At 46.8% G+C, this 144,179-nt stretch overlaps 6 protein-coding genes, 1 long non-coding RNA gene and 1 pseudogene across 8 annotated transcripts; 6 read left to right on the plus strand and 2 right to left on the minus strand.

Annotated features, from left to right (window-relative positions):
* Positions 1–475: 475 nt before the first annotated feature.
* LOC140420206 (uncharacterized) lies at positions 476–5,972 on the minus strand. The gene is made up of 2 exons (XM_072504236.1): positions 5,919–5,972; positions 476–5,381 (listed from the first exon to the last, which is right to left on the minus strand). The coding sequence occupies exon 2, from the start codon at positions 5,035–5,037 to the stop codon at positions 4,027–4,029; it is 1,011 nt and encodes a 336-aa protein (XP_072360337.1). The 5' UTR covers positions 5,038–5,381; positions 5,919–5,972; the 3' UTR covers positions 476–4,026.
* A 10,423-nt stretch (positions 5,973–16,395) lies between these two features.
* On the plus strand, positions 16,396–29,380 carry LOC140420209 (uncharacterized). 2 transcript variants are annotated; one of them, XR_011946226.1, is made up of 3 exons: positions 16,396–16,487; positions 18,899–20,838; positions 28,686–29,380. XR_011946226.1 is itself a non-coding variant. In XM_072504239.1 (2 exons), exon 2 carries the CDS (start codon positions 19,245–19,247, stop codon positions 20,169–20,171), a length of 927 nt encoding a protein of 308 aa, XP_072360340.1. In that variant the 5' UTR covers positions 16,396–16,487; positions 18,899–19,244; the 3' UTR covers positions 20,172–22,777. The 2 variants fall into 2 exon arrangements, 1 of the variants encoding a protein (XP_072360340.1); XM_072504239.1 differs by lacking the exon at positions 28,686–29,380 and having other exon boundaries at positions 18,899–22,777.
* Positions 29,380–30,488, plus strand: LOC140420216 (uncharacterized; the record flags this gene model as incomplete). The annotated part of the gene is made up of 1 exon (XM_072504248.1): positions 29,380–30,488. A coding segment is annotated over one exon (684 nt), but the record flags the coding sequence as incomplete, so codon positions are not given.
* A 2,392-nt stretch (positions 30,489–32,880) lies between these two features.
* LOC140420212 (josephin-2 pseudogene) lies at positions 32,881–39,355 on the minus strand (annotated as a pseudogene).
* A 163-nt stretch (positions 39,356–39,518) lies between these two features.
* Positions 39,519–54,750, plus strand: LOC140420202 (uncharacterized). Its single transcript, XM_072504228.1, has 2 exons — positions 39,519–39,791; positions 52,172–54,750. Exon 2 carries the CDS (start codon positions 52,501–52,503, stop codon positions 53,728–53,730), a length of 1,230 nt encoding a protein of 409 aa, XP_072360329.1. The 5' UTR covers positions 39,519–39,791; positions 52,172–52,500; the 3' UTR covers positions 53,731–54,750.
* A 37,523-nt stretch (positions 54,751–92,273) lies between these two features.
* Positions 92,274–101,471, plus strand: LOC140420199 (uncharacterized). The gene is made up of 2 exons (XM_072504225.1): positions 92,274–92,412; positions 95,140–101,471. Exon 2 carries the CDS (start codon positions 95,495–95,497, stop codon positions 96,920–96,922), a length of 1,428 nt encoding a protein of 475 aa, XP_072360326.1. The 5' UTR covers positions 92,274–92,412; positions 95,140–95,494; the 3' UTR covers positions 96,923–101,471.
* A 2,902-nt stretch (positions 101,472–104,373) lies between these two features.
* LOC140420219 (uncharacterized) lies at positions 104,374–119,587 on the plus strand. Its single transcript, XR_011946230.1, has 2 exons — positions 104,374–104,798; positions 117,608–119,587. It is a non-coding gene; the product is annotated as an uncharacterized lncRNA (long non-coding RNA).
* A 3,404-nt stretch (positions 119,588–122,991) lies between these two features.
* Positions 122,992–129,090, plus strand: LOC140420210 (uncharacterized). The gene is made up of 2 exons (XM_072504241.1): positions 122,992–123,421; positions 127,621–129,090. Exon 2 carries the CDS (start codon positions 127,978–127,980, stop codon positions 128,845–128,847), a length of 870 nt encoding a protein of 289 aa, XP_072360342.1. The 5' UTR covers positions 122,992–123,421; positions 127,621–127,977; the 3' UTR covers positions 128,848–129,090.
* Positions 129,091–144,179: the final 15,089 nt, after the last annotated feature.

Consider the following 144,179-nt stretch of genomic DNA (forward strand, 5'->3'; position numbering starts at 1 on the left):
ATGGAGACTGATTTAACCCAATCATTGCCGAGCTAACATTTGAACGGACCAATTACAAAACCTGTCATTGAACCATCTGTACCCGCCCAAGCCACGCCAAACTCTCAATTGTCTTCCCCACGCTCCGTCCCCGGTACAGGGAGTCAGCATTCCCATGCCAAGCAGTGAAAACATGGTGGCCTTGACACCCAGGTGTTGTCTAGGATTCCAGGCACTCTTGTTTTCTCTGTCCTCTGGGAGCTGTTTATCTCCCTGTTCCCACACAGCAAGTCGACTTTTCTCAGCTCTGCTCGATTTCTGCTGGAGTTTGGTCCCTTTTACACCTTTCGGATCAATAAAACATTTGGTCAGTGAAGACCCAAACCACAATTTCCCATCCTGTCATCTGTCGACCATCCTTACCCAGAGCGTAATCACAACAGGAATAAAAACAGAAGAAGTGTTCCAATCAAATTCAAAATAAATCCACAGCCAGTCATAGAATTTAATTTAATGTTCACTAATTAACAAGAAAACCCAAAGCACGGAGTCCCCCAGGATTCTTACAGTCCACACCTAGAGGGGGAGGAGAACTCTCTCTCCGACCCCTCACTCAATTTCACTCCGTTGTCTTCCAGTTCTGTTCTAGCCCCGCCTGGGGTAACGTCTACTCGACCTTTTCTCCTGAAGGAACGCCGTGAGTTCTAAGTTGCTGGTACATAAGGACAGATGCTTTAAGCAACAGATCAAACATGGATGTAAAATATTCTCCAGCTCCCTCTTTACCCCCGTCCAACTTGTAGACAGTTCTTACTCAGTATTATTTCTCCCAAGTTCATTGTTGGCCCAATCGAATTTTTAAATAAAACAATACATATAGTTACGGGATGTGGGCTTTGCTGGCTCGACCCAGCATTTATTGACCATCCCTAGTTGCCTTAGAGAAGGTTGTGGTGAGCTGCCTTCTTGAACCACTGCAGTCCATGTGGTATTGGTACATCCACTATGCTATTAGCGACTGAAGGAACAGTGATACATTTACAAATCAGGATGGTGTGTGGAGAGGAACATCCAGGTGGTGGTGTTCCTGTCTGTCTGCTGTCCAAGATGTTGATAGTGGGGTATTTAGCAATGGTAATGCCATTGAATGTCAAGGGGAGGTGGTTAGATTCTCTCATGAGGGAGGTGGTCATTGCCTGGCATTTGTGCGGCTCAAAGATACTTGCAGGACTGCAGAGCTCAGATCTGATCCATTGGTTGTTGGATCGTTTAGCTCTGTCTATTGATTGCTGCTTTTGATGTTTGGCACACAAATAGTCTGGTTTCATTCAAATATCACTCCTGCCTCGCAGTGCCAGCAACCCGGATTCAATTCCAGCCTTGGGTGACTATCTGTGTGGAGTTTGCACATTCTCCCCGTGTTTGCATGAGTTTCCTCCATCGCTCTAGAGTCCTCCCACAGTCCAAAGATATACTTGTTAAGTGGGTTTATGGGGATATGGCGGGGGAATAGACTGAGGTAGCTGCTCTTGGTACGGTTGGTGCAGCCTCAATGGGCCGAATGGTCCCCTTCTGCACTGTAGAATTCCATTCTATGGAATAAACATCCTTGCAGATTCTTACAGCTTTGTGCTGGGCCATTTAAGAGTCAACCACATTGCTGTGGATCTGGAGTCACTTGTAGACCAGACCAGGTAAGGAGGCAGATTTCCTTCCCGAAAGGGAATTTGTAAACCAGATGGGTTTTTTCTACCAACAATGGACAAGATCATTAGACTTTTAGTTCGCGTTTTTAATATATGTATTTTATTCCAAACACAATCAATTATACAAATAAACAACAATCAAATACCATTGGCTTTCAAACGATTTATAATTTTCCCTCTTTTCTTCCCTAAACTACCCCAACATCCCTTTCCCAACTGACCACCCCCCCTTCCCCGGGCAACAAACAGATCCTCAAATACAGACAGAAAGACCCTCCGTCTTACGTAGAACCCTCTTCACCCTCGGAGAACGTACTTCGTCTTCTCCAACTGTAGAAATTCCATCAAATCCCCCAACCATGCCGATACTTTCGGTGGGGTGACTGACCTCCATCCCAGTGAGATTCGCCGCAGGGCAATCAGAGTGGTGAAGACCCCCTTACCCTCCTTCAGCTCTGGCAGATCCGAAACACCAGAAAGCCCCACCAAAGATCACGGCGCCATCGTCACCTCCACAATTCCGGCAGGGTCTCGGAAATCAATGGCCAGAATCCCCCAACTTTGGGCACACCCAAAACATGTGAACATGATTGACAGGCCCACTCCTGTATCTCTCACATCTGTCCTCAACCTCAGGGAAGAACCCATCCATACGAGCCCGAGTCATAACATGCAAAAAACATAATATTTACAAAACTTGTATATACACGTCGAGACAGAACAGATCCCACCATTAGTCCTCCTCCAACCCAAGCTCCTTGACATAGTCATCCGCTTCTTCTGACATCGTAAAATAGTGTCCTTTGCCCTTGTGAAAGTCACCCAGAGTTTGTCCAGGGACAACACCCATTGGCCGAAAGAGCGCCGCCTGGGCCCTGTTAAAACCCACCTTCCATTTGGCCAGGTCGGCCCCAATGTCCTGGTAGATCCGGATCAGATTCCCGTCCTAGTTACAGTCTCACGTCATCTTCACCCACCTCAGAATCCTCTCCTTCTCCTGGAACTTGTGCATCCGGCCGATCACTGCCCACGGTGGCTCACCAGCTCTCGGCCTCCATTGTAATGATTGGGGGGACCGATCCACCTCCGGGGCCTTATCGAAGACCCCCTCCTCAACCAGCTTCGTGAACATTTTCAATACATAGCCCGTGGCACTTGTTCCCTCCACCTCTTTCTCAGGCCTACAATTCACAGATTCTGTCGCCTGGACTGATTCTCCTGGCCGTCCACCTTCGCCCTCAGCACCTTGCAGGCCTCTCCCAGCATCACCATCTCTGCCTCCAGCAACACGATCTAACACTGCGATCCAACACCGTCCTTTCCACCTCTCGGATCATCGCACCTTGTGACTCCAGGCGATCCTCCACCCGCTCCAAAGCCCCACGAAGAGGGGCTACTGCTTCCTCAATCACCCTGGACCAGTCCTTTTGCATTTCTTTCCGATGCTGCCGAAACACCCTCCAACTCCGTCATACTCTCAGTTGCTGCACCACACAGATCCTCCATCTCAAGCCAAGGCTTTACTCGACCTTTGCCGGGTGTTGTAACCTGCTGATATTCCACTTTGGAGGAGAAACCAACTCCCTCCACTTATTCTGCACTTTTTACAAACAAGTCCCCATTAACCGGGCAGAAAGGGCCAGAAACCCAAGCTTCCAAGCAGGAGCCACCTTGTGTGCGGCCGATAAACTCATGGCCTCCACTGGAAGTCATTTCAGAACATTTTTGTCATTTAATCTCACCAATCCCTGACTTTCCCTTTTGTTCTGTCTGACCCTCCCCCTTTCTCACCAGCATCAAACCCATCACATTTCTCCCCCTCTGTTTAGTTCTGAGGTAGAGTTACAAAGAACAAAGAAATGTACAGCACAGGAACAGGCCCTTCGGCCCTCCAAGCCCGTGCCGACCATGCTGCCCGACTAAACTACAATCTTCTACACTTCTTGGGTCCGTATCCCTCTATTCCCATCCTATTCATGTATTTTACACCTCTCGGATCATTGCACCTTGTGGCACATTGGACGTGAAACATTAACTCTGTTTCTCTCTCACAGATGCTGCCAGACCTGCTGCGTTTTTCCAGTTCTTTCTGTATTTATTTTAGATCGACCTGTAATGGGGGGAAAAAAATGTCCTTCATCAGCTTTTGTGGATCACTTCAGTGGAAATGTGCTCTCCCAAGCTCAAAGCGTATCAGCCCACTGGAGGCAAAGTCGTGAGACCGGCCAGTCCAGCAGAAAGAAACTCTCCGACCCTCCCACTTCACCAAGTGTCAGAATGAACATGGTTCAGTCCTGGATGTGATGAACAGCAGCAATAACAGCAGAATCCAACCCCTTCATCACTCGTGAACTTGTTGGTGTCTCAGCAGAAGTGTTGACCGCGTGAATCCCTTCCTACACACGGTGCAGATGAATGGCCTCTCCCCAGTGTGAAGACGCTGGTGTGCCTGCAACGTGGCTAAAAGAGTGAATCCCTTCCCACATTCAGAGCAGGTGAATGGCCTCTCCCCAGTGTGAACTCGCTGGTGTGCTTGCAGATTGGGTAACTGAGTGAATCCCTTCCCACAGTCAGAGCAGGTGAACGGCCTCTCCCCAGTGTGAATTCGCTGGTGTGCCTGCAGGTGGGATAACCGGGTGAATCCTGTCCCACAGTCAGAGCAGGTGAATGGCCTCTCCCCAGTGTGAATTCGCTGGTGTGTCTGTAGGTGGGATAACCGAGTGAATCCCTTCCCACAATCAGAGCAGGTGAACGGCCTCTTCCCAGTGTGAATTCGCTCGTGTCTCCGCAGGTTGCTTATTTGAGTGAATCCCTTTCCACACTGACAGCAGGTGAATGGCCTCTCTCCGGTGTGCAGGATCTGGTGTGTCAGCAGATGGGATGAGTTTTGAAACCTCTTTGTGCAGTGAGAACAGCTGAACAGTCTCTGCCTGGTGTGAATGCACTGATGGTTCATCAGTTTGTGAGACCTTTTGAAGCTGCTCCCACAGTCAGAGCATTTAAAGGGTCTCTCATTGCTGTGAGTGACAGTGTGGCCCAGCAGATTTGATACCTGAGTAAATCCCTTCCCACACTCACTGTGGGTGAATGGTCCCTCCCCAGTGTGAACCTGTTGGTGTGTACGCAGTTCAGATGAAGTACTGAACCCCTCCCCACATGTGGAGCAGGTGAATGGCTTCGCCCCGACATGGACTGGCTGGTGTGTCTTCAGGTGGGATAACTTAGTGAATTCCTTCCCACACTGAGAGCAGGTGAACGGCCTCTCCCCAGTGTGACTGCGTCGATGGGTTTCCAGTACAGATGGGAATCTGAATCCCTTCCCACAGTCCCCACATTTCCATGGTTTCTCCATGGTGCTGGTGTCCTTGTGTCTCTCCAGGTTGGACAATCAGTTGAAGGCTCACACAGAACTCGTGTACGGTCTCTCCCTGCTGTTTATTTTCAGTTTGTGTAACTGGTTAAAGCTCTTTCCAGTCAGTGCTCTGGAACACTCTCACTCAGGTGTGTGTGTCTCGGCGATTTTCCAGTCACACTGATGGTTAAAACGATCTGAAGGAGGCAGAATAGACAAACCTTTTTCCTTCTCGATTCAAAGGCCGATGATATTCAGGTCCCAGTGAATTGAGTGAATCTGTCAAATCGAGACGTGAGGTTTGGTTTGAGATTTCTGTCTGTAATTCTTCCTCTTCTGATATCCTGTGAAAGGAGTTTACAAAAACCATCATTATCAGTACAGGATCGGAATTCAGAATAGACATTTCTAGTTTCTATGGAACATTCTGTCCTCTCTTATTTCCCAAAAGCTGTAAATCTCCGTCCCACACACTCTCCCTCCATTCTCACTCTGCTGTATCTAATATTCACCCTCCCAATTCTCCTGAAGGTGCTGATTGACAGATCCAAGCTCACTGCTTACAATCGTGGACAGAGAGCCCTGGAAATCTTCATGCAGACTGCCAGCCTAACGGAAATATGTAACAGGACTAAAATTGTGTTTAATGTAAAGGATTGTATCAGTTGGTTAAGATACAGGAGGTAGTGATTGATCATGATCTGGAACTTTCTGCCTATGAAGGTTCTCAAGCAGAGATGATCAATAATTTCTAACTGAATTGGATGGACGCTGCAGGGTTACTTTTGTCAATATTAAAGATTATTATTGTCCTCCTGTAACCAAAGACTATCCTCCTCACTATTTACCACCACCAATTTTCGCACAATCCGTGCACTCACCGAGAGACCTGGGCCAACCTTTCCAGAGTCTGCACCCTCCTTGGAGTCACTTCCTTTCCCTTCAGAACGAGAGTCCTTCCGGTCCTACAAATGCTCCCATTGGTCAACACCTCAGCAGAAAGGTCAGGGGGTTGGTTCTCCCTGCACATGCGCAGCTGTCCATCGCCCCCCCCAGGGACATGCGCAGTCCGGGCAACCCGCCCGGTGAATAGAGTGGTTTCTTTACGCGGGGGATTGTGGGTGCTGGGACCGCCATTATTCATCCGGACTCCAGTCTCCAAACCCCTTGTACTGGGATGAAATGGGGGGGGGGGGGGGGGCGCGGGGCGGAGGGACAGGAGAGAAGAGCGGGGGGGAAGAGAGAGAGAGAGAGAGAAGAAGAAGAAGAAGTCCCACTCTGAGACAGTACATATGGGTAGTCAGTGGATTTTAATGTGCCACCCCCTTCGCAAAACAGTTTGTTAAGGTGTGAAGATTTAGACACCTGGGTGAAATATTGGGGAGGGCAATAGATTAGTGTGAAACAGAACTCGAGAGTCAGCGCCTTCAGGGGATGAGATTTTGGAGAAAAGCAGGATAGTGGGATGAATTAGTGTTGCAATGAATGGGAAGGAGAGAATATGTGGGGGAATGAGATGTAGAATTTCTGAGAGAGCAGTATTTTGTGTCACATCCCGATCTTCGTCAACCTTCCTGAAACTTTGTTTTACAATGTTCCTGGAAAATCCTTGGCATTTCTTATTAAGTCAAATGTGCTAACCAATAGGGCGGCACGGTAGCACAGTGGTTAACCCTGCTGCCTATGGCACTGAGGACCTTGGTTCGATCCCAGCCCCGGTTGACTGTTTGTGTGTAGTTTGCATATTCTCCCTGTGTCTGCGTGGGTTTCACCCCCACAATCCAAAGATGTGCCGGTTAGGTGAATTGGCCACATTAAATTGCCCCTTAATTGGAAAAAAATAATTAGGTACTCTAATTTTTTATTTAAATATGCTGTCCAAATGAAAATTAATGCTTTATTGAAGATGGCCACTTGAACTGCTCGACAACTCCCAAATACCAAGTACCTGTTCATGAACAATCTGATTATCTATCTAATTTATACAGACGTATTATACAGACGCAAGAAGTATTACGGGTAAGGCAGATGAACTTAGAGCTTGGATTAGTACTTGGAACTATGATGTTGTTGCCATTACAGAGACATGGTTGAGGGAAGGGCAGGATTGGCAGCTAAATGTTCCAGGATTTAGATGTTTCAGGCGGGATAGAGGGGGATGTAAAAGGGGAGGCGGAGTTGCGCTACTGGTTCGGGAGAATATCACAGCTGTACTGCGGGAGGACACCTCAGAGGGCAGTGAGGCTATATGGGTAGAGATCAGGAATAAGAAAGGGTGCAGTCACAATGTTGGGGGTTTACTACAGGCTTCCCAACAGCCAGCGGGAGATAGAGGAGCAGATAGGTAGACAGATTTTGGAAAAGAGTAAAAACAACAGGGTTGTGGTGATGGGAGACTTCAACTTCCCCAATATTGACTGGGACTCACTTAGTGCCAGGGGCTTAGACGGGGCGGAGTTTGTAAGGAGCATCCAGGAGGGCTTCTTAAAATAATATGTAGACAGTCCAACTAGGGAAGGGGCGGTACTGGACCTGGTATTGGGGAATGAGCCCGGCCAGGTGGTAGATGTTTCAGTAGGGGAGCATTTCGGTAACAGTGACCACAATTCAGTAAGTTTTAAAGTACTGGTGGACAAGGATAAGAGTGGTCCTAGGATGAATGTGCTAAATTGGGGGAAGGCTAATTATAACAATATTAGGCGGGAACTGAAGAACATAGATTGGGGGCGGATGTTTGAGGGCAAATCAACATCTGACATGTGGGAGGCTTTCAAGTGGCAGTTGAAAGGAATTCAGGACCGGCATGTTCCTGTGAGGAAGAAGGATAAATACGGCAATTTTCGGGAACCTTGGATGACGAGAGATATTGTAGGCCTCGTCAAAAAGAAAAAGGAGGCATTTGTCAGGGCTAAAAGGCTGGGAACAGACGAAGCCTGCGTGGAATATAAGGAAAGTAGGAAGGAACTTAAGCAAGGAGTCAGGAGGGCTAGAAGGGGTCACGAAAAGTCATTGGCAAATAGGGTTAAGGAAAATCCCAAGGCTTTTTACACGTACATAAAAAGCAAGAGGGTAGCCAGGGAAAGTGTTGGCCCACTGAAGGATAGGCAAGGGAATCTATGTGTGGAACCAGAGGAAATGGGCGAGGTACTAAATTAATACTTTGCATCAGTATTCACCAAAGAGAAGAAATTGGTAGATGTTGAGTCTGGAGAAGGGTGTGTAGATAACCTGGGTCACATTGAGATCCAAAAAGACGAGGTGTTGGGTGTCTTAAAAAAATATTAAGGTAAATAAGTCCCCAGGGCCTGATGGGATCTACCCCAGAATACTGAAGGAGGCTGGAGAGGAAATTGCTGAGGCCTTGACAGAAATCTTTGGATCCTCGCTGTCTTCAGGGGATGTCCCGGAGGACTGGAGAATAGCCAATGTTGTTCCTCTGTTTAAGAAGGGTAGCAAGGATAATCCCGGGAACTACAGGCCGGTGAGCCTTACTTCAGTGGTAGGGAAATTACTGGAGAGAATTCTTCGAGACAGGATCTACTCCCATTTGGAAGCAAATGGACGTATTAGTGAGAGGCAGCACGGTTTTGTGAAGGGAAGGTCGTGTCTCACTAACTTGATAGAGTTTTTCGAGGAGGTCACTAAGGTGATTGATGCAGGTAGGGCAGTGGATGTTGTCTATATGGACTTCAGTAAGGCCTTTGACAAGGTCCCTCATGGTAGACTAGTACAAAAGGTGAAGTCACACGGGATCAGGGGTGAGCTGGCAAGGTGGATACAGAACTGGCTAGGCCATAGAAGGCAGAGAGTAGCAATGGAAGGATGCTTTTCTAATTGGAGGGCTGTGACCAGTGGTGTTCCACAGGGATCAGTGCTGGGACCTTTGCTCTTTGTAGTATATATAAATGATTTGGAGGAAAATGTAACTGGTCTGATTAGTAAGTTTGCAGACGACACAAAGGTTGGTGGAATTGCGGATAGCGATGAGGACTGTCGGAGGATACAGCAGGATTTAGATTGTTTGGAGACTTGGGCGGAGAGATGGCAGATGGAGTTTAATCCGGACAAATGTGAGGCAATGCATTTTGGAAGGTCTAATGCAGGTAGGGAATATACAGTGAATGGTAGAACCCTCAAGTGTATTGAAAGTCAAAGAGATCTAGGAGTACAGTTCCACAGGTCATTGAAAGGGGCAACACAGGTGGAGAAGGTAGTCAAGAAGGCATACGGCATGCTTGCCTTCATTGGCCGGGGCATTGAGTATAAGAATTGGCAAGTCATGTTGCAGCTGTATAGAACCTTAGTTAGGCCACACTTGGAGTATAGTGTTCAATTCTGGTTGCCACACTACCAGAAGGATGTGGAGGCTTTAGAGAGGGTGCAGAAGAGATTTACCAGAATGTTGCCTGGTATGGAGGGCATTAGCTATGAGGAGCGGTTGAATAAACTCGGTTTGTTCTCACTGGAACGAAGGAGGTTGAGGGGAGACCTGATAGAGGTATACAAAATTATGAGCGGCATAGACAGAGTGGATAGTCAGAGGCTTTTCCCCAGGGTAGAGGGGTCAATTACTAGGTTTAAGGTGAGAGGGGCAAGGTTTAGAGTAGATGTACGAGGCAAGTTTTTTTACGCAGTGGGTAGTGGGTGCCTGGAACTCGCTACCGGAGGAGGTGGTGGAAGCAGGGACGATAGTGACATTTAAGGGGCATCTTGACAAATACATGAATAGGATGGGAATAGAGGGATACGGACCCAGGAAGTGTAGAAGATTGTAGTTTAGTCGGGCAGCATGGTCGGCACGGGCGTGGAGGGCCGAAGGGCCTGTTCCTGTGCTGTACATTTCTTTGTTCTTTGTTTGTTCTAGACCAGCCCACCCATTCTCAGTGAATCATCTATTCTCAATGTTCACAATGAATAGGCTTGGTCACTTTTCTCTTTTCAAAATACAGGGTCGAGGGGCTAATTGAGGTCATTAAAATTATCAAAGGTTTTGATAAACAGAGGGTGTTTCCCACTTGTAGGGATAAGAGCAAAACTGAATTCAGGAGAAACCTCTATCCAGAGAGTAGTGAGAATGTGGAACTCACTACCACAGTGAGTGGTGGAGGTGAATAACATCGATACATTGAAGAGGAAGCTGGATGAACACATGAGGGAGAAATAAACAGACGGATACACTGATAGAGTCAGATGAGAAAGCATGGGAGGAGGATGAAGTGAAGTAGAAATACTAGCAGAGATTGGTTGGGCTGAATGGCCTGTTTCTGTGCTTTATATTCAATGTAATTTAGCCTTTAACTCTGACATAGTCCATTCCGGGTTAAAGAGAGAAGTTTCGCTCACAGAAGATTTCAGATCATTGTTTCCACTATTGTCCAGTCAATGCCTTTGTCAGTTTGGTGTCTGAGTGAGCTGCTGAGGAAATAAATTCAACTACAAACACCAAATGGGATTTCTTCTGATATATCTTTGAAGAGCAGATCTTTTTTCAAGTGGACTGAATTGGTTATGTTTTCTCGGTCACAGTCCTTTCGGCAACAATTATTATTTATCGGTCAGTCTTATTTAAATTATGGAATCTGTTTTATACAGTAAAAAGTTTCACAACACCAGGTTAAAGTCCAACAGGTTTATTTGAAATCAAAGGTTTTCGGAGCACTGCTCCTTCATCAGGTGAAGTGAGACAAGTTGGACTTTATCCTGGTGTTGTGAGACTTCTTACTACACCCACCCCAGTCCAATGCCGGCATCTTCACATCATGTTTTATACAGGACAATGCATCTGCTTGTTCAGTACCCCATCCACCACCCGAAACAGTGACTCTCCAGAGCACAATGGTGGCAGTGAGTGTACCATCTACAAGATATTTCACGGTAGCACAGTGATAGGGCAGGATGTTAGCACAGTGACAGGGCAACTCGGTAGCACAGTGGGAGGAGCAGCACGGTAGCACAGTGGTTAGCACAGTTGTTTCACAGCTCCAGGGTCCCAGGTTCGATTCCCGGCTTGGGTCATTGTTTGTGCGGAGTCTGCACGTTCTCCCCGTGTCTGCGTGGGTTACCTCTGGGTGCTCTGGTTTCCTCCCACAGTCCAAAAATGTGCAGGTTAGGTAGATTGGCCAAAGTAAATTGTCCTTAGTGTTCAAAAACGTTAGGTGGGGTTACGGGGATAGGGTGGAGGCGTGGGCTTAAGTGGGGTGTTCTTTCCAAGGACCGGTGCAGACTCGCTGGGCTGAATGGGCTCCTTCTGCACTGTAAATTCTATGATCTATGAGCTCACCAGGGCTCAAAGAACAAACAAAGAACAAAGAAAAGTACAGCACAGGAACAGGCCGTTCGGCCCTCCAAGCCCATGCCGACCAAGCTGCCCGACTAAACTACAATCTGCTACACTTCCTGGGTCTGTATCTCTCTATTCCCATCCTATTCATGTATTTGTAAAGATGCCCCTTAAATGTCACTATCATCCCTGCTTCCACCACCTCCTCTGGCAGCGAGTTCCAGGCACCCACTACCCTCTGTGTAAAAAACGCCTTGTACATCTACACTAAACCTTGCCCCTCGCACCTTAAACCCAAGCCCCCTAGTAATTGACCCCTCTACCCTGGGGAAAAGCCTCTGACTATCTACTCTGTCTATGCCCCTCATAATTTTGTAGACCTCTATCAGGTCACCCCTCAACCTCCGTCGTTCCAGTGAGAACAAACCGAGTTTATTCAACCGCTCCTCATAGCTAATGCCCTCCATACCATGCAGCATCCTGGTAAATCTCTTCTGCACCCTCTCTAAAGCCTCCACATCCTTCTGGTAGTGTGGCGACCAGAATTGAACACTATACTCCAAGTGTGGCCTAACTAAGGTTCTATACAGCTGCAACATGACTTGCCAGTTCTTATACTCAATGCCCCGACCAATGAAGGCAAGCATGCCGTATGCCTTCTTGACTACCTTCTCCACCTGTGTTGCACCTTTCAGTGACCTGTGGCTCCTTCGACATCACCTTCTAAACCCATAGCCTTGACTGTCATGAAGGACAAGGGCAGCAAACACATGGGAACAGCACCACCTGAAATTCCCTCAGGGCGATTTGGAATTATCTGCTTCAGGGGTCTGTGAATATAAAAGTCCTTCAGATCAATATCTGTGTGCACAAACCTCTTTAGCTCAGAGTCTGTCCAGACCCTGGTCCCTTTCAGCTCAGTATCAGCTTGCTCAGCCTATTCTGCTGCATTCTGGGCAAGTTTTTCCTGATCTTTGGCTATTTCCTGATCTTTAGCCCCTATGCTCTGATCCTCGCTATTTGTACATTTATAAGTGTGGTGCTGTTTCAACATTAAGATCCCCACCCTAAACTTGAGCATGTTTTCTATGTTAAAACACTGCATCTCAAACAAAGTTTTGAACACATCAAATGCTAAAATGTTTTTTTAATAAGTATTTAATTGGCTGAAGAGGTGGGAATCTTGTGTGAATCAAGTTCTTCACTCACAATGTACAGCACCCGAACCAGGCTATTCAGTCCCTGTCATTTATACTGTACACGAGACTCCTCCCACTTTACTTCATCAAGCTCCAGCTTTCTCCCTCATGTGTTTACCCAGCTCCCCCTGACATACATCTGTACTGTTCATCTCAACCACTCTGTGTTGCAGCGAACGCCACATTCTCACCACTCTTCTCCTTCATCTGTTCATCCAGTCTCCTCTGATATACATCAATATTATCCACGTCATCCACTACCCGTGGTAGTGAGTTCCACAATTGCACTTCGCTGGGTAAGAGGATTATTTTTGTAACCTTTGTCTTTTCCCTTTTAGTTACTGCCCAGTTTCTCAGCTCTATTTGCTGTTCCTGGAGTGGGGACAGGGAAAGGATGAGACTGAGACTTCACATCACTTTCCCGAACACCATGGCTCAGTCAGTCTCACACTCTCACCTCTGAGGCTGAAGGTCGTGGGTTCAAGTCCCCGCTCCGGAGACTCGACTCCCCCATAATCCAGGACTGACTCTCTTTCAGTCTTCAGCTGCCAGGTTCCTAACTCTGGAATTCCCTCCCTTGACCCCTCCACTTCTCTCTCCTCCTTCAACACTCGGCTTAAAACCTACTTTTTCATTTCGTTGACTTCAAGGACTTGAAACATTCACGGGAGATAATTTATTTGAAATTCATCCAGAATATTAAATTCCCAACCCAGTTACAGGGATTATTAACAACAACTGAAAATACCTCAACTGTCAGAATGAACATGGTTCAGTCCTGGATGTGAACAACAGCAGCAATAGCAGCAGGATCCAACCCCTACATTCAAACAGAAACTCACTGGTGTGTCAGGGAGTGAGTGACTCCCTTCCCACTGTTATGGGCCAGGGCTTCCGAAACTCCAAAGTGCATTATGGAGTTCACCTGATCTACAACCTTTATGTTGACTTTGGCTAGGATGAGCACAAAAGCTTTCGCCTCAGGTGTGATTCAACAGACTCCCTAGACACCTTAATCAAAACAAGGTTTATTCTAAGAATACAGTTAACACACACACACGCATACATATATATATATATACACACAGCAATAATGATCAAACATAAAGACACCACACAGCTACAGTGATCTATGTATAACACTTAATGAATTCCACCTTTAACTGTTCCAATTCAATAACAAAATCCAATAAACCAAAGAGCCCTACTCAAGGGCGTGGCACAGCACACTGCATTCTCACTTGAATGGGACTGGTCTTTTTCCTGAAATTTTGAGCCAGTTTCAACTAGCAGATTTAAACTCCTTCTGGAAATTATACTATATATTTTAAGTTACCAAAGCAGGTACCAACAACCAATGTTTTTTTTTACTGGAACAGATATTTAAAATGAAAATAGAGAGAGATAGGCAAAAACACACTTATTTCCTCCTCTGCACTCCAAAATGAAACTGAGACCAAACACCTGGCAGCGACAGCCCAGCTCCATACACAAAATGACATCACTGAAGCCATGTGATAAGACAAAAACCTTTCTTCAAGGGACACTCGCATGGCACCACGCACACAACATTTAAACAGCCTCTCCCTGGAATGAACTCACCAGGGCATCAACAGATTGGAAAACTGGGTGAATCTCTTCACACACAGGGAACCCTTAAATGCACCTATGATAAAAGCTAATTACTGCAGATGCTCAATCAGAAACAAAACAGAAAATGCTGGACACCCTCGCCGGTCTGCCAGCATCGGTGGAGAGAGAATGGAGCTACCGTGCCGAACCTGGATGTCTCTTTGTCAAAGCTGGAGGGAACTGGAAATAAGATGAGATTTCTCCTGTTGTGAGGGGTGGTGGCGTGGAGCAGTGGGGCTGGTTAGAGGGCCAGTGACAGGTGGGGATTGACAAAGACGTAGTGGACAAAAAGACAAAGGTGGTGATAATGACTAAGAAAGGTCCAACGCCAGCACCTCCACATCAAGAAGGGTGTTGACAGTGGCACATTAAGAGATCAGAATGTGCCTTTGTTCTTCCATTAGCACATTCTGATCTCTTAATGTGTCAATATCAGCACCCTTCATAGTAACTTATATGAACAACGTCTGATGCATTTACTTATAAGAAACAATAATGAAATTTGAGACAGATGATTCACACATGATTGTAAGTAATAGCTTCATAGAATGTGAAGGCGACTAAAAGAGGTGTCTTTAATGTGGATGGTGAAAGTCAGTCTTAGTTTATATAAAATTGGTCTCTTCCTTCATACATCGGAATAAAGCTTTAAAACCTGATTCTGAGTATCTCCTGGTGGGGGGCTGGGTTGTCCCACAACGGTCGCCATCATCATTCTCAGACTCAGAAGTTTATGTTTCATGAGTTACTCAAAAACACGATTATTTCGCTGACGACAACTCATTACATAATGATACTGAGAATCAATGATGAAAACACTGATTAATCATCCCCAGTGCATTTCCCGGGTTCAAACACCTCCGGTTACCATCCAAGACCCATATTTTGTTTCAACAAAATGCAATCGGCATGAAAAATGCCTCCACAATCGAGCAACTTAACTGAGAAAACAGACCCTGGGATTTCATGATGAAACCCTTTCATCTCTTACATGACTTATCAAAGTCCGTAATATATTTCTCCATGGATGACAACCTATTTCCTGAAATCTATCAAAGGTTAACAATGCTTCATATGCTTCCAACAACTCATCTTTTTTATACGACTTATCCAAAACGGTAATGGAATATCCAATCAGTTTTCAGCATCTAAATCATCCTCAACGAATTCCGAAAAAACTTTCCTCATAACCTTGTATTTTGCTGTTAATGATGAAGCCAAAGCCTATCCAGCCTCTTTCAGGGGAAGGAAGTGACCCGTGTCCACATCTCAGATTCACTGTTCCATTCCTGATATTGTTCTCCCTCCGAGAAAATCCGTGGATAATTAAAGCCTGTCCTTCTGCCATTCTGTAACTAAAATGTCAGCAGCAATGTACTTCTTCTCAGAGAGAGAGAATAAAACTTTTTACACACGAACAAAGCACCAAAGTTTAGTGTTGATCCTCTGCTACCACGTTATTCAAAATAGTAAGAAGTCTTACAACACCAATTTAAAGTCCAACAGGTTTGTTTCGAATCATTTCATCAGGTGTCTCGCCTGATGAAGGAGCTGCGCTCCGAAAGCTAGTGATTTGAAACAAACCTGTTGGACTTTAACCTGGTGTTGCAAGACTTCTTACTGTGCTCACCCCAGTCCAACAGCGGCATCTCCACATCATTCAAAATAGTGTCTGCAGAGGAAGAATCGGTCTAAAGCTGAGTTGTACCTTGAACAGGTTTATTTCCAAAACAACAAAGGAAACGCAGATACTCTCCCAGTTCCTCACCCCCACCCTTATTCCATTCCACCCTATCCCCTCCAACGCCCAGTTCTCCTCCCCTGAAGATGCTGACTCCCGGGTTAAGGTTCACCCTCACCTAATGTCACCCAGGTGTCTTTCCACCTGAAGCTAACAAACTGTTTTGTCAAGGAACGGCACAAACCAATCCAGTGACTATCCGCACGTACTTTGTGTCAGTTGGGTCACCGCGCCCTGCCCCCTTTTCATCCCAGTTCCAGGAGTTTGGAGACTGGGCTCTGGAGGAAGAATGGCGGCCGCAGCTCCCACAATCCCCCGCGCTGGGGAAATCGCTTTATCCGCCGCGCGGGCAGGCGGCCCAGGACTGCGCATGTCCAAGGGAGAGGAGAAACTGCGCATGTACATTGGAGTGCCCACCTCCTGACCGTCATACTCAGATTTGGACCAATGCGAGGAGGTTACACCGGAAGGACTCTGCACCTCTAGCCAATCAGAATGCGGGTTTTGTGTGAATGAAGAGTGAGAACAAAGACAGAAACGTCCTCCTGTCTCCAACCGAGAACATAACATAGAACCGACAGTGCAGAAGGAGGCCTCTGTGAGTAACACTTTCTTTTCTCCTTCTTTCCATTTATTTTCTCATTCTGACCTTGAACTGGTCACTTGCAGCAACTGAAGTGAATCCAGGGAGGATGCAGACTCTGGAAAGGTTGGCCCAGGTCTCTCTCTCTTTTAAAAAAAAAACATTTTCTGAAGGCATTTATGATTATATAACAGTAATTACAAATATAAACATAACTCAGTAAATACCCCCCCCCCCACCCCACAACTGTACCCAGCCAACAGACACAGTTCCCCAGCTCACCCTCCTCCTTCACTCACTGATCTTGCCGAAACTAAACTACCTCCCTCTACCCCCTTCCCCCCCTTATTATATCTGCGAACAGTTTAATTTTCCTCAAAGAAGTCGATAAACGGCTGCTACCTCTGGATGAACCCCAACGTTGATCCTCTTTGGGCGAACTTGACTTTCTCAAGCCTGAGCCTATGTCACTAACCCATACCCCCGATTTCGGGGACTCCGAGTCCCTCCGTGCCAGTAAGATCCGTCTCTGGGCTACCAAGGAGACAACGGCCAAAATGTCAGCCTCTCTCGTCCCCTTGACTCCCAGGTCTTCTGACACTCCAAAAATCGCCACCTCTGCACCCGGTGCCATCCTTGTCTTTAAAACCATGGACATGACATCAGCAAATCCTCGCCAATATCCCCTAAGCTTCGGACATGCCCCAAACATGTGGACATGGTTTGCTGGCCCTCCCGCACACCGCCCACACCTGTCCACCACGCCTTCAAAAACTTGCTCATCCAGGCAACAGTCGTGTGTGCCCGGTGGACCACCTTAAATTATATCAGGCTGAGCCTGGCACATGATGAGGACGTTTTGACTCTACTCAGAGCATCCTCCCAAAGACCCGCCTGTAGTTCCTTATCCAGCTCTTCTTCTCGCTTGCGCTTTACTTCCCCTGTCTGGCGTCCCTCCCACGCCATAAGTTCTTTATAAATTTCTGAGACCATCCCCTCCCCCATCCTCGTTTTTGAAACTGCCTTATCCTGTATCCACTGGGTCGGTAGAAGCGGAAAGGAACCTGCCTCCGGTACGATGTCCTTCACCTGCAAATAATGAAACCTATTCCCTCCTGGGAGTTCAAACTCCTCCTCCAAACAAGAAAAGCTCCCACCAATAAACAGGTCCCCCCGCCTCTCAATCTGTGCTCTCTGCCACCTCTGAAACCCCCCATCCAACCTCCCCGGCACAAACCGTTGGTTCCCACAAATTGGAGCCCACATCCTCTCTCTATCTCTTAAAGACATTGACATTCTTTGCTCTCTCAGCTTGACACATTTATTTGTCTGACTAAAAGGATGGTCTCTTTCCTAATGTTCACAATTAAAGGGCTGCTTTCCCCAGGAGATGGCTGATATTTGAGGGGGCAGTAAATTAATATCGGATAGAGAAATGTCTACTGTTGTTATAGGGTACAGATTAGATATATTATTGATGGTTCAGTAATAAAATATATTTGTTATTATTTCTAGTTTTGTAATATAGTTGTGCACCTATGTCATATTTTTCCAGTCAGAGTGATTGTAGCACAGAAGGCGTCCATTCATTAATTCGAAACCATACCGAATCTGTTGAGCAAACTAGTCAGTACAATTACCCGTCTGTATCCATGTTCCCCTGCAAGTTTAGTTCCTAAATGGGCCCATGCTATTCCATTTTGAAATTAATAATCATCGCAGCTTCCACCTACCTCATAGGCAGTAAATTAGAAGTTCTGAAAAATTGCCTCTGAATAAAGTTCTTCCCGCACCCCCCATTTCTAATCAAGCAATACAGTTCAGCGGCACAGTTACACAGCTACTCACAGCACCAGAGACATAGGTTCAATTCCGGCTCCAATTTCCGGGTGCTCTAATTTCCTCCTACAGTCCAATGGTGTGCAGTTAGATGGATTGGCCATGCTAAATTGTCCCGTAGTGTCTAAAGATGTCCAGGTTAGGTAAATTGACCATGATCAATGCACAGGGTTACGGGGATATGGCAGGGAGTGAGCCTAGGTAGAGTGCTTTTTCTAAGGGCCGGTGCAGACCCAATGGACTGAATAGTCTCCTTGTGCACTGCAAGAAACATTACCCAAATTCTGTAGTCCAGTCAAATGGACAAATATCTCTGGCAGCTGCCAAAAGATTTTGAGATTCCCTTTTCCAGGACAGGTTGCAAAGTGCATGGATCTGTTGATCAGCTGATTCAGCATCTTCAGGAGAATTGGGAGTATGGATATTAGTTACAACAGAGTGAGAATGGAGTCAGAGTGTGTGGGGTGGAGATTTACAGCTTTGAGGGAATGAGAGAGGAAAGAATGTTCCATAGAAACTGGAATTGTCTGTTCTGAATTTCTGTCCTGTACCGACACTGAGATGATCTTTGTAAACACATTTAACAGGATATTAGAAGATGAGGATTTACACACAGAAATCTCAAACCAAATATCACATCAAACCAAACATCACATCAAGATCTGACAGTCACTCAATTCATCAGGACCTGAATATCATCGGCCTTTGAATCTATAAGGAGAAATGTTTTTCTGTTCCGTCAGATTCAGATTTTAAACATCAGTGTGACTGAAAATGCACCGAGATACACACACTCAATAAGAATGTTCCAAAGCACTGACTTTTAACCAGTTACACAGCCTGAAAAAACATTGCATCATTCACAGCGGGGAGAGACCGTATCTGTGCTCTGTGTGGGGACGAGACTTTAAGAGACACAAGGACACCAGCAGCATGGAGAAGCCATGGAAATGTGGGGACTGTGGGAAGAGATTCAGATCCCAATCTGTGCTGGAAACTCACCGACGCATTCACACTGGGGAGAGGCCATTCACCTGCTCTGTGTGTGGGAAGGGATTCAGTCAGTCATCCACCCTGCAGACACACCAGCGAGTTCACACCAGGGAAAGGCCTTTCTCCTGCTCCATGTGTGGACACCGATTCACTCATTTATCCACCTTGCAGGCACACAGGCGAGTTCACACCGGTGAGAGGCCATTCATCTGCTCTATGTGTGGAAAGGGATTCACTCAGTTATCCAGCCTGCTGAGACACAATGTCACTCACACCAATGAAAGGCCCTTTAAATGCTCTGACTGCGGGAGTGGCTTCAAAAGCTCTCGGGAGCTGATGACCCACCAGGGCATTCACACTGCGGAGAGACCGTTCAGCTGCTCTTACTGCACAAAGAGGTTTCGAAAGTCATCCACACTACGGACACACCAGCAAATTCACACCGGGGAAAGACCGTTTACCTGCTCTGAGTGTGGGAAGGGATTCACTAAGTCACCCGATCTGCTGATACACCAGCAAGTTCACACAGGGGAGAAACCATTTACCTGCTCTGAGTGTGGGAAGGGATTCAGTTCTGCAACCCAACTGATAAGACACCAGCGAGTTCACACCAGGGAGAGGCCATTCATCTGCACTGGGTGTGGGAGGGGATTCGCTCATTTACCCAACCTGTTGAGACACAATGTCACCCACACCAATGAGAGACCCTTTAAATGCTCGGACTGTGGGAGCAGCTTCAAAACCTCTTCGGTACTGATGGAACATCAGCGCACTCACACCGGGGAGAGACCATTCATCTGCTCTGTTTGTGGGAAGGGATTCACTCGGTCATCCTATCTGTTGAAACACCAGCAAGTTCACAAGTGATGACAGGGGTTGGATTCTGCTGTTATTGCTGCTGTTAATCACATCCAGGACTGAACCATGTTCATTTTGACACTTGGTGAAGTGGGAGGGTCGGAGGATTTATTTCTGCTGGACTGGCCGTTCTCATGACTTTGCTTCCAGTGGGCTGATGCTCTTTGAAACTGGGAGTATTTGGAAACCAAAGGTAGTTTTAAGGGATTTATATTTGTATGGATAAACATTAGAAAAAAGTTAGTTTTCGGTAGGTGTTTTGTGCCTCGAAGGGAGCTGTAGTTAGACGTTAAAGGCGGTCTACGTGGGGATTAGCTTCAATCCTAGGATACAATTGTGTTTAGATAGCTCCGCATAAAGAAAAGATAGTTGCTGAGCAACTAGAGAGGCCCTGAAAGGTGGCGAACAGCTTTCTTTTGTTCTTTAGTTTATAGCTGAAAGCTAGCAGCAGTTGCAGGCAGTTGGAGTCAGGTCACGGAGCAGGGAACAGCTCCCAACTCTGCTCGAAGCTGGAGAGAGAAACCAACTCTCTCAGCTTTGCTATAAGAAAAGCTGGATATTGGAGTAATGTGCAGGAAAGAAGATTCAGAGGAAACTCAGGGATAGCTGGGTCTGAAAACCTGGAAAGAGAACAGGATTCTGTTCAGGGACACCAGACAAAGCTGAGAAGGAATTGGTTAGTGAAAATACAAGACAAACGTTTCATAAAAAAATCCTCACTGTTAAAATGTGTTAATATCGTCTATGAACAACTTGTAAAGTATTAGTTGGATATCAGAATTTGTGTAACAGTGAAAGTCAGTGAAAGCAGTGAAATCATAAATGGGTTGGTCCACAATCCTGGCACAGATTTCCTGCTAAAAATTGGAGTCAAAAGGGCCCTTGGAAAAGTTGGACTGGATTTTGGAATGTGGATCACTAAGTAAAGGTATTCTTATAAGGGAATATTTTTAAAAGTATTTTGGGAATGGAGTTTGGAAACTCTCATATGACAATCATCTGGGGCGATTCTAAGGAGAAATCCGGAAACACTAACTTTGTGCCAATGAGACCATTGGGGCTTCAAATGTATTTTGTCATCCACGTGAGTCTTAAAACTTGTGTGTATTGGTGAAGCGGAAGGAGGTGTAAAGGAGGATTGTATTATAATCCATTTTTATGTTTAATTTTTTTCTTATTGATAAAACTAATCAGTAGCCCCGTGACTCTGTTTCATTTAAAAAAGTTAAAGTCTTTTGAGCCAGGGTTCCATTATGGGATCTTCCTGTTCCGTTATAACGTCAACTGGGATCGGAACAGGAGTGAAATTTTCTACTGAAATGGAAACATGGAAAATAGGAGCAGGAGGAGGCCATTCGGCCCTTCAAGCATTCTCTACCATTCATTCTGATCATGGCTGATCATCCAACTCAGTAACCTGTTCCTGCTTTCCCCCCCGTGTCCTTTGATCCTTTCAACCCCAAGATTTCTATCTAACTCCTTCTTGAAAACATACAATGCTTTGGCCATAACTGCTTCCTGTGGTAGCAAATTCCACAGACGCACCGCTCTCTGGGTGAAGAACTTTCTCCTAATCTCAGTCCTCAGTGGTTTACCCTGTATCCTCCTGGACACTAAATAGTGTTTTTCCCCAACTACAGACAGATCGAAAATAAATTCAGAAAGAACTGGAAAAACGCAGCAGGTCTGGCAGCATCTGTGGGGAGAGAAACAGTTGACGTTTCACGTCCAATGTAACTTACTTCAGAACTAAAGAGAGGGAGAAATGTGCTGGGTTTGATGCTGGTGAGAAAGGGTCAGGTAGAACAAAAGGGAATGTCAGGGATTGGTTAGAGGGTGGGTGAGATTAAAAGACAAAAATGTCCTGTTACAAAAGGCAAAGGGAGAGGTACTGGTTGCAGTAAAGAAACAAAGCATTGGGGTGGAACGGTGACACAGTGGTTAGTTCAGCTGCCCACGGCGCTGAGGGCCCAGGTTTGATCCTGGCCCCGGGTCACTGTCCGTGTGGAGTTTGCACATTCGCCCCATGTCTATGTGGGTTTCAGCTCCACAACCTAAAGATATGCAGGTAGATGGATTGGCCACGCTAAATTGCCCCTTAATTGGAAAAAAATAATTGAAGACTCTAAAGAAATTTTAAAAAAGAAATAAAGCATTGGTCCAGAGTAAGCGTTAATGGCAGAATAAAGGACAGCTCTGTCTGGAAGCAAAAAACATGTAAACAAGATGCAGACTGGCACTCAGTAAAAAAACAAATCAAAATGGAGGAGAGAGTTCAGGGTGTGAAGTTGTTGAATTCAATGTTGAGTCCAGAAGGCTGTAAAGTGCCTCATGGGAAGATGAGGGGCTGTTCGTCCAGCTTGTGTTGGGCTTCTCCGGAACATTGCAGCAGGCCGAGGACAGAAATGTGAGCCTGAGAGCAAGGTGGTGAATTCTTCTGGCAGCAAGCGGAGGGTCAGGGTCATGCTTGTGGACTGAGCGGAGATGTTCCACAAAGAGGGCAGGGAACAGGCTACAGATGAATTAAAGATAAACAATTTGGGTCCAGAACATTGTGAATATCCTTTTACTCTGGTTGTCTTTGATCCTCAAGTCATTTTCTGTTTTTTTTAACCATGTTATGCTTCATTAATAAACATTTATCATAACAACATTTGATTTTTCATAATTAGATTGATGTCGTTCAGGGAAAGTGGGTGAGAGGGGTTGACAGGCTCTTTAACAGAAAGTGAGTCCCTCTGAGGTAATTGGCAAAGGAGCCAGAGGGGGGAATGAGATTTTATTTTATTTATTGACACAGTGAGTTGTTCTGACATGTCTGAAAGCAGATTCAGTTGGATCTTTCCAAATGGTAAATACTTGTAAGGGAAGAATCTGCAGGGTTCTGGGGAAAGAGCAGAGTATTTGGAGGAATGGGAGAGTCCTCTCAAAGAGATAGCGGGGACCCGGTGGGCTGAATGGTCTCCTCCCGCAAGCTGTGAATCTGAGCCTCCTGCTTTTGTGCAGGTTAAAAGGGACAGATTTCATTGCAGCCTCTTCCCTGTATATGTATTTACAGAGACAGGTTTCTCTTTAGCTCCGAGTGACCGATATAACAATTGGTTGGAGGCCCATTTCCCAGTCAGTCCTCCAGCACTTTCCTGTCTCTCTATTAGTGCGACGTCCATGGCATTTTCCCAACTGCGCACAGGCCCCGTTATTCTCAGCTAAATTCAGCCTCAGCTCTATTGCCTGGCTGTCATTGACATGAGCAATAGAGACAGAAAGGTGCCCGAGGCTCAAATGGGAAGTCAGAACTTGTGGCTCTAAACCAACACTTAAACATTTGTCAGTCAAATCCATGTTATTTATATTGGGGTGTTTATTATTAGATTTAGGCACTGGAGACAAAGGGTGGGGGGTTTTAAAGGGTAACTTTCCATTTCTAACTTTGTATTGTCTCGAGTGTCAGCCGTGGCTCAGTGGGCAGCTCTCTCACCTCTGAGTCAGAAGGTTGTGGATTCAAAACCCAGTCCAAGGACTTGAGGACAAAAATCACATCCAACATTCCTCGTCCCAGCACTGAGGGAGTGCTGCACTGTCAGAACAGCCTTCTTTCAAATAAGATGTGAAACTGAGGTCCTGTCTGCCCCTCTCAGGTGGGTGTAAAAGTTCCCACAGCCACTATTTTGAAGAAGAACAGGGGTGTTATCCCCGGTGTCCTGGTCAATATTTATCCCTCAATCAACATCACTAAAAACAGATCATCTGCTCATTATCACATTGCTGTGTGGGATCTTGTGTGTAAATTGGCTGCTACTTTTCCTACATTGTAACAGTGACTACACTTCAAAAGTACTCCATTGGCTGTAAAGCACTTTGGGACGTCCTGTGGTTGTGAAAGGTGCTATAGAAATGCAAGTTTTTAAATTGAAGATTTATTTATCATAGATTATCATAGAATTTACAGTGCAGGAGGAGGCCATTCAGCCCATCGAGTCTGCACCGGCGCTTGGAAAGAGCACCCTACCCAAGGTCAACACCTCCACCCTATCCCCATAACCCAGTAACCCCACCCAACACTAAGGGCAATTTTGGACACTAAGGGCAATTTATCATGGCCAATCCACCTAACCTGCACATCTTTGGACTGTGGGAGGAAACCGGAGCACCCGGAGGAAACCCACGCACACACGGGGAGGATGTGCAGACTCCGCACAGACAGTGACCCAAGCCGCAATCGAACCTGGGACCCTGGAGCTGTGAAGCAATTGTGCTATCCACAATGCTACTGTGCTGCACCAGTGTTTTCTGAACTTGTTATTTGGAACTTTATTGATTTCAGCCACCCCCAACTTACCATTTAATAAATTCACTTTGGTTCAGACAAGGCAATTAAGGCAAAGGCAGAATTCTCTTGATGTTAAATTTAAAAAGTTTATTCAAAGAAACTTTCAGACATTGACTTTTACAACTTCATGCGGGTGATCAGTCTGTAGAAGCGAAACCCTCTCTGGCTCCTTTGACAGTAATTTCCTTGGAACTCAGCCTCAAGAATCTTCAGTACTTGGCAGCAAGGAAGACCTTCAGAACCTCTGCTTTTATCCCCAAAGTGACCATTACTTCACGTCAGAGTTGGGCCTGTTGTAACATGAGCATGTTGTAACATGTGGGGCAGCACGGTAGCACAAGTGGATAGCACTGTGGCTTCACAGCGCCAGGGTCCCAGGTTCGATTTCCCGCTGGGTCACTGTCTGTGCGGAGTCTGCACGTTCTCCCCGTGTCTGCGTGGGTTTCCTCCGGGTGCTCCGGTTTCCTCCCACAGTCTAAAGTCGTGCAGGTTAGGTGGATTGGCCATGATAAATTGCCCTTCGTGTCCAAAAAAAAGGTTAGGAAGGGTTATTGGGTTACGGGGTTAGGGTGGAAGTGAGGACTTAAGTGGGTCGGTGCAGACTCGATGGGCCGAATGGCCTCCTTCTGCACTGTATATTCTATGTTCTATGACAATTGGTCAATTTGGTCACTGGATCAATTTATTTGGATCCTCAATTACTGACACCACCTTTCATTATCTCAGACAGGAATACAATAGAACTGTTTCATACGACCCCTTTATCTAATTCTATACATTCCCTTATTCAAACAGTTTCAAATGTTGAGGCTAATCAGAGTTTGAAGGTCTCTCTTGCCAGTACATTTATCCTCATTGCATATTCTTTACAAGCACAGCAATTAAGCTTTTACATTTTTACAGCAAATAAAACTCAGTCTCTTACTGTAACTACTGATTCATTATTGATTATTTAATTGGAACTCAATTAATGCTCATTACTTAATCAGTCATCTGTTACTGACTGGTAGCTAATTAATACAGTAATCTTTAATTAATATATTTGGTTAATACAATATTCACTAGTTGAAAATGACAGTTTTGTGAAAGACAATACCTTTCTTTCTTACTAACCGAGATTGGATTGAACATTGAGTCTTCGACTTGAGCCAGACATTGGCAATATATGATCTTCTGTAACTTTACAAAATTCTGGAACAATTTGTTACTGGAAACAATTTTGCCTCACTCAGCTTTGGTTTGGAACAGAATGAATTTTTAAAATAAAGGTCCAGTCATGTTTTAGAGTTTAACATGGTTTCCTTAATCTTGTTACTCATAACAGTGAAGATGGACGAGTGATTGATTTTTAAAACAAAATATTATCAATGAGGCATACCCAGAATTTCCGACATTATAATAATATAATCGCTTATTGTCACAATAGGCTTCAATGAAGTTGCTGTGAAAAGCCCCTAGTCGCCACATTCCGGCGCCTATTAGGGGAGGACATTACAACAGTGACTACACTTCAAAAGTACTTCAAAGGCTGTAAAAAGCTTTAGGAGATTGTGTTCATGAAAGTTGGTATAGAAATAGATACAGAATCCCTTGAGTGCAAAAGGAGGCCATTCAGCCCATTGAGTCAGCACCGACTCTTCCAAAGAGCACTCCACCCATATCCACTCACCCGTAACCCCATAACCTAACTTGCACATCTCTGGACACGGAGGGGGGGGGGCAATTTATCAGGGCCAATCACCCTAACCCATACATCTTAGGACTGGGAGGCAACCAGAGCACTCGGAGGAAACCCACACAGACACGGGGAGAATGTACAAACCACACACAGACAGTAACCAAGGCCAGAATTGAACATGGGTCCCTGGTGCTGTGAGGCAACAGTGCTAACTACTATACCACTGTGCCGCTCAAATAAATGTAATTTATTTTTAGAACAGACTTTATAATCCTGCACAGAATTCCCCAAATCCCTGTTTATCTCCTCTGTCCTCACAACCCTTTTCCCTCCCCCAAGTCGCACAGAGGGAATTGTTCCAATGTCGGCCTTTTTCTTTGTCAAACAGGTCAAGTATTTGTTCGGTTTATTCCAAAACTCGTACAATGTCTGCCTCGCAAACCTTTCTCGACCTGCTGCATCAATAGGGAGTCCAAAGCCACTCTTGCCGCATTAACCTCCTTCAGCAATAGCTTATTCAAAATCTCCTTATAATTCTGCTCGGCCTTCGTGAAACAAACCCCCAGACATTGCTGGTTCTTCAGCATCCGAGCATAAAATTTACATGTCTCCCATAAAATGGAGGGGGGAATACCAGGGGTCGTGTTAATCCAAAGGAAAAACTCAAACTCGTTTTTACAATGCTTAGTAAATTAAGTATCTCTTATCAGAGAGGCAACAAACCTCCACATTCTCGACCTGGGGGTGAACCCTCGAGTAGAATTCCAGAGAAACAGTGGGATGGTCCACAACCGATGGTCACGACGGTGCAAGAGGACACCAGGTGTAGGATCGTCCTTGATATTAAAATGTTGTTGATTCTAGTATGACATTGATGTGGAGCTGGAAAGAAGGTAAAATCTCCTCCCCTCGGGTGCAAAGTTCTCCAAACATCCACATAACCCACCTCCTCACAAGTAAAGGCCAATGCCCTGGCTTGCGGGGTGGGGGGGGGGGGGGGGGGGGTGGAAGGGGGTTGGGGGGTCCTGGTAACCAGGAGCTTATCTACCAGCGGATTTAAGGGACAGTTGAAATCACCAACCACAAAAGAGTTAGTTGAAGTTAACTGCAAAATCCACAAAGGCCTTAGTAATGAACTCCGGGAGCAATTCGGGGAGCCATAAACATCCATTATTGAAACAACATCTCCATGCACCAAACCTCTAATGATCACATATCGACCTCCTTTGTCCTTGGTGCAGGTTTCAACCTTAAAATGGATATTTTTATTAATAAGGATTGCCACATCCCTGCTACTTGATGAAAAGGAGATGAAAAAACCTGCCCCACCCAATCCCGCCTCAATTTAAAGTGCTCATCATCCAGATGAGTTTCCTGTAATAAAGCTATGCCGACTTTCTCCTTAAGGAGAGGATAACCATAGATTATCATAGAATTTACAGTGCAGAAGGAGGCCATTCGGCCCATCGAGTCTGCACCGGCTCTTGGGAAGAGCACCCTACCCAAGGTCCACACCTCCACCCTATCCCCATAACCCAGTAACCCCACCCAACCCTAAGGGCAATTTTGGACACTAAGGGCAATTTATCATGGACAATCCACCTAACCTGCACATCTTTGGACTGTGGGAGGAAACCGGAGCACCCGGAGGAAACCCACGCACACACTGGGAGGATGTGCAGACTCCGCACAGACAGTGACCCAAGCCGGAATCGAACCTGGGACCCTGGAGCTGTGAAGCAATTGTGCTATCCACAATGCTACCGTGCTGCCCCATTTGAGCCAGGGAAGTGGGATTGGAAATTTTCGGAGATGGGATTGAAAAGGAATTAGGACACTAAAAGACGTATTTCTTGGGGGTCGTTTTGCGGGATTGAAGGAGCTGGGAGCGAAGTATGGGCTGGAGCAAGGGGAAATATTTAGATATATGCAGGTTCGAGACTTTGCCAGAAAGGAGATAGAGCTTCCCAGTAGAGCCGGGGCGACAGGGGAACTGGGGAAGGGGTAGTATTGGTGGTTTACGGGGCTATTTTGGAGGAGGAGAAGGCGCCTTGTGTATTGATGTTTGCCCTATGTATTGTTCTCATGTATGGAATGATCTGTCTGAACTGTACGCAGAACAATACTTTTCACTGTATCCCGGTACACGTGACAATTAACAAATCCAATCCTCACCATTGAGGTGATAGTATTTCTAATCAGTAAGGCTACTCCACCCCCTCTGCCATATTCTCTGTCCCTCCTGTAAACTTTATAACCGGTATATTTGACCAGTCCAGACCATCCTGCTACTTGTTTTTGGAACTGTATTGAGTTCCCTTGAGGCCTTTTTTGTACTCACAGCTCCGAAACTCCATCCCTCCGAGTCCACTCCCTGGAGACTAGGTCTGGGGAATAGGTATTGGAGATGAGGTATTGGGGAATGAGAGGAAGGAATGTTCCATAGAAACTAGAATTCTCTGTTCTGAATTTCTATCCTGTACTGAGTGTTGACTTTTGTAAACTCCTTTTACAGATATTACAAGAGGAGGAATTACAGACAGAGATCTCAATTGTCACGTCTCGGTCTTACAGACTCACTCGATACCTTGGGATCTGAGTATCATCGGCCTTTGAATCTAGAAGGAGAAATGTTTGCCCGATCTGTTGGCTTCAAAAGATTTTAAACATCAATGTGAATGGAAAAGCACCGAGACAGACACACCCGAGTGAGAGTGTTCCAGGGGACTCACTGTGGAAAGAGCTTTAACCTGTTACACTGCCTGAAAAATACATCACACCATTCACAGCGGGGAGAGACCATACACGTGTTAATAATAATCTTTTATTGTCACAAGTATGAAGTTACTGTGAAAAGCCCCTCGTCGCCACATTCTGGCGCCTGATCGGGTAAGCTGGTACGGGAATTGAACCCGCGCTGCTGGCCTTGTTCTGCATCACAAACCAGCTGTCTAGCTACTGAGCTAAACCAGCCCTTCACCAGTTTGTGTGTGGTCAAGGCTTCAACTAATTGTCTGTCTGACCTGTGGAGACACGAGGAGACCCAAAACATGGAGAAACCATGGAAATGTGGGGATTGTGGGAATGGATACACAATCCCATCTCAGCTGGAGATTCATCGACGCAGCCACACTGGGGAGAGGCCGTTCACCTGCTCTCAGTGTGAGAAGGGATTCGCTCAGTTCTCCAGCCTGAAGAAACACCAGTGAGTTCACTCTGGGGAGAGGCCGTTCACCTGCTCTCAATGTGGAAAGAGATTCACTCAGTTATCTAACCTGCAGTCACATCAGCGGGTTCACACCAGGGAGAGGCCATTCCCCTGCTCCCAGTGTGGGAAGGGATTCACTGAGTTATCCAGCCTGAAGAAACATCAGCGAGTTCACACTGGAGAGAGGCCATTCACCTGCTCTCAGTGTGGGAAGGGATTCACTGAGTTATCCAGCCTGAAGAAACATCAGCGGGTTCACACTGGAGAGAGGCCGTTCACCTGCTCTCAATGTGGGAAGGGATTCACTCAGTATTCCAGCCTGCGGAGACACCAGCGAGTCCACACTGGAGGGAGGCCATTCATATGCATGGTGTGTGAGAAGGGATTCAGTGATTCATCTACCTTGCGGACACATCAGCGAGTGCACACCAGGGAGAAACCGTTAACCTGCTCCCAGTGTGGGAAGGGATTCAGAGATTCATCCCACCTGCGGATACACCAGCGAGTTCACACTGGGGAGAAACCTTTCACCTGCTCTCAATGTAGGAAGGCATTCACTCAGTTATCCAGCCTGAAGTCACACCAGCGAGTTCACACTGGAGAGAGGCCGTTCACCTGCTCTCAGTGTGGGAAGGGAACCCATGATTCATCGCACCTGCTGAGACACCAACAAGTTCACAAGTGATTACAGGAATTGGATTGTGCTGTTATTGTTTCTGCTTCAATTACATCCAGGACTGAATTTTGAGAGTAACGAGGCCGCTGAATTGCGGGAAATGCCAAAAACGAGATCCGCGCCAGGCGCCAAACAGTTTGCGATGCAACCGGCCCGTTACCCTTGGTGAAATCAGGATCTCGCCGTAGCGAGGTGAGAAACCAATTATCACCTCTTCAGCCCCATTTCCATACAATTAACAAGAGCTACCCCAGATCCAATGGCCTTCCGTCATTCAGCGGCCTCCCCAGCAAGCGCTCACACTGGCGGCGATTAGTATTTCTTTTGTAAAGCTTGAACCAGTCAGAAGAACTCCTGAGGTGAGCCGAGGAGGTGAGTAGCCATCTTTGCTCACAGGCAAAGAGCCCGGGGGCACTGGGCATGCTGCCCCAGTACTCGGGGGGGGGGGGGGGGGGGGACCTTCCGCAGGGGTGGGTTGCCATGGGGTGGGGGGGGGGGGGGGACCTTCCGCAGGGGTGGGTTGCCATGGGGTGGGGTGGGGGGGGGGGGACCTTCCGCAGGGGTGGGTTGCCATGGGGTGGGGTGGGGGGAGGCCTTGGGGGTGGCAACCACTCGGGCACCACCATGCCAACCCCTGGATCATGTGTTCCAGTTCCGGGGGCAACCCTTGTCCCTGCCCATCTGCCCCAACAGCCACCCGTAAACCCCACCGACTGCTGAGGCCTCTGGCTGTGTGGCTGAAGGCTGTTGCTGATAGGGAATTGGCAATCGTAAGCCCTTAAAGTGAGCCCTTCACAGATGCCAAGAGGATTCCTGTGGGTGGGCAGGCCTTGTAGCATGTGGGAGTCATTGCCTAGCATTGCAATTAAACTTTGATGCCTGAACACTGCGGGGGACAAGAGCCTACACGCAGCATCCGCACACCCAGGGGATGGGACAGAGCCTCAGGGACATGTCCACGGCCAGAGGGTGGGTGGGTGCCACGTCAGGTAGTGGGGGGGGGGGGGGGGGGGGTGCCTGGAGAGATGGGCAAAGGGACCAGGGGTCAGCCCGCATTGCAGAAGAAAGAGACAGAGGCATCATAATGTTTGTGCAAAGAGGTATTTATTGTGCTGTACGTTATCTCACTCCTGGTGGCGTGGTGCCCCCCCCCCCCCACCCCTGCGCCCAGTACCCTCGGTGATCCTCGACATGCCTGGCCCTCCTAGCTCTAACACTATGTCTGGCTGTGACCAACATTGACAAAGCTGCACAGGCGTGACTGACACTCATTCAAGTGTCTATCTGAAACCGCGCACCAGGGAATGAACGCAGGCGGACCATTTTGGTTGAAGCCACGCTAACGTGACTGACGGATTCGAAGCCGCGGAGATGGGCCAACGCTCACTCGAGCATCTGGTTGAAGCTGCACAGGTTGTTGAAGCCATGCAAGTGGGCCAATGCTCACTCGAGTGTCTAGTTGAAGCCGCATAGTTCACTGCATTTTCTTTCCCTTTGTCTATTTGTTAGATTTCTTTCTCCATCGCATCAGAAAATAAATAAATAAATATTGCCGAATACAAAAAGAAAGAGAATGTCCCGGGTTCTGATTGAGGAGCCGTGAGCTCCATCACAGGGTTCACAGCGGAACATCAATCTCAGTTAATGCAGAAAGATGGTTGGGACCCACACCTTACGGCTGGGGGACAGGAAAGCTGGCGGATGGGTCAGAAGGATAGAGAACAAAAGGGGTAATAATTCTGAGCAGCCTATATTTAGTGAATAATTAGACAAAGGAATGAGACAATCCAGTCCAGCCGGTGGCTGCAGTTTGCAGCAACACAGTTGGGCAGATAGGGTGGGGCCGCCCCAGTGGATAAAACACAATCACCAATCGCCCTTGGGCCGAGGATACTGAGCCTCATCTCCCTGTGGCCAGAACCAATAGATACTGAGAATTGAAGGAAAAGGAGACATTTAGTAAACCCACAGGGTAAGACTAATCCTGAAGGAACACAAATTTGCTGAGGAATAGCAATGGTGTCACTTTACCTGCCTGAAGACACAGGAAACTGAGCGACAAAATGAAACAATTCAGCTGGACAGCTGGAAATGAAATACAGGCTTGTGTCTCAAAGGAAAACTCCGTCTGTGAAAAAGCATTTTTGCAAACTTTAAACCAAGGCCTTTCAGAGCAAGTAGATAAGGACAAGTACAGCTCCTCCTGCGATTACCAAGGGGGAGGCTGCCCTAAACATTACAGTCATATATTCTCCCCTCCCTTGTCCTGGCGAGTTAGCAACAGTTATAGTTAAAAATGTAACAAATGAATTTACTGTTCCATTTGAGATGCTAATAAGAGGTTTTTTATTGTGTTTAGTTCTAAAAAAAATGTTTACAATTAGTTTGGATAGGAAACTAAACTTCATCTTATGTGAAACTCTGATTTAAATAAAATTCCAACCGCTCGGATTTAAGAGATAGGTTTGAAAGTAAGTAACCCATGTTTAGGTCAGTCTGTTCCAAAACAAAGATAAGACGAGTTTGGCAGCAATCCAATTTTAACTCCCCAGTACATTTGGGTGATAAAAAATGTTGAGAGTGAGTTTAAAACATTTTTTTTTTATTCTCCTCTTTTCTCACATTTTCTCCCAAATTTACACCCAACAATAATCAGTAACAAATATGTCAATCCCCATATCAATAACAACGATCCCATCCTCCCACCAAACCCCAAACATTAGCTCGCATGTTCACATAAACAAATGACAAAAAGGAATCAGGAATCACCCATAGTCGCCATTAACACACACAGCCCCCCTCCCCCTCCCCTCCCACCCACCCGCCCCAACTAATGTTCGATGTTATCCAGTTCTTGAAAGTGCATAATGAATAATGCTCATGAATTGTAGAACCCCTCCATCCTTTCCCTCAGTTCAAACTTAATCTTCTCAAGAGTCAAGAATTCCAACTGGTCCCCCCGCCACGCCAGGGCACAGGGTGGAGAGGCTGCTCTTCAACCCATCAGGATCCGTCTTCGGGCGATCAACGAGGCGAAGGCTACAACATCTGCCTCCGCACCCGTTTCCAACCCTGGCTGGTCGGACACCCGAATATGGTTGGAGTTCTATAAACATCTTCCATGACCAAAAGGGGGGGGGGGGGGGAAGTGTTGGAGGGCATTGTGTGATACTGGACTATGATATAAATTATAGGTGGCCCTGTAACTACATCTGTGCTCCCATATTACTTTTGAATAGTTCTGATGAAACAAAAGGTACTCATTGGCTTAGATGCCTGTTTAGAAGAGGCAATTTGTAGAAATAGATAGTGTATACACAATGCTGTTAACATCAGAAAAGACACAAAATGGCTGAACAAGCCTGTAAGCTGTCTCATGAGACCCAAGCGTGGGTATGTATAGAGAGTGTCCCAACAGCCGCTGATAACAGCTTCACAGAACAAGACTTGCAATGTATCCTTGATAAGCTCAAGGTCTAAGGCTGTAGACAGGGCACATTAGTTAGTTTTGAATGACTTCTGTATGAAGTTAGCGGCGGGTAAGACAACACCCACTTTAACCATATATGTGATAATTGGGTATGCCAGGAAAATTGATTTATTGCATGTAAAAAGTGTGACGTGAATATAGTTGATTGATTGTATGTAAATGAGAAAACAACTAATTCCGCCCCTTGAATCTGTATGTTAACCCATGTGAGCTTTAGCTCAAGTGAGAGAAGGTGCTGTCACAGGCTGTGGAGTCTGAGACCTTCCCTCCCAGAATTCTGACATCATAAACTGCTTTTTTTTACTGATACTCAGGTCATCATGTGAATATTTTCACCCCTAACATTGTCATTCTTTTATTTAATTATGTGATATTCCCAATGAGAGTGACCTCGAGGAATTGAGCTGAGTTCTAACTGTACCATCAAGCAACATTGCATAATATTATGTATTAAAACCCCATTCCTGTTTGTTTCAGTCTGGTCAATGAACTTAAACTATGACGATGGAGCAATATAGGAAATGATAGAGGCAATGATTCAATAACAGTCCTGCTGATATTGTCTCTTTAAACATTTCAAGTTCTTTTTTAAATACATTTAGAGTTTCCAATTATTTTTTCCACCTCCCCAGCGCGCTGGCTTCATCTGTCACAGCTGGAGCTCCGAGTCAGCCCGCCATCGGCGGCGAGACCTTCCCCCCCCCTCACCGCTCCAGCTGCCCGATCTCCCGTGTCTCGCGTTCAGGGAGCGAGCAGCCAGCTTCCGTCCTCCTCCACCTCCCTCGGCACCACCAGCAGCAGCTCACAGGGATCCTGGGCGATCTGGTCCTGCAGGAACTTCCTCAGTTCCTCCTCATTCCCGATTGGAACCGGGGCCTTTAGTTTGGAGTCCAGGTTGTAGTAGGCCCGTTGATTTGCCTGACTGCCACCCAGTGCTTGCGCTGGATGGGGAGCGAGACAAAGCCCAGCGTCATGTTGGAGGGAATGTTGAGGATGAAGCCATGGACCCGGCTCAGCACCGAGCTGCTGAGCGACTTGCGTTTATCCCACCAAATCGCAGCCAGACTTTGAGTTAGCAAGGCGGCCATGAGGACGTTGACATCATAGTTCCCGGTTCCTAACAAACTGCGATGTGGATTCACCAGAGAGTCGGGAGCCAGCCGGCCGCTCAGCCCGTCCAGCTGCTGCTGGGTGAAGAGCGGCTGCTGCAGGAGGTTGTTGAGGGCGTGGAGGGCGCAGAGCTCCAGGCGCTGCCGCTCGTGGTACAGCGGAGGGGGGGGCTCCGACATCCCCACACCCGGGGGGGGCTCCGACATCCCCACACCCAGAGAGAGAGGGCAGGCCACTGGGTGAGTCACCGCCAACCCCGAGGATGCGGCATTCCCGCCCAGGCCCGGACACCGGACAGAGAGCCCTTTTTGCATCTTTTAACGACTTATTATTTTTGTTTTTCTTTCTTCAATCTAAAAACAAAAAATTTCTTCCAAAAAAAGTTTTTTTGAATATTCCTCAAAACGTCCCCCGGGACCGGACTTCCGACTTCTTAAAAAAAACACACTCTAGGCGGGAGCCACCCGGTGTGGAACATCTCCACTACATTGCGCCCTGGCTTCGGGCCTGCCGCCTCATCCTCAGTTTGGCTCCGCCCCCGTTGCTCCAAATGCGTGCGTCCCGGGCCCGACACCTCAGCTCCGGCCGCCAGACACTCGCGTGGGGTTCCTCGCCGGTTCTGAAACCGGCCCGGCTGGACGCCCGGGACAGCCCCAAAGGCCGCCGAAAATCGGGGGGGGGGGAGCAAAAATCGCGGAAACCCACAAAAGCGGCATAGACAGTGGCCACCGGCGGGAGCTCCTCGAGGACAGAGACTTGAACTCTTTCCACAGTCAGTCCCCTGGAACACACTCACTCGGGTGTGTGTGTCTCGGTGCTTTTCCAGTCACACTGATGGTTAAAATCTTTTGATGCCGACAGATCCGGCAAACATTTCTCCTTCTAGATTCAAAGGCCGATGATACTCAGATCCCAAGGAGTGACTCTGTAAGACCGAGACGTGACAATTGAGATTTCTGTCTGCAATTCCTCCTCTTGTAATATCTGTAAAAGGAGTTTACAAAAGTCAACACTCAGTACAGGATAGAAATTCAGATCAGAGAATTCTAGTTTCTATGGAACATTCCTTCCTCTCATTCCCCAATACCTCGTCTCCAATACCTATTCCCCATACCTAGTCTCCAGGGAGCGGACTCGGAGGGACGGAGTTTCGGAGCTGTGAGGACAAAAACCTTATCTCGGGGATTCGCAGCCGAGTATCCAGGGAGTGGACTCGGAGGGGCAGGGTATCGGAGCAGTGACTGTAGGAAGGATGAGCTAGCTGACCACTGCACCCTGGTACAGGAGGCCATTCAAGTGGGGGGAGGAAGTGGTAGTTGTCGGGGATTCTATAATTAAGGGAACTGATAACATCCTTTGGAAGCAGGACCGAGAGTCCCACATGGTATGTTGCCTGCCCGGTGCCAGGGTGAGGGGCATCTCTAACCGGCTTGAAAGGATATTGGAGAGGGAGGGGGAGGATCCAGTTGTTGTGATCCACGTTGGGACAAACAACATCGGCAAGACTCGGAAAGAGGACCTGTTTGGGGAAAATCAGGAACGAGGAACAAAATTAAAGAACAGGTCCTCAAAGGATATAATCTCTGGATTATTACACGAGCCACGTGCAAATTTGACACAGGGATGAGAAAGTTACAGAAGTAAGCACGTGGCTAAAGGAGTGGTACGGGAAAGAGGGGTTCCATTTCACGGGGCACTGGCATCAGTATTGGGATAGGAAGAATCTGTACCGATCTGGGACCAGTGTCCTTGTGGAAAGGATAAATAGGGAGGTAAGAAGGACTTTAAACTAATAAATGGAGGGGATGGGGAAGGCCTCAGGGGAACTCAATACAGTTCCAAAAACAAGTAGCAGGATGGTCTGGACTGGACAAATATACCGGTTATAAAGTTTACAGGAGGCACAGAGAATATGGCAGAGGGGGTGGAGTAGCCTTACTGATTGGAAATACTATCACCTCAATGGTGAGGATTGGATTTGTTAATTGTCACGTGTATCGAGATACAGTGAAAAGTATTGTTCTGTGTACAGTTCAGACAGATCATTCCATACATGAGAACAATACATAGGGCAAACATAAATACACAGGGCGCCTTCTCCTCCTCCAAAATAGCCCCGTAAACCACCAATACTACCCCTTCCCCAGTCCCCCTGTCGTCAGCACCTCCTCCAGCAATGTGGAAGCTGGCTCTACTGGGAAACTCTGTATCTCCTTTCTGGCAAACTCTCGAACCTGCATATATCTAAATATTTTCCCTTGCCCCAGCCCATACTTCGTTCCCAGCTCCTTCAATCCCGCAAAACGACCCCCAAGAAATAAATCTTTTAGTGTCCAAATTCCTTTCCAATCTCATCTCCGAAAATTTCCAATCCCACTTCCCTGGCTCAAATCTATGGTTATCCTCTCCTTTAAGGAGAAAGTCGACATAGCTTTATTACAGGAAACTCATCTGGATGATAAGGAACACTTTAAATTGAGGCGGGATTGGGTGGGGCAGGTTTTTTCATCTCCTTTTCATCAAGTAGCAGGGGTGTGGCAATCCTTATTAATAAAAATATCCCTCTTAAGGTTGAAACCTGCACCAAGGACAAAGGAGATAGATATGCGATCATTAGAGGTTCGGTGCATGGAGATGTTGCTTCAATAATGAATGTTTATGGACATTCCCCGAATTACTCCCCAGAGTTCTTTGTGGATTTTGCAGAGCTAGCTTCAACTAACTCTTGTGTGTTTGGCGACTTCAACTGCCACTTAAATCGTCTGGTAGATAAGCTCCCGGTTACCAGGAACACCCCCACCCCCCGACCCCCACCCCGCAAGCTAGGGCGTCGGCCTTTACTTGTGAGGAGGTGGGTTATGTGGATGTTTGGAGAACTTTGCACCAGAGGGGCGGAGATTTTACCTTCTTTCCAGCCCGAATCAATGTCATACTGGAATCAACAAAATTTTTATGTCAAGGACGATCCTACACCTGGTGTCCTCTTGCACCGTAGTGAACATCGATTGTGGACCATCCCGTTTCTCTGGAATTCTACTCGAGGGTTCACCCCCAGGCCGAGAATGTGGAGGTTTGCTGCCTCTCTGATCAGAGATACTTAATTTACTAAGCATTGTAAGAACGAGTTGGAGTTCTCCTTTGGGTTAACCCAACCCCTGGTATTCCCCCCCTCCAATTTATGGGAGACATGTAAAGTTTATGCTCGGATGCTGAAGAACCAGCAATGTCTGGGGGTTTGTTTCACGAAGGCCGAGCAGAATTATAAGGAGATCTCTAATAAGCTATTGCTGAAGGAGCTTAATGAGACAAGAGTGGTTTTGGATTCCCTATTGATGCAGCAGGTCGAGAAAGGTTTGCGAGGCAGACGGTGTACGAGTTTGGGAATAAGCCGAGCAAATACATGACCTGTTTGACAAAGAAAAAGGCTGACATTGGAACAGTTCCATCTGTGCAGCTTGGGGGAGGGAAAAGGGTTGTGAGGACAGAGGAGATAAACAGGGATTCGGGGAATTCTATGCAGGATTATAAAGTCTGTGAAGTCTGGTGAAGGGTTGCTGGATATGGAGCATTTATTCTCTTCCCTGAAGCTTACGGAGGCCTCAGAAAGCCAGTGTGAGCCTCTTAATGCTCCCCTTTCTAGGGAAGAGGTCTCAAAGGCCATGAAGGAGCTCAGCTGGGTAAAGCACCAGGAGCGGATGGCTGTGGGTGTGAGTTTTATAGGGGGCTTGAGGGAGGATTTGTTGTTGGACCCATTGATGGCGAGAAGGCTGGAGGACATCCTTCCAACAATCGTGGTGGGGGGGTTCCAACAATCGTGTGGGGGGGGGGGGGGGGGGGGCGTGGCGGGTGGTAACCAGACTGGGTTTATAAGGGTTTTCCAGTAACAATGTTGGACGGTTGCTGAATGTGACTCAGGCTTTTCAGAAATACACAGTGGATGGGCTGGTGATCTCCTTCGATGCAGAGAAAGCTTTCGCTCAAGTCGAATTATCTGGTGCATACCGTTCGAGGCTTCGGAATCGGTGAGGATTATGTCGAGTGGATTAAATTGTTAGATTATAGGTAAAGTCGCCAAGGTCCCAGATGACCATAGGCTGCTTTCCCCATTGAGAGGTAGAGCTGACTGGTGGTGATTCAACCTGAGGATCAACATACCTCAGGCAAGACACAAGGTTGAGACAAGGTTGAATAACCTCAGCCAGGAATTGAACCCTCGCTCTGCATCACAAACCAGCTGTCCGAACAACTGAGGTTAACCGGCCCCTGTTATATTACAGGCTGGTCAGGGGCAGGGCTCATGGATGGTTTATAATTGTCGTATTTGAGCTTCAGAGAGAGTCTCGACAAATAAATGTGTCAAGCTGAGGGAGCAAAGGATGTCAATGTCTTTAAGAGAGAGAGAGAGACCTGGGCCAAGCTTTGCAGAGTCTGCACCCTCCCTGGATTCACTTCCTTTCCCTTCAGTTGCTGCAAGTGACCAATTGAAGGTGGGAATGAGAAAAGAAATGGAAAGGGGGAGAAAAGAAAGTGTTTTACTCACAGATGTTGGAGACATGAAGAAGTTTTCAGTCTGTGTGATGTTCAAGCTCCATTCACACAAAGCCCGCGCTGATTGCCTGGAGGACCAGAGTCCTTCCGGTCATCCAACCCTTCCCATTGGTCAACGCCTCAGCAGAAAGGTCAGTGGTGAGCTTTCCCTCGCACATGCGCAATCTCTCATCTCCCTCAGACATGCGCAATCTCTCATCTCCCTCAGACATGCGCAATCTCTCATCTCCCTCAGACATGCGCAATCTCTCATCTCCCTCAGGCATGCGCAATCTCTCATCTCCCTCAGACATGCGCAATCTCGCCTCTCCCTCAGACATGCGCAGTCCCGGGCCGGGGGGGAGAGAAAATCACCGAGAGGCTTCTCGCTCTGGCCGGAGCCGTCAGTCGGTTGCCTGGAAACCTTGTCTCGAGGAGGGGGGACAATGAATGGGGCGGTGGAAGGTTGTTGACCAATGGGAAGAGTTGGTGAACCGGAAGGACTCTCTTCCACCATCCAATCAGCTCCCCCGTTCGAACGTGGAAGCTGGACAATGAGGAAACCTGGGGCCTCGCACGGACTGAAAACTTCTTCATGTCTCCAACATATGTGAGTAAAACACTTTTCCTCTCCTTTCCATTTATTTTCTCATTCCCACCTTCAATTGGTCACTTGCAGCAACTGAAGGGAAAGGAAGTGAATCCAGGGAGGGTGCAGACTCTGCAAAGCTTGGCCCAGGTCTCTCTCTCTCTTTTTTTTTTTTATAAATGTTTTATTGAAAATTTTTTCCCAAACAACAATTTTTCCCCTCTTACAAAGCAAACGCAACAATAACAATACAGAAATTTTAAACAATACACAAGTAACAAAACCCCTTTATCTTTGACCTAAACTAAACCCCCCCTCCCCCTGGGTTGCTGCTGCTGGTCATCTGTCTTCCCTCTAACGTTCCCCTAGGTAGTCGAGAAATGGCTGCCACCGCCTGGTGAACCCTTGAGCCGATCCTCTCAGGGCAAACTTTATCTGCTCCAGTTTAATGAACCCCGCCATATCATTTACCCAGGCCTCCAGTCCGGGGGGTTTCGCCTCCTTCCACATGAGTAGGATCCTGCGCCGGGCTACTAGGGACGCAAAGGCCACAACGTCGGCCTCTTTCGCCTCCTGCACTCCCGGCTCTTCCGCAACTCCAAATAGAGCTAACCCCCAGCCTGGTTTGACCCGGGCCTTCACCACCCGCGAAATCACTCCCGTCACTCCCTTCCAATACCCTTCCAGTGCCGGGCATGCCCAAAACATATGTGCGTGGTTTGCCGGGCTCCCGCCACACCTCCCACATTTGTCCTCCACTCCAAAGAACCTGCTCAATCTTGCTCCCGTTATGTGTGCTCTATGTAGCACCTTAAATTGAATCAGGCTAAGCCTGGCGCATGAGGAAGAGGAATTTACCCTGCTTAGGGCATCAGCCCACATACCCTCCTCTATCTCCTCCCCTAGTTCTTCTTCCCACTTTCCTTTTAGTTCGCCCACCGACTCCTCCCCCTCTTCCCTCATCTCTCGGTAAATCTCTGACACCTTGCCCTCTCCGACCCACACCCCTGAAAGCACCCTGTCCTGTATCCCCTGTGTCGGGAGCAATGGAAATTCCCTCACCTGTTGTCTAGTAAATGCCCTCACCTGCATATATCTCAAGAAATTTCCCCGGGGCAACTTATACTTTTCCTCCAATGCTCCCAAGCTCGCAAAAGTCCCATCTATAAATAAATCTCCCACCCTCCTAATTCCCAACTGGAACCAGCTCTGAAATCCTCCATCCATTCTTCCTGGGGCGAACCTATGGTTGTTCCTGATTGGGGACCCCACCAGGGCTCCCCGCACCCCTCTCTGTCGCCTCCACTGTCCCCAGATATTTAATGTTGCCGCCACCACCGGGTTCGTGGTAAACTTTTTAGGTGAGATCGGTAGCGGCGCCGTCACCAGCGCCTCTAAACTCGTCCCTTTACAGGACTTTCTCTCCAGTCTTTCCCACGCCGCTCCCTCACCCTCCATCATCCATTTACGTATCATTGCCACATTGGCGGCCCAATAGTAATCGCCCAAGTTCGGTAGTGCCAATCCTCCTCTGTCCCTACTACGCTGAAGGAACCCCCTCCTTACTCTCGGAACTTTCCCTGCCCACACGAAGCTCGTGATGCTCCTGTCTATTTTATTAAAAAAGGTCTTAGTGATTAGGATAGGGAGACATTGAAATACAAATAAGAACCTCGGGAGGACCATCATCTTAATTGCTTGCACCCTGCCCGCCAGCGATAGAGGCTGCATGTCCCACCTCTTGAAGTCCTCCTCCATTTGTTCTACCAACCGTGTCAGATTAAGTCTGTGCAAGGTTCCCCAGCTCCTAGCGATCTGAATCCCCAGGTATCGGAAGTTTCTTTCCACTTTCCTTAGAGGCAAGCCTTCTATCTCTCTACTCTGGTCCCCTGGATGTATCACAAATAATTCACTCTTCCCCATGTTTAGCCTATACCCCGAGAAATCCCCGAACCCCCTCAAAATTCGCATAACCTCTATCATTCCCCCCGCTGGGTCCGACACGTATAACAATAGGTCATCCGCATATAACGAGACTCGGTGTTCTTCTCCCCCTCTAATCACCCCTCTCCATTTCCTGGAGTCTCTCAACGCCATGGCCAGAGGTTCAATTGCCAACGCGAACAACAATGGAGACAGCGGGCATCCCTGTCTTGTTCCCCTGTATAGTCGGAAATACTCCGATCTATGTCGACCTGTAACTACGCTTGCCGTTGGAGCCCCATAAAGAAGTCTAACCCAGCTAATAAACCCGTTCCCAAACCCAAACCTCCTTAACACTTCCCATAAATACTCCCACTCCACCCTATCAAATGCCTTCTCTGCGTCCATTGCCGCCACTATCTCTGCCTCCCCCTCCACTGGGGGCATCATTATCACCCCTAATAGTCGTCGCACGTTAACATTCAGTTGTCTCCCTTTTACGAACCCTGTCTGGTCTTCGTGCACCACCCCCGGGACACAGTCCTCTATCCTCGATGCCAGTACCTTTGCCAACAATTTGGCGTCCACGTTCAACAATGAAATGGGTCTATAGGACCCGCACTGCAACGGATCTTTATCCCTCTTCAAAATTAACGATATCGTCGCCTCCGACATCGTCGGGGGTAGAGTCCCCCCTTTCCTGGCCTCATTGAACGTCCTCACCATCAACGGGGCCAACAAGTCCACATATTTTCTGTAATACTCCACCGGGAACCCGTCTGGTCCTGGGGCCTTCCCTGTTTGCATGCTTCCCAGTCCCTTAATAACCTCGTCCACCCCAATCGGTGCCCCCAGGCCTACCACCCCCCGCTCCTCCACTTTCGGGAACCTCAATTGGTCCAGGAACTGCCGCATCCCCTCCTCTCCCTCTGGGGGTTGAGACCTATACAGTTCCTCATAGAAGGTCTTGAACACCTCATTTATCTTTCCTGCCCTTCGCACCGTGTCTCCCCTTTCGTCTCTAATTCCTCCTATTTCCCTCGCTGCTGCCCTCTTTCGCAATTGATGAGCCAACAGGCGACTCGCCTTTTCCCCATATTCATACCTCCTCCCCTGTGCCTTCCTCCACAGTACCTCCGCCTTTCTGGTGGTCAGAAGGTCAAATTCCGTCTGGAGTCGTCTCCTCTCCCTGTACAATTCCTCCTCCGGGGTCTCTGCAAATTCCCTATCCACCCTTAAAATCTCCCCCAGTAATCTTTCCCTTTCCTTGGCCTCTGTTTTCCTTTTGTGGGCCCCAATGGAGATCAGCTCTCCTCTGACCACCGCTTTTAGTGCTTCCCATACCACTCCCACCGGGACCTCGCCGTCGTCATTGACCTCCAGGTATCTCTCAATACACCCCCGCACTCTTGCACACACTCCCTCATCCGCCATCAGTCCCACATCTAATCGCCAGAGTGTTCTCTGCTCCCTTTCCTCTCCTAATTCCAGGTCCACCCAATGTGGGGCATGATCCGAAACCGCTATGGCTGAGTACTCAGCTTCTTCCACCCTAGAGATCAACGACCTTCCCAAAACAAAAAAATCTATCCGGGAGTACACTTTATGGACATGGGAGAAGAAGGAATACTCCCTAGCCCTAGGTCTAAGAAATCGCCATGGATCCACTCCCCCCATTTGGTCCATAAACCCCTTAAGTACCTTGGCCGCTGCCGGCCTTCTTCCGGTCCTTGAGCTGGATCTATCTAGCCCCGGGTCCAGCACCGTATTAAAGTCCCCTCCTAAAATCAAGTTTCCTACCTCCAGGTCCGGTATACGCCCCAGCATCCGTCTCATAAATCCCGCATCGTCCCAGTTTGGGGCATACACGTTAACCAACACGACCTCCATTCCCTCCAGCCTGCCACTCACCATTACATATCTACCTCCGCTATCTGCTACGATGTTCTTTGCTTCAAATGCGACCTGTTTCCCCACCAAAATGGCCACCCCTCTATTCTTTGCGTCCAGTCCTGAGTGGAACACCTGTCCCACCCATCCTTTCCTTAGCCTAACTTGGTCCGCCACCTTTAGGTGCGTCTCTTGGAGCATAACCACGTCTGCCCTTAGTCCTTTCAAATGCGCGAGCACTCGGGCCCTTTTTATCGGTCCGTTCAGGCCTCTCACGTTCCACGTGATCAGCCTCACTAGGGGGCTACCTGCCCCCCTCCCGTGTCGACTAGCCATTACCTTCTCTAGGCCAGTCCCATATCCCGCCTCCGCGCTCCCGCTCGCTCCCCCAGCGTCGCACACCATCCCCGCCCACCCACTCTTTAGCCATTTCCTTTTGGATTTCCGCAGCAGCAACCCAGTTGTCCCCCCCCCCCCCTTCTCCCTCCCTCCTCCCCTCCCCGCTAGATCTCTTTCTAGCTTGATTGCTCCCCCCATATTACTTCCGTAAGTCAGCTAACTTCAACTGACCCCGGCTACTCCTGCTCACTCCTCGACCCCCCCCATGTGGGGAACTCCCATCCGCCTTGCGCCTGTCTTCCCGCCTTATTCTTTCTGGTGCGGGAACATCCCTTTACCTGACCCGCCTCTTATGGCGCAGCTCCCTCTCCCCTCCCCCTCCCCTTCCCCATTCTCCAACTATGTCCCGTCTTTCCCCCCTCACCGGCGCCCACATTTCCCCAATGTCTCCCCCCGTCCCTGTTTACTTCTCAATTAACTTCCACCGTAACATTAACAATAACATTTCCTGCAGCATCAGTCCCTCAGTTCCGATCCAATTTCTCTTCTTTGATGAAGGTCCATGCTTCCTCCGCCGTCTCGAAATAATGGTGTCTCTCCTGATACGTGACCCATAGTCTTGCCGGCTGCAGCATCCCGAACTTCACCTTCCTTTTATGCAACACCTCTTTGGCTCGGTTGAAGCTCGCCCTCCTTCTCGCCACCTCCGCACTCCAATCCTGGTATACCCGTACCACTGCATTCTCCCATCTGCTACTCCGCACCTTTTTAGCCCATCTCAGGACCTCTTCTCTATCCTTAAGGCGGTAAAATCGCACGATTATCGCCCTGGGTGGTTCCCCCGCTTTTGGTCTTCTCGCCGGAATCCGATTTGCCCACTCCACCTCCAAGGGGCCCGTAGGGGCCTCAGCACCCATCAGTGAGCTCAGCATCGTACTTGCGTACGCTCCACAGTCCACTCCTTCCACACCCTCAGGGAGACCCAGTATCCGAAGGTTCTTCCTTCGCGCTCCATTTTCTAGGGCTTCGATCCTTTCAGTACACTTTTTATGAAGTGCCTCGTGCGTCTGTGTCTTAACCGCCAGGCCCAGGATCTCGTCCTCAATATCTGTCACCTTCTGCTCCACCACACGGAGCTCTGTCTCCTGGGTCTTTAATGTCTCCTTGAGCCCCTCAATTGCCTGTAGCAACGGGGTCAGCACCTCCCTCTTCAGCAGCTCCACGCACCGTCTCACAATTTCATGCTCAGGCCCCCATGTCGCCTGCGCTTTCTCCGCCGCCATCTTGTACTTCTCTCTTTCTGACCCTTTGGTCGACGATTCCTCGCGCTGCAGCCGCCGCCGCCGGTTTTTTCCTCCTTCGTTTGGGGGGGACTCCCTTCTCACACGCCCCACACCGGGTTGCGTCGTCGAAAAATTCCCCGTTGGGGCTCTTAAAAGAGCCCGAAGGTCCGTCGGAGCTGGAGCCGCCGAAGCGTGCGGCTAGCTAGGCATCACCGCAACCGGAAGTCCCTTCAGTGGCCTTGATGAGGTCTTTTCACAGTTGTTCCCTCTGCTGCTAGAATTCACCTTTGATACAGGCCCTCAGGTCAGCTTGCAGCTTTAAGCTTGCCCTTCCCCCGCCTGCATGCTGGAAGAGGCCCTGTTTATCCTGTAGTTGCAGCCAAATCTTTCACTGTTTCTGCGTGTGTCTGGCAACCAAGAGACATACCCTTCCTGGGGGACACTGTCGGGGGAATATTGCCGCCTTCTTCCCACACCGGGAAATGTCAAACAAATGCCGTGGGGGCCCTGTAAAAGAGCCCAAAAGTCCGTTCCAAGCAGGAGCTGCCGAATGTGCGACCTAGCTCTGCATAGCCGCACCCGGAAGTGGTCTCTCTCTCTCTTAAGGACATTGACATCCTTTGCTCCCTCAGCTTGACACATTTATTTGTCTGGCTAAAAGGATGGTCTCTTTCCGAATGTTCACAATTAAATGGCTGGTTTCTCCAGGCGATGGCTGACATTTAAGGGGACAGTAAATTAATACCAGAGACATGTCTCGTGCTGTTATATGGTACAGATTAGATATATTATTTATGGTTCTGTAATAAAGTACAATCCAGTAATCTCTTCCCTTGGAGGGTTATTAGTCTCTGGATTTCTCTTCCCAGGGACCAGTGGTGTGTGGGGGTCATTGAATATATTCACGGATGAGTTGGACTGATTTTTAATAAATTGTTTTGTTTTAAATCATTTTTAATCAATGAATGCAACAGAGTAACAGAAAAAATCGTGGCAAATGGGCACAGAGCGGAACAAGAGATATTGCCAACATCAATCCAAGCAACACATTGCAGAATTAATTTGGAACAGGATATTTGAGGGACCAGAGCCTCGAGATGAAATGCCAGATCAATTGAAGAACCAGTTAACAGGTTAAAGTAGTGAGTGGGGAAAGAGGGTAAGGGTATATAACAGTTCAGTTTGTAAACCCAAAAATATCACAAACGGGACGGGCTAACAGCATAATGAAATTAAAATGAATTACACAACATAGATGACATAGAACTCCTGTAGTGCTGAAGGGTATTCGCCCCTTCACATCTGCACTGAGCCTCAGAAAGAGCATTTCACACAGGCCCACTCCCCATCCAATCCTCGTAAGCCTGTCCATTGATCATGGTCAACCCACCTAACCTACACATCTTGGACACTAAGGGGCAAAATAGTGTGACTAATCCACTTTCGCTGCACTTCTTTGGATAGTGGGAGGAAACCGGAGCACCCGGAGAAAACACTCAAAGCCACAAGGTGAATACACAAACTCCACACAGACAGCCACCCAAGGCTGGAATTGAACCTGGGTCCCTGACGCTGAGGGAGCAGTACTAACCACTGTGCCCTAAGTTAAATTGAATTCACTCATGGAAAGTCCAGGAGGAGCAAGTCAGTGAATTTGGAGCCTATCTATTTGAGATAGGAGTCCCATACTTTACCCAATGCATCAGACTCCGAATGAATTACAGACATAAAAATTGCATGGAGATGCTTTCCATAATCAGCCTATGCTGGTTTTGGATCGAGGGAGAACTGACTGGCCTGCTTCTGTATTGAGCCAGATGAATGTTGGCTCCATCCTAACCCAATCCCTTATGAACCTAAGACGAGAGGCCAATTGATGAAGCCTGATTTTTCAGGAGACCATACCCTCCCTTAGCTCCTGGTGATTGGAGCTTAACAAACTTGAGGCAAGGTTTATTTGTGTTCCAGGTAGAGTCATAGATATTTACAGCTTGGAAACAGGCCCTTCGGCCCAGCTTGTCCATGCCGCCCAGCTTCTATCACTAAGCTAGTCCCACTTGCCAGCATTTGGCCCATTTCCCTCTATACCCACCCTGCCCATGTAACTTGTAACTGCTTGTTAAAGGACAAAATTGTACCCGCCTCTACCACTGCCTCCGGCAGCCATTCCAGATGCTCACCACCCTCTACCAGCCTCCCCGAACAGGCGCCGTAATGTGGCGACTAGGGGCTTTTCACAGTAACTTCATTTGAAGCCTACTTGTGACAATAAGCAATTTTCTTTTCATTTCATTTCTATGTAAAGAAACTTCTCCTCTGGTCTTTTTGTATCTCTCTTCTCTCACCTTAAACCTATGCCCTCTAGTTCTAGACTCCTCTACCTGAGGGAAAATATGTTGACTATATACCTTTTCTATGTTCCTCATTATTTTGTAGACTTCTATAAGGTCACACCTAAGCCTCCTACGCTCCAGGGAAAAAAAGTCCCAGCCTATCCATCTGCGGTCTTACCAATGTCTTGTCCAACTTCAATAAGACATCCCAACTCCTGTGTTCAATATTCTAACCAATAAAACTGAGCATACTGAATGCCTTCTTCACCACCCTGTCCACCTGCGACTCCACCTACAAGGAGCTGTGAACCTGTACTCCTAGATCTCTTTGTTCTGTAACTGTCCCCAACTCCCTACCATTAACTGAGTAGGTCCTGCCCTGATTTGATTAATTCCCCTAACAACTCTGGTTGACAGCAGTATAGGCAGCATCTGCAGAGGGTACAACAGTCTGGGCAACACATTCACTTTAATGAAGGCAATCCTCGCCATGAAATCGGAAGAGCCGACCACCGGGCAAGGTCCCACCTAATAGTCACCATCAGCTGTGAAAAGTTGGCCCCATACAGCTGCCTGAAAGAGGGGCCATTGACATTCACCGGTTTTTAAATGGCATGGTGGGGGTGGGGGGGCATCTGAAGGGGAAGTTAGCAAGAGGAGGAGGCTTACACCTCAACCCCTCCCCACCGGCATGGCCTTGGACTCAGTAAAATTGATCTCGTAACCGGAGAAGGCACTGAATCTACCCACTACTCCAATAATGACCAGGACTGAAACACTGGGGATCGACATCATCAGCAGCCCGTCATCTGCACACAGAGTGATCGTGTGCTGCCTCATGCCACTCCCCAGTCCCGATATCAGAGGATCTGATCTGATATCCTCCAGCAAGGGCTCAATGGCCAATGCAAACAGCAAGGGGGACAGAGGGCAGTCCAGTCTTGTCCCTCTCTGAAGCTCAAGGTTTGATGCCCTTAAACCATTGGTGAGCACCGCTGCTGCCGGTTTGTGATGTATCAATTGAATCCACTCAATATAAACCTCACCCAACCCGAAGCCTCGCAGCGGATACACCAGATAATTCCACTCAACTCGAGCAAAAGCTTTCTCTGCATCGAAGGAGATCAGCAGCCCATCCAGTGCATATTTTTGAAAAGCCTGAATCACATTCAGCAACCTTCCAACATTGTTACTGGAAAACCTTCTCCGTATAAACCCAGTCTGGTCCTCCCGCACGATTGTCAGAAGGATGTCCGCCAGCCTTATCGCCAAAACATAAGATCGCAGTTTCAAGTCAACATTCAAAAGAGAGATTGGGCGATAAGAGGCCCACTCCTTGGGTCCTTGCCCACCTTCAGGATCAAAGAGATATTAACCTCACCAAGAGTCGGTGGCAGCATCCCTGAGTCAAAAGAGTGACAATACATATCTATCAACGGGTCCAACAACAAATCTTCAATCCCCCGATAAAACTCACCCACAGCCATCCGGTCCCGGGCTTTACCCGGCTGCAGTTCCTTCATGGCCTTTAATACTCTTCCCTCGAAAGGGGAGCGTTAAGAGCCTCACAATGGCTTTCTGAGGCCTCCAGAAGCTTCAGGGAAGAGAAAACATGTTCCACACTCACCAACACATCAGAATATTGCTCAGACTTGTATAATCCTGCATTGAATTCCTGAAATACTAGTTTGTCTTCATGACCCTTTTCCCTCTCCGAAGCCGAACAGAGGGAATTGCTCTAAAGTCGACCTTTTCTTTGTCAAACAGGCTACGTATTTGCTCAGCTTATTCCCCAAACTCGTACAACTTCTGCCTCGCAAACGTCCAACTTTTCTGTTGGGACAATAGGGAGCCCAAAGCTGCTCCGCCGTGTTAACCCAAAGCACTCTTGCCGTGTTAACCCAAAGCTGCTCCGCCGTGTTAACCCAAAGCACTCTTGCCGTGTTAACCCAAAGCCGCTCTTGCCGTGTTAACCCAAAGCACTCTTGCCGTGTTATCCTCCTTCAACAGTAGCCGACTCGGGCCCTCCATATGATTCTCCTCCACCTTCACCAAACAAACCTCCAGATGCCACTGGTTCTCCAACATCCTGCACCTTTTATTAGCAGTGTAAGACATGATCAGCCCCGAGCATAAACTTTACACGTCTCCCACAAAATGGAGGGGGAAATACCAGGAGTCGAGTTAACCGAAAGGAAGAACTCAAACTATTCCGTAAAGTGTGCCGTAAATGAAGTGTCTCTTATCAGGGAGGCATCAAACTTCTACGTTCTCGACCTGGGGGTGAGCCCTCGAGCAGAAACTCCAGACAAACGGGGGAAGGTCTGTGATTACGATGCTCCCTGTGGTGCAAGTGGACACCAGGTGTAGGATCGTCCTCGGCACAAACAAATTGCTGATTCGAGTATGACAATGATGTGGGGCTGGAAAGAAGGTAAAATCTCTGCTCCTCGGGTACAAAGTTCTCTCAACATCCACATAACCCACCTCCTCACAAGCCGAGGCCAACACCCTAGCTTGCAGCGTGAGTGGGGGGGTGGGGGGGTTCCTGGTAACCGGGAGCTTATCTACCAGAGAATTTAAGTGGCAATTGAAGTCACCAACCACAAAGAGTTAGTCGAAGCTAACTGTACAAAATTCACAAAAACCTTCGTAATGAACTCCGGGAGTAATCGGGGATCCATAAAGATTCATTATTGAAACAACATCTCCATTCACCAAACCTCTAATGATCACATATCTCCCTCCTTTGTCCTTGGTGCAGGTTTCAAACTTAAAAGTGATATTTTTATTCATAAGGATTGCCACACCCCTCCTATTTGAGGAAAAGGAGGTGAAAAAACCTGCCCCACCCAATCCTGCCTCAATTTAAAGTGTTCCTCATCATCCAGATGGGCTTCCAGTAATAAAGCTATGTCGACTTTCTCCTTACGAAAGGAGAGGATCTTTTTCCTTCTGATAGGGTGATGGATGCCCCGTACATTCCCTGAGAAAATTTGCAGATTAACTGCTGCCATTAGTTAGGCGACAGAGAGACAGGAACAGATTTTCACACCACAATCGGGCGTGCGCCATTACCCCCTCCTCCAACTCTCTTTACACCAGAGGCACCAACGTTTCCACAAACTGCTCCTTTCACGGATAAAAGCCCCGTCTGTACCAGAGTAGGATAAAGTCAACAACACATAAACCCTCCCAGAATAACAAAAATACAAAAGAATCACCAACACAATAGATCCAAGGGGACATTCCTCAATAAGACTGAGGACCCGGAGGATTAACCCCACGGCCAGACTGTCGTTACCCTCAGGATACCTTCTCCAAAATGAGAAGAAAAGAAGGGCCAACAAGGGAATGGGGAATGAATGCCCCTCCCGCATTTTAGACTCACCCGTGAAGACCTACATCCACCACCACCCACCCTTCGGCAATGGCTCCACTCGATTCTGCCATGATTAACGCTCGGATAATAGAAGACAACGGATAATAAGCACACGGCACATCTGCCATAACTGAGATAAGATAATCCGAGTCCCTGGAACACTCGAGGAGAAGAAGAAGACATTCAATTGGCGCTCACAGAATAACAACTCCCTTCAACAGGATAAAAGACAACAATTTCAGACAAAAACACCAAGATAGGGAAAGAGTTTAGATTAGAGCCTGAGTTAGTCTGAGCTGCAAATCATCGCTCCAATCGTAGCCCTTCGAGGATTTAGCGAAGACCAAGGCAGTAGTCAGATTATTGAAAGACTTGACGGAGTTGTCAATATAATTTTCAGGGTCACAGGATAAAGTGACATAATTTACTGTAAGGTGAGGTGGGAGCCAGGTCTCACCTCACCTTGCCCGTCTCCAGGACCCTCTGGTGATCTTTCAAGTTGTGGAAGGGAATGATTACAGGCCTGGGATGAAAACTATCCCTTGGCCTCAAAGACAGGATCCGATGCCCTTTCTAATTTCTAATTCTAATACCCAGGCTTCAGATCCAGCTTGAGAAAACGTGGCAGCCGGTCCTCGAAGAACCTAACGCGAGCCTTCCCCTCCACACCTTCTGGCAGGCCGACGACTCAGATGTTCTTTCTCTGACCTTTGGTTCTCCAAGTTCTCCAGGAGTCCACCACACCACTCGGCCAGTTTTCCAAGGATTAAATTTGTGCCTCCGCCGAGGACGCATCTTGCTCAACGTTCAGGATTCTCTCCTCCGGATCATCGAGCCTCTTAATGGTGTTTTACAGCTCGAACTCATGAGCTCACAGATATTGAGTCAGCACACTCTGGTCAATAACACTGAGAATGTCGCTGACATAGATCGGCCAATGATCCCACAGAATAGACGAGCAGGCTCAATGGGCCAAATGGCCATCTGCAGCTCGTATTTGTTATGATCTCTGTGCCTAGGACAGGAAGCAGTGAGCATGCATCTGTCAATCAACCTGAATCAACACCTTCAGGAGAATTGGGAGGGTGAATATTAGATACAGCAGTGAGAATGGAGGGAGAGTGTGTGGGATGGAGATTTGCAGCTTTTGGGGAATGAGCGAGGAAAGAATGTTCTCTAGGAACGAGAATTGTCTGTTCTGAATTTCTGTCCTGTACTGACAGTGATGTCTTTTGTAAATTGTTTTTACAGGATATTAGAAGAGGAGGAATTACAGACTGAAATCTCAAACTTCACGTCTCAATCTGACTGAGTCTCTCAATTCCTTGGAACTGAATATCACCCGACTTCGTATCTAGAAGGAGAAATGTTTGTCTTTTCTGTCAGCCTCAAAAGATTTTAACCATCAGTGTGACTGGAAAAGCACCGAGACGCACACACCCGAGTGAGAGTGTTCCAGAGCACTGACTGCGGAAAGAGCTTTAACCTGTTACACAGCCTGAAAAAACATCACACCATTCAGTGGGGAGAGACTGTACATGTGTTCTGTGTGTGGATGAGGCTTAAACTGATTGTCCAACATGGAGAGACACGAGGACACCCAAAACATAGGGAAACCGTGGAAATGTGGCGACTGTGGGAAGGGATTCAGGGTCCCATCTCAGCTGGAAGTTCATCGACGCAGCCACACTGGGGAGAGGCCGTTCACCTGCTCTGTGTGTAGGAAGGGATTCACTGAGTTATCCAACCTGCAGAGACACCAGCGAGTTCACACTGGGGAGAGGCCATTCACCTGCTCTCAGTGTGAGAAGGGATTCACTCACTTATCCAGCCTGCAGACACACCAGCGAGTTCACACTGGGGAGAGGCCATTCATCTGCTCTGTGTGTGAGAAGGGATTCACTCACTTATCCAGCCTGCAGACACACCAGCGAGTTCACACTGGGGAGAGGCCGTTCACCTGCTCTCAATGTGGGAAGGGATTCATTCGGTTATCCAACCTGCAGAGACACCAGCGAGTTCACACTGGGGAGAGGCCATTCACCTGCTCTCAGTGTGAGAAGGGATTCACTCACTTATCCAGCCTGCAGACACACCAGCGAGTTCACACTGGGGAGAGGCCATTCATCTGCTCTCAGTGTGAGAAGGGATTCACTCACTTATCCAGCCTGCAGACACACCAGCGAGTTCACACTGGGGAGTGGCCGTTCACCTGCTCTCAGTGTGAGAAGGGATTCACTACTTCAACGAGCCTGCGGAAACACCAGCGAGTTCACACTGGGGAGAGGCCGTTCACCTGCTCTCAGTGTGAGAAGGGATTCACTACTTCATCGAGCCTGCTGACACACCAGCGAGTTCACACTGGGGAGAGGCCGTTCACCTGTTCTCAGTGTGAGAAGGGATTCACTCAATCATCCGCCCTGCGGAAACACCAGCGAGTTCACACTGGGGAGAGGCCGTTCACCTGCTCTCAGTGTGAGAAGGGATTCACTACTTCATCGAGCCTGCTGATACACCAGCGAGTTCACACTGGGGAGAGGCCGTTCACCTGTTCTCAGTGTGAGAAGGGATTCACTCAATCATCCGTCCTGCGGAAACACCAGCAAGTTCACACCGGGGAGAGGCCGTTCACCTGCTCTCAGTGTGATAAGGGATTCACTACTTCATCGAGCCTGCAGAGACACCAGCGAGTTCACACCGGGGAGAAGCCGTTCACCTGCTCTCAGTGTGATAAGGGATTCACTCAGTCATTCCACCTGCAGAGACACCAGCGAGTTCACACCGGGGAGAAGCCATTAACCTGCTTTTAGTGCGAGAAGTGTGAGCAAGCGGGTGACTTTTGAGGCGGAGTATTGTGGCGGATAAAGGGGGCCGATCTGTGATGGTGAGTGGTAGGCTGCAGGGGGCCCGGGTGGTGCTGGTGAATGTATATGCCCCGAATTGGGACGATAGAGGGTCCATGAAGTGCATGCTGAGCCGGCTCCCGGATCTGGAGGTGGGGGGGGACTTTAATCCGGTACTGGACCCGGCACTGGATCGATCCAGGTCGAGGTCGGGCAAGAGGCCAGCTGCAGCCAAGGTTCTGAGGGGGTTTATGGATCAGATGGGGGCAGTGGACCCGTGGAGGTTTGCCAGGCCAGCGGCTAGAGAGTTCTCCTTTTCCCATGTGCACAAGGCCTATTCACGGATAGACTTCTTCGTGGTGCGTAGGGAGTTGATCCCAAGAGTGGAGGGGACGGAGTACTCGGCAATAGCGATTTTGGACACTGCCCCGCACTGGGTGGAGCTGGAGTTGGGGGAGGAGAGGGGCCAGCGCCCGCTGTGGCGCATGAATGTGCCACTGCTGGCAGATGAGGTCTGTGGGCGGGGCCGAGGGTGCATTCAAAGGTACACGGAGGCCAATAATAATGGGGAGGTATTGGTGAGTGTGGTCTTGGAGGCGGTGGTCAGGGGAGAGCTAATCTCAATCAGGGCTCACAGGGATAAGAGGGAGAGATTGGTGGGGGAGTTACTGAGGGTGGATAGGAGATACGCGGAATCCCCTGAAGAGGGGCTGCTGAAGGAGCGCCGGAGCCTCCAAACGGAGTTTGATTGCTGACTATGGGGAAAGCTGAAGCCCAGTGGAGGAGGGTACAGGGTGCAGCGTACGAGTATGGGGAGAAGGCCAGTCGGATGCTGGCGCATCAGCTACGTAGGAAGGAGGCGGCAAGGGAGATTGGAGGAATCAGGGACAGAGGGGGGAACACGGTGAGGAGTCCGGCCAAAATAAATGAGGTCTTTAGAGATTTCTACGGGAACCTGTACAAGTCAGATCCCCCAGCGGGGGGGGGGGGGGGATGTGGCGGTTCCTGGACCAATTGAAGTTTCCAATGGTGGAGGAGGGGCAGGTAGAAGGTTTGGGGGCACCGATCGGGATGGAGGAGCTGGTTAAGGGGTTGGGGAGTATGCAGGCGGGCAAGGCCCCGGGGCAGATGGGTTCCCGGTTGAGTTCTACAGGAAGTTTGTGGAACTGCTGGGCCCGTTGCTGGTGAGAACCTTCATCGAGGCGAAGGAAGAAGGGATTCTTCCCCCAACGATGTCGCGGGCTCTGATCTTGCTTATCCTCAAGCAGGACAAGGACCCGCTGCAGTGTGGCTCGTATAGGCTGATTTCGCTCCTCAATGTGGATGCCAAGTTGTTGGCGAAGGTCCTGGCGACTAGGATTGAGGATTGTGTCCCGGGAGTGATACACGAGGACCAGACGGGGTTTGTGAAGGGCAGGCAATTGAATGCAAATGTGCGGAGGCTCCTGAATGTGATCATGATGCCCTCGGAGGATGGGGGAGGCGGAAGTGGTGGCGGCAATGGAAGTGGAGAAGGCCTTTGATCGGGTGGAGTGGGAGTACCCGTGAGAAGTGCTGGGCAGGTTTGGGTTCGGTGAGGGGTTGATAGGGTGGGTCAAATTGTTGTACCAGGCCCCGGTGACGAGCGTATCGACAAATCGGCTGAGGTCAGAGTACTTTAGACTGTACTGCGGGACAAGACCGGGGTGCCCCCCTGTCCCCCCTGATGTTTGTCCTGGCAAATGAGCCGCTGGCCATGGTGCTGAGGGAGTCTATAAACTGGAGGGGGTTGGTCCGGGGAGGGGAGGAGCATCGGATCTCATTATATGCAGATGACCTGCTTTTGTATATCGCAGTTCCAGTGGAGGGGATTGCAGAGGTCATGTAGACCCTTAGGGAGTTTGGAGACTTCTCAGGATACAAGCTCAACGTTGGGAAGAACAAGCTCTTTGTGGTGCATGCGAGGGGCCAGGAGAAGAGGTTGGAGGAGCTGCCGCTCAAGAGGGTGGAGAGGAGTTTCCAGTATTTGGGTATCCAGGTGGCCAAGAGTTGGGGGTCCTGCATAAGCTCAACTTGGTGTGGTTGGTGGTCCAGATGGAGGAGGACTTTAAGAGATGGGACGTGTTGCCACTCTCCCTGGCGGGCAGGGTGCAGTTCATTAAGATGACGGCCCTCCCTAGGTTCTTGTTCGTGTTCCAGTGCCTATTCTCATCCCTAAGGCCTTTTTCAAGCGAGTGAGCAAGAGCATTATGAGGTATGTGTGGGCAAGTAAGACACCGAGGGTTAAGAGACTGTTCCTGGAGCCCAGTCGGGAGGGGGGTGGGCTGGCACTGCCGAATCTGTGTAGTTACTACTGGGCAGCTAATGTGGCAATGATTCGGTAATGGAGGGGGAGGGGCGGAGTGGAAAAGACTAGAGGCGGCGTCATGTGTAGGTACTAGCCTGGAGGCACTGGCGATGGCACCGTTGCCGCTACCGCCGACGCGGTACACCACGTGCCCGGTGGTGGCGGCGACATTGAGGATCTGGGGGCCGTGGAGATGGTACAGGGGGGAGGTGGGGGCCTCAATCTGGTTCCCGATACGGAACAACCATAGGTTTGCACCGGGCAGGATGGATGGCAGATTCCTAAGTTGGCATCGGGCGGGAATCAAAAGGATGGGGGACCTATTCATTGATGGGACTTTTGCCAGTCTGAGGACGCTGGAAGAGAAATTTGGGTTACCCCTGGGAAATGCCTTCAGGTATGTGCAGGTTGGGGTCTGTGAGGAGGCAGGTAGGGGAATTCCCGCTGCTGCCTGCCCGGAGGATACACGACAGGGTGATTTCGGGCGTGTGGGTCAGAGAGGGTAAGGTCTGGGCAATATACCAGGAGCTGCAGGAGGCGGAGGGAGCCTCGGTGGAGGGGCTGAAGGGCAAGTGGGAGGAGGAGCATGGCGAGGAGCTCGATGAGGGCCTGTGGGCTGACGCCCTGGGCAGGGTTAATTCCTCCTTGTGTTGCGCCAGACTCAGCCTGATCTCGTTTAAAGTGTTACGCAGGGCGCATATGATAGGGGCCGAGGATGTGTAAGTTTTTTTGGGTAGAGGACAGGTGTGTGAGGTGCTCGGGGAGCCCAGCAAACCACGCCCATATGTTCTGGGCGTGCCCGGCGCTGGCGGGGTTTTGGAGGGGCTTCACAAAGGCTATGTCCAAGGTCTTGGACACTCGGGTAAAACTGAGCTGGGGATAGCAATATTTGGGGTGTCAGACGAGCCGGGAGTACAGGAGCCGAAAGAGGCCGGAGTTCTGGCCTTTGCCTCTTTGGTAGCCCGGAGAAGGATCTTACTAATGTGGAGGGACGCGAAGCCCCCAAGCTTGGAGGCTTGAATCAATGACATGGCGGGATTTCTCAGGTTGGAAAGATAAAGTTTGCCTTGCGAGGGTCTGTGCAAGATTCTCCAGACGGTGGCAACCGTTCCTAGACTTTCTCACGGAACGTTAGGTGGAGGTCAATAGCAGCAGCAACACTGGGTGGGGGGGGGGGGGTGTTCTTGTTTTGGTTTATGTAAGGGGCATTTGTCCCATTTTTATTCTTAATTTGTTAAATCGTTTAAGGGTTAGAGGATACCGTGGGGCAGCACGGTAGCATAGCGGTTAGCGCAATTGCTTCACAGCTCCAGGGTCCCAGGTTCGATTCCCGGCTGGGTCACTGTCTGTGCGGAGTCTGCACGTTCTCCCCGTGTGTGCGTGGGTTTCCTCCGGGTGCTCCGGTTTCCTCCCACAGTCCAAAGATGTGCAGGTTAGGTGGATTGGCCATGATAAATTGCCCTTAGTGTCCAAAATTGCCCTGAGTGTTGGTTGAATGGGGTTGCTGGGTTATGGGGATAGGGTGGTGTGGGCTTGGGTAGGGTGCTCTTTCCAAGTACCGGTGCGGACTCGATGGGCCGAATGGCCTCCTTCTGCACTGTAAATTCTATGATTAAGATGCTTTGTTTGTTGGCGTATTGCCCTGTTTATTTCTCTATTGTATATTTTCTTTCCTTTTTGTAGTGTTTTGTAAAAATTATTGAAAAACATTGAATAATCATAATTTTAAAAAATAAATAAATAACAGATTAATTTGCATTTATACAGCACATTTAATGTAATTAAATTTCCCAAGGTGTTCCACAAGGACATTGTAAATCCAGGTTTCACAAATGATTTGATAAAATTGTCCAAGCTCATGATCATGACAGAAAATACTGCTTCTCCCTGTCTCTGCCTCCACTCCTCCCTATTGATTGTAACACTAATTCATCCCATTTATCCTCCTCCTGCTTTTCCCCCAATTCGCCTCCCCTGAAGATGCTGACTCTCGGGTTCAGTTTCACACTCCCCAATATGTCTAAATCGTTACAGCTGAAGTTAACAAAAAATTGTGCTAAGGGGAGTCACAAAATCCAGTGACTACCCACATGTACTCTGTGTCTGGAATGGGGGCACTGCTCGCCACTCCCTCTTTTCATCCCAGTCCCAGACGTTCGTAGACTGGGCTCCGGATGGGTAATGGCGGCTTAATCTCCCATAGTCCCCAGCGCCGGGGAAACCGCTCCATCCACCGCGGGGGGCGGGGCCATAACGAGAGGAAAAGAGGCGCATACGCGGTGGTGATTATTCCCTCGGGTCAAAGGAGCATCGATGACCACGTGACACCCGTTGCCCATTGTCTTCAGGCAGGCGGCCAGCAACCAATGGAAAGATTGGAGGACCGGAAGGACTCTAGTCCTCCAGCTATTGAGAGCGGGGGATTTGTCTGGATGACATGTGAGCTTCACAAAGACTGAAGCTCCGTCCTGTGCCCAACATCTGTGCGTATAACACTTTATTTTCTCCACTTTTCCATTTCTTTTCTCATTCTGGCCTTCAATTGGTCCCTTGCAGCAACGTTATATTCCAGAAGAGAAAATGCTGGAAAATCTCAGCAGGTGTGGCAGCAACTGAAAGGAGAGAAAAGAGCTGACATTTAGAGTCTAGATGACTCTTTGTCAAAGCTAAAAGGCGTTGATATTTATACTGTAGTGTGAGGGAATGAAAGATGAGTCATAGCCGCAGAAACAAAGCAAAAAGAGTGCTAATAGCTACAGAAACCAAGGGGAAAGAGTGCTAATGATAGTCCCCAGAGAGAATAAAAGATGTGAAAGGTCAAACAGCCGAGAAACTAAAATCAGAGGGTAAGGTGTGACAGATACAGATGTGGGGAGAAGGGGGACATGGGTGGGAGAGAGGTAAAATGAGAGAAAGGGGGAAGCAAAGGGGAGAAAAGGTAAGGAAAGAGAATAAGATTGGGGGGAAAATATATATGAAGAAAGAAATAAAAGGTAAAAGACAGTTAAAATGAGATGGAATGAAAACGAAAAGGGTCGAGGTGGGTAGAGCTAATCATCTGAAGTTGTTGAATTTGATGTTCAGACCGGAAGGCATGTCTAACCGGAAGATGAGATGCTGCTCCTCCAATATGCGTTGAGCTTCTCTGGAACATCGTAGCAGGCCAAGGACAGACATGTGGGCATGGGAGCAGGGTCTTGTGCTAAAATGGTGAGCAATGGGAAGGTCAGGGTCCTGAATGCACACAGACCGAAGGTGCTCAGCAAAGCGATCACCCACTCTACGTTTGGTCTCTCCGACATAGAGGAGACGACATTGGGAGCAGTGAATGCAATCAACCAAATTGAAAGGGGTGCAAGTGAAACACTGCTTAACTTGGAATGAGTGTTTTGGGCCTGGGATGTTAAGCATGGAAGAGGTAAAGGGGCAGATGTTACACCTGTGATTGCATGAGAAGGAGCCATGGGTGATGGGAGAGGTGTTAGATATGATGGAGGAGTGGACTAGACTATCCTGAAGGGAACGGTCTCTGCGGAATGCTGACAGCGGGCGGAAGGAAAGATGTGTTTGGTGGTGGCATCACGCTGGAGTTGGCGAAAATAGTGGAGGATTGTGCTTTGCATATGGAGGCTGGTGGGATGAAATGTGAGAACGAGGGTGACTCTATCCTTGTTCTGGGAGGGAGGGGGCGAGGGTAGTGGCGCGGGAGATGGACCGCATGTTGTTGAGGGCCCTGTCCACAACTGTAGGTGGGAAATCACAGTTGAGGAAGAAGGAACACATTTTCGAAGCACCATCGTAACAAATGCGATGGCGAAGGAGCTGCGAGAAAGGGATGGAGCCCTTACAGAATTTAGGGTGCGAAGAGCTGTAGTCCAGATAGCTGTGGGAGTCAGTGGGCTTGTAATGGACATTAGTGGATAGACTATTGCCGGAAATGGAGACAGAAAGGTCAAGGAAGGGAAGGGAAGTGTCTGAGATGGAACAGGTGAAAATGACGGAGGGGTGGAAACTAGAAGTGAAGTTGATGAATTTTTCAAGTCCGGACGGGAGCTTGAAATGGCACCAAAATAGTCATCAATGTATTGGTAAAGGAGTTGTGGGAGGGGACCTGGGTTGGCCTGGAACAAGGAATGTTCCACATACCCCATAAAAAGGCAAGCGTAGCTAGGATCCATGCAGCTACTCATTGCTTCACCTTTGATTTAGAGAAAGTGGGATGAGTTGAAGGAGAAGTTGTTGAGAGATAGACCGAGTTCAACCAGGCGGAGTAGAGTAGATGGGAATTGTTAAGGCCTCTTTTCAAGAAAGAAGCGCAGAGCTCTCTACACCATCACCCCACACCAGGATGGCCTTTGGGAATCACTCTAAAGTCGGCCTTTTTCTTTGTCAAACAGGCCAAGTATTTGCTCGGCTTATTCCCAAACTCGTACAACTTCTCCCTCACAAACTCTCAACTTTTCTCGACCTGCTGAGTAGAGAGGAGTCCAAAGCCACTCTTGCTGCGTTAACCTCCTTCAGCAATAGCTTACTCGGGCCCTCCATATGATTCTCCGCCACCATCGCCAACAAACCTCCAGACGCCGCTGGTTCTCCAGCATCCAGCACCTTTTATTAGCAGTGTGAGAAATGATTAGCCCCGAGCATAAACTTTGCACGTCTCCCACAAAATGGAGCGGGGAATTCAGGGGTCGAGTTAACCAAAAGGAAGACCTTGTATCTCGTTTTTGTGGCTGCCGAAAAATCCTGGAAGAACTAAATCCTCAGTCCCTCATGGAGCCAGGTCCCAAATGACCTTACCCGTCTCCAGGACCCTCTGGTGATCTTTCAAGTTGTGGAAGTGAATGATTACAGGCCTGGGATGAAAACTATCCCTTGGCCTCAAAGACAGGATCCGATGCCCTTTCTAATTTGAAACACCCAGGCTTCACATCTATCTTGAGAAAATGTGGCAGCCGGTCCTCGGAGAACCTAACAGGAACCTTACCCTCCACACCTTCTGGCAGGCCGACGACTCGGATGTTCTTTCTCTCACCCTCAGTTCTCCAAGTCCTCCAGGAGTCCACCACACCACTCAGCCGGTTTTCCAAGGATTGAATTCTTGCCTCTGCCGAGGAGGCACCTTGCTCAACATTCTGGATTCTCTCCTCGGGATCGTCAATCTTTTCCGTGATATTTTGCAGCTCGGCCTCATGAGCTCACAGATATTGAGTCAGCGCACTCAGCCTCTGGTCAATAACATGGAGAATGTCGGCAGTCATCATTTTCACCGCCTCCGAGAGAGTCCCGGAGAGAGCGGGGTTGCGAGACCTCCTGAGGGTCAGGCCGCCATGTTCAAAAGGCGGCTCCACCCCCACTGAATCCGCCTGCACTCTTTTATCGATAGATTTCTTTTTTTAAATAAAATTTAGAGTACCCAATTATCTCTTTATTCCAATTAAGGGGCTATTTCGCATGGCCAATCCACCTACCCTACACATCTTTGGGTTGTGGGGGTGAAACCCACACAGACATGGGGAGAATGTGCAAACTACACACGGACAGTGACCCAGGGTCAGGATTCGGACCCGGGTTCTCAGCGCTGCAGCCCCAGTGCTAACCACTGCGCCACATGCCGCCCAATCAATAGATTTCTTGACATATTTCGGCATAATCTCACCAAAACCAATCCTGAAGTCTTCCAGGGACATGAGAACAACTATTAATTCTGGCATTAATTCGATGAATGCCGGGAAATCAGGATAAATTACGGATTATAGGCGAGTGACACCAGAACCTGCGGAAAAGCTGCTTCACGTGGTTCCCCCCCCCGACAGATTTCTGATTGGCGAGGGAGTCGAGGGTCATGGGAAACCGGCAGGAAAATGGAGAGAAAGCTGAGATGAGGGATTTCCTCACTCGAGGGTGTAACACAAGTGCAAGGCAATGGCCATCTCCTGCAAGATGAGAATAATAATCTTTATTGTCACAAGTAGGATCACATTAACACTGCCATGCAGTTACTGTGAAAAGCCCCGAGTCGCCACATTCCGGCGCCTGTTCGGGTACACAGAGGGAGAATTCAGAATGTCCAAATTACCTGACAACACGTCTTTCAGGATTTGTGGGAGGAAACCGGAGCACCCGGAGGAAACCCACGCAGACACGGAGAACATGCAGACTCCACGCAGACGGTGGCCCAAGCCTTGAATCAAACCTAGGACCCTGGAGCTGAGAAGCAACAGTGCTAACCACTGTGCTACCCTTACATCTAACCACCGCTCCTTGACATGCAATGGCATTACCATCGCTGAATCCCCCACAAACAACATCCTGGGGCTTACTATTGATCAGAATCTGAAGTGGACTAGCCATATTAGTACTGTGGTTACCAGGGCAGGTTAAAGGCTGGGAATTATTTTTCTTACTAAATATTTTTATTCTCCTTTTTCACATATTTTCATCCAAATTTACACCCACCGACAAACAATCAACAGTAACAAATATAATGTCAATCCCCTGGCCAACAATTCCTCCCTCCCACCAACCCCCAAACAACCCTCAACATTTTAAATACAAACATCAAAGAAAAGGATTCAGGAATTCACCATACAACCCCATACATAGTCACCAACAACATACACAGTCCAACCCCACCCCAACACCCCCACTCCACTCTTTTGTTCAATGTCATCCAATTTTTGAAAGTGCATAATAAACACATGAATTGTACAATCCTTCCACCCTTCCCTTCAACTCAAACTTCACTTTTTCGAGTGTTAAAAACTCCAACAGATCCCCCCGCCACGCCAGGGCACAGGGTGGAGAAACTGACCTCCACCCCACCAGGATCCGCCTTTGGGCGATGAGCGAGGCGAAGGGTAAAACATCTGCCTCCACACCCGCTTCCAACCCTGGCCGATCCGATACCCCGAATATGGCCTCCAGAGGACCCGGCTCATGCCTCACATGTACCACCTTCAAAATTACCTTGAACACCTCCCGCCAATACCCCTCCAGCTTTGGACAGGATCAAAACATATGAACGTGGTTTGCGGGTCCCCCCCCCCCCCCCCCAACGTTCACAAACATCCTCTACCTCCTCAAAGAGTCGGCTCATCATCACCTTTGTGAGGTGCGCCCGATACACCACGTACAGCTCTATCAGCCTCAACCTCGCGCACAAAGTTGAGGCATTTACCCTCCAGAGCACCTCACACCACAACCCCTCCTCCATGCTCTCTCCCAGCTCTTCCTCCCACTTTGCCTTAATCCCCTCCAGTGGGCCTTCTGTTCTCCTCAAATCGCCCCATAAATTGCCAACACCACCCCCTTCTCCATTCCCGGAAAGCTCTGTATCTCCTTCTTAGCGAAATAAAGGCTGGAAATCCTACAGCGAGTAACTCACAACCTGACCTCCCAGATCTTGTCCAAACATCTACAAGGCACAAGTCAGGAGTATAATGGAATACTCTCCACTTGCCTGGATGAGTGCAGCTCCAACAACACTCGAGCAGCTCGACACCATCCAGGACAAAGCAGCCAGGTTGATTGCTCCTCTGTCCACAAACATTCAAACCCTCCACCACTGACGAACAGTGGCAGCCGTGTGTACCATTTACAAGATACACTGCAGTAAGTCGCCAAGGTTCCTCAGACAGCACCTTCCAAAGCCACGACCACTACTATCTAGAAGGACAAGAGCAGCAGATACCTGGGAACCTCACCCCCTGGAGGTTCCCCTTCAAGTCACTCACCAGACCGACTTGGAAATATATCGCCGTTCCTTCACTGTCGCTGGGGCAAAATCCTGGAACTCCTCCCTACCAGCACAGTGGGTGTACCTACACCTGAGGGACTGCAGACGTTCAAGAAGGCAGCTCACCACCACCTTCTGAAGGGCAACTAGGGATGACAAAGAATACTGGCCTAACCAGCGGCCCCCAAATCCCCGTCAATGAATTGATTAATTTTTTTAAATACCCAATTTTCTTTTCCAATTCAGGGGAAATTTAGCATGGCCAATCCACCCACCCTGCACATGGGTTGTGGGGGTGAGACCATGCAGACACTGGGAGAATGTGCAGACTCCACATGGACAGTGACCTGGGGCCGGGATCGAACCCGGGTCCTCGGCACCGAGAGGCAGCAGGGCTAACCGTTGTGCCACTGTGCTGCCCCCATCAATACATTTGAAGGAAATGTGGTGAAGCTTTGGAATTCTCTACCCCAGAGGACTGTGGAACCTCAGTCATCAAATATTTTCAGGGCAGTTTGATAGGTTTCTAGGTAGTGAAGTTATCGAGGGATATGGGGGATGGCGTGGAAAAATGGTGCTGGGCGGCACGGTACCAGAGTGGTTAGCACTGTTGCTTTGACTGTACCTCCTGTTTGTTATGGTCTCTGTGCCTAGGACAGGAAGCAGTGAGCATGGATCTGTCAATCAGCCTGAATCAGCACCTTCAGGAGAATTGGGAGGGTGAATATTAGATACAGCAGAGTGAGATTGGAGGGAGAGTGTGTGGGATGGAGATTTACAGCTTTTGGGGAATGAGAGGAAAGAATGTTTCATAGAAATTAAAATAATCTGTTCTGAATTTCTATCCTGTACTGACTGTGATGTATTTTGTAAACTCATTTTACAGGATGTTAAAAGGAGAGGATTTACAGACGGAAATCTCAAACATCATGTTTAGATCTGACTGAGTCACTCGGTTCATTGGCCATTAAATCGGGAAGGAGGAATGTTCGCCCGACCTGTTGGCTTCAAAAGATTTTAAATATCAGTGTGACTGGAAAATCACCGAGACACACCCACCCGAGTGAGAGTGTTCCAGAGCACTGATTGTGGAAAGAGCTTTAACCAGTTACACAGCCTGAAAACACATCACACCATTCACAGCGGGGAGAGACCGTACACGTGTTCTGTGTGTGGACGAGGCTTCAACTGATTGTCCGACTGGAGAGACACGAGGAGACCCAAAACATGGGGAAACGGTGGAAATGTGGGGACTGTGGGAAGGGATTCAGGGTTCCATCTGCGCTGGAGGCTCATCGACACATTCACACTGGGGAGAGGCCCTTCACCTGCTCTGTGTGTGGGAAGGGAGTCACTCAGTTATCCCATCTGAAGTCACACCAGCGGGTTCACACCAGGGAGAGGCCGTTCACCTGCTCAGACTGTGAGAAGACATTCAGTCACTCATCCACCCTGCAGACACACTAGCGAGCACACACTGGGGAGAGGCCGTACACCTGCTCTCAGTGTGAGAAGGGATTCCCTCAGTTATCCAGCCTGAACTCACATCAGCGAGTTCACACTGGGGAGAGGCCATTCACCTGCCCTCAGTGTGGGAAGGGATTCACTCAGTCATCCAACCTGAAGTTACATCAGCGAATTCACACTGGGGAGAGACCGTTCACCTGCTCTCAGTGTGGGAAGGGATTCTGTGTTTCCTCGAACTTGCTGAGATACCAACAAGTTCACAATTGATTACAGGGGTAGGATTCTGTTGTTATTGTTTCTGCTTCAATTACACCCAGAACAGCATTTTGTTCATTCTGACAGTTGGTCGATGGGGAGGGTCGGAGGGTTTCTTTCTGCTGGACTTGCCGGTCTCACGACTTTGCCTCCAATGGGCTGATGCTCTCTGAACCTTCTTGCGAATACCTGGTTTGAAGTTTCACAAGAATCAGAAGAGTGAAAGGGAGTTTTGAAGTTTAAGACTATTTGTTTCCATTTCTGTTTGGAAGCCCCAGAACCATGCCACGTTGCCATGAAGAGGGACTATGGTGGTTACATGGTTCTTTTGTTTAGTTTATTTGGGTGTTTCTCACTGTGAAAAACTGAGTATGCGGGGCTCAGGGTATGAGGGAATAAGGTGTCTGAGGTGGGCTGGGAAAATACATTAAAAGGTATGATGGGAGATAGCTATTATTTAAGGAATTATTACATATTTACAAGGGGATTGGTTAGTTCAGTTGGCTGGATGGCTGGTTTGTGATACTGAGCGACACCAACAGTGTGGGTCCAACTCCTGTACCGGCTGAGGTTATCCATGAAGGCCCCATCTTCTCAACATTGCCCCTCGCCTGAGGTGTGGTGATCCTCTGATCAAATCACCACCAAGCAGCTCTCTCGCTCTCTCTTTCTCAGGAGAGAGAAGCCTGTGGTCCTCTGGGACTTTGGCGACTTTCACATAATGTATGACAAATATAAATTAATTTAAGGAATAAATATCCAACAGTAATAGTGATGCAATGGTGCCGAGGGGATTTTCACAGTAGTTTCTTTTGACAATAATAAAGATTATTATTATAAAAGGAAACATTAAAGATTCCATTACATGAAAAGAAGGGGCTCATAAAATGGCCAAAATAGGTAATAAGCCTGAGGACTGGGAACTTGTTTTAGAATTCAGCAAAGGAGGATCAAGAAACTGACAAAAAGAAAATAGAATATGAGAACAAACTGGCGAGAAACATCAAAAAAAGGACTGGAACAGCTCCTATAGGAATGTGAAAAGGAAAAGATTAGCAAAGACCAATGTGGTCCATTCCAGACAGAGACAGGAGAGTTTATAATGGGGAATAAGGAAATGGCAGGGAAACTAAACAATGTGTGTCTGTCTTCACAGAGGAAGATACAGAAATCGTCCCAAAAACACGAGAGAACCAAGGGACTCGTGAGCACGAGGAACTGAAAGAGATTAGAATTAGTGAAAAAGTAGTACTGGAGAAATTAATGTGATTGAAAGTTAATAAATCCCCAAAAGCTGCTGCTCTACATCCCAGAGTGTTGAAAGAGGTGGCTGTAGAGATAGTGGATACATTGGTGATCATCTTTTACAATTCTGTAGATTCTGGAATGGTTCCTGCAGATTGGAAGGTGGTAAATCTAACCCCACTATTTAAGGGGGGAGAGAGAAAACAGGGAACCACAGACCCATTAACCTGACATCATTGGAGGAAAAATGCTACAATCTATTATAAAGGATGTGATAACATATGAATTAGGAGCAGGTGTAGGCCACTCGGCCCCTCGAGCCTGCTCCACCATTCATTACATCCTGGCTGATCTGATTGTAACCTCAACTCCACACAGGCCCCTTAGAAATTAAATCTGCGGAGATAGTTATGGGGAATAAGGAAATGGCAGAGGAGTTAAACAGATATTTTGCATTAGTCTTTATGGTTAAAGAGACTTTAAATATTCCATTAATACTAAAGAATATGGAGGAGGAATTAAATACCAATACTAGAGACGCAGTATTCAACAAACTAATGCGGCTAAAGACAGATAAGTACCCTATCCCTGATGACTTACACCTTAGGATCCTAAAGAAATGCCTACAGAGATAGTGTCAGCAGTTTTGGCCCCCTTATTTAAGGAGAGATATTTTATTGGAGGAGGGTTAGAGAAGATTCACTATGATGATCCCCGGTATGAAGGGATTGTTTTAGGAGCAAAGGTTAAACAGGTTTGGACTCCACTCCTTGGAATTTAGAAGATTGAGAGGTGATCTCATTGAAACATACAGGATTCTTCAGGGGCTTCACAGGGTAAATGCTGAGAGGATGTTTCCCCTCGTGGGAGAGTCTAGGCCCAGAATAAAGAGATGTCAATTTGAGACTGAGATGAAGAGGAATTTTTTCTCTGAGGGTTGTGAATCTTTGGAACTGAAAGCTGTGGGGACAGAGTCCCTGTGTATATTTAAAGCTGAGATAGATTCTTGATCAGTGAGGGAATCAAGGATTCCAGGGAAAGGGCAGGAAAGTGGACGAGAGAAATGTTGAATCAGCCATGATCCTATTTAAAGGCTGAACAGCCTCCTCTTCTTCCTATTTCATATCGTCATATGATGGTCTTCGCCCCACTTATTGTCCCGATAACCTTTCACCCTCTTGCTTAACACTAATCTATCCAGCTCTGCCTTCTAAATATTCAAAGACTCTGCTTCCACTGCCCTTAGGAAGAGAGTTCCAAAGACTCAGCACCCATTGCGAGAAAAAAAGTTCTTCTCTGCCTTAAAGGGGCAAGTTGCTACTTTTTTAAAATTCCAATTAAGGGGCAATTTAGCCTGGCTAATCCACCTACCCTGCTAATCTATGGGTTGGGGGAATGAGACCCACGCGGACACGGGGAGAATGTGCAAACTTTACACAGACAGTGACTTGGGGCCGGGATCAAACCCGGGTCCTCAATGCCGTGAGGCAACAGTGCTAACCACTGTTGTTACTTTAAGAAGACTTCAATTTCTAGATTCTCTCAAAAGAGGAAACATCCTTTCCACATCCAACATCAAGGTTCAATCAAGTCACCTAAACTCCATTGGACACAAGCCCAGCCTGTCCATTCATTCCTCATAAGATAACCTCCCTACTTTTGTATTCCATTCCCCTCACAATAAACAATGACATTCTATTAGCTTTCCTAATTACTTGCTGTACCTTTATACTCACCTTTTGTGATTCATGCTCTTGGACACCCAGATCCCTCCGAACCTCCGAGCTCTGCAATGAATACAAATCTTCAAGTAATAACTTTTCCTACATTGCACTCCATTTGGGAAATTTTATACCACTCATTTAACAGATATTTTTGTAACCTCCTTATGTCCTCTTCACAATTTAATTTCCTCCCTATCTTTGTATCATTGTAACATAGGAGCAGGAGTTGGCCATTCAGCCCGTCGAGCCTGCTCCACCATTCAATACGATCATGGCTGATCATCCACTTTAATGCCTTTCCCCCCACACTATCCCCATATCCCTTTGTGTTATTGACATTCAGAAATCTGTCAGTTGGGCGGCACGGCGGCGCAGTGGTTAGCACTGCTGCCTCACAGCACCAAGGACATGGATTTGATCCTGGCCCTGGGTCACTGTCCATGCGGAGTTTGCACATTCTCCCCATGTCTATGTGGGTCTCACCCCCAGAACCCAAAGATGTGCAGGGTAGGTGGATTGATACTGGTTCTTGCAAATCAGTCCATAATTTTCCATGTTTTAAAATTCTATTTGGAATAATTGATTCTATAAGCTTGCCCACCAATGATGTTAAACTAACTGATCTGCAATTGCTGGGGCTATCCTTATTGAACAAATACATAAGATTTGTAATTCTCCAGTCCTCTGGCACCTCCAGCAAAGACTGGGAAATTATTGCCAGCTCCACTGTAATTTAAATTCTCAATTTAACACTTCCTCCTTATCAATTAAAAATAATAATTTTTATTATTGTCACAAGTAGGCTTATATTAACATTGCATTGAAGTTACTGTGAAAATCCCCTCGTCACCACACGCGGCGCCTGTTCAGGTACACGGAGGGAGAATTCAGAATGTCCAATTAACCTAGCAAGCATGTCCTCCGGGACTTGTGGAAGGGAACCGGAGCACCTGGAGGAAACCCACGGAGACACAGGGAGAACGTGCAGACTCTGCACAGGCAGGGACCCAAGCCGGGAATCATACCCGGGACCCTGGCGCTATGGAGTAACAGTGCTAATCACTGCGCTACCGTGCCGCTCTGGCGACAAAGTTTCTTAATCTGCCTCCATGGCCTGGGTAGCCTCTATATCCTTGGTAAAGACAGACAGTGACTTTAGTTTCATTTTGAACAGGGTGTCAGTTACTGTGTCTCATTCTTGACAAGCTCTTTCTTCACATATAAACAGGTAATGGTAAGTGGGGGAAAAATGATACGCAGTGACCCCAAAACAAGGTACTGTCGACATTCCGATAAAAGCAAATTACGACAGATGCTGGAATCTGAAACAAAAGCAGTAAAAACTCAAGTATTTCAGCAGGTCTGACAGCATCTGGGGAGAGAAAGGGAGCTAATGTTTCGAGTATGGATGGCTTTGACAAAGAGTCATCCAGACACAAAACATTTGCTCCCTTTACTCTCCACAGATGCTGTCAGACCTGCTGAGATTGTCCAGTACATTATGGTACTGTAGACATTCCCTGTCTGCCCAGTTCTATTTTGAAGTCAGCCCCTGAATTGTGTGGACATAGTTTCAGATTTCCACATTTGATGAACAAACGTTGAAATATTTGCTCCACACCCACAGGGTTTCATCTGTTTAAAGCCACACACAGAAAGGTGCAGTTTTCTCCTGGAGTTTGAGACAAATTAGCTTTCAAAATGATGCCGAGTTTCAACCAATGAGGAAGATCCGAGCTCAGGCCCGCCCCTCATTCACTCTGATTGGTTGGTGGATCAGCCGCTCCCATTCAGGCATCCAGGTCCGTCCCCTCTTCGTATTGGTCTGGAGCTGCTGTCAATCAACCTGGCATTGTGATGCAGAGCATGCGCATTGCGGCTGCTATAGTTGGACACCAGTGCGCAGGCGTGGGAACGGAGTTTGGAGCATGCGCAATTCCAGTGTTGGCCTCGGGAAGGGACTCCTTTGTCACGGAGAAGCGGAGTCAGCGTCAGGAGGTGGGTGGGAGGATCGGCAAACCCTTCAGAATCATTGTCAGCTCCCTGGTTTGCAGCTGCCGGGAACAGGCCCAGGTTAACCCTCCTACTTCAGCGACTGGAGGATGGTTCACACCAGAGGAGGGGGGACAGTAAATAAGAGCTGACACTTTGGACTCAAATCAATGAGGATTCTGATCTCTGGAAAGGAAGGAAACCCTGGGAGGTGGGCGGGGAGGATTCACAAACACCCGCTGGAGGCCCCAAACCCCCAATAGGAACCTGCAGGCCCCGAGTTTGCAGCTCCCGGGGCTTGTTTACTTCTTGTGTGTCCCAGTGGGCGGGCATCAGGGTCCCAGTGACCAGGACAGAAAATGAGTGATTAATTGATTTTATTCTCACTTTGCAAAGAGGCTTGAGAACTGAACCCAGCCAGAGTGGAGGCAGGAGGTAAACTGTAAGGAAAATAATTGTGAAGGTGCTGTGCTGGGTTTGACGGGTTGACCAACTCTCATGGTGAAAATTAAGGGTGGTGTTTGCCAGAGCTGTTGGAACATAGAAGCGGTAAGGAACATGGTTTTGTGCAGTGACAAAGATCCAATTTGTAGTACAGCCAGCATCCAGGCAGCATGCAGACTGGGACAGTGGACTCAAATACATTTCTGTAAAATATGGGACTATTAGTCACCCTGGGATTTGCATTCAGCACGGGGAGCAAGAGAGTGTATGGGAGTAGGATTTACTGTTTTGCAGGTACAAATGAGGAAAATATGTTGTATAGAAAATAGAATTGTATGTTCAGGATTTCTCTCTGTATAACGTTTTGTAAACTTCTTTTCCAGGGCACAAGAATGGGTGGATTTACAGACAGGAAGCTCAAACTGAACATCACAGCATGATCTGACAGAGTCACTGAGTCGCCACAGCCAGAATATCATTAGTCATTGAATTTGGAAGGAGCAATGTTTGTATGTTCTGCCTGTGTGACACCATTTCAGACATCATTGTGACTGGAAAAGCATCAGGACACACACTGGAATGGGAGTGTTCCAGTACATTGACTGTACAAAGAGCTTTAACTAGTAAAACAGCCTGTAAAAAAATCACACGATTCGCAGCAGGGAGAAACCATACAGGTGTTCTGTGTGTGTGGACAAAGCTTCAACTGACTGTCCAAACTGGAGAGATATGAGGAAAGTGGCACCATGGAGAAACCGTGGAAATGTGAGGACTGTGGTGAAGGATTCAATTCTTCACCCCGGCTGGAAATCCATCGACGTGTTCACACTGGGGAAAGGCCGTTCAGCTGTTCTGTGTGTGAGAGGAGATTCACTCAGTCATCTGCCCTTCACTTACACCAGCGAGTTCACGCTGAGAAGAAACCATTCAGCTGCACAACCTGTGGACAGAAATTCAAGTCTTTATCCATCCTCACTGAACACCAGCGAATTCACACGAGTCAGAAACCATTCATTTGCTTTGTGTGTGGGAAGGGATTCACTCAGGTATTCACCCTCCAGACACACCACCAAATGCACACAAACGAGGAACCATTCAGGTGCATCACCTGTGGAGAGACTTTCAGTCAGTCAACTGACCTCAGTGAGCACCAACACACTCACACTGGGGAGAAGCCGTTCACCTGCTCCGTGTGTGGGATGGGATTTCCTTGGGCATCCCAATTGCTGACACATCAGTGGGATCACACCGGGGGGAGACGGTTCTCTTGCTCCTTGTGTGGAGCGGGATTCACTCAGTCACAACACCTGCTGAGACACCAGCGAGTTCACAAATGACTGCAGGGATTGGAATCTGCTGTTTTGCTGCTGCTAATCACATCCAGGATTGATAGTCTGACAATATCTGGTTTGATTCTGCTGATGTTAACAATCTCTATAACTGGCTGCAGTTTAATATTCTGAAAATGTCACTGATTTTTGGGGCTGCAATGTCCCTTTTTAAAAGCCCCATCTGTGATATTTCTCCTTAATTCAAGAACTCTCAACAGGAACACATTGACAGTAAAATTATCATAGATTGTCATAGAATTTACAGTGCAGAAGGAGGCCACCCGGTCCATCGAGTTCACACCGGCTCTTGGAAAGAGCACCCTACCCAAGGTCAACACCTCTGCCCCATCCCCATAACCCAGTAACCCCACCCAACACTAAGGGCAATTTTGGACACTAAGGGCAATTTATCATGGCCAACCCACCTAACCTGCACATCTTTGGACTGTGGGAGGAAACCGGAGCACCCGGAGGAAACCCATGCACACACGGGGAGGATGTGCAGACTCCGCACAGACAGTGACCCAAGCCGGAATCGAACCTGGGACCCTGGAGCTGTGAAGCAATTGTGCTATCCATAATGCTACCGTGCTGCCCACGTTAAGAACTTGTACTTCAATCCTAACTTGGTCTTTGATGCAAATCAGTGTCTAAAAGGTTCCACTGATTAACATCTCCAATTACAAACTGCAGATTAATCCTTGCTGACAATGCTTACTGACTTCTTCAGTGTTCTGTCCATTATGATATTAAATTGTGAAGGAAGCGAAACAAACAGTGAAATATTATACAGGTACTGTAAAAACGTACATAGAAATCTTAACATCAACATGTATACTGATGAAGTTTGGAAGTCGCTGAGTTGAATCATTTCTGACACAGCAGCAGCAACATTTGGTAAAGGTGGAACCCACAACAAAGACTGGTTCAGACTCACTCAGCCGAGATGACATCTGTCATTGAAGCAAAAAGCAAAGTCGACCTGATGTGCAGCATAAACCCAACAGCTAGAACACTGCATTACTTGAACGTAGCCAAGACAGTTGTGTAAATATCAGGGAGATCCTGTGCAAATAAACATTGGACCAGCCTCTGTCAATAATTCCAAGCTGCCTGTGACAATGGAAATCTACGACTGATGGGGTCAAGAGGGATCTTTGTCCGACCATCACTAAAGTTGTGCGGCTGAACTTGGCAGCTGGTGAAGTTCTTACCAACAGAAGTAAACAGATGTCCTGCTGGGTTGATCACGACTGTGAGCTGGACATCTCCCAGACTCTGATTGCCTCTATTGCAGCTTCCATGTTGAGTTGGAGAAGGAACCCTCACCACTTGAGCTGGAAGAGGCCATTGATTGCTGAGCAAGCAGAAAGGCACCTGGGAAGGATGGAATTCCAGCTGATCTGCTTACACACGGACAGTCCCTTCGGCTGTCGCACCTTCATGACCTCCGACGTCTCTGATGGGTGACAGGAACCATTCCATACGTGTGATGCAAAATCATCACAATATATAAAATCAGCAGTGACAGAGGAGATTCCAACAACTACAGGGACATCTCACTCCTTAACATCACTGGGAGGTCCTTCACTAGGGTCATGTCTAAAAGATCCATCTACTTGCAGACTGATATATCCAGAAGCATGTGGTGAACCACTGTAATAGGAGATGTAAGGTAGGACCTGCACTACAGGTTCGCCGGTAGCTCCTGCCGGCTGGCTCCGCCCACGGAGAACTGTATAAATATGCATGACCTCCAGTGCCCTGCCATTTCGCCAGCTGCAGAAGGAGACCATGCACCTGACTGTAATAAAGCCACAGTTCTACCCAACTTTAGTCTTTGTGCAATTGATCATGCATCAATTTATTACAGTCAGATTTTCCACAGAATGGATATCAGAATTAAGCCCGATCGCCTGCAGCTAGATCCGCACTCGCCCGACGCCAGAAAAGACTTTACTCACTGGCTAGCATGTTTTGAGGCCTACATCAAGGCTGCGGACCCCGAGCCAACGGAGGCTCAGAAGATAAACGTCCTGTACTCCAGACTGAGCTCCAGCGTGTTCCCGTTGATCCAAGACGCCACGAATTACACAAAAGCAATGGAACTCCTTAAGGAACACTACGCGCAGAAGGCGAACACGCTCTTCGCCAGGCATGTACTCGCCACCCGCTCGCAACTACATGGTGAGTCCATCAAAGACTTCTGGCGGGCCCTAAATCCACTCGTCCGGGACTGTGACTGTCAGGCCGTTACGACCGCCGAACACGCAAATCTCCTCCTGCATGATGCCTTCGTGACGGGGATTGCGCCGACCGCATCCGAGAACAATTACTGGAAGGGGCCACGCTCGAACTGGCGGAGACAAAAACCTTGGCGCTCTCCATGACGGTCGCATCCCGTAACGTATAATTGTACCCCTCCCGCCGCGCTGCCCACCCTTCTACTCTTTCCTACCCCTCCTGGACCCCGCTGATGACCTCCTCAGCTGGGGCCCTGCCTTCCCAATTCGCCGCACGCCGATCCGCGCACCCCGGGGGTCCCCGCTGCTACTTCTGCGGTCAGCAGAAGCACCCCCACCAACACTGCCCGGCCCGCACTGCAGTTTGTAAAGCCTGCAGTAAAAAGGGCCACTTAGCGGCTGGGAGCCAGGCCAGCACAGTCGTTGCGATCGCGCCCGCTATTGCCCCCTACCCCACGCCAGACGCACAATGGGAGCCACAATCTTCTCCTCCCGGGTCCATGTGCGACCAATGGGCGCCGCCATCTTGTCCCCCTTCGTCCATGTGCGCCCTGTGGGTGCCGCCATCTTGTCCCGATCCCTCGATGTCCGCACCATGGGCGCCGCCATCTTGTCCCGACCCCGCAATGTGCGCACCAGTGGCGCCGCCATCTTGTCCCCCACAGGGTCTCCAGACATCCCTCGTGCATCAAAGCACAGTGCGCTTTCTCTGCTGACAGGTCTGCAGTGAACATGATCTTCTCCACATACCAGCTACAAGAGAAGTGAACAATTGGTATTTAATCTAAAATGTCTATGCTGAGAAAAGTGAAACGTTATCATTACTGAGTGAAAGTGAACCTTTCAGTGTGAATCACAATTTAATTGTACAATTGGAAAAGGCACCAAAATGTTTGATTCCCTCAAGACAAACTTCAGCCTTACATAGAAACATAGAAAATAGAAGCAGGAGGAGGCCATTCGGCCCTTCGAGCTTGCTCCATCATTCATTATGATCATGGCTGATCACCCAACTCAGTAACCTGTTCCCCACTTTCCCTCCACATCCTTTGATCCCTTTTGCCCGAAGAGCTGTATCTAACTGCTTCTTGAAAGCAGACAATGTTTTGTCCTCAACTCTTTCTGTGGTAGTGAATTCCCCAGGCTGACCACTCTCTGTGTGAAGAAATTTCTCCTCGTCTCTGTCCTAAAAGGTCTACCCATATCCTTCGACTATCACACATGGTGCTGGACTCCCCCACCATCGGGAATATCCTTCCCACATTTACCCAGTCTAGTCCTGTCAGAAGTTTATAGGTTTCCATAAGATCCCTCTCATTCTTCTGAACTCCAGCGAACATAATCCTAACTGGCTGAATCTCTCCTCATACGTCAGTCCCACCATCCCAGGAATCAGTCTGGTAAACCTTCGCTGCACTCCCTCTATAGCAAGAACATCCTTCCTCAGATAAGGAGACCAAAGCTGCAGACAATATCCCAGGTGCGGCCTCACCAAGGCCCTGTATAATTGCAACAAGACATCCCTCATCTAAATCATGAATATATATTGTGAATAGCTGAGGTCCTAGTACCGATTCATTCGGAAAAATACTTGTTTATTCCTACGCGTTTATTCCTACTCTTTATTTCCTGCCTGCCAACCAGTTTTCTATCCATCTCAATACACTATCCCCAAACCCATGCGTTTCAACCTCACATGCTAATCTCTGATGTGGAACTTTGTTGAAAGCCTTCTGAAAGTCCAAATAAACCACATCCACTGGCTTCCCCTCATCGACTACTAGTTACATCCTTGAAGAATTCCAATAGATTTGTCAAGCATGATTTCCCTTTCATAAATCCATGTTGATTCTGTCCAATTCTGCCACTGTTTTCTAAGTACTTCGCTTTAAAACCTTTGATCATGGACTTTAGAATTTTCCCCACTGCCGTCATCACGTTGATTGGTCTATAATTCCGTTTACTTTCTACCTCCCTTTTTAAAGAGTGGGGTTACATTAGCCACCCTCTAATCTGTAGGAACTGTTCCAGAATCTGTACAATCTTGGAAGATGACCACCAATGCATCCACTATTTCTTGAGTCACTTCCTTAAGTAGTCTGGTCTATAGATTATCAGGCCCCGGAGATTTATCGACCTTCAATCTCATCAATTTCCCCAACACCATTTCTCTACTCTGATTTCCTTGAGTTCCTCACCTCTCTGAACCCTACATTCCCCAACATTTCTGGTATGTTATTTATGTCGTTCTTTGAGAAGACAGAAGCAAAGTATGTATTGAGTTGCTCAGCCATTTGTCTTCACCAATCTCTTTCTCTTCACGTATCTATAGAAACTTTTGCAGACAGTTTTTTATGTTCCACACAAGCTTACCCTCGTACGCTATTTCCCCTTCTTAATCAATCTCTTGGTCCTCCTTTGCTGAATTCTAAACTGCTCCCAATCCTCAGGTTTGTTATTTCTCCTGGCCAATTTGTATGCTTAGTCCTTGGATCTTGAAGTAATGTTTCAGAACTCACAAACTGTGGGAGGCTCCACCCTCTTTAAGAAGGTTGAAGCTGACCGATAAAAGCTAATGTTCTTGCCTTATTTTTCTTCAGGTTTATTCCTGTGATTTGGAAAGGTGCCTCAAGGAGAATGGGGAAAAAAAGTTACAATTGGGCAAAGCTGAAACCCCCTTCCCAAAAGAATTGGAAAACAAAGTTTAAAATGGTGTTTGGTTCATCTTTGATCTGAAAAGGAAAGTCACCTAAAGTCAGCACAATTGGGCAGAGTTGGGAATGTTTGCAAACAACCCGAGAAGTTAATCCTTTCCACTGACAGCACGGTGATAATTTGCCTTTTAAAGATTTGGCTTTATCCCATTTCTTATCTTTCAAAACAGGGTGTTTGAGAACAGGAGATATGGAGATATTTCCAAACTGATTTCAAATATTTGTGTCTCTGATATACAAAGACAATATTGTGTGAATGCAATACTATTGGACAGTAAAGTTTCTCCAGGACTCCTGAATGAAACTGAATAATAATTAATAGGATGGCCCACTCAGAATAAGATCGAGAAAATCACATGACCCAATGGAAATTGGAATAACTCACCCTGGGGAGAGTTCAATAGAATAGATCAATGTTATATCGATGTACATTCTAGTGAAAATCAGTGTCGATCAGACAAATAAATTGATAACTTTCTCTTGGAGACAAATGTGTCCCTGCCCTGAACTTTAAAAGATAAACTGAATTGATTGGCCATTGACTGAGGCATTGGAGCCATGCAGGGAGAGAGAAGTACAGATCCTCTGACAGAGATCACCCCCTCCCTCCCCGCAATCCATCCCCCCCCCCCCCCCCCCCCCCCCCCACCCCACCCCCATCCCCAACCGCGTGCCAGATTTTTTGGTAAGATCACCTGAAAGTCCAAGAGTGACTTGTATGGCACATGGAGCCTGATACTGGGATTCCAGTGTGGGTGTGCTGATGTGGAAATGCATGGTGAAGCTGCACTGAAGAACGGGTCCCAGACATACTCAGCTATTCGATAACAGAACATCGAGTGATTAATGTGGTCAGTAGAATGAGACAACATTTTAAATCATTATGATATTGACACATATTCCACTGGAAAACTGACTTTATAACAATCAGAATCTAATTATACACACTTGTATCTGTCAGGGGGAGTGAAATTAAAGTGAAGAGGGATCTAGAATCTGGATTTAGAAAATATCCACAAGGTGGAGCTAGGTGAACAGAGAGCTGGAGAATCTTTAAAGTCCGTGCATGAACTTCTGTTTGAAGCTGATGTATTTTCAACATGCCAATAATTTGGAATGGTGTGAGATGCTCTGCAGCTGGGAAAGATGAATCTAAGTGAACAGTTATCACATTTTACTGGAAATGTTTTTACTTTTATTCTTGGCGGCAGCTGAAGCATTTGTGTTGGTGATTCTGATAACTTTAGCAGTTTTAGTATGTTATCTAAATGTTTTATCTATGTAATCAAGACATTATGAAAACAAGCTTGTCGTGTAGAAATAGGTGGGTTGATCAGAAATCAGTTGAGAGAAGTCAATAAGGATATTCACTTCTCAAGACACGAAGATTTGTAAGAAATAAATGATAAAATATGAAGGCATTTATTGAATATTATAGGAATAGCTCACTTCCTTTCTCGCCTGTGAAGAAATCTTCCACAGCAGCTTGCTGGGTGACAAACACAGGACAGGCCTGTTCTTTCTGCCCAGGACTGGTCTCTAACACAGGCTCTTAAATTTACATTTCTAACCCTGATATAATTGGATCTCAGGATCCATCCGCAAACCATTTGTCTGTGTAAAGGTTAAAACAGGAAGAGATTTCTAAAAAGATCCATACTGGCTTCACCCAACACCCACACTGGCTCACAGCAGTGAACCATCGAGAGGAGACTGCAGCCACTAGTAATGGAGACCAGTACTCATTCTGCATCATCCATCTGTCCTCTGGGACTGGGAAATCATTCTCAGGCTGTATGATGTTTTGTGTGTCCATTATGCATCATTTATAAACTGTTGTTTCTTAATAAACCAGCGTAAAATCGCATATTAGCTTGGTCCCATTTTTTGGGTTACCTGTGACTCTTGGATCAAGTATCTCACCGATCACTGCATGCTGTTCTGGTCACCATATTATAAAATGATACCGAGGCACTGAAGAGGGTGCAAAGAAGATTTATAATGGTGAAACCAGAAATGTGTCGGTACATATAAAATATCAGGAAAGGATTGACAGGCTGGGTCTCCTCTCTCCTTAGAAATGAAGGCGGTGGGGATAACCTAATAGAAATCTTTAAAATAATGGAAGGTTTTGTGAGAGAGGATATGGAGAGAATGTGGGGAAGAGCATAACTAGAGAACATCAATACTTTATACACATGATATGGAGACACCAATCCATATCTACACCTGTTCCAGATTTTAATGTAATTGTCCAATACAGAAAACACAGTATTTTGTGTCTGTGTGGGCCTCACCCTCAAACCCAAGGAAGTAATAAGGTATGAGAATTGAAATAATATAGAGTTAGAAAGGAGAAAAGTCCAAAAAATGGAGCAATCTGTGACAGGACACAAATTAGTTGCCTCTTATCCTGGAGAAATTAAGGTCCCAACAAAGTGTGTGTCTGAAACATTAATTCATTTGACAAATATCAAAATATTAAACTCCAACTGGTTACAGGGATTATTATCAGCAGCAACAAGCTCCAGCTGTCAGAATGAACATGGTTCAGTCCTGGATGTGATTAACAGCAGCAATAACAGCAGAATCCAACCCCTGCAGTCACTCGTGAAGTCTCTGGTGTCTCAGCATGTGGGATGACCAAGTGAATCTCTTCCACACACACAGCAGATGAACGGCCTCTCCCCAGTGTGAGTGTGTTGGTGTTACAGCAGATCAGATGTAGTTTTATAGCTCTTCTCACAGTCAGAACATTTAAAAGGTTTCTGATCACTGTGAACAAGTTGATGTGTAGCAAGGTTCCATAAGTGAAGGAATCTCTTCCCACACTCAGAGCAGGTGAACGACCTCTCTCCAGTGTGAACTGTCTGGTGTCTCTGCAGGTTAGATAAATGATTAAATCTTTCCCCACACACAGAGCAAGGGAACAGCCTCTCCCCAGTGTGAACCTGCTGGTGTGTAAGCAGGTTGGCTGACTGACTGAATCCCTTCCCACACTCGGAGCAGGTGAATGGCCTCTTTCCGGTGTGAACTCGCTGGTGTCTCAGCAGATCCATTTCACTTTTGAAGCTCTTCTCACAGTCAGAACATTTAAAAGATCTCGTATTACTGTGCACAAGTTGATGTTTCATAAGGTGTGCTGACTGAGTAAATCCCTTTCCACACAGGGAGCAGGTGAATGGTCTCTCCCCAGTGTGACTGCGTTGATGAGCTTCCGGCAGGGATGGAGATTTGAACCCCTTCCCACAATCTCCACATTTCCACCATTTCTCCATGGTGCCGATGACCTTGTGTCTCTCCAGATTGGAGCCTCATTCACACACAGAACATCGTGTACAGTTTCTCTCTGCTGTGAATGATGTGATGTTTTTTCAGGCTGTGTAACTGGTTAAGGCTCTTTTCACAGTCAGCTCACTGGAACACATTCACTTGCATATGTATGTGTCTCGGTGCTTTTTCCAGTCACACTGACCTTCCCACAGATAGAAGACAAACATTTCTCCTTCCACATTCAGGGGCCGATGATATTCATATCCTGACAAATCAAAAGGCTCTTAAACCTTGAGTTTTCTGTCTGTAAGTCTTTCCATTCCAATACCCTGTAAAAAGAATCAAAGTAGAATGAAACTCAATAGACAGCCCAAAAACAGGTCATTGTATCCAGTGTCAGTGTATATATTCCCCATGAGCCTATCGCTTCTCTCTGACAGCAGGTCTTTCTATTCCTTTCTCTCTTGTGTCTGCAACTGCTAAGTGCATTCATGCTGTTTTCCTCAACCAGTCCCTGTGGCAGCAAGTTCCACACCCTCTGGATAAAGACATTGAATCTAACCAGTACTATCCTGTGTGGCCGAAGAGCGATGCTGCCTCTTTTCTCAATTTCCTGCAGAGGCTGAATCATTGTTGATGAAAAAGCGTTGAGCCCAGCAGCATTACTCTTGTCTGATCATCTCTGGAAAGCAGGCGTATCAGAAAAGTCAGCTCAGCCTTCACAACACTCAGAATAAAGCCGATACCTTGTCAAGGAACTGCAATGAACCACAAACAACTATTTGCGGGAATCCCTGTCTGCCTATCCTCCGGTAAAACATCTTGAGATGTTAGTGGCAATATGTGAATAAGATGCGGCGTTTCTTCATTCAAGTTTGTCAATTGGAATTCTATACCCTTGAAGGCTGTGGATGCTCAGTCGCTGAGTATATTCAAGACTGAATTCAAGAGATTATTGGATACAGAGGGAAAGAAGGAAAATGGCGACAAGGAGAAAAAGTGGACCAGGCTCTATGTCCTCCAACTGCTCCTGTTTATTCTGCTCTTAAGTGGCTCTTGATGGACAGTGTCCTCTTTACATTTCGTAAAATGACCAATAACGATTTCAGATTTTATTTTGGTTCCATTCAAGTTCCGAGAATCGTAGAGATGCATTGCACAAGGTGGTGCGATGGGGGTTGTTCAGCCCATCTTTCCTGTGCTGACTTTTAGAAAGAACGGACTTGTTCAGTCCCTCATTCCCGTTTCATGTCCCTCGCCTTGCACCTTCTCATACTCAGGTAACTATCCACCTCTCTTTTAAAATTAATTAGTGAATCGTATCGCTGCCTTTTCAGGCAGATCCTGGAACTCACTGAGTTTTGCTCAACTGCCATTGTGATACAGGTAGTTCAGTGAAGGTTTTACAGTGGGCAGTACGAGAGTATTTCAAAAATATCAACAGAAAAATATGTTTGAATATTAAAATTATTGGATGGGAGGGTAGAGCTAGTCCAGGGTTCAGAATGATTTTTCTCCTGGTCACTGGGACCCTGAAGCCTCCACTTCCTGTTCCCTCACCAAAATGGCCGCACATGTGCCGTTTTTACCAAGTTTCTACTTTGTTTCTACCAAGATGGCGGCCGGTCACCCTGGGTCAGTGGGCCTACACTAGACTCTGGACACTTTGGGAGCAGAAGAGGAAAAATAGAAGTGGAGAGGCAGGAGGTAAAGGAGACAAATTTTATCCAACTACAACTTGAATAATAACTTTGACAGAATCTCAAACCCCCAACTTCCCCAAAGTAAGAGGTGTATATGAAAACCACCACCTCCAATTCACACATCGTCCTGACTTGTCTGACATCCAGAATTGGGTGAGCAGACATTTCCTCCAATTAAACATTGGAAATAGTGAAGTCATTGAGTTTGCACATTCTCCCAGTGTCTGCGTGGGTTTCATCCCCACAACCCAAAGATGTGCAGCGTAGGTGGATTGGCCACGCTAAATTGGAAAATAATAATTGGGAACTCTAAATTTATTTTTAAAAATAAATAGTGAAGCCATTGTCTTATGGCCCTGCTACAAACTCCATTCTCTAGTCACCATCCACCTCCCTGGCAACTGTTTATTTTATCCTTTCACAGGGAGTGGATATTGCTGGGAGAAATCATTGCCCACTCCTAATTGCCCTCGAGAAGATGGTGGTGAGTTGTCTTCTCAAACTGATGTAATGCATGATGTGTAGGTTGGGCCACAGTGTGGCCAGGGTGGGAATTCCAGGATTTTCACCCAACAACAGTGAAGGAACAGGGACATAGTTCCAAGTCAGGATGTTGTGTGGCTTGGAGGGGAACCTGCAGGTGATGGTGTTCTCATGTGTCTGCTGTGCTTGTCGTATGAGGCGGTCACAAGTTGAAAAGTACTGTCCAAAGAGCCTTGTTGAGTTGCTGCAGTGCATCTTGTAGGTGGTATGCGCACTGTGTGTGACTAATGCAGATTTCAATGTCATATTTGACCAGAAGATGAGCTTTTGACTACATATTTGCACCATCACTAAGACTGTTTATATCCAGCTCAATAATATTGCCCGACCTAGCCCACACCTCAGTGTATCTGCTCTGAAACCAACATCTATGCAACTGTTATCTTTAAACTTGATGATTCCAACACACTCCTGACCAGCATCCCAACCTTTATCATCTGTAAACTTGAGATCTTTGCTGCCCATTTTCTCACTCTTACCAATCCCCTTTTCACTTGGCGCAGTCTTATCAACTGGTTGAACTGTTGATTACCAGAGGCAGCAGCAACACATCCAGCTCTACCTGGCCCTGCTCGCCTCTGCCTAAACTGGTCACTATTTCTGGATTGTTCCTGGAAGCAAGGACAACTCAGATTCTGTTCTTCATGATCATCTTCTTAAATCTCTCTCCTGACTTCAAACAAGTGCAAGGAGCTCATTGATTTCTTTGTCATTGACACTGAGATCATCCGTTCAGCTGAATCTACTTCCAAAAGTTATTTGTGAACTCGCCTGTGTCTCATTGGGTTTTGTGACTGCATGAATCTCTTCCCACACATGGAGCAGTTGAAAGGCCTCTGCCCAGTGTGAACTCGCTGGTGTGTTAGAAGGTCAGATGAATCAGTAAATCTCTTCCCACACTTGAAGCAGATGAACGGACTTTCCCCAGTGTGACCACGTTTGTGTTTCAGCAGGTGTGATGAACTGCTGAATCCCTTCATACACACAGAGCAGATGAATGGCCGCTCTCCAGTGTGAATTCGCTGGTGTGTGCGAAGGTTGAACAATCGATGAAATTGTTTCCCACACATGGAGCAGGTGAAAGGTCTCTCCCCTGAGTGACTACGCAGATGAGTTTCCAGTTGGGATGGAGATATGAATGCCTTCCCACAGGCCCCACATTTCCATGGTTTGTCTATGGTGTGGATGTCCTTGTGTCTCTCCAGGTTCGACGATTTCACACCTGTAAATTTCAAATTTCCCATAAAAAGAGTTTATAAACATCATCATTGTCAATACCGAATAAAAATGAAGGAGAGACAATTCTAGTTTGTTTGGAACAGGTTTTCTGCACTTCTTTCTGTGAAACAGTAAATCCTCATCACATCCATTCTCCCTCCTCCCTATGCTGGAATCTAAACCCCAGGGTGACAAACCAGCCCACATTTTATGGGCCATATTTGAATCCACTGAGATTTGCTGCTTGGGTGTCTGACTCGTCAACTGGACCTATGTAGAACTCTGTTCCAACCGTTCTGGCAGCCAACCACCCCCTCCCTGGCCTCACATTTCTGTCAGCAGCCCACCCAACACCGCCCACCTCTTCACACAGACCCGTGCAGGCTTACCTTTAATTTTCACCATGAGAGTTTGTCAGTCTGCCAAACCTTTCAAACCACCTTCAAAATTCCTTTCATTGCAGTTTACCCGCTCCCTCCACTCTGGCCGGGTTCAGTTCTCAAGTCCCTCTGTGTAGAGTGAGAATAAATCGATAATTTTCTCTCCTGGTCACTGGAATCCTGATGCCCCGCCCACTCTGTTGTTTCACCAAGACGGCCGCAGCTGAAGCAAACAAGCCCCGGGAGCTCAAAATCAGGATCTGTGGGTTCTTCTTGGCGGTTTGGGGCCTCCAGCGGGTGTTTGTGAATCATCCCCGCCCACCTCCCAGGGCTTCCTTCCTTTCCAGAGATCAGAGTCCTCATTGATTTGAGTGCAAAGTGTCAGCTCTTATTTATTGTTCCCCTCCCCCATCCTCTGATGTGAACCATCCTCCAGTCGCTGAAGCAGGATGGTGACCTTTAACCTGGGCCTGTTCCTAGGAGGGAGAAGCCCCGCAGCTGCAAATCAGGGAGCTGACAATGATTGTGAAGGGTTTGCGGATCCTCCCTCCCACCGCCTGATGCTAATTTTGCTTCCCCGGGACAAAGGACTCTCCTCCAGACGAACAACAGCATTACGCCTGCGCGCTACTGCCTCACCTCATCAACCGCACTGCGCATGCTCCAGATCACAATGCCCAGGGGAATGATTGATGGCGGCTCCCGACCACTAGTAATAGGGGGCGGGACTGGAGGACTGAATGGGAGCAGCTGGTCCTCCAACCAATCGGAGCGAATGAGGGGCAGTGAATGAAGCATGCGCAATGCGGGAAATGGTGAGGGGTGGATGCTTTTTTTCTCGGATCTATAATTTGTAAGCGGAAAAATCGCAGATCGGAGCATATGATGGAGCCGGCGTGTGGACGGGACGATTTCTGTACCGGTTCTGTCATCTACAAACTCCCTCAAAATCCCATCAATCCCATTTGTACTGAGCGGGGCCAAAGATCCCTAAAGTCGTCCCGGTTAATGATCACCATCTTTATTGGGGGCAATGTGCAGCACTGAGCATGTGCGGCCGCCATCACGTTGGGGGCAATATTTTCAGAGCTGGGTGGAGCTTGTCCCCCGTTGTTTTGAATAGAGACAACCTGTCCATCAAACTGGGTCACCCTTTGAGTCCCAATGTCTTAATGATGAGGCAGGGTGGAAGCAGGGAAGGAAAGAAAAGGATGTATCTCCTGCTCTCTGGATCCTACTACCTCAAGGGACTTCCTGCCTTATGTTCCCAAATATCTGTGGCAAACGTACCCTAAAATATATGGAATTATGTTCACTACTCCCAAAATGTTCCCCTACTGAAACCTCAACCACCTGTCCAGGCTCATTCCCCAATACCAGATCCAGTACTGCCCCTTCCCTCGTTGGACTATCTACATATTGCACCAAGAACGAACTGCTGACAATGACAAGGGGTAAAGTTAAGTTCAGTAGGGCACACGAGTGGTCATCCTAAGTTAGAATTATATTCACACCCAAAGATGTGCTGGTTGGGTGGATTGGCCGCGCTAAATTGCCCCTTAATTGGAAAAGAAATATAATTGGCTTCTCTAAAATATTTTTTAAAAGTTAGAATTATAGAATCCCTGTTTCTGGGAGGGCCGTTTACGAGCTTTGACGGGCTGACTGAGCTGTTTGGGTTGGCGTGGGGAGAATGTTTTTGGTATATGCGGGTGCTGGACTTTGCAAAGAAGGTCTTCCCGACCTTCCCAATAGTGCCTGTCTCCTCGCTGTTGGAGGTGGTGCTGTCAGCGGACGGGGTGAGGGGCGACAGGGGATCGTCTCGGTGATTTACAGGAGGGTTTTGGAGGAGGATGGGGTGTCCATGGAGGGGTTAATGCGAAGTGGGAGGAAAAGCTGGGTGTGGCGCTGGAGGAGGGGTGTGTGCTGAGGAGGCTAAACGCCTCGACTTTGTGTGCGAGGCTGGGGCTGATACCGCTGAAGGTGGTGTACAAGGTGCACCTTACAAAGTCTTGTGGTCTTGGCACCTTCAGTGATGCCACCTAAGACAGAGTAAATAAAATTAGGAATACTCACGAAGTATCAATTCGAGGAGCATAGATCTCTCAGAGATAACAAAGGAATAGATCAGAGTTTTAGCAACAGATGCTCTGAGCCTTGGCTGGAGTCAGGCGACGTTACTGAGGTGGAATCCAGTCTTCAAGATGATGTAAATATGTGGTTGGGAGCAAGTCACGGGGTCAAATATCACACCAACCATTTGGACAATGTCTTTCAACCTCAATCTCAAAACAATGACCAGGGTGAGGGATGGAGTCAGTGGCTAATAAAGGAGTTTGTGACAGGGGCTGAACGCAATGTCTTCCCAATGTTGAAGTGGAGAAAGTTTCTGCTCACCCATTACTTACTGTCAGAACTGTGTGTGCCTTGGAGGGGAACCTGGATGTGATGGTGTTCACAGACCCGATATCCTGGTCCTTCAAGGAGGCAGAGGTTGAGGGTTTGGGAGATTCTGACAATGTTCTGGTTAGATTTTGGAAATATAAATTCCCTCTCCTTCTCCTCTGCTCTCAATCTTTTCTCACTCTCCTCCCCCCACAGAGGCCTGAAACGTTTCTGGCCCAGACCTGCGGAAGGTTTCCTTCCCTGAACGACATCAGTGAATCAGTTGTTCTTTTGTGAAAATCTGGCAGTTTTCAAGGTTACCTTTTCCTAGTGCCGGCCTCACAAATGACCAGATTTCAGCTCAATTTCACAACCCACCTTTGTGTTCTTCTGCATTTTCTCTCACTCCTTTTTTTCTGTCTAAACTGATATCACAGGATATTGGAAGGGGAAGGTTTGCATTTGGGAAACATCACATCAGGATCTGACGGAGTCGCTTAAGTTATCGTTACTGAATATCAACAGGTTTTGAACTTAATATAAGAACATAAGAACTGGAAGCAGGAGTAGGCCACCTGGACCTTTGAGCCTGCTCCGCCATTCAATGAGATCATGGCTGATGTATTGTCGACTTAGCTCCACTTTCCCGCCAGAACACCATAACCCTTTATTCTTCAAAAAACGCTCTATCTTTATCTTGAAAACATTGAATGATGGAGCCTCAACTGCTTCACTGGGCAGGGAATTCCATCGATTCACATGGAAGGAAAAAACACTGTTCACAGTGGAGAGAAACCACACATGTGTTATGTGTGTGGACGAGGTTTCAGTCAATCTTCTGGCCTGTCAAGACACAAGCGCATTCACACTGGCGCGAAACCGTGGAAATGTGGGGATTGTGAGGTGGCATTTGGTTTCCCGTCTGAGCTGGAAACTCATCGACGCACTCACACTGGGGAGAGATCACTCATCTGCTCCGTGAGTGGGAAGAGATCTACTTGGTCATCAAACTTGCTGACACAACAGCGGGTTCACACTGGAGAGAAGCTGTTCACCTGCTGTGCGTGTGGAAAAGGGTTCACTGATTCATCCAAGCGACTGAAACAGCAGCGAGTTCACACCGGGGAGAGACCATTTGCCTGCACTGAGTGTGGGAAGGGATTCACTCATATATCCACCCTGCTGAGACACCAGTGAGTTCACACTGACAAAATACCTTTTAAATGTCTGCACTGTGGGAAGTGCTTTAAAAGCTCTGGAAAACGGATGTACCATCAACATGTTCACACTGATGGGAGACATTTTAAAGGCCCAGACTATGTGAAATGTTATAAAGTCTCCTGGGAGCTGATGGCCCATCAACATATTCACACTGATGAGAGACCGTTCAGGTGCTCTCGCTGTGGGACTGGGTTCAGGCGATCATCTCAACTCACTGCCCACCAGCGAATTCACACTGGGGAGAGGCCATTCATCTGATTGTGGGAAGGGATTCATGCAGTCATCCACCTTGCTGAAATACTAGTGGGATCACATTGGGGTGGTACCGTAGCACAGTGGTTAGCACTGTTGCTTCATAGCGTCAGAGTCCCAGGTTCGATTCCCGGCTTGGGTCACTGTCTGTGGAGTCTGCACATTCTCCCCGTGTCTGCGTGGGTTTCCTCCGGGTGCTCCGGTTTCCTCCCATGAGTCCCGAAAGAGGTGAACATAGAACAATACAAGAGCAGCACGGCGGTGCAGTGGTAGCACTGCAGTCTCACGGCACCGAGGTCCCAGGTTCAATCCCAGCTCTGGGTCACTGTCTATGTGGAGTTTGCACATTCTCCCCGTGTTTGCGTGGGTATCACCCCCACAACCCAAAAGATGTGCAGGGTAGGTGGATTGAACATGCTAAATTGCCCCTTAATTGGAAGAGATGAATTGGGTAGTCTAAATTTTAAAATAAAAAAAAAACAGAATACAGCACAGGAACAGGCCCTTCGGCCCTCCAAGCCTGCGCCGACCCTGGTACTTGCCTGAACTAAAACTGTCTGCACTTATGGAGTCCATATCCTTCCATTCCCACCCCATTCATATATTTATCTAGATGTCCCTTAAATGCTGCTACCGTACCTGCTCCCACTACCTCCTCAGGCAGCACGTTCCATATATGACCCACCCTGTGTAAAAAACCTGCTTCGCACATCTGTTCTGAACTTTTCCCCACGCACTTTAAACCTATGTCCCCGAGTACTTGACTCTCCTACCCTAGGAAAGAGCATCTGACTATCCACTCTGTCCATGCCACTCATAATCTTGTAGACCTCTATCAGCTCACCTCTCAACCTCCGTCGTTCCAGTGAGAACTGACCGAGTTTATCTAACGTGCTGTTGGGTAATTTGGACATTCTGAATTCTCCCTCCGTGTACCCAAACAGACGGCAGAATGTGGCGACTCGGGGCTTTTCACTTCATTGCAATGTTAATATGAGCTTACCTGTGACAATAGAGATTATTATTAAAGACAGACCTTTCAAATGTCTAAACTGTGGGAAATTCTATAAAACGTCCGGGGAACTGATGTCCCATCAGCTTGTTCACACTGATGAGAGACCGTTCAGGTGCTCTCACTGTGGGACGAGATTCATGCGATCGGAGCAACTCACTGTACACCGGCGAATTCACACTGGGGAGATCCAATATTTCCTCATAGTTAAAATTCTCCATCCCTGGTAGCATCATCATAAATCTCCTCTGCAACGGGCAGCATGAGGTCCCAGGTTCGATCCCGACTCTGGGTCACTGTCCGTGTGGAGTTTGCACATTCTCCCCGTGTTTGCGTGGGTTTCGCCCCCACAACACAAAGTCGTGCAGGGTAGGGTGATTGGCCATAATAAATTGCCCCTTAATTGGAAAAATTAATTGGGCACTCTAAATTTAAATAAATAAATAAATATATCTCCTCTACAGTCTCTCTCGTGTGATCACCTCCTTCCTGTAATATGGCTGTGGTCTAACTGGTGTTTGATGCAGTTCCAACACAATCTCCCTGTTCTTATAATCTCAGCCCTCGGCTACCAAAGGAAACTATCCCACCTGCCTTCCTAAGCACTGAAGAGAGTGATTGGCAGCTGAGAGAGACAGAGGGAGAGAGAGGAAGCAGAGGGAGTGAGAGGCACCAGAGAGAGAGAGAGGAGCACCAGAGACTGAGAGAGGCAGGAGAGAGAGATAGGAGAGAAGAGAGAGACAGTCTAGTCAGTAACAAAAATAAGTAATGGAATGGAGTTCAGACATGGATCTGCATGAACTGACACCACTTTATTGACAGATTGACAAGATAGTCACTGTACTTGAATCAATGTTATTCACTTTTGGAATTGAATGAATAAAGGGTCAGATTAACTATATCACAATCACCCAGTATCAAATAGGTCTGTTTAATAGAGAACAGGATTAAACCCAGTGTCCAACATTAGAGGTCTCTGTGGCTGTTAGATGCCTGGTTTCACTGTACAGCTGACGAGCCCACAGCTTCAGTGAACTCGTCTACCCAGGGTCTGTTTGTAAATCCTCATCACAACATATTACCTAGTTAGCTATTGCATATATCATCATGGTCAGACAGCTCACACAAAGCTCAACCAGAAACAACGGTTCTTCTTTCTACTGATCCCAGCTCCGACAAGGGGTCACAGCATCTCCAGCCCTCAGCTCTGTTACTGGGCTGTCATTGACATGAGCAACAGACAGACAGCAAGTTGCCTGAGGCTGAATGGGAAGTTGAAACTTGTGACTTAAAACCAACTGTGTGAGATCTCTGAAAAGATCAGGAATTTTAAAAGATAAATTCTAAACCCAGTGAACAAATTAATGAGTCATAAGACAAAAACTTCAGGTTTTATGACTTTTACTGCAACAAACTAGAAGCAACAATGCCTTAACACTATTTTAATAGGGAACGTATCCCTTGAACTATAAATAGAATGTTGCCCTTTTACTTTTCACGACAATCAAAAATCACACTCCATGGTTACGTCGCTGAAGTTGTCACTCAATTCTCCTGGAACCAGCCCAATGTGATTCTTCATTCCTGTGTTTTCTTCCATTCTGTTCCTTTACCTGACTGGCAACCCTTCACCCCACAAGTGTCTTTTGCAGTGATGGTTTTCCTGATGATATTCAGGTCCTGATAAACCAAGTGACTGTTCCAAATCCTGAAGTGGCATTCATTTTTTTTCTGCAAATCTTCATCTAATATCCTGTAAAAGGAATTTATAAATGGAAATTGAGAACAGGCAATTCTAGTTTCCATCCAACACACTCTCCCTCCATTCTCACTCTGTAATATTCATCCTCCTAATTATCTAAAGGTGCTGATTCAGGCTGACTGACAGATCCCTGCTTACTACTTCCCGTCTTGGAGAGGTCTGAAAATCTCCATGCAGACTGCCAGGCATAAATATGTCTATATTACTGAACTCAAAATGTGTGGAACATACAGACTAGATTCACTTCCTTTCTCTACAGTTGCTGCAAGTCACCAATGACCCCTCAGGGTGAGAAAAGAAATGGAAAGATAAAGTAGATTTGGAGCGGCTGCTGCCTATTGGGCATTCCAGAACAAGAGGTAATAGTCTTACGGTAAGCGATAGCAAATTCAAAACAGTTTTAATTTTAAAAAATAATAATTTAGAGTACCCAATTATTATTTTTCCAATTAAGGGGCAATTTAGTGTGACCAATCCACCTACTCTGCACATCTTTGGGTTGTGGAGGTGAAACCTACGCAGACACGGGGAGAAAGTGCAAATTCCACACAGTGACCCGGGGCCGGGATCGAACCCAGGTCTTCAGCACCGTAGACAGCAGTGCTAACCACTGGGCCACAGTGCTGCCCTATTCAAAACAGAGTTGAGGAAAAACTGTTCCTCCCATGGGCTGTGAATCTGTGGAATTCACTACCCCAGAGTGCGGTGGAGCTGGGACAGTGAGTACATTTAGGGAGAAGTTAGACAGATTTTAAATTGGGTTGAAGGGTTCTGAAGAACTCTCAGGACGGTGGAGGTAAGGCCAGGATGAGATCAGCCATGACCGAATGGCGGAGCAGACTCGACGGGCCAAATGGCCTAATTCTGCTCCTCTATCTTATGAACTTCTGAAAGGGGAGACATTGATTTGCTCCCAGATGTTGCCCAGAGGAGGAAGTTTTAGTCTGAAACTCATTGTCCAACCTCCACATTGTGACATCACAAAAAGCTCACACTCTAAATCAGCCAATAGGAATCAATCCGCTCCGCAGTGACGTCACTGCATTAGTGCGCACACGCCGGCGCGTTGACACGCGAGCCCCGCCCCCACCCTTTGTTCCCTCTCCCCCAACACAGCCTCGAAACGGTTTCCAGGCAACCAGCTGACAGTTCCGGCCGTCGGTGATTTCCCCGCCCCTGACCTGGAGCTGCGCATGTCTCAGTGAGAGGGGAAGCTGCGCATGCGCAGTGGAGCTCATTTCCGCTGACATTTCCGCTCAGGTGTTGACTAATGGAAATACTTGGAGGACCGGAAAGACTCTGCCCCTCCGCCAATCAGAGCTTCCCCATTGTTGGACATGGAGGTTTCTGCCGAGCGAAGCTGTTGTTCCTTCAACCCGGAATGAGCTGGAGCTGCACACAGACTCCTATTTCCAACAATTGTGAGTAAAACACTTTCTTTTCTCCCCCTTTCCATTTCTTTTCTCATTCCGACCTTCAATTGGTCACTTGCAGCAACTGAAGGGAAAGGAAGTGAATCCAGGGAGGGTGCAGACTCTGCAAAGGTTTGTCCAGGTCTCTCTCTCTCTTAAAGACATCGTTTGCTCCCTCAGCTTGACACATTTATTTGTCTGGCTAAAAGGATGTTCTCAATTAAAGGGCTGGTTTCTCCAGGAGATGGCTGGCATTTAAGGGGTCAGTAAACAGGCCAAGTCCAACACAGCCAATTACTTCCCTGTCGGAATACTCTCCATCATCAGCAAACTGATGGAATGAGTCATTAAAGGTCCTATTAAGTGGCACTTATTCTGCGATAACCTGCTCCAGGAAGCTCAGTTTGGGTTCCGCCAGGGTCACTCAGCTCCTGACCTCATTACAGCCTTGGTTCAAACTTGGACGAAAGAGCTGAATGCCAGAAGTGAGGTGAGAGTGACTCCTCTTGACATCAAGGCAGCATTTGACTGAGTATTGCATCAAGGAGCCCCAGCTAAACTGGAATCAATGGGAATCAGGGGATAATTCTTCACGGGTTGGAGTCATACCTGGCACAAAGGAAGATGGTTGTGGTGATTGGAGGTCAGTCATCTCAGCTCCAGGACATCACTGCAGGAGTTCCTCAGGGCAGTATCCTAGGCCCAACCACCTTCAGCTGCTTCATCAATGATCTCCCTTCCATCATAAGGTGAGAAGTGGTGATGTTTGCGGATGACTGCACAATGTTCAGCACAATTCTCAACTCCTCAGATAATGAAGCAGTCCATGCCCAAATTCAGTAAGACCTGGACAATATCCAGACTTGGGCTGATAAGTGGCAAGTTACATTTGCGCTACACACGTGCCAGGCAATGACCATCTTCGAAAAGAGAGGATCTAACCACCACCCCTTGACATTCAGTGGCATTCCCATCGCTGAAACCCGCACAACCAACATCCTGGGGGTTACCATTGATCAGAAACATAGCCATATTAATAATGTAGCTACCAGGGCAGATCAAGGGCTGGGAATCCTACGACAAGTAACACACTTCCTGATACCCCAAAGCCTGTCCACCAGACATCTACAAGCACAAGCCAGCAGTGTAATGGAATGCGCTCCACTTTGCTGGATGAGTGCAGCTCCAACAACAAAGAAGCTTGACTCTATCCAGGACAAAGCAGCCTGATTGACTGCACCCCCTTCCACAAACATTCAAACCTTCCACCACCGACAAACAGTAGCAGCTGTGTATACCATCTACAAGATACACTGCAGTAACTCATAAAGGTTCCTCAGACAGCACCTTCCAAACCCACAACCACTACCATCTAGAAGGACAAGAGCAGCAGATACGTGGGAACCTCACCACCTGGAGGTTCTCCTCCAAGTTACTCACCACCTTGACTTGGAAATATATTGCCGTTCCTTCACTGTCCCTGGGGCAACATCCTGGAATTCTCTCCCTAACAGCACAGGGGATGTAGGGCAGCATGGTGGAGCAGTGGTTAGCGCTGCTGCCTTACGGCTCCGAGGTCCCAGGCTCAATGCCGGCTCTGGGTCACTCTCTGCGTGGAGTTTGCACACACTCCCCGTGTTTGCGTGCGTTTCACCCCCACAACCCAAAGATGTGCAGGGTAGCTGGATTGGCCACGCTAAATTATTCCTTAATTGTAAAAAATGAATTGGGTACTCTAAATTTATAAAAAACAAATGAAAAAAAAATGCACAGTGGATGTACCTACACCTCCAGGACTGCAGCAGTTCAAGAAGGCAGCTCACCACTACTTCGGAAGGGCAACTGGGGAAGGGCAACAAATGCCGGCCTGACCAGCATTGTCCACATCCTGTAAATTAATTTTTAAAAATTTAATATCGGACAGAGATATGTCTAGTGTTGTTATATGGTATGTATTGTAGATATTATTGATGGTTCTGTAATAAAATACATCCATTATTATTTCTAGTTTTGTAAATAGTACTGTACCTACATTATATATTTCCAGTCATACAGTCATTGCAGCACTGACAGAATCCATTTGGTAACTCAAGTTAATGCTGACTCTCTGTACAGCAATCCAGTCAGTCCCATTCCCCCTCGATATCCCTGTTCCCCTGCAAGTTTATTTTCTTCAAGTGACCATCCTATTTTATTTTAAATTATTGATCATCTCGACTTCCACAAACCTTGTGGGCAGTGAGTTCCCTGTCATGACCACTCCATGACTAAATAAAATTCTTCCTCAGATTTCCCCATCTCTAATCAGTAAATGTACTTACATGGAGATTCTCTACTCTTGTACAGGTTTTAGTGAGTTTAGATTTGTTGATCAGCACCTTGAGGAAAATTGTGAGGGAAAGTAAGTGAATACAGTCTGTATATTACACACATTTTTCATTGAGTATTATAGACATATATGTCTGGCAGCCTGCATGAAGATTTTCAGGTCTCTGTGTCCAGGACAGAAAGCAGTGAGCTTGGATCTGTCAATCAGCCTGAATCAGCACCTTCAGGAGAATTGGGAGGGTGAATATTAGATGCAGCAGAGTGAGAATGGAGGGAGAGTGTTGGGATTGAGATTTAGAGCATTTCAGGGAAAGAGAGAGGAAAGAATGTTCGATAGACACTAGAATTGTCTGTTCTGAATTTCTATCCTGTACTGACAATGATTACTATTGTAAAATCTGTTTTCAGGAAGTTCGAACGAGAGGCGTTTGAGGCCGATATCTCAAACTAAATATCACGTCAAGAACTGACTGAGTCACTTAATTCTTGGGATCATCGGCCTTTGAATCTAGAAGGAGAAATGTTTGTCTATTCTGTCTGCTTCAAGAGATTTTAAACAACAGTGTGACTGGAAAAGCATCGAGACACACACACCCATGTGAGACTGTTACAGAGCACTGACTGTGGAAAGAGCTTTAAGCAGTGACACAGCCTGAAAACATACGACACCATTCACAGCAGGGAGAGACTGTATAGGTGTTCTGTGTGTGGATGACGCTTCAACTGATTGTCCAACGCGGTGAAACGCAAGATCACCCGGACCATGGAGAAACCATGGAAATGTGAGGATTGTGGGAAGGGATTCACAGCCCCACACGTGCTGGCAAGGCATCAACGCAGTCACACTGGAGAGAGGCCGTTCACCTGCTCTCAGTGTTTAAAGGGATTCGCTGACATTGGCAGCCTGCGGAGACACAAACTAGTTCACACTGGGGAGAGACCGTTCACCTGCTCTGACTGTGGGAAGGGATTCACTCGGGTATCCCACCTGCAGACACACCACCGAGTTCACACTGGAGAGAGGCCTTTCACTTGCTCTGTGTGTGGGAAGGGATTCATTGACATTGGCAATCTGCGGAAACACAAACGAGTTCACACTGGAGAGAGGCCTTTTACCTGCTCTCAGTGTGAAAAGGGATTCACTGACATTGGCAGCCTGCGGAGACACAAACGAGTTCACACTGGGGAGAGGCCTTTCACCTGCTCTCAGTGTGAAAAGGGATTCACTGACATTGGCAGCCTGCGGAGACACGAACAAATTCACACTGGGGAGAGGCCATTCATCTGCACTGTGTGTGATAAGGGATTCACTCAGTTACACCACCTGCAGAACCACCAGCGAGTTCACACGGGGGAGAGGCCATTCATCTGCACTGTGTGTGATAAGGGATTCACTCGGTTATCCCACCTGCAGACACACCAGCGAGTTCACACTGGAGAGAGGCCTTTCACCTGCTCTCAGTGTGAAAAGGGATTCATTGACATTGGCAACCTGCGGAAACACGAACGAGTTCACACTGGAGAGAGGCCTTTCACCTGCTCTCAGTGTGAAAAGGGATTCACTGACATTGGCAGCCTGCGGAGACACGAACGGGTTCACACTGGAGAGAGGCCTTTCACCTGCTCTCAGTGTGAAAAGGGATTCACTAACATTGGCAGCCTGCAGAGACACGAACGAGTTCACACCGGGGAGAAGCCGTTCATCTGCACTCTGTGTGATAAGGGATTCACTCAGTTACCCCACCTGCAGACACACCAGCGAGTTCACACTGGGGAGAAGCCGTTCTTCTGCACTGTGTGTGATAAAGGATTCACTCGGTTATCCCACCTGCAAGCACACCATCGACTTCACACGGGGGAGAAGCCGTTCATCTGCACTGTGTGTGATAAGGGATTTGCTCAATTATCCAGCCTGCTGAAACACAATGTCACTCACACCAAGAGCAGGCCCTTTAAATGCTCTGACTGCAGGAGGAGTTTCAAAAGCTCACAGCTACTGATGTCCCACCAGCGCGTTCACTCTGTGGAGCGACCGTTCAGCTGCTCTCATTGCACAAAGAGCTTTAGAACCTCATCCAACCTGATGAAACACGAGCGAGGTCACACCGGGAAGAGCCCGTTCACCTCTCCGACAGGGAAAATATTCACTTGGTCATCACTTGCTGAACCACAATGTCACTCACAGCAATGAGAGACCCTTTAAATGCTCCGATTGTGGGAATGGGTTTAAAAGCTCTCGGGTACTGATGTCCCACCAGCGCATTCACACTGAGGAGAGACCGTTCAGCTGCTCTCACTGCACAAAGAGATTTCAAACATCATCCACATTGCGGAGACACCAGCGAGTTCACACTGGAAAGAAGCCATTCACCTGCTCTCACTGTGGGGAGGGATTCACTCAGTCGTCCAACCTGCTGAGACACCAAAGGGTTCACAAGTGATCTTGGGTTAGATTCTGCTGTTAATCACATCCAGGACTGAACCTGGAGTGGGTGGAGGGGTTTGTCTCCTCGTCAACTGGTGCTCGGATGTGGCGACCCTGGCAAACTACTGCTGCCCGTCCTGGAATACCCAACTGTGAAGTGCCATCCATACTACTTTCCACGGAGTTCACTTCTGCCATCATCACGGCGGTCTACATCCCACCCCAGGCGGAAGTGAAGAAGGCGCTTGATGAATTGTAACTACTATAAATAACAATGAAGCAGAATACCCGGAGGCCTTGTTCATCGTGGCCGGGGACTTTAACCAGGCCAACCTCAAGAGTGTACTGCCAAAATTCCACCAAAACATCTCCTGTCCCAACAGGGGCCCCAACATCCTTGACCACTGCTGCACAAACATCAAGGGTGCCTGATGATCCATCTCCTGATTGCACTTCGGAAAATCGCACCACAAGACGGTGCTCCTTCTCCCGGCATACAAGCAGAAATTGAAGCGGAGAATCCGATTAAGAAGGTCGTGCAGTGCTGGTCCGAGGCAACAGAAGAGCTCCTACGTGACTGCTTGGAGTCAGTGGACTGGTCCATATTCAAGAACTGAGCAGCCAACCTAAACGAGTATGCCAGCACCATCACAGACTTCATCAGCAAGTGTGTAGAAGATTGTGTGTCAAAGAAGGTAGTATGTACGTTACCCAACCAGAAACCGTGGTTTAATCGGGAGATTCACTCCCTGTGGAAGGCATTGTCAGAGGAATTCAAGACCGGCGACCCTGACCTAATCAAGAGATCTAGGTATGACCTCCGCAAAGCCATCATGGACTCCAAGAGACCACACCAGGACTCCAAGGGACAGTACCAGACTAAGCTCGAATCACAGATTACCGACATGGACTCTCGTGGTTGTGGCAAGGCTTAAACAACATAATGGGTGCAAAGTAAAGCCGAGTACAGTCTTCAGCAACAGCGCAGCACTCCCCGACAAACTCAATGCATTCTGTGCTTATTTCGAGCAGGAAACCAACAAACTGCCCCAGGAGCCTTGGACACACCCATACCCACCGTCAGATTGGCCTTCTTGAAAGTGAACCCTCGGAAAGCGACAGGTCCTGACGGAGTCCCTGCCATGCACCCAGATCCAGCGTGGACCAACAGGCAGGTGTGTTCGCGGACATCCTCAACCTCTCCCTACTCCGTTCTGAGTTTCCCACTTGCTTCAATAAGACCACCATCATACCGGGGCCAAAGAAGAATCAGGCAAATCTCCTACGAAAGGAGATTGGGGAAACTAGGCCTCTTTTGTCTGGTGTTTCGAGGAATGAGAGGGGATTTCATTGAAACTTACAAAATCCATAAAGGAATAGACAGGGTGGGTGCAGGTGAGAGGTTTCCCCTGGTTGGAGAGTCTGGAACCAGGGGACACAATTTCAAAATAAAGGGGAAGCCACTTAGGACCGGTCTCGGAGGAGACATTTCTTTACTCCTCGGGTTGTGAATCTTTGGAATTCTCTACCCCAGAGGGCTGTGGAAGCTCAGTCACTGAGTGTGTTTAAAGCAGAGACTGACAGATTTCTGTTTTTTGTTTAATAAATTTAATCGTACCTAATTATTTCTTTCCAATTAAGGGGCAGTGTAGCGAGGCCAATTCACCTCCGCTGCACGTCGTTTTGGCTTGTGGGTCTGAGACCCAAAAGACACGAGGAGAATGTGCAAACTCCACACGGACAGTGACCCAGGGCCAGGATCGAACCCAGGTTCTTTGTGCGTGAGGCAGCAGTGCTAACCACTGGGCCACCGTGCTGCCCAACTGACAGATTTCTAAATATCACAAAGGGATATGGGGATAGCGTGGGGAAAAAGACATTGAAGTCATGATCGTATTGAATGATGGAGCAGGTTCGATGGGCTGAATGACTAACTCCGGCTCTGGTGATATAAAGATAGGAAGGAAAGTAAATTGTGAAGAGGACATAAGGAGGGTACAAAGTGATATAGATAGGTTACGTGAGTGGGAAAATATCTGCCAAAAGGAGAATAATGTGTGGAATATGTGAAATTATCCATGTTGGCCAGAAGAATAAAAAAGCTTCTTATCGAAATGGTGAGAGATTGCAGAGCTCCGAGATTCAGAGGGATCTGGGTGTCCAAGAGCATGAATCACAAAAGGCGAGTATACAGGTACAGCAAGTAATTAGGAAAGCTAATAGAATGTTATTGTTTGTTGTGAGGGAAACTGAATACAAAAGTAGGGAGGTTATGCTTCAGTTATACAGGACATTGGTGAGACCACATCTGGAGCACTGTGTACAGTATTGCTCTCACTTAAGGAATGATGTCAATGTGTTGGAAACAGTTCAGAGAAGGTTTACTGGACTCATACCTGGAATTGGAGGCTTGTCTTATGAGGAATGATTGGACAGGCTTGGCTTGTGTCCGATGGAGTTTAGGTGACTTGATTGAACCGTATAAGATCCTGAGGAGCCTCGACAGGGTGGATGTGGAAAGGATGTCTCTTGTGGGAGAATCTAGAAATTGGAGTCACTTTAAAAGTAATAACTTGCCCATTTACGGCAGAGGAGAACTTTTTTCTCTTCAGAGGGTCGCGAGTCTTTGGAACTCTCTTCCTCAAAGGGCAGTGAAAGCAGAGTCTTTGAATATTTTGAAGGCAGAGCTGGATAGAATCTTGATAGGCAAGGGGGTGAAAGGTTATCGGGGGGTTAGCAGGAATGTGGAGTTGAGGTTACAATCAGATCAGCCGTGAACATATTGAAAGGTGGAGGAGGCTCGAGGGGCCGAGTGGCCTACTCCTGCTCCTAATTCGTGTGTTATCACATCCTTTATAATAGATTGTAGCATTTTCCCTCCTACTGATGTCAGACTAATTGGGCCTGTGGTTCCCCGTTTTCTCTCTCTCCTTCCTTAAATAGTGGGGTTACATTTACCACCTTCCAATCTGCAGGAACCATTCCAGAATCTATAGAATTTTGAAAAATGACCACCAATGTATCCACTATCTCTACAGCCGCCTCTTTCAACACTCTGGGATGTAAAGCATCAGCTTTTGGGGATTTATTAACTTTGAACCACATTAATTTCTCAAGTACTACTTTTTCACTAATACTAATCTCCTTCAGTTCCTCGTGCTCACTAGTCCCTTGGTTCTCTCGTGTTTTTGGGCCGATTCCATGTCCTCCATGAAGACAGACACACATTGTTTAGATTCTCTGCCATTTCATTGTTCCCCATTATAAACTCTCCTCTCTCTGCACGGAATGGACCCACATTGGCCTTTGCTAATCTTTTCCTTTTCACATTTTAAAGGAGCTATTCCAATCGTTTTTTATGTTTCTCGCCAGTTTGCTCTCATATTCAGTTTTCTCTTTTTGAGTTTCTTGATCCTCCTTTGCTGAATTCTAAGACAAGTTTCCAATCCTCAGGGTTACACTTAATTTTGGCAACTATACGAGTGATAAGATCGCTTATTTTATCTTCAAATAACAGCGCAAGATCGGGTTGATTGGAGGTGTCCAAAAATGCAACTTTATTGCTAATTATCCACCTTGATTCTCTTACATAAAAATGAATCAAAACGTAGATCAAATAAAACATCAAAATATAATAGAGAGTTAAAAATATCAGAAAACTTTAGGAAATCAATACTTGGTTCAGAATTTCTTAAAGCATGAATACAGAACAAACTTTAGTCATGAAACTTTATTCTTAAAGAAATTCTTATCAATGGTCTAACCCCTTATTGGTTTCAAATTCTCAGCTGAGGCTTCCTGATTTTATTCAAAAAATTCTGTCACTTGGAGCATGATTTGTTATCCAGGCATTGGTCATTACTTAAGATTCATTAATGTCTATCAAATTAATTAAATGTCGACATGTTCCTGCCACGTGTACCAATCCTCTGAAGATAAGATGTTCTGCATTAACCTTACTTGTCGCTAAGGCTTTGCTATATTTGGAAATGTTTCTGTTGCTGAGGCTGCAATACTTTTTCATTACTAGATGTATTTGTAGAACAATGGTTTATTCATTATAAGGTCTTTTATTCAACTTTTCGTGAAGCAGTGTTAGATTCTGACACATATTAAGTTGCTTGCACAGCAATTCTCATTTTATCTGAAACAATGTCTTTGCCTTGTGGATATTCCATTTTCTATCTATATATTGAATTTAAGAATTATACTGCATCAATTCTTAAAGATTACCAATAAATCAGTGAAGCAATAAATCTGTAATCTATCAATGAGTCTCTTCCTTTGACCTAATGGAATCTTTAATTTTTCTTGTTACAAGAGTCCAGTGGAGGCAAAGTCGTGAGACCGGCCAGTCCAGCAGAAAGAAACCCTCCCACCCTCCCACTTCACCAATGTCAGAATGAACAAAATGCAGTCCTGGGTGTAATTGAGAGCAGAAACAATAACAACAGAATCCAACCCCTGTAATCAATTGTGAACTTGTTGCTGTCTCAGCAGGTACGAGGAAACACAGACTCCCTTCCCACACTCGAGAGCAGGTGAACGGCCTCTCCCCAGTGTGAACTCGCCCGTGGGACGTCAAGCTAGATAATTGATTGAATTCCTTCCCACACTCTGAGCAGCTGAATGGCTTCTCTCCAGTGTGAACTCGCTGGTGTCTCCGCAGTGTGGATGATTCACAGAATCCCTTCCCACACTGAGAGCAGATGAACGGCCTCTCCCCAGTGTGAAGTGGGTTCCCTTATCTGATTGACAGATTCATGTGCAGGCTGAATCATTGAGTGAATCCCTTCCCACATTTAGAGCAGATGAATGGCCTCCCCAGTGTGAACCCTCTGGTGTGTTTGCAGGGTGAATGACTGACTGAATCCTTTCCCACAGAGAGAGCAGCTGAATGGTCTCTCCCCAGTGTGAATGCGCCAATGAGCTTTCAGTGCAGATGGGGCTTTGAATCCCTCACCACAGTTAGGCATTTCCACTGTTTCTCCATATTTTGGGTCTCCTTGTGTCTCCCTAGGTCAGACAATTGAAGCCTTACCCACACACAGAACACGTGTACGGTCTCTTCCCGCTGTGAATAGTGCGATGTTTTTTTCAGGCTGTGTAACTGTTAAAGCTCTTTCCACAAGTCAGTGCTCTGGAACACTCTCACTCGGGTGTGTGTGTCTCGGTGCTTTTCCAGTCACACTGATCTTTAAAATCTTTTGAAGCTGACAGATAAGACCAGCATTGCTCCTTCAAGATTCGAAGGCCAATGATATTCAGGTACCAAAGAATTGAGTGACTGTCAGATCCAGACAACATGTATTAGATTTCTGTCTGTAATTCGTCCTCTTCGAATCTCCTGTTAAAACAATTTACAAAATACATCACTGTCAGTACAGGATAGAAATTCAGAACAGACAATTCTAGTTCTTCTGGAACATTCTTTCCACTCATTCCCCAAATGCTGTAAATCTCCATCCCACACACTCTCCCTCCATTCTCACTCTGCTTTATCTAATATTCACCCTCCCAATTCTGCTGAAGGTGCTGATTCAGGCTGATTGACAGATTCATGCTCACGGTTTCCTGTCCTGGACACAGCGACCATAACAAATAGGAGCTGCGGTCAGCCATTTGGCCCTTTGAACTTGCTCAATCCTGTAATGAGCCCAATGGCCGATCTAGCTCAGCACCATTTCCCCACACTATCCCCCATATTTGGTGACTTCAACATCTTGAAACTTATCAATCTCGATCTGGAAAATACTTGATGACTGAGGCTCCACAGTCCTCTGGAGTAGAGAATTCCAAAGCTTCATCATATCCTCAAGTGAAGAATTCACTCCTCATCTTAATTTTTCAGTCCATTTTCCTACCTGTTCCCCGTGACCCTCAACTCCCTCACCAATCATAAATCTGTCCAGTTTCACGGCGCCGAGGTCCCAGGTTCGATCCGTGTGGAGTTTACACAAAATCCCCATGTCAGCGTGGGCCTCATCTCAACAACCCAAAGATGTGCAGAGTAAGTGGATTGGCCATACTAAATTGTCCCTTAATTGGAAAAAACATGAATTGGGTACTTTAAATTTAAAAAAAGATGTTTTGGTGAGGGGGGGGGGGGGGGGTCACAATCAAATCCAATTACTAGCCACATGTACTTTGTGTCATGTTGAGGTCAATGTCCACCCCCTCACTTTTCCTCCCAGTTGCAGGAGGTTGGAGACTGGGCTCCTGGAGAATTAATGGTGGCCGCAGTTCCCACAATTCCTCCCGTGCTGAAGAAACTGCTCTATCCACCGCACGGGAGAGCGGGTGACCGGAACTGCACATGTCCAAGGGAGAGAGGCCCTCAATTGAAAAAAAAGATTGGGCACATTAAATTCAAAAAAATAATTCAGTCCAATTCATCCTTGAATATATTCAATGACTCCCAGACTCCACTGGTCCCTGGGGGAAAATTATTCTGGAGATTAACACCCTCTGAGAGAAGAGATGACTGGAAATATATAACGTGGCTACAGTACAATATTACAAGACTAGAAATAATAATAAATGTACTTTACATAACCATAAATAATATATCTAATCTGTACCATAGAACAACACTGGATATTTCTCTGTATGATATGAATTTCCTGTCCCCTTAAATGTCAGCCATCTCCGGGGGAAAGCAGCCCTTTAATTGTGAACATTAGGAAAGAGACCATCATTTTAGCCAGACAAATAAATGTGTCAAGCTGAGGGAGCAAAGGATGTCAATGACTTTAAGAGAGAGAGACCTGGGCCAAGCTTTGCAGAGTCTGCACCCTCCTTGGATTCACCTCCTTTCCCTTCAGTTGCTGCAAGTCACCAATTGAAGGTCAGAATGAGAAAAGAAATGGAAAGGGGGAGAAAAGAATGTGTTTTACTCACAGATGTTGGAGACAGGAGGACGTTTCAGTAGTTGTGAAGCTCAATAGTCATTCATACAAACCCGCGCTCTGATTGGTTGGAGGACCAGAGTCTTTCCATTCCTCCCAGTTTCTCATTGGCGAACACCTGAGCAGGCAGGTCAGAGGGTGGGCTCTCCTCTGTACTGCGCAGTTCCCTGTCTCCCTTGGTCATGCGCAGTCCCGGGCTGGGTGGAGATAGCGATCACCGAGCGGCTTCTCGCTCTGGCCCGAAGCGTCAGCCGGTTGCCTGGAAACCTTGTCTGCTGATGTGCATGGGGTGGGGGGGGCGGGGGCGGGGGCGGGCCGCCGTGTGCGCCCGCCGGGCCTGCGCACTGGAGCCCGGAGATGTCACCGCGGAGCAGTGATTCAGGCAGGGCTCCATTGGGACGTCACAATGACTCAGAGGGGCGTTCCCAGCATACAGTCCCCATTGGGAGCAACATCCCTGGTCACAGAAACAAAATACTCTTAATTGGACAACAGCTCAGCGTCGGGAGGTCAAATACGCGCCCACCCCGACGAGGGTCGAGGTCTGCCCCTTCATTGTCTCCATGAGGGAGATTGGCCAATAGGAACCTGTGGAGGACCGGACAGGCGCTGATCCTCCAGTCAATCAGAGTTTGGGGCCTGTGTCACTGGCTGCACGGAGTTTCCTTTACTGTCTGCCCAGCAAACCTGCTGCTCCTCTCGCTTCACACAGACTGAAACTGCCTCTAACCCTTGTAAGTAAAACACTTTCTTTTCTCCCCATTAAATTCATGTTCTCATTCTCACCTTCACATGGTGACTTGTTTAAATCCTCAGGCCCAGATGAAATGTTTCCCAGGCTGCTGTGGGCCGCAAGAGAGGAGATTGCAGAGGCTCTGAGAATAATTTTCAAATCTTCTCTGGTCACAGGAGCGGTGCCAGATGACTGGAGGACAGATAATGTGGTTCCATTATTCAAGAAGAGAAGTAGGGTAAATCCAGGAGATTACAGACCAGTGAGTTTAACGTGAGTGGTCAGGAAATAAATATCCTGAGGGACAGAATTAATCTCTGTTGCGGAGGCAAGAATTAATCAAGGATAGTCAGCATGGCTTTGTCAAATAATTTTATAATTTGGAGTTTTAAAATAATTTTTATTAAAGAAAAGGAAAGATTATGTCTTATAAAGACCAACCCAAACAAAGGCTGGAATAGGTTTCTGAGCAGCAATTGCAGTGCCTCTGGTTCTGCACCAGAACAAGGAGATGGAGCAGAGGTTGTGGACAGGGCACGTTCTGCACAATGTCCTCTGCCAATTTGGAGACTTGGAGTCAGACCTCTACATGCTGCTTGACAGTGAAGGGGACTGACTGTCTGACAAGCCAGCCAATCCACTCAGCATCTCAATGTACACCCTCACCAGTGCCTATTAAAATCCTCATCTGATCCACCCATAGCAGCACCCATCTGTGACCTCACCCTCCAATGAACTGGCAAGCAAACTATATTTCACCCTGACCTGGATCCAGTTCCAGTGTTTCACCACAGCTGATCCCAACTCTATCGTGGCCGCTAAGTTTGTGCAGTGTCGTATCTGAGCTGGTGGCAGAGAGGGACAGATCAAATGGCTATGTGTCTTCATGAAGTGCTGAACTGTTGCACTCTCTTTTCATCTTTGACCTGCTGTGGCTGAACAGGCAGCATTTTCACGATGGGCCGAAGGGCAGCTTTCTGTGCTGTAAAACTCTATGACTCTAAGTTTTTGGGCCTCTGAAAGCAAGAAATCAGAAAGGGAAAGTTGGTTTGAAGGAAGAGAGTGGGGGGTTGGAAAGGAAGAGATCTAAGGTGTACACTTTGTGGAGTTTGCTCGTTCTCCCCCTGTCTGCGTGTTGTTATGGGTCAGAGTTTAGAGAACCCCAAAGTGTAGCATGGAGTTCAACTGACCCACAACTTTTAATAGATTGTGGTGTGGGGAGCACACGGCTCACTCTACAGCTGTGATACAGCATAAATGGACAAGTATTTTTTTAAACAAAACTATGTTTATTCTATCAACTCAAGTTAACCTTTTTAAAACAACCATTGAATATCTGAACACCCATTAATTCAAAGATAAGCCCCAAAGACTAGGTAATAGTTTCAGCTGTCCTTTTAACATCCAAATGACTTAACCAGCCTTCAATCAGGAGCACATTAGGTTACATTCAATATATATAGTGAGAAAGAGTTCAACCGTACTGCTGCTTTTGGTTACTTCAGCTACAGCCCCTTTGTTTTCTTCATGCAGCTCCCTGAAAACAAACACACCCAAGCTGCTCTCTCAAACTGAAACTCAAAAAGCAGAAGTAGAGCTCCGCTCCCCCCACACTCTGACATCACTTCAGGAACATGAGCAGTTCCATTTCTTAAATGTACATTTCTTAAACACCCATTTCTTAAAGGTACTCTCACTTGACAGTGGGTTTCCTCCAGGTGCTCCAGTTTCCTCCCACAGTCCAAAGATGTGCAGGATAGGTGGATTGGCCATGAACAACTGCCCCTTAGTGTCCAAAAGGTAGGTGGGCCTAAGGGAATAGAGATGGGGAGTGGACCTGGGTAGCATGCTCTATCGGAGGGTCGGTGCAGAAGGATTCTGTGGATTCAATTTCATTTGAATTTTCCGAGTGTGTAGTTGAGGGTAGTGCAGGTGATAATAATCTTTATTGTCACAAATAGGCTTACATTAACACTGCAATGAAGTTACTGTGAAAATCCCCAAGTCGCCACATTCTGGCGCCTGTTCAGGTACACTCAGGAGAATTCAAAATGTCGAATTCACCTAACAAGCACGTCTTTCGGGACTTGTGGGAGGAACCCACGCAGACACGGGGAAAACGTGCAGACTCCACACTTAGTGACCTAAGCCGGGAATCGAACTTGGGTCCTTGGCGCTGTGTAGCAACAGTGCTAACCATTATGTTACCATGTCGTGTTCAGCTAACTGGTCTGTAATTCCGTTTCTCACCCTTCTTAAAAAAGTGAATCCCTTCCCACACTAAGAGCAGGTGAATGGCCTCTCCCCAGCGTGAACTGGCCGGTGTATCCAATCCTCACCATTGAGGTGATAGTATTTCCAATCAGTAAGGCTACTCCACCCCCTCTGCCATATTCTCTGTCCCTCCTGTAAACTTTATAACCGGTATATTTGGAACCCAGTCCAGACCGTCCTGCTACTTGTTTTTGAAACTGTGTTGCGTTCCCCTGAGGCCTTCCCCTCCCCCTCCATTTGTTAGTTTAAAGTCTTTGTGACCTCCCTATTTATCCTTTCCACACTGGTCCCAGATCGGTTCAGGTGGAGACTGTCCCAACGGTACAGATCCCTCCTGTCCCAATACTGATGCCAGTACCCCATGAAATGGAACCCCTCTTTCCGGCACCACTCCTTTAACTACGTGTTTACTTCCCTAATTTTCTCATCCCTGTGCCAATTTGCACATGGCTCGGTGAATAATCCAGAGATTATAACCCTTGGGACCTGTTCTTTAATTTTGTTCCTAGTTCCTTATATTCCCAAACAGGTCCTCTTTCCGAGTCTTGCTGATGTTGTTTGTCCCAACGTGGACCCCAACAACTGGATCCTCCCCCTCCCCCTCCAATATCCTTTGAAGCTGGTTAGAGATGCCCCTCACCCTGTCACCGGACAGGCAACATACCATGTGGGACTCTCGGCCCTGCTTCCAAAGGATGTTATCAGTTCCCCTAATTATAGAAACCCCGACAACTACCACTTCCTCCCCCCCGCTTGAATGGCCTCCTGTACCAGGGTGCAGTGGTCAGATAGCTCATCCTTCCTACAGTCACTGCTCCGATACCCTGCCCCTCCGAGTCCGCTCCCTTGAGACTCGGCTGTGAATCCCCGAGATAAGGTTCTTGTACTCACAGCTCCGAAACTCCGTCCCTCCGAGTCCACTCCCTGGAGACTAGGTATGGGGAATTGGTCTATACGGCTCTGGTCAGACCCTATTTGGAGTATTATGAGCAATTTTGGGTCCTCTAATCTCAGGAATGACGTATGAGGAACTCTGACGGTTGAGGACTCTGGGTGTGTTAACGTTGGAGTTTAGAAGGATAAGGGGGGGGGATCTTATTGAAATTTACAGGATACTGCGAGGCCTGGATAGAGTCGACGTGGAGAGGATGTTTCCACTTGAAAGAAAAACTAGAAACAGAGGACACAATCTCAGTCTAAATGGACGATCATTTAAAACAGAGATGAGGAGGAATTTCTTCAGCCAGTGGGTGGTGAATCTGTGGAACTCTTTGCCGCAAAGGGCTGTGGAGGCCAAATCATTGAGTGTCTTTAAGACAGAGATAGATAGGTTCTTGATTAGTAAGGTGATCAAGGGTTATGGAGAGAAGGCAGGAGAATGGGGATGAGAAATGTATCAACCATCATTGAATGGCGGAGTAGACTCGATTGGCCAAGTGCCCTAATTCTGCTTCTATGTCTTATGGTTCTTGTTGTATTGGAGCTGAGGTATTGGGGAATGAGAGAGGAAAGAATGGTCCAAAGAAATTAGAATTATCTGTTCTGAATTTCTATCCTGGACTGAGTGTTGGCTTTTGTCAACTCCTTTTACAGATATTACAAGAGGAGGAATTACAGACAGAAATCTCAATTGTCACATCTCGGTCTTATAGAGTCACTCGATATCTTGGGATCTGAGTATCATCGGCCGTTGAATCTAGAAGGAGAATTGTTTACCCAATCTGTCGGCATCAAAACATTTTAAACATCAGTGTGACTGGAAAAGCACCGAGACACACACACCCGAGTGAGAGTGTTCCAGAGCACTGACTGTGGAAAGAGCTTTAACCAGTTACACAGCCTGAAAACACATCGCACCATTCACAGCGGGGAGAGACCATACACGTGTTCTGTGTGTGGACGAGACTTCATGTCCAACATGGAGAGACACGAGGAGATGCAAAACATGAGGAAACCATGGAAATGTGGGGACTGTGGGAAGGAATACAGAATCCCATCTCAGCTGGAGATTCATCGACGCAGTCATACTGGGGAGAGGCCGTTCACCTGCTGTGTGTGTGAGAAGGGATTCACTCAGTTCTCCAGCCTGAAGAAACACCAACGGGTTCACACTGGGGAGAGGCCATTCACGTGCTCTCAGCGTGGGAAGGGATTTACTCAGTTATCCCACCTGCAGAGTCACCAGCGAGTTCACACTGGGGAAAGGCCGTTCAACTGCTCACAGTGTGGGAAGGGATTCCCTTGGTTACCGGAGCTGAAGAAACACCAGCAAGTTCAAACTGGGGAGAAACCATTCACCTGGTCTCAGTGTGGGAAGGGATTCACTCAGTTATCCCACCTGAAGAATCACCAGCGAATTCACACGGGGGAGAGGCCGTTCATCTGCTCCCAGTGTGGGAAGGGATTCAGTGATCCATCCAACCTGCAGAGTCACCAGCGCGTTCATGCTGGGTAGAGTCCGTTCACCTCTCAATGTGGGAAGGGAATACATGATTCATGGCACCTGCTGAGACACCAAGTTCCCAGTTGATTACAGGGGTTGGATTCTGCTGTTATTGTTTCTTCTTCAATTACATCAAGGACAGCATTTTGTTCATTCTAACTGTTGGTAATATGGGGATGGCCATAGGTTTTCTTTCTGCTGGACTTGGCAGTCTCACAACTTTGCCTCCAGTGTGCTGACGCTCTTCGAGCCTTGTTGCAACTACTTGGTTTAAAATTTCACAAGGATCAGAGTGAAAGGGTGTTTGAAAGTTAGAAGATATTTAGTTTGAATTTCCGTTTGGATGCCCCCAGATCCTGCCACATTGCAATGAAGATGGTGGTTACAAGTTTTTTTTTTTTGTTTAATTTATCTGGGTGTTTCTCACAAAAGAAAACTATCAGGGTATGAGGGGCAAGTTGTCTGAGGTGGACTGGGAAACCACATTAAATGATATGATGGGAGACAGGCAATAGCTAATATTTAAGGAATTATTATATATCTACTGGGAGCTCAGTTAGCTCAGTTGGCTGGATGGCTAATCATGATGTGGAGTGACTCCAATAGCAGGGGTGCAAGTGTCGTACTGGCTGAGGTTATCCATGAAGGGTCCACCTTCTCTAAATTGCTCCTCGCCTGAGCTGTGGTGACCCTCAGGTTAAATCACCAGTTATCTCTATCTCTCTCTCTCTCTCTCAAAAGGGAGAGCAGCCTATGGTCCTCTGGGACTTTGGCAACTTTCATTTCACATATATAAACCAAATATAGATTACTTTAGGGAACAAAAATCCAACCGGAAAAGTAATGCCACCGTGGCTAACAAGAAAAGTTAAAGATTCCATTAGATCAAAGGAAGAGGCTCATAAAGTGGCCGCAATAGTAGAAAACCTGAGGATTGGGAACTTGTTTTAGAATTTAGCAAAGGAGGACCAAGAAACTGATGAGGAGAAAATAGAATATGAGAGCAAACTGACAATAAACATAAAAAACGACTGGAAAAGCTCCAATAGGAATGTGAACAGGAAAAGATTGGCAAAGACCAACGTGGGTACATTCCAGACAGAGACAGGAGAGTTTATAATGGGGGATAAGGAAATGGCAGAGAAACTAAACAATGTGTGTTTGTCTTCATGGAGGAAGATACAGAAATTGTCCTAAAAACACGGGAGAACCAAGGGACCAGTGAGCACGAGGAACTGAGATTAGTATTAGAGAAAAAGTAGCACTGGAGAAATTAATGGGGTTGAAAGTTAATAAATCCCCAAAAGTTGATGCTCTACATCCCAGAGTGTTGAAAGAGGTGGCTGTAGAGATAGTGGATACATTGGTGATCACCTTTCAAAATTCTATAGATTCTGGAATGGTTCCTGCAGATTGGAAGGTGGTAAATGTAACCCCCATATTTAAGGAGAGAGAAAACGGGGAACCACAGACCCATTAGCCTGACATCAGTAGGAGGGAAAATGCTAAAATCTATTAGAAAGCATGTGATAACATACGAATTAGGAGCTGGCCACTCGGCCCCTCAAGCCTGCTCCACCATTCAATACGTTCCCGGCTGATCTGATTGTAACCTCAACTCCACATTCCCGCTGTCGCCCAGATAACCTTTCACCCCCTTGCTTGGCAAGAATCCATTCAGCTCTGCCTTCAAAATATTCAAAGACTCTGCTTCCACTGCCCTTTGAGGAAGAGAGTTCCAAAGAATCACAACCCTTGGAGAGAAAAAGTTCTCAACTGCCGTAAATGGGCAACTTATTACTTTTAAAGTGACTCCAATTTCTAGATTCTCCCACAAGAGGAAACATCCTTTCCACATCCACCCTGTCAAGGCCCCTCAGGATCTTATACGGTTCAATCAAGTCACCTAAACTCCATCGGACACAAGCCAAGCCTGTCCAATCATTCCTCATAAGACCAGCCTCCAATTCCAGGTATGAGTCCAGTAAGCCTTCTCTGAACTGCTTCCAACACATTTACATCATTGCTTAAATCAGAGCAATACTGTACACAGTGCTCCAGATGTGGTCTCACCAATGTCCTGTATAACTGAAGCATAATCTGTATTATTTTTGTATTCAATTCCCCTCACAATAAACAATAACATTCTATTAGCTCTCCTAATTACTTGCTGTACCTGTATACTCGCCTTTTGTGACTCATGCTCTTGGACATCCAGATCCCTCTGAATCTCAGAGCTCTGCAATCTCTCACCATTGAGTTACATTTTTATATTCTTCCTGCCAAAATGGACAATTTCACATTTTCCCACATTATACTCTGTTCGCCAGATCTTTTCCCACTCACATAACCTATCTACATCACTTTGTAGTCTACCTTCTGTCCCCTTCACAATTTAGTTTCCTACATATCTTTGATCATTGGAATATAGGAGCAGTAATTGGCCATTCAGCCCATCGAGCCTGCTCCACCTTTCAATACGATCATGGCTGATCATCCAGTTCAATCCCTTTTCCCCACACTATCCCCATATCCCTTTGTGTTATTGGGATTTAGAAATCTGACAGTCTCTGCTTTAAACACACTCAATGACTGAGCTCCCACAGCCCTCTGGGGTAGAGAATTCCAAAGATTCACAACCCTCTGAATAAAGAAATGTCTCCTCCGAGACTGTTCCTAAATGGCTTCCCCCTTATTTTAAAATTGTGTCCCCTGGTTCTAGACTCTCCAGCAGGGGAAAAATCTCACCTGCACCCACCCTGTCTATTCCTTTAAGTATTTTGTAGATTTCAATGCGATCCCCTCTCATTCTTTAAAACTCTGGAGAATACAGGCCCAGTTTCCCCAATCTCTCTTCATGGGACAGTCCTGCCAACCCTGGAACAAGTCTGGTGAACCTTCATTGCCCTCCCTCTGTGGTAATAATACCTTTCCTAAGGTAAGGGGAGTAAAACTGCACACAGTACTCCAGCTGTGGTCTAACCAAGGTTCTATACTATTGAAGCAAGTCTTCACTACTCCTGGACTCAAATCCTCTTGTGATAAAGGCCAACATCCCATCAGCCTTCCTAATAACTTGCTGCGCCTGTATGTTAGCCTTCGGTGACTTATTGATGAGGACACCCAGGTCCCTTTGTACATCTGCACTTTCTAATCTCTGACCATTTCAGAAATACTCTGCTCATCGGTTCCTCCTACCAAAGTGATCATCTTACATTTTTCCACATTATCTGTCATGTCCTTGCCCACTCACCTGTTGCTTCTAGTTTGTTTGCTGCAGTAAAACCCATTAAACCGTAAGTCCTGTTGTGTGATCCTTTCAACTGTTGAGTTGGAATTGATTTTTTTTTAAGTTACTGATCTGTACAGAGATCCTAATCCACAAGTTATGACTTCCCATTTGAGCCTCAGGCAGTTTTCTGGCTCACTTCTCGTGTCAATGACAACCAGGAGATGGAGCTGAGGGCTGAATTTAGTTGAGAACAATGGGGCCTGCACCCCAGTTGGGACACTGCCATGGGCGTCGCACTAATAGAGAGACAGGAAGGTGCTGGAGGACTGACTGGGAAATGGACCTCCAACCAATTAGGACACAGAAGGAGGTGACCAGGGCTGGTAGTGACGTCACCCCCGGTATTCAGTGCCCCTGTGTCCAGCGTGGGGAGTCACGGGAACAGAGTAAAGAGAAACTATTTGGGTTCTGAACATTGTGAACATCCTTTTACTCTGCTTGCTATTTATCCTCAAGTAATTTCCTGTTAGTTTTTTTAACCATGTTGTTTCATTAATAAACAATTAATAGTAACAATATTTGATTTAGCTGGATTTTATATGATTAGATTGATGTAGTTCAGGGAAAGTGAGTGAGAGGAGTTGACAGGATCTTTCACAGAAAATGAGTCCTTCTAAGGTGATTGGCAAAGGAATGAGAAGGGTGGAGGAGATTTGATTTTTCTTTTTAAAAATAAATAAATTTAGAGTACCCAATTATTTATTTTCCCAATTAAGGGGTAATTTAGCATGACCAATCCATGTAACCTGCACATCTTTGGGTTGTGGGGGTGAAACCCACGCAGGCATGGGGAGAAAGTGGAAACTCCTCACGGACAGTGACCCAAGGCTGGGATTCGAACCCGGGTCCTCAGCGCCGCAGTCCCAGTGCTAACCACTGCGCCACATGCTGCCCCTATGATTTTTCTTTTGACACACAAAATGGGGTTCAGGAAGTCAATTTTGATTGACTCATTTATTGAGGCTCCTTGAGGGAGTAACAAGGGATGTCAATAAAGGGGAACCTGCAGATGTGGTTTATTTACATTTCCAGAAAGTATTTCCCAAGGTGCCTGATAGAAATCAGATTTTCTGGTCATCTATAGATAAGACAGATAAAAGGTTTAATGAAGAAATCCTGGTTGGAAAAATCCTTCAGAGTAATTAACTAAATCCTGCCTGTGAGGGGGTTCGAAATGAAGACAGAGGATTTAAATCGGAAATTGGATTGACATTTGAGAGAAATGAACTTGCAGGGCTACAGGGATAGAACGGGGCAATGAGACTGACTGGCTGGCTCCAGAGCCAACAGGGAATCAATGGACTGAATGGCCTCCTTCTCTATCCTCATGACTCAAATCTAAAATATATTAACCATGAGCGTGAGAAAAAGCTGAATACTTGGGAATTAATCAGATAAGACTCAATGTTCACATTTTGCAAGTTGTTTGAAAACTGCGAGCGAGTGCAAGGCCAAATAGCAGAAAAGACCCTTTGTGTTATGAAAAACTGGGCTGACATCCCAGTTCCGTTTCGATGGTAACGGCTAGTCAGACAATAGTGATAATTTCTGGTGGGAATGTGTTTTGTTCAGACCATCATGGAAAATTACAGCAAATTGTTTATCTCTTAAATTTGACAGACAGACACATTGGTCGAATTAAGTGAATTATAAATTAGTTAAAACCACTCACAGCTGTAAAAAGGGCAAAACTTTAAAGATAGTAATCTCCTTAAAAAGATCAATTGTCAGGATGAGACCTCATTCCGGAATCATTCTTACCTAATCTCTGAAACCTATTCTCTTGCTTGCTTCTGCTAAATCACCATTTTTCTTTTGTTTAAATCACTCATTTAATAGTGCGTATTATGATTTGAAGAATAACCGAGTTGTATTTTAGAACTCAACCTCTGTATTTGCCAAAGACAATTGATCTGACTAGCTTGTTGCAGGGCTAGTTGGAACTTCTCAAATTTTGTATGGAAAATTGACTTTACCAGTAGACACTAAAGTTGACGAATAAAGTTTCAAATAACTTTACCAATATTGCAGTCTGGAATCTCTGTTTTTTGGGAACTAAGAAGGGATAATGCACATCCAGGGTTCCGAACAGACATAGAGATCCATCAATTGGCGTAGTCCCATCAAAGATCACTGCCTCGTTTCAAATTTCACAAGGATCACAGAGTGAAAGGGGTGTTTGGAAGTGAGAAGGTATTCAGTTTGCATTTCTGTTTGATCCTCCAAAATCATGTCACATTACCATGAAGATGGTGGTTACTTCGGGCGGGATTCTCCCATTGCCGACACCGAAAACGGGTTCGCTGATCAGCCGGAGAATCCATTTTTGCCAATGCCGTTTTTCCGATGCTCTGCCCCTCACAAATGGCGGACTCCAGCGCTGCCAGTTGGGGGGCGGGGGGGGGGGGGGGGGGGCTTTGGCGGGGGCTGGTCTGCCGGTTGTGTTTTTTAACCATGTTGTTTCATTAATAAACAATTAACAGTAAAAATATTTGATTTTGCTGGGTTTTTCATGATTAGATTGATATAATTCAGGAAAAGTGGGTGAGAGGAGTTGGCAGGCTCTTTAACAGAAAGTGTGTCCCTCTAAGGTGATTGGCAAAGGAACCAGAGGGGTAGAGGAGATTTGATTTTTCTTTTGACACACAAAATGGGGTTCAGGAAGTCAATTTTGATTGACTCATTTATTAAGGCTCCTTGAGGGAGTAACATGGGATGTCAATAAAGGGGAACCTGCAGATGTGGTTTATTTACATTTCTAGAAAGTATTTCCCAAGGTGCCACATCAAAGGTCACTGCACAACATAAGAGCTCATGGTGTAGAGGGCAACATATCAGCAGGGGTAGAGGATTGGTTAGCTCACAGGAAGCAGAGTGGGTATAAATTGGTCATGTTTGGGTTGGTAAGATGTGACAAGTGAAGTATCACAAGGATCAGTGCTGGGCCCTTAACTATTCACAATCTATATTAATGAGTTGGATGCGGTTAAATTTGATGATGACACAAAGAGGAATTGGAAATTAATTTGGCAAGTGGACTTCAGGTGAATGCAAAGGGCATCAAATAGGTTAAGTGAGTGGGAACAAATTAACAGCTGAAGCATAACTTGGGAAAATATTAACGTGTCCACTTTGGCTGGAAGGATTATAAAAAGCAATATTAGTTAAATGGAGAGAGATTACAGAACTCTGAGGCACAGAGGGATCTGGGTGTCCTGGTACAGGAATCACAAGTTAGTTTGTCGTGTTACGACACCCTGGGCTAGTGCGCGGTCAATTCCAGCCCCACGTGCCCCGGAGTCACAGCACAAGTGATTTAACCAATAATTATTATAAAAATACCCGATGTCTTTGGCCCTTGGCTGCCCAATAATCAGGTGGTTGCAAATGTAAATATGATTACTATTTATTTATAAAAAGAACTAAAATAAAATATGCAGCAAACACAACTGGTTAACTATAAGCCAATTCCTAATTCCCACTTTAACCTGCCCCCAGCCTCTACACACACACATAGACAGACAAACACAGAGGGGTGGAAAGGGATAAAATCATAAGTGAAAAAAATTATTTTTTCAGATGGTGGTTTTCAGCACACTTTTCTTCACAGCAAGCTTGCAGATTAAAGTAATTAGTTTACAGCCTGTACTGGTCTTCTCTGTAGATTAATTTGTTCAGGTTCTCTGTAGTTTAGAAATGCAGTACTCACACTTTTATGGAGAGGCACCTCACCTCTGTTCAAACGTTTCTTTCAGTTTGTGGTTTATATTCAGGTCTCCATGGTTTCAGGAATACAGCACCCACAGGCTATCTGGGAAGAGAGATAGCACTCACAGCTGCTTTCTGGAGAGAGAGTTAGTCAGTTCTGCCTCGTGTGCTGCTGGAATCAAACTGAAAGCTTGGGTCTCTGAAAAACATCCCAGTGGGATAGGATCCAATCACCGCCTGTTAGGTGGATTGGCCACGCCAAATTGCCTTTTAATTGGGAAAAAAAGAATTGGGTATTCTAAATTTACTTTTAAAAAGAAAAAAATTAAAATCAGGCAGAGATATGTCTAATGTTTTTATATGGTACATTTAATATAATATTTATGGTTCTGTAATTAAGTACATTTATTATTGTTTCTAGTTGTGTAATAATGTATGCAGTTACGTTATATATTTCCAGTCTTCTCTTCCCTCAGAGGGTTATTAGTCTCTGGATTTCTCTTCCACAGGGACCAGTGGGGTCTGAGGGTCATTGAATATATTCAAGGATGAGTTAGCTAGATTTTTAATTGACAAGGGAGTCAAGGGTTATGGGCAACAAGTCGGAAAATGGAGAGAAAGCTGAGATGAGGAGGAATTTCTTCACTCGAGGATGTGGCGAAGATCTGGAATTCTCTACCCCAGAGGACTGTGGAACCTCAGTCATCAAGTATTTTCAGACTGAGATTGACAGGTTTCTCGATATTGAACATATCGATGGGGGATAGTGTGGGAAAATGGTGCTGAGGTAGATCGGCCAATTAGCTCATTTAATGGTTGAGCAGGTTCTATGGACTGAATGGCTGAATGCAGCTTCTATTTGTTATGATCTGTGTTCTGACAGGAAGTGATGATCATGGATCTGTCAATCAGCCTGAATCAGCACCTTCAGGAGATTTGGGAGGGTTAATATCAGATACAGCAGAGTGAGAATGGAGGGAGGGTGTGTGGGATGGAGATTTACAGCATTTGGGGAAAGAAAGAACGTTCCAGAGAAACTAGAATTGTCTGTTCTGAATTTCTATCCTGTACTGACAGTGATATTTTTTGTAAGTTGTTTTTACAGGATATTAGAAGAAGAGGAGTCACAGACAAAAATTGCAAGCATCAAGTCTCGATCTGACAGTCACTCGATTCCTTTGGACCTGAATACCATCGGTCTTTGAATCTAGAAGGAGAAATGTTTGCCCGTTCTGTAGGCTTCAAAATATTTTAAACATCAGTGTGACTGGAAAAGCACCGAGAGACACGCACCTGAGTGAGAGTGTTCCAGAGCACTGACTGTGGAAAGAGCTTTAACCAGTTACACAGTCTGAAAGAATATCACGCCATTCACAGCGGGGAGAGACCATATATGTCGGTTCTGTGTTGTCAAGGCTTCAGCTGATTGTCCAACCCGGAGAGACACAGATTCAAAATATGGACAGACCGTGGAAATGTGGAGATTGTGGGAAGGGATACGGAGCCCCATCTGCACTAGAGGCTCATCGGCGCATTCACACTGGGGAGAGGCCATTCTCGTGCTCCCAGTGTGGGAAATCATTCACTCAGTTATCCCACCTGCGGACACACCAGCGATTTCACACTGGGGAGAGGCCATTCTCGTGCTCCCAGTGTGGGAAGGGATTCAGTGATTCCTCCACCCTGCACAGACATCAGGCAGTTCACACTGGGGAGAAGCCGTTCACCTGCTCTCAGTGTGGGAAGGGATTCACTCAGCTATTCCCACTGAAGACACACCAGCGAGTTCACACTGGGGAGAAGCCATTCTCCTGCTCTCAGTGTGGGAAGGGATTCAGTTGTTCATCCAACCTGCAGGCACGCCAGAGAGTTCACACTGGGGAGAGGCCATTCAACTGCTCTCAGTGTGGGAAGGGATTTACTCAGTTGTCCAACCTGGAGACACACCTGAGAGTTCATACTGGGGAGAAGCCATTCACCTGCTCTCGGTGTGGGAAGGGATTCAGTGTTTTATCCAGCCTTCAGAGACATCAGCGGGTTCACACTGGGGAGAAGCCGTTCATCTGCTCTCAGTGTGGGAAGGGATTTATTCAATTATCCAACCTGCAGACACACCAGCAAGTTCACACTGGGGAGAGGCTGTTCACCTGTTCTCAATGTGGGAAGGGATTTTGTGTTTCATCACATCTGCTGAGACACCAACAAGTTCACAATTGATTGCTGGGGTTGGATTCTGCTGTTCTTGTTTCTGCTTCAATTGCCTCGAGGACGGCATTTTGTTCATTCTGACAGTTGGTCAGTGTGGATTGTTGGAGGGTTTCTTTCTTCTGGACACTTCAGTTTCACAACTTTGCCTCCAGTGGGTTGATGATATTCAAGACTTGTGAATACCTGGGTTTAAATTGCACAATAAAAGAATCACAGAGTGAAAGGGCTTTTGGAAGTTAAAAGATATATAGTTCCCATTTCTGTTTGTTATCCCCTAAATCATGCCATGTTGCCATGAAGATGGGCTGTGGTGGTTACGTGGCTCTTTTGTTTAATGTATCTAGGTGCTTCTCACAGAAGAAAACTTGCAGGGTATGAGGGGCAAGTTGTCTGAGGTGGACGGGGAAACTGATGGGCGACAGGGAATAGATAATAGTTAAGGAATTATTACATATTCAAGGGCCAGTTAGCTCAGTTGGCTGGATGGCTGGTTTGTGATGCGGAGCGACTCCAACAACATGGATTCAACTCCCATATCGACGGAGGTTATCCATGAACCTTGCCCCTCATCTGAGGTGTGGTGACCTTCAGGTTAAATCACCACCAGTCAGCTCTCTCTCTCTCAAAGGGGAGAGCAGCCTACGGTCCTCTGGGCCACTGATGACATTCATTTATTTTTAAAAATAAATTTAGAGCACCCAATTTGTTTTTTCAATTTAAGGGGCAATTTGGCGTGGCCAATTGACCTCCTGGATATCTTTTTGGGTTGTGGGGGTGAGACCCAGGCAGACACTGGGAGAATGTTCAAAGGTGACTTTCATTTCACATGAATGCAACAAATAAAGATTCTTTGTTTTAAATAATATTTTATTGAGGTCTTTGAAAATGTTTATAACAGTAATATAAACAATGACATCAACATGGTAAAATAAATATTTCCCCCATCTTCACACACCTCAACGATACAACAACAACCCTTGGAATATTGCATCTGCTGACATTTTCATTTTCTCCCCAAAAGTCGACGAACGGCTGCCACCTCAGGGTGAATCCTAACATTGACCCTCTTAAGGCGAACTTTATTTTCTCGAGACTGAGAAACCCAGCCATGTCACTAACCCAGCTCTCTACACTCAGGGGCTTTGAGTCTCTCCACATTAACAAGATCCGTCTCCGGGCTACCGGGGAGGCAAAGGCCAAGATGTCAGCCTCTTTCGCCCCTGAACAAAGAACAAAGAAATGTACAGCACAGGAACAGGCCCTTCGGCCCTCCAAGCCCGTGCCGACCATGCTGCCCGACTAAACTACAATCTTCTACACTTCCTGGGTCCGTATCCCTCTATTCCCATCCTATTCATGTATTTGTCAAGATGCCCTTTAAATGTTTCTATCGTCCCTGCTTCCACCACCTCCTCCGGTAGCGAGTTCCAGGCACCCACTACCCTGGTCTCCCGGATCTTCCGACACTCCAAAGATCGCTAACTCCGGACTCGACACCACCCGTGTTTACCGATTCTCAACCCCGAAGAACTTACTCATCCTAGCCACGGTCATGTGTGCCCAGTGGACTACCTTAAATTGTATCAGGCTAAGCCTGGCGCATGATGAGGAGGTATTAACCCTGCTTAGGGCATCTGCCCATAGACCCACCTCTATCTCTCCTCCTAGCTCGTCCTCCCACTTGCCCTTAAGCTCCTCCACCTGAGTTTTCTCCGCCTTCGAAAGCTCCTGGTAAATATCCGATAACTTTCCCTCTCCCACCCAGGGACTGGAGACTACTCTATCCTGTAACAGGTTTGCAAGGGCCAAGCCCCTGACTGTTGCCCTCTCTGAATCACCGTCTTTCTAATCCTTGCCACCCTATCTGCCCACACAAAACCAACCTATTCACCCCCATAAATAACGATTTAGGCTAAAAGACCGGTCGGCACTGAAATAAAAATAAAAACCACAGCACACTGCTCATCTTAACCAGCTGCACCCGGGTAGTGCCTTCTGTGCTTCTAAGATCAATTTTACTAAGTCCAAGGCCATGCCGATGGGGAGGGTTTGAGGGGTAAGATCCCTCCTCTTGCTAACTTCCCCTTCAGATGCTCCCGCCTTGGGATTTAAATATCTGGGAATGTCAATGACCGCCCTCTTTCAGACAGCTATATGCGGCCAACTTTCCATAGCTGATGGTGACTATTAGGTGGGACCTTGCCCTGTGGTCGGCTCTTCTGATTTCATGGTGAGGGAGGATTGCCTTCATTAAAATGAATGTGTTGCCCAGACTTTTGTACCCTCTGCAGATGCTGCCTGTACTGCTGTCGACTAGAGTTGTTAAGGAAATTAATGGAATGATTAGTACAGTTATCTGGAACAAAAAGAAACCTCGCCAAGTTTGTTAAGCTCCAATCACCAGGAGCTAAGGGAGGGTTGGGTCTCCGGAATATCGGGCTATATCAATTAGCCTCTCATCTAAGGTTCAGAAGAGATTGGGTGAGGATGGACCCAACATCCCTCTGGCTCGATATAGAAGCAGACCAGTCACTTCTCCCTCTATCCAAAACTGGCATAGGCTGATTACAGAATGCACCCCCATGGAATTTTTAATGTCTATAGTTCATTCAAAGTCTGATATATTTGGTAAATTATGCGACCCCTCTCTCAGATATCTCGGTTCCAATTTGACTGACTTGCTCCTCCAGGGCTTTCAATCAGTGAATTAAATTCAACTTAGGCCGGGAGTAAGGCACAGTGTTTAGCACTGCTGCCGCACAGAGCCAGGGACCCAGGTTAGATTCCTTGAGTGGCTATCTGTGTGGAGTTTGCACGTTCTCCGGTTTCCTCCTACAGTCCAAAGATGTGCAGGTTCAGTGAATTCATCATGCTAAATTGCCCCTTCGTGTCCAAAGGTGTTAGGTTAGGTGGGCTGACCATGATCAATGCACAAGGTTACGGGGATAGGGTGGGAAGTTTGCCTCAGTGAGTGCTTTTTCTGAGGGTCAGTGCAGACTTGAAAGAGCGAATGGCCTCCTTTTGTACTGTAGAGATTCTATGTCATCTATGTTATGATATTCATTTCAATTCGACTATGCTGTTAGTCCATTTGTAATATTTTGGGGTGTGCATTGTTCGCCTTCCATTTTTATATAACCTTACCCTCTTTCTCCACTTACTATGCTAACCTGTTAACTGGTTGTTCAATAGATCAGGCAGTTCATCTCGAGGCTCTGGTCGCTCAAATATCCTGCCACAAATTAATTCTGCAATGTGTTGCTTGTATTTATGCTGGCCGTATCAGTTGTTCTGCACTGTACCCATTTTCCACAAATTTTCTATTATTCTGTTTCATTCATTGTTTAAAAATTGGTTAAAAAACATAACAAAAGAAATATTAAAAATATTAACTCATCCATGAATACATTCAGCGAACCCCAGACTCCACTGGTCCATTTGAAAGAGAAATCCAGAGACTACCAACAGTGTGAGGGAAGAGATGACTGGAAATATATAACGTAGCTACAGTACAATATTACACTACTGAAATAATAATAAATATACTTCATTATAGAACCATGAACAATATATCTAATATGTACCATATAACAACACTGGACATATCTCTGTCAGATATTAATTTACTGACCCCTTAAATGTCATCATCTCCTGGGGAAACCAGCCCTTTAGTTGTGAACTTTAGGAAATAGACCATTTTTTTAGCCAAATGAATAAATGTGTCAAGCTGAGGGAGCAAAGGATGTCAATGTCTTTGAGAGAGAGAGACCTGGGCCAACCTTTGCAGAGTCTGCACCCTCCATGGATTCACTTCATTCCCCTTCAGTTGCTGCAAGTGACCAATTGAAGGTCAGAATGAGAAAAGAAATGGAAAGGGGAGAAAAGAAAGTGTTTTACTCCCAGATATTGGAGACAGGAGGAGGTTTAATTCAACTTCAGCTTTGTGACATCATAATGGGGACCTGACTGAATCAGCCAATAGGAATTACTCTATCCGCGGAGTCGTCACCGGGTTCCAGTGCGCGAACGCAGGAGCCCCGCCCCCACCCGTTCAACCCCCTCCCTCCTCAAGAGAAATTTTCCACGCTCCAGCCAGAGCGAGAAGCCGCTCGGTGACCTCAACCCTGCCTGAGACTGCGCATGTCGCAAGGGAGAGTGGGAGCTGCGGATGTGCAGGGGAGCTCACCTCCTGACCTTCCTGCTGAGGCATTGGCCAATGGGAACAGTTACGCGACCGGAAGGACTCGTGTCCTTCAGCCAATCAGAGTGCGGGGTTGGTGTGACTGAGCTTCACTCCGGCGGAAACTTCCTCCTGGGCCTTCATCAAACAAACCTCCAGACGCCGCTGGTTCTCCAGCATTCTGCACCTTTCATCAGCAGTGGCAGAAATGATCATCCCCGCCCGGCCTGAGCTTTACACGTCTGGAGGGGGAAATACCAGGGGCCGAGTTAACGGAAGAACTCACACTCTTCCGTAAAATGTGCAGTGAATGAAGTATCTCTGATCAGGGAGGCATCAAACCTCCACTTTTTCGACCTGGGGTGAACCCTCGAGCAGAACCTCCAGAAAAGCGGGGCGGGGGGGGGGGGGGGGGGGCGCATTTAAGATGTTCCCTGTGGTGCAAGCGGACACCAGGTCGTCCTCGGCACGAAGAAGTCGGCGATTCTAGTCTGACATTGCTGTGGGACTGGAAAGAAGGTAAAATCTCCACCCCTCGGGTGCAAAGTTCCCCAAATATCCACATAATCCACCTCTTCACAAGCCGAGACCAACGCCCGAGCCTGGTAACCGGGAGCTTATCCACCAGAGGATATAAGTGGCCGTTGAAGTCATCAACCACAAAAGACTTAGTCAAAGCTAACTGCAAAATCCACAAAACCCTTCACAATGAACTCTGGGGAGTCATTCGGGGATCCATAAACATTCATTATTGAAACAACATCTCCATGCACCAACCCTCTGATGATCACATATCTACCTCCTTTATCCTTGGTGCAGGTTTCAACCTCAAAAGGGATATTTTTATTAATAAGGATTGCCACACCTCTGCTACTTGATGACAAAGAGGCAAAAAAAAATCCTCCCCACCCAATCCGGCCTCAATTTAAAGTGTTCCTCATCATAGAATCCCTTTCAGAAGGATGCCTTTCAGCCCATCGATTCCGCACCTGCCTTTGAAAGAGCACCCTACCGAGGCCCATGCCTCCACCCTATCACTGTCACCCAGTAACCCTACCTAACCCATTTGAACTTGAACGGGCTTTTTTGCATGTCCAATCCACCTAACTTGCACATCTTTGCCCTGTAGGAGGAAACTGGAGAACCCAGAGAAAATCCACACAGACACGAGGAGAAGGTGCAAACCAGGCAGTCACTCGAGGCCCAAATTCAACTTGTATCTCTGGCGCTGGAAGGCATCTGCGCTAACCACTGTGCCACCTTGCCGCAACAAATGAGTTTAAGCTAGATGAGTTTCCTGCAATAAAGCTATGTCGATTTTCTCCTTACGAAAGGAGAGGATCTTATTCCTTCTGATAGGGTGATGGATGCCCTGTACATTGCCTGAGAAAATTTGCAGATTAACTGCCACCATTAGTTAGGCGACAGAGAGAACAGGAACAGATTTTCACACCACAATCGGGCGGGCGTCATTAACCCCCTCCTCCAACTCACTTTACACCACAGGCACCAAGGTATCCCCAAACTGCTCCTTTCACAGACAAAAAGCTCCTTTCAGCTCCATTCACTGTACCAGAGTAGGGTAAAGTCAACAACACATAAACCAACCCATAATAACAAAAATACAAAAGAATCACGACCACAATAGATCAAAGGGAACTTTTCTCAATAAGACTGAGGACCCGGAGGGTTATCCCCACGGCCAGACTGTTGTTACCCTCAGGATACCTTCTCTAAACTGAGGAGAGGAAAAGGAGGGCCAACAAGGGAATGGAGATCGAATGTCCCTCCTACATTTTAGACCCACCCGTGAAGACCTGCATCCATCACCACCCACCCTTCGGCAATGGCACCACTCGGTTCCGCCATGATTAACACTCGGATAATAGAAGAAAGACTACAGATATTAAGCACACGGCACATCTACCACAACTGAGATAAGATAATACGAGTCCCTGGAATACTGAAGGAGAAGAAGACATTCAATTGGCGCTCACAGAATAACAACTCCCTTCAACAGGATAAAAGATAACAATATCAGGCAACAACACCATGATAGCGAAAGAGTCTGGATTAGAGCCTGAGTTAGTCTGAGCTGCAAACCATCCCTCCAAATCCTTGCCCTTCAAAGATTTAGTGAAGACCAAGGCATTAGTTGGATTATCGAAAGACTTGACGGAGTTGTCGGATACAATTTTCAGGGTCGCTGGGTAAAGACCATAAGACATAGGAGTGGAAGTAAGGCCATTCGGCCCATCGAGTCCACTCCACCACTCAATCATGGCTGATTTCAACTCCATTTACCCGCTCTCTCTCCATAGCCCTTAATTCCTCGAGAAATCAAGAATTTATCAACTTCTGTCTTAAAGCCACTCAATGTCCCGGCCTCCACCGCCCTCTGTGGCAATGAATTCCACATACCCACCACTCTCTGGCTGAAGAAATTTCTCCTCATCTCTGTTCTAAAGTGACTCCCTTTTATTCTAAGGCTGTGCCCCCGGGTCCTAGTCTCCCCTGCTAATGGAAACAACTTCCCTACATCCACCCTATCTAAGCCATTCATTATCTTGTAAGTTTCCATTAAATCTCCCCTCAACCTCCTAAACTCCAATGAATATAATCCCAGGATCCTCAGACGTTCATCATATGTTAGGCCTACCATTCCTGGGATCATCCGTGTGAATCTCCGCTGGACCCGCTCCAGTGCCAGTATGTCCTTCCTGAGGTGTGGGGCCCAAAATTGCTCACAGTATTCTAAATGGGGCCTAACTAATGCTTTATAAAGCTTCAGAAGTACATCCCTGCTTTTATATTCCAAGCCTCTTGAGATGAATGACAACATTGCATTTGCTTTCTTAATTACGGACTCAACCTGCAAGTTTACCTTTAGAGAATCCTGGACTCGGACTCCCAAGTCCCTTTGCACTTCAGCATTATGAATTTTGTCACCGTTTAGAAAATAGTCCACGCCTCTATTCTTTTTTCCAAAATGCAAGACCTCGCACTTGCCCACGTTGAATTTCATCAGCCATTTCTTGGACCACTCTCCTAAACTGTCTAAATCTTTCTGCAGCCTCCCCACCTCCTCCATACTACCTGCCTCTCCACCTATCTTCGTATCATCGGCAAACTTAGCCAGAATGCCCCCAGTCCCATCATCTAGATCGTTAATATATAAAGAGAACAGCTGTGGTCCCAACACTGAACCCTGCGGGACACCACTCGTCACCGGTTGCCATTCCGAAAAATAACCTTTTATCCCAACTCTCTGCCTTCTGCCTGACAGCCAATCGTCAATCCATGTTAGTACCTTGCCTCGAATACCATGGGCCCTTACTTTACTCAGCAGTCTCCCGTGAGGCACCTTATCAAAGGCCTTTTGGAAGTCAAGATAGATAACATCCATTGGCTCTCCTTGGTCTAACCTGTTTGTTATATCTTCAAAGAACTCTAACAGGTTTGTCAGGCACGACGTCCCCTTACTAAATCCATGCTGACTTGTCCTAATCCGACCCTGCACTTCCAAGAATTTAGAAATCTCATCCTTAACATTGGATTCTAGAATCTTGCCAACAACCGAGGTCAGGCTAATTGGCCTATAATTTTCCATCTTTTTCCTTGTTCCCTTCTTGAACAGTGGGGTTACAACAGCGATTTTCCAATCCTCTGGTACTTTCCCTGACTCCAGTGACTGTTGAAACATCATCACCAACGCCTCCACTATTTCTTCAGCTATCTCCTTTAGAACTCTAGGATGTAGCCCATCTGGGCCCGGAGATTTATCAATTTTTAGACCTCTTAGACATAAAGCGACATAATTCACTCCGGAGCCTTGAGTTCCCTTCAACCTTCATCGAAGCCTCGATGCTTCGTTTGTGTGTCTGCCGAAAAGTCCTGGAAGAAGGAAATCCTCACTCCCTCATGGAGCCAGGTCCCACCTCACCTTACCTGTCGCCAGGATCTTCTGGTGATCTTTCAAGTTGTGGAAGTGAATGGTTACAGGCCTGGGATGAAAACTATCCCTCGGCCTCAAAGACAGGATCCGATGCCCTTTCTAATTTGAAACACCCAGGCTTCACATCCAGCTTGAGAAAACGTGGCAGCCGGTCCTCGAAGAACCTAGCGGGAGCCTTACCCTCCACCCCTTCTGGCAGGCCGACGACTCGGATGTTCTTTCTCTGACCCTCGGTTCTCCAGGAGTCCACCACACCACTCAGCCAGTTTTCCAAGGATTAAATTTTTGCCTCCGCGGAGGAGGCATCTTGCTCAACATTCAGGATTCTCTCCTCGGGATCGTCGACCCTTGGTGTTTTACAGCTCGGCTCATGAGCTCACAGATATTGAGTCAGCACACTCAGCCTCTGGTCAATAACACGGATAATGTCGCTGACATAGGTCGGCCAATCATCCCACAGAATAGACAAGCAGGCTCGATGGGCCGAATGGCCAACTGCAGCTCGTATTTGTTATGATCTCCGTGCCCAGGACAGGAAGCAGTGAGCATGGATCTGTCAATCAACCTGAATCAGCACCTTCAGGAGAATTGGGAGGGTGGATATTAGATACAGCAGAGTGAGAATGGAGGGAGAGTGTGTGGGATGGAGATTTACAGCTTTGGGGAATGAGAGAGGAAAGAATGTTCTCTAGGAACTAGAATTGTCTGTTCTGAGTTTCTATCCTGCACTGACAGTGATGTCTTTTGTAAATTGTTTTTATAGGATATTAGAAGAGGAATTACAGACAGAAATCCCAACCGTCACCACTCAATCTGACTGAGTCTCTCAATTTCTTGGAACTGAACATCACCAGACTTTGAATCCAGAAGGAAAAATGTTTGGCTTTTCTGTCGGCTTCAAAAGATTTTAACCATCAGTGTGACTGGAAAAGCACCGAGACACACACAGACCCGAGTGAGAGTGTTCCAGAGCACTGACTGTGGAAAGAGCTTTAACCAGTTACACAGCCTGAAAAAACATCACACCATTCACAGCGGGGAGAGACCGTACACGTGTTCTCTGTGTGGACGAGGCTTCAACTGATCGTCAAACCTGGAGAAACACGAGGACACCCGCACCATGAAGAAACCTTGGAAATGCGGGGACTGTGGGAAGGGATTCAAGGCTCCATCTGCACTGGAAACTCATCGACGTATTCACACTGGGGAGAAGCCATTCACCTGCCCTCAGTGTGAGAAGGGATTCACTCAATTATCCGCCCTGCGAAGACATCGACGCATTCACACTGGGGAGAGGCCGTTCACCTGCTCTCATTGTGAGAAGGGATTGACTACTTTATCGAGCCTTTGGAGACACCAACGAGTTCACACTGGGGAGAGGCCGTTCACCTGCTCTCAGTGTGAGAAGGGATTCACAGAGTTATCGAAACTACGGACACATCAGCGACTTCACACTGGGGAGAGGCTGTTCATCTGCTCTCAGTGTGAGAAAGACTTCACTGAGTTATCGAAACTGCGTATACACCAGCGGGTTCACACTGGGGAGAGGCCATTCACCTGCTCGCAGTGTGGGAAGAGATTCACTCAGTTATCCAGCCTGCGGAAACACCAGCGAGCTCACACTGGGGAGAAGCCATTCACCTGTTCTCAGTGTGAGAAGGGATTCACTCGGTTATCCACCCTGCGGATACATCAGCGAGTTCACACTGGGGAGAGGCCGTTCACCTGCTCTCAATGTGAGAAGGAATTCACTCAGTTATCCAACCTGCAGAGACACCAGCGAGTTCACACTGGGGAGAGGGCATTCAATTGCTCTCAGTGTGTGAAGAGATTCACTACTTCATCAAGCCTGAGGATACACCAGCTTGTTCACACTGAGGAGAGGCCGTTCACCTGCTCTCAGTGCGGGAAGGGATTCGCTCAGTTATCCCACCTGCAGACACACCAGCAAGTTCACACAGGGAAGAAGGAGTTAACCTGCTCTTCGTGAGAGAAGGGATTCAGATATCCATACACTCTGCAGGAACACTAGCGTGTTCACACCTGGAAGAGGCCATTCACCTGCTCTGAGCAGGGGAGACATTCAATGATCTGTCCCAACTACAGAGACACTAGCGAGTTAATTCTGGGGAGAGACCATTTATCTGCTCTCAATGTGGGAGGGGTTTTGTGATTCATCACACCTGTTGTGACTCCAACAAGTTCACAATAAATTACAGATGTTGGTTCCATTGTTATTGTTTCTGCTCTCACTGACATCCAGGAGTGCATTCTGTTCATTCTGACATCTGGTGAATGGTGATGATTGGAGGGTTTCTTTCTGCTGGACTGGCCGGTCTAACACCTCTGCCTCCGGTGGGCTGACCATTTTTGACGTTAGTTGCTATTATCTGGTTCCAAGTTTGACGAGGAGCACAGAATGAAAAGGTGTTGCACGTTGGAAGATATTTAGTTCCCAAAGCAGCCACGTTGCCATGAAGATGGGCTATGGTGGTTACAGGGTTCTTTTGTCTAATTTATCTGGATGTTTCTCGCAGAAGGAAACTGTCATGGTATGAGGAGCAAGTTGTCTGTGGTAGATTGGGAAATTACAATAAGCATATCACTGAAAGTGGCAACGCAGGTGGATAAGGCAACTAAGAAGGCAGACGGCATGCTTGTCTTCATTGGTCGGGGCATTGAGTATAAAAATTGGCAAGTCATGCTGCAGCTGTACAGAACCTTAGTTAGGCCACACGTGGAATATTGCCGACAATTCTGGTCACCAAAAGGATGTGGAGGCTTTGGAGAGAGTACAGAGGAGGTTTACCAGGATGTTGACTGGCCTGGAGGGTATTAGTTATGAGGAGAGGTTGGATAAACTCGGATTGTTTTCACTCCAGCGACAGAGGTTGAGGGAAGACCTGATAAAAGTTGACAAAGTTATGAGTGGCACGGACAGAGTGGATAGTCAGAAACTTTTTCCCAGGTTGGAAAAGTCAATTACCAGGTGACAGAGGTTTAAGGTGCGAGGGGCAAAGTTTAGAAGAGATGTGCGAGGGAAGATTTTTACACAGAGGGTGGTGAGTGCCTGGAACTCGCTGCGGGAGGAGGTGGTGGAAGCAGGTACGATAGTGACGTTTAAATGGCATCTTGACAAATACATGAATAGGATGGGAATAGATGGATACAGACCCTGGAAGCACAGAAGGTTTTAGTTTAGACAGACATAATGATCCGAGCAGGCTTGGTGGGCCGAAGGGCCTGTTCCTGTGCTGTACTGTCCATTGGTCTTTGCTGTTCTTTGTATGACGATAGACAGGCAACCACTCGCATTTTATTCACATAAAATATAGATTCCTTTCAGAAGCAAAATTTAAACAGCAAAAGTGAAGCTATCGTGGCTGACAAGAAAAGTTAAAGATTCTATTAGATCAATGGAGGAGACAATATAGTCGTGAGCCTGAGGATTGGGAACTTGTTTTAGAATTCAGCAAAGGAGGAACAGGAAACTGATAAAGAGAAAATAGAATATTAGAGCAAACTGGGGAGAACTGGAAAAGCTCCTATAGGAATGTGAAAGGAAAAGATTAGCAAAGACCAATGTGGGTCCATTCCAGGCAGAGACAGGAGAGTTTATAATGGAGAATAAGGAAATGGCAGAGAACTAAACAATGTGTGTCTGTTTCACAGAGGAAGATACAGAAATTGTCCCAAAAACACGAGAGAACCAAGGGACCAGCGAGCACGAGGAACTGAAAGAGATTAGTATTCGTGAAAATGTAGTACTGGAGAAAATAATGTGGTTGAAAGTTAATAAATCCACAAAAGCTGATGCTCTACATCCCAGGGTGTTGAAAGAGGTGGCTGTAGAGAGAGTGGATACATTGGTGATCATCTTTCAAAATTCTATAGATTCTGGAATGGTTCCTGCAGATTGGAAGGTGGTAAATGTAACCCCAATATTTAAGGAGAGAGAGAGAAAACGGGGAACCACAGACCCATTAGCCTGACATCAGTAGGAGGGAAAATGCTACAATCTATTATAAAGGATGTGATAACATACGAATTAGGAGCAGGAGTAGGCCACTCAGCTCCTCAAACCTGCTCCACCATTCATTAAGTTCCCGACTGATCTGATTGTAACCTCAACTCCACAGAGGCCCCTGAGAAAATAAATCTGAGGAGATAGTAATAATATTCTTTATTATAATCATCTTTATTATTGTCACAAGTAGGCTTACATTAACACTGTAATGAAGTTACTGTGAAAATCCCCTAGTCGCCACACTCCGGCACCTGTTCGGGTACACAGAGGGAGAATCAGAATGTCCAATTCACCTAACAAGCACGCCTTGTGGGAGGAAACCGGAGCACCCGGAGGAAACCCGCACAGACATGGAGAGAACGTGCAGACTCTGCACAGACAGCGACCCAAGCCAGGAATTGAACCAGGTCCCTGGAGCTGTGAAGCAACGGTGCTAACCACTGTGCCTCCATGCCGCTGTGTCAGTTGTGGGGAACAAGAAAATGGCAGAGGAGTTAAACAGATATTTTGCATCAGTCTTTATGGTGGAAGATACTTTGAAGATCCCATTAATACTAAAGAATATGGAGGGTGCAATTAAATACCATCACTGGAGAAGTTGTATTGGACAAACTAATGGGGATAAGATAAGTCCCCTGGATGGCTGCATCCTAGGATCCTAAAAGAAATGGCTACAGAGATAGTGGATGCATTGATTGTAATTTTCCAAAAATCCTTGAATTCTGGAGAAGTACCAGAGGATTGGAAAACTGCCAATGTGACAACCCCCGATTCAAAATGAGAGGGAGGCAAAAAACGAGACACTGTAGGACGATTAGCGTAACATTTATTGTTGAAAAAAATGTTGGAATCAATTATTAGAAAGTAATAGCAGCACATTGAGAAAATCATAATCTAATCAAGCAGAGTCAGCATGGCTTTGTGAAAGGGAAACCGTGTCTGACTAATTTATCAGAGTGTTTCGAGGAAGTTTCAACCAGAGTGGATAGAGGGGGACCAGTAGATGTGTTGTATTTAAACTTCCAGAAGGCCTTTGACAAGGTACCTCACAAAACGTTAAGTCATGAGATAAGAACCCATGGTGTTGGCCTGGATAGAGAATTGGCTAATGAGGAGGAAACAACGAGTGGGGGTAAGGGGTTCTTTTTCAGGTTGGTGACGTGTAACCAGTGGGGTTCCACAGGGGTCAGTGCTGGGGCCGCAACTGTGTACAATTTATATTAATGACTTGGAGGAAGGAAGCGAACGTACTGTGCCCAAATTTGCAGACAACACAAAACTAGCTGGAAAGGCAAGTTGCGAGGGGGATACAAACAGTTTGCAAAGAGCTATTGATAGGTTAAGCAAGTGGACAAAATGTTGCCACATGGAGCATAATGTGGGAAAATGTGAAGTTCATTTCGGAAGGGAGAACAAAAGAACAGTATTATTTAAATGGAGAAAAACTACAGAAAGCTGCAGCACAAAGGGACTTGGGGGAACTTGTGCACGAAACACAGAAAGCTAGCAGACAGGTGCAGCAGGTAATCAGGAAGGCTAATGGAATGTTGGCCCTGATTCCAAGGGGGATGGAGTATAAGAGTCGGGAAGTCTTGCTGCAGCTGTACAGCTGAGAGCAGTTTTGGTCCCCTTATGTCAGGAAATATATTATTTCATTGGCGGAGGTTTAGCGAAGGTTCACTAGGATGATCCCAGGTATGGAGGTGTCTGAGGAGCAAAGGTTAAACAGGTTGGGATTCTACTCATTGAAATTTAAAAGAATGAGAGGTGATCTCATTGAAACATACAAGATTCTGAAGGAGCCTCTGGGGTAGAGAATTCCAAAAGATTTACAACTTGTCGATCTCTGTAGATCAAACCATTGCCCTGTTCTAACACCATATCCCTGTCAGTTTATTTCCCTCAAAAGCCCATCCAATTTCCTTTTGGAAACATTCCAACATCTCTGCTTCTACCCGCATTGTAGGAAGTGGCTTCCAATATTTCCCACTTTCTTAAAATGCAAATGAATCTCAGAGAGCACAGAAAGAGGCCATTCTGTCCATCGTTCCCATGCTAGCTCTTTGAGTGAACTATCTAATTAGTCCCATCGCCCAGCAAGTTTCTTTTTCCACAGAATCTGTCCAGTTCTTGTGAAAGTTACAGTTGAATTTACTTCCTCCAGCATTGTCAGGCAGTGAATTCCAACAACTCGTTCTGTTTTAAATCTAATAATTTCACGATACTCTATGTTTGGATTTTCACAGGGGATTTGAAATAGAGAGAAAGACATGGTTGTTGCACAAAATCAATACTCCGTCTTTATGAGTGATCTTCATGAATGGGCAGAGTGTGAAATACCCAGGTTTGTGGTGCCAAGGTGGCAGTCTGGCAGTGCCAAGGTGCATACGTTCCAGGGACTGGGCTGGGGGACCACCCTGCCCTCTCCCTGACCACTCAAGGGGGCCTCCAATGGCCTGGGAACCCCTCAGGTACCGTGACGCCTGGCCCTTGTCTGTGTGGGCCAATACTAATCGGCGTCCATGTGACCGACTGGGGAGTCGCTTAAATCAAGGGAGACCTTTAGATAGGGGGTCCTTCCCGTTAACGGGATGGAGATTGTCCTTAATCCGGGCAATGGGAATAGGCCGGTTAAATCAGAAACCGATTGGCGCTTGGTGCCCAATTTCGGACTCTCCTGCGATCTAACTGGCGCACTTGGATTTGCGCCTGCGCATCGTGGCCATTAGATTGTGCCCTCATTCTCATTTGCTGTAAAAATGTCAAAGGTTAATTGCTGTGTCTAAAGAAAGTGCAATGAGGATAAATGTACTGACAAGAGAGACCTTCAAGCTCTGATTAGCCTCAACATTTGAAACTGTCTGAATAAGGGATTGTATAGAATCAGATAAAGCGACAGTATGAAACAGTTCTATTGTATTCCTGTCTAAGATAATGAGAGGTGGTGTCAGCAATTGGGGATCCAATTAAATTAATCTAGTGTCCAAATTGACCAGTTATCATGTTACAACAGACCCAACTCTGACGTGAGATATTGGTCACTTTGGGGATAAAAGTAGAGGTTCTGAAGGTCTTCCTTGCTGGCCAAGTACTGAAGACTCCCGAGGCCGAGTTCCAAGGAAATTACTGTCAAAGAAGGAGCCAGAGAGGGTTACGCTTCTACAGACTGATCACCCACATGAAGTTGTAAAAGTCAATGTCTTAATGTTATTCAGTAAACCTTTTTGATTTAATAAACTTATTTTTAAATTTACTATCCAGAGAATTCTGCCTTTGTCTTAATTGGTTAAAGTCTGGTCTGAACCAAAGTGAATTTATTAAATGGTAAGTTGGGGGTGGCTTAAATCAATTGCGTTCCAGATAACAACATCAGGTAACATAAACCTTCAATTTAAAAATAATTACAGCACCTGTCACACCCACAGGATGTCCCAAAGTGCTTTCCAGTCAATTAAGTACTTTTGAAGTGTAGTCACTGCTGTAATGTAGGAAACGCAGTAGCCAATTTACACACAGCAAGATCTCACACACAGCAATGTGATAATGAGCAGATGATCTGTTTTTATTGATATTGATTGAGGATAAATATTGACCGGGACACCGGGGATAACTCCCCTGCTCTTCTTCAAAATAGTGGCTGTCGGAACCTTTACACCCACCTGAGAGGGGCAGACAGGGCCTCAGTTTAACATCTTATTTGAAAGAAGGCTGTTCTGACAGTGCAGCATTCCCTCAGTGCTGGGACGAGGAATGTTGGAACTGGTTTTTGTCCACAGGTCCCCGACTGGGATTTGATCCCATAACCTTCTGACAGGTGAGAGAGCTGCCCACTGAGTCACGGCTCATGCGATAGACAATACAAAGTTAGAAAGGGAAAGTTACCCTTTAAATCCCCCACCCTTTGCCTCCAGTGCCTAAATCTAATAATAAACCCCCCAGTATAAATAACATGTTTGACTGACAAATGTTGAAGTGTTGATTTAGAGACACAAGTTTTAACTTCCCATTTGAGCCTCGGGCACTTCTCTGTGTCTATTGCTCATGTCAATGACAGGCAGGAGACGGAGCTGTGGGCTGAATTGGATTGGATTGGATTTGTTTATTGTCACGTGTACTGAGGTACAATGAAAAGTATTTTTCTGCGAGCAGCTCAACAGATCATTAAGTACATGGGAAGAAAAGGGAAGAAAAGAAAATACATAATAGGGCAACACAAAGTATACGATGTAACTGCATAAGCACCAGCATCGGATGAAGCATACAGGGTGTAGTGTTAATGAGGTCAGTCCATAAGAGGGTCATTTAGGAGTCTGGTAACAGCGGGGAAGAAGCTGTTTTTGAGTCTGTTCGTGCGTTTTCTCAGACTTCTGTATCTCCTGCCCGATTTAGCTGAGAATAACGGGGCCTGCACACCAGTTGGGAAACTGCCATGGGTGTCGCACTAATAGAGAGACAGGAAGGTACTGGAGGATTGACCGGGAAATGGGCCTCCAACCAATTGTTATATCGATCACTCGGAGCTAAAGAGAAACCCGTCTCTTTAAATACATATACAGGGAAGAGGCTGCAATGAATCTGTCCCTTTTAACCTGCACAAAAACAGGAGGCTCAGATTCACAGGCTGCAGGAGGAGTCCATTCAGCCCATCGTGCCCCTGCTATCTCTTTGAAAGGTCTCGCCCATTCATCCAACTGTTCTGCCCTTTCCCCACAGCCCTGCAAATTCTTCCCTTTCAAGTATTTATTCTTTGGAACGATACCATTGAATCTGCTTTCAGGCAGATCAGAACAACTCGCTGTGTCAAAAAGTAAAACAAAATCTCATCTTCCCCACTGGCTCCTTTGCCAATTACCTCAGAGGGACTCACTTTCTGTGAAAGAGCCTGTCAACCCCTCTCACCCACTTTCCCTAAAATGCATCAATCTAATGAAAAGTCCAGAAAAATCAAATATTTTTCCTGATACAAGTTTATTAATGAAACCGAACATGGTTTAAAAAAAGCAGAAAGTGACTTGAGGATCAAAGACAACCAGAGTAAAAGGATGTTCACAATGTTCTGGACCCAAATGGTTTATTTTTGGCTCCTCTGTACCCTGTTCCTGTGACGTCCGCTTTGGGAACCGGGGCACATTCAGCCTGTTTGAGGATCGATGAGTATGGAAGCTTTACGTGTTTAGGTTTGGTGATGTCAGTACATTGTAGTCACTAAAAAGAGTGGTGATTCCATGGAGAATAGCTGGAGTCAGCCCTCAGTATCAGTTAGACATCACCTCATTAACATGTTTGTATAATTAAAAAATTGTACTGTACGTAAGCTCGGTGATGAAATGTCTTCAGTGGCATGTCTCTTTAAGTGTTGAATACTGTACTGTAGCTTTAAGAATAAACAAAACTGGTGTTAAGGTCAGGAAGGGGTCAGATTACCAGCTATTCCCGGACACCCTGTTTGATACAAGTTTTAGTTCATCGTTCGAAGAGGCTTCAAGCTGATTGCCTCAATTTGTTGTGGGGAAGCTGGTAACACTTTTCCCATTGGTCAAGAGTCAGAAATATTTGATGAAAAAGTTTTCGTTTTGATCAACAGCTGCACAGATTCGGGTTCAATGTCACAAAGTTATCTTCAAAAAGGTCTATTCAGTAACTGGAGTCCATGCTGACTGTAGAACAATCCAGTCAGTCCCATTCCCCCTCGATGTCCCTGTTCCCCTGCAAGTTTATTTCCTTCCAGTGCCCATCAATTTCATTTTGAAATTGGTCGTTACCTCCAATTCCTCCACCCTCATGGGCAGTGAGTTCCAGGTCATTACCACTCGCTGTGTAAAAATATTCTCTCTCACATCCCCCTGAAACACGTACCCCAAACCTGAAATCTGTGTCCCCCTCATCCTTGTCCCATCAGTTAATGGGAACAGCTATTCTTTATCCACCTTACCTAACTCTATCATAACCTTGTCCACCTCTATCAAATCTCCCCTCAACCTCCTTTGCTCCAAGGCGAACAACCCCAGCCTGACATCGACAATCAAGAATAAACAAACAGAATATGTTAATACCTGGGATCAGATGGGAATGTTTGATTGTCCTGGACAGAAAGGAATTAGAATAACTCACCTTGGGTATAGTTACCTGGAATGTAACAAACTGGTGTCCACCTATATTCCAGTGAGATTCAGGGACTTGTAGATGAGATGAATAAGTTGCCTTTTTCTTGATAATATTTTGATCATTTGCCTCTGAAACCTTAAAAGGAAAACCAGGGATGGGATTCTCCGTCCCGCTGCACCAGTTGTATATCCGCCACCCCCGCTGGCAGCGGGATTCTCCGACCTGCCAGCCGGCCAATGGGATTTCCCATTGTGGGCAACCCCGCTACGTTAGGAAATTCCCGGGCTTCGGTGCACTGCCGGTGCAAAGGAGAATCCCGACAGTGGAGAATCCAGCTCTATGCTTAAAATCCGAGATGCTGCCTGACATATCATGTGCATAAAGAGAGACATAAGCTAAGCTATTGGGACAACAGTCCTGTGAAGTTTTGATAAGATTGTGTGACATGTTGAGGGACAACGATCTCAACCTGTATAGAGACATGGTCACTCAACAAAGACACCAAAATGACTGAATCTATGTCTGTTTAAGAGAGATGCCCTTGAATAAAAAGAGTGATCTGATAGTGTACAGAAAATTTGCACCTCATTATCCCTGAAGACCCACCGAAGCCACATTGTGGGCCACACAGACAAAATTCAAAGAGAGCTATACAAAAGCCATCTGCATTTCATATCCCAGGCTGTCCAACAGGAGTCTGTTTGTCTGCTGAGACAAAGAGCCCCACAGCCTTCCTTTCAATTCTTAATGGCTGAGCCATTCAACAATCTCGGGGTACCAGATGAGGGATACAGGTCCTGGAGAGATGAGGGTGATGTGACATGGCCTCTGGTTTGTGAAACCAGTAATATTGCCTTGCTGTACTGCACAGTCTCAGTCTGCCGTTTTAACATTGATCCAGCAGCATCACATACAAAGGGCCTCTAGCCCAGATTGCACATCTGGCTCCATCTACACTGCCTCTGCTGGTCATTCTGTATCATCGGCAACAAGACTGATTCATCTCCAATCTCATTGTGTGAATTCAACACCACTCTGCTGCCACCTCTGCTGGGTCTCGTTGAATTTGGTCTCCCTTCTGCCAGATAGCTCCTTTTGTTCAAGTTCAAAGTGATTAATTGTGGGGGACAGAGATTCGTAGTTGGAGAGGGAGAAGGATGTTGGCTGATGACTTTGACAGGGAGGGGCAACATTTGAGGGACTCTCGATTCTACCAATTCCATAACTTTCTGATGGATCATGGAGATCCCACGATTTTCAGCATAGAATCACAGAATACTCACATCACAGAAGGAGACCATTCGGCCCATTGTGTCTGTCACCGCTCAGTAAGAGCGGCTCAGCTAGCGCCACTCCCTTGCCTTTCCCCCATAACCCTGCAAATTCTTTCCCTTGATAGCATTTACCCAATTCCCCCTTGAAAACCGTGATTGAATCTGCCTCCACCACACTCTCATCAGAACCTTCCAGATCCTCACCCATCGCTCTTTAAAAACGGTTTCCCTCATGTGGCCTTTGGTTCCTTTATCAATTTGAGTGTCAATGTGTGCGTGACTTTAAGGAGAAGCTGGATAAGTCCATGAAAGAGAAAGGAACAGAGGGATTTGCAGATTAAAAAAAGACTTGTATTTATATAACACCTTTCAGGGCCACTGGAATTCTCGAGGCATTTTGTTGCCAATGATGTACTTTCTGAGGTGTAGTCACTGTTGTGATGTAAATTTAGGCACAACCGGATAGGAACATAGGAACAGGAGTAGGCCAGTCAGCCCTTCGAGCCTGCTGTCCCATTATATAAGATCATGGCTCATCTGGTTGTGATCTCAACTCCACTTTCCTGTTTCACCCCATAACCCTTGTCTCCTCTGTTAATAATATGTCCAACTCTGCCCTGAATATATTCAATGACCCAGTGCCCACTCCTCTCTGCGGAAGAGAATTCCACAGACTAAAGACCCTCTGCGAGAAAAACATTCTCCTCAATCTGAATGGTGGACCTCATATTGATAAACTGTGTCCCCTGGTTCTAGTCTCTCCCAAAATTGGAAACATCCTCCTGATTTCTCCCCTATCAAATCCCTTCAGGATTGTAAATGTTTCATTAAGATCACCTCTCCTTCATCTAAAGTCTGCCCAACATGTTCAACCTTTCTTCATAAGAGAGGCCCCTCATCCCAGGAATGAGTCACGTGAATTTTCTCTGAACTGCAGCTAACACAATTATATCTTTGTTTTTCAAACAAGGTGAAGATGCAGTGCACAATATTCCAGATGTGGTCTAACCAAGGCCCTGCACAGCTGTAGCTTCTATTTCCCCTTGTGAGAAACACTGATATTCCAATTGCTTTCCTAATCACTTGCTGTACCTGCACACCAACTTTTTGTGATTCCTATACCAGGACACCCAGATCCCCCTGTAACACTGAATATTGTAATCTCTCTCCATTTAAATAGGATACTGCTTCTCTATTCCTCCTGCCTTATACTCCATCTGCAAATTTTTCACACTCATTTCTGTACCCTGCAACCTATCGACAATTAACAAAACCCCAGAAAGAGCAGTGTGATAATGAGCAGAAGATCTGTTTTTGTGCTGTTGTTCATGATTGAGGGATAAATATTGACCAGAACACCGGGACAATTCCCCTGCTCATCTCAAAAATAACAACATGCGGTCTTTTAAATCTAACCAAGCAGGTAAACTGGGCCTCAGTAACATCTCATCTGAAGAATGGTAACACCAACACAGCAGCACTCCCTCAGTATTGCACTGCAGTGTCAGCCCTGAGTGTAGTTCTCCAGTCCTGAATGGGGGCATGAGCCCAGAACCTTGGAACTCAGAAGTTGGAGTGTAACCCACTGAGCCCTGACTGACAGTGAAGGTGAATAAGACTGGGAGGAACCATGTGTGAAGCATCAAAGCCATAACATACCAGGTGGCCTGAATGGCATGTTTCTTCAATATCTATTCTATGTCATTTCAATCAATGAAACATTTCAGACTTGGAATTGTCAAATCCACACCTGGGATTTGTTTGGGTGCGATGCTGAACGTGAACTGTTTTGTAAAATAATTTCAGCTGGGAGTCCCTGAATAAATAAGGAGAGATCACAAACAGCAGTTCTTAAAGATACACTGTTAACCCAGCAAATCAGAGTTCCAACTATCCCACATCAAGGAAATGATGCAGGGAGTTCAATGCAAATCTGGTTCATTGGACTTGAATCCAGAGCATTAAACTACAGCCCAGTTACAGTGGTCTCTAACATCAGCAAAAACGAGCCCCAACCTTTCAAATGAATAAGGTTTGGTCCTGAACAGCAGCAGAAACCTTCTCCCTCTTAACCAATAAATCTCTGTCACCCACACACTCCCTATTAATTGTGACACTAATTCATCCCACTATGTTATCTTGCTTTTCCCCAATTCTCCTCCCCTAAAGGTGCTGACTCTCGGGTTCAGTTTCACATTCACCCAATGCCCTTCCCAATATGTCATCTCGGTATCTAAATCTTTACACCTGAAGTTAAGAAACTGTTTTGCTAAGAGGGGCGTCACAATCAAATCCAGTGACCACCCATATGTACGTTGTGTCAGAGTGACACTTTTAATTCCAATCCAGGAGACTAGGATCCGGATGAGCAATGGCGACCGGGCCTCCCACAATGCCCCACGCTGGGTAAACCACTCTATCCGCCGCACGGACGGGCAGCCCGGTACTGAACGTCCAAGGGAGAGGGGCAGCTGCGCATGTGCTGGATACTGCTAATCCCATTGGCCAAATTGTCCGCGTTCCAAGAGTCAAAAGTTCTTCCAGCGCCACGTCACATCGTTCCCCATGGTTTTCAGGCAGCCGGCAACCAATGGAAAATATTGGAGGACCGGAAGGACTCTGGTCCTCCAGGCAATCAGAGCGCGGGCTTTGTTTGAACGATGATTGACCTTCACACAGACTGAAACCTCATTCTGTCTCCAACATCTGTGAGTAAAATACTTTATTTTCTCTCCTTTTCATTCATTTTCTGATTCTGACCTTCAATCGGTGATTTGCAGCAATTGAAGGGGTAGAAAGGGAATCTAGCCTGTATATTAACCACATTTTTTGAGGCAGAACATTTTTTTTAGGGGCAGCCCGGTAGCATAGTGGTTAGTACAGTTGCTTCACAGCTCGAGGGTCCCAGGTTCGATTCCCAGCTTGGGTTGCTGTCTGTGCGGAGTCTGCACGTTCTCCCCGTGTCTGCGTGGGTTTCCTCTGGGTGCTCCGGTTTCCTTCCACAGTCCAAAGATGCAGAATCATAGAATTTACAGTGCAGAAGGAGGCCCTTCGGCCCATCGAGTCTGCATCGGCCCTTGGAAAGGGCACCCTACCTAAGCCCACTCCTCCACCCTATCCCCGTAACCGCATCAACCCTTTGTGGACACCATGGGCAATTTATCATGGCCAATCCACCTAACCTGCATATCTTTGGACTGTTGGAGGAAACCCACGCAGACACGGAGAGAACATGCAGACTCTGCACCGACAGTGACCCAAGCCAGGAATCGAACCTGGGACTCTGGAGCGGTGAAGCAATTGTGCTAACAACTGTGGTACCATGCTGCCGTGTGGGTTAGGTGGATTGGCCATGCTAAATTGCCCTTAGTGTCTAAAAAGATTAAGTGGGGGTTACTGGGTGACAGTTACAGGGACAGAGTAGAGACGTGGGCTTGAGTAGGGTGCTCTATGTAAGGGCCGGTGCAGACTCAATGGGCCAAATGGCCTCCTTCTGCACGGTAGATTCTATAGTTTTTAGTCCAGTAATATAGACATATATCTGTCTGGCAGCCTGCATTTAAATTTTCATGTTTCTGTGTCCAGGACAGGAAGCAGTGAGCAGGGATCTGTCACTCAGCCTGAATCAGCACCTTCAGGAGAATTGGGAGGGTGAATATTAGATACAGCAGAGTGAGAATGGAGGGAGAGTTTGTGGGACGGAGATTTACAGCTTTTGGGGAATGAGAGAGGAAAGAATGTTCCAGAGAAACTAGAATTATCTGTTCTGACTCTCGATCCTGTACTGAAAGTGATAACTTTTGTACATTGTTTTTCCAGGATATTAGAACAGGAAGATTTACAGACAGAAATCTCAAATGTCATGTCTCGATCTGATAAGATTCACTCGTTTCCTTGAGACCGGAATATCATCGGCCTTTGAAGGCGGGAAGGAGAAATGTTTTCTGTTCTGTCTGCTTCAAAAGATTTTAATCATCAGTGTGACTGGAAAAGCACCAAGACACACACACCCGAGTGAGAGTGTTCCAGTTCACTGACTGTGGAAAGAGCTTTAACTAATTAAAAAGCAGAAGAAATTTATCACATTCTTCACAGCGGGGAGAGACCGTACATGTGTTCTGTGAGTGGATGACATTTGAACTGATTGTCCAACCTGCAGAGTCACAAATGCATCCACATCATGAAGAAACCATGCAAATGTGGTGGCTGGGAAGGGCTTCAGATCTCCATCTGTGCTGGAAACGCATCGTCGCATTCACACCGGAGAGAGGCCGCTCACCTGCTCTCTATGTGGGAAGGGATTCACAGCGCCATCTAAGCTGGAGATTTTTTGCCTCAATCACACTGGGGAAAGGCCGTTCACCTGTCCTGAATGTGGGAAGTAATCAGTCATTCATCCAACTTACCGACACACTGACGAGTTCATACTGGGGAGAGGCTCTTCACCTGCATTGAGTGTGGAAAAGAATTCAATCGGTCAACTTATCTACAGATACACAAGCGAGTTCACAGGTGAGAGGCCATTCACCTGCTCCAGTTGTGGGAAGAGATTTAGGAATTCTTCCAACTTAGTGACACATCAGCGGGTGCACACTGGGCGAGGCCATCCGTCTGCTCTGAGTGTGGGAAGAGATTCAGTGAGGCACCGGCCCTGCGGACACCAGCGAGTTCACACTGGGGAGGGGCCATTCACCTGCTCCATGTGTAAGCAGTGATTCACTCAGTCATCTAGCCTGCTTGTACACCAGGTCACTCACACGAATGAAAGACCCTTTAAATGCTCGGAATGTGGGAAGGGCTTCAAAAATGCTGCAGTTCTGAGGGTCCACCAGCGTATTCACACCGAGAACAAACCGTTTAGCCGCTCTCACGGCGCAAAGAGATTTAAAATGTCGTCCGGCATTCTGAGACATCGGGCGAGTTCACACCGGGGAGAGCCTGTTCACCTGCACTGAGTGTGGGAAGGGATTCACTCACTCACACCACCTGCTGACACACCACGAGTTCACAAGTGATGACAATGGTTGGATTCAGATGCGCTTCTGCTTTCAATTGGAGAGACTGGAGCTGATGGAATTTCTCTCTTTAGTATGTGGGTTTATGAGGGTAGAGAATGGAGCCACTCGGAACCAGGCCATGCTGGCTCTGTGTAGAGCAAACCAGTCAGTTCTATTTCCCCATTCTATCCCTATACCCCTGCAGGTTTATTTCCCTAAAGTACTGATCCAAATTCCATTTATAACCATCCTGTCATCTAGGCTTCTCCCGGCCTCATAGGAAATGGGTTCCAGCTCATTACCACTCGGTTTAAATGCACACGAAGCTCAGAGTGCACAGGAGGCCATTCTGCCCAACCAGCTCATGCTTTGGCCGAGCTATCCAATTAAAACCATCACCCTGCAATTTTCCTGTCCTTTCAAGAATCTGTCCAGTTCCCTTTTGAAAGACAACAGTTGAAACTGCTTCTTGCGCTGTTTTCAGGCGCACATTCCAAATCACAACAACTCGCTGTGTTTTGAATCAAATCATTCAGGACACAGTGTTTGGATTTTCACAAGAGTTTTCAAAATGGTGTCAAATATATGGGTATCACAGAAATTGAAGATTGAATTTTTATTAATCATCTTGATGAAGGAATTGAGTGTAATATATCTAAATTCCTGGACAATTGAAAATTTTGCACAGGACGTCCTAAAATGTTTCACAGCCAATGAAGTGTAATCACCGTTGTAATTTAGCAAACTGTATGTAGGCTTCGGTAATCAATTTTAGTTTTAAAAATCAATCATTTTAATAATGTATTCGCTGTCATAAAGAACAAGGTCAAGGAAGATAACATAGATGTATGTATTTTTAAAAATAACATTGTTCCTAAAAGTTCCGAGAAACAGCAGAGCCACCAGACATTATTTAAAC

This window comes from Scyliorhinus torazame, chromosome 5, assembly GCF_047496885.1.
Source record: "Scyliorhinus torazame isolate Kashiwa2021f chromosome 5, sScyTor2.1, whole genome shotgun sequence".
Classification (NCBI taxonomy): Eukaryota; Metazoa; Chordata; class Chondrichthyes; order Carcharhiniformes; family Scyliorhinidae; genus Scyliorhinus; species Scyliorhinus torazame.

Bases quoted from the DNA above. Each gene is read 5' to 3' on its own strand.
- LOC140420206 (XM_072504236.1), bottom strand. From the start codon at position 5,037: ATGGAGAAACCATGGAAATGTGGGGACTGTGGGAAGGGATTCAGATTC.
- LOC140420209 (XM_072504239.1), top strand. From the start codon at position 19,245: ATGGAGAAGCCATGGAAATGTGGGGACTGTGGGAAGAGATTCAGATCC.
- LOC140420202 (XM_072504228.1), top strand. From the start codon at position 52,501: ATGGAGAGACACGAGGACACCCAAAACATAGGGAAACCGTGGAAATGT.
- LOC140420199 (XM_072504225.1), top strand. From the start codon at position 95,495: ATGGAGAAACCATGGAAATGTGAGGATTGTGGGAAGGGATTCACAGCC.
- LOC140420210 (XM_072504241.1), top strand. From the start codon at position 127,978: ATGAAGAAACCTTGGAAATGCGGGGACTGTGGGAAGGGATTCAAGGCT.